The 101,060-nt window shown below is 52.0% G+C and overlaps 3 protein-coding genes and 2 long non-coding RNA genes across 9 annotated transcripts; 4 read left to right on the forward strand and 1 right to left on the reverse strand.

Annotated features, from left to right (window-relative positions):
* The first annotated feature begins 443 nt into the window (after positions 1 to 443).
* Positions 444 to 43,135, forward strand: H6PD (hexose-6-phosphate dehydrogenase/glucose 1-dehydrogenase). Of its 5 annotated transcripts, none has more exons than XR_006416212.1 (7): positions 2,574 to 2,685; positions 3,074 to 3,721; positions 6,904 to 7,021; positions 10,591 to 10,860; positions 11,414 to 11,792; positions 12,121 to 13,370; positions 43,084 to 43,135. XR_006416212.1 is itself a non-coding variant. In XM_044445486.1 (6 exons), the coding sequence occupies exons 2-6, from the start codon at positions 3,092 to 3,094 to the stop codon at positions 13,100 to 13,102; spliced, it is 2,379 nt and encodes a 792-aa protein (XP_044301421.1). In that variant the 5' UTR covers positions 444 to 498; positions 3,074 to 3,091; the 3' UTR covers positions 13,103 to 15,681. The 5 variants fall into 5 exon arrangements, 3 of the variants coding, with proteins under 3 accessions (XP_044301421.1, XP_044301420.1, XP_044301422.1); XR_006416213.1 differs by lacking the exon at positions 43,084 to 43,135 and adding an exon at positions 17,471 to 17,818; XM_044445486.1 differs by lacking the exons at positions 2,574 to 2,685; positions 43,084 to 43,135 and adding an exon at positions 444 to 498 and having other exon boundaries at positions 12,121 to 15,681.
* Positions 20,106 to 26,771, reverse strand: LOC123031054. The gene is made up of 3 exons (XR_006416214.1): positions 26,641 to 26,771; positions 25,570 to 25,576; positions 20,106 to 20,117 (listed from the first exon to the last, which is right to left on the reverse strand). It is a non-coding gene; the product is annotated as an uncharacterized LOC123031054 (long non-coding RNA).
* A 96-nt stretch (positions 43,136 to 43,231) lies between the features above and the next one.
* Positions 43,232 to 49,807, forward strand: SPSB1 (splA/ryanodine receptor domain and SOCS box containing 1). Its single transcript, XM_044445490.1, has 2 exons — positions 43,232 to 43,925; positions 47,439 to 49,807. The coding sequence occupies exons 1-2, from the start codon at positions 43,232 to 43,234 to the stop codon at positions 47,564 to 47,566; spliced, it is 822 nt and encodes a 273-aa protein (XP_044301425.1). The 3' UTR covers positions 47,567 to 49,807.
* A 10,169-nt stretch (positions 49,808 to 59,976) lies between these two features.
* Positions 59,977 to 66,926, forward strand: LOC123031055. Its single transcript, XR_006416215.1, has 2 exons — positions 59,977 to 61,002; positions 65,874 to 66,926. It is a non-coding gene; the product is annotated as an uncharacterized LOC123031055 (long non-coding RNA).
* Positions 66,927 to 83,003: 16,077 nt separating this feature from the next.
* On the forward strand, positions 83,004 to 97,960 carry SLC25A33 (solute carrier family 25 member 33). The gene is made up of 7 exons (XM_044445489.1): positions 83,004 to 83,146; positions 88,908 to 89,087; positions 91,511 to 91,588; positions 93,873 to 93,973; positions 95,003 to 95,069; positions 95,731 to 96,011; positions 97,419 to 97,960. The coding sequence occupies exons 1-7, from the start codon at positions 83,088 to 83,090 to the stop codon at positions 97,619 to 97,621; spliced, it is 969 nt and encodes a 322-aa protein (XP_044301424.1). The 5' UTR covers positions 83,004 to 83,087; the 3' UTR covers positions 97,622 to 97,960.
* Positions 97,961 to 101,060: the final 3,100 nt, after the last annotated feature.

Raw genomic sequence — 101,060 nt, forward strand, 5'->3', positions numbered from 1 at the left:
AACTTTGATTGGGAGACTTCCTGTGGATTTTTTGTTCATGCACTGAATTCCACCATGCTAATATTTGTGTATTAATTCACTTTTGTGGAACAAAATGGGGCAGAGAAAATGTAATGGAAGCAGGACCCCTACTCCACTTCCCATCAGCCTCGGGCTGGGAATTGTAGTCCAAAAAACATCTGGATGGTCGCAGCTTGGGGAAAGCTCAGCCTTTCGCTTCCAACAGAATGTAGAAAACAGAAACCTTTTCAATGAGCATACATTGAAAGAGAAACCATTTCCTCGAAAATTCTCCCCCCCCGCTTCACAACCGCCCGCGCTGCCGAGCGCAAACCATAGATTTTTCTCTGCCCGTGCTTTGGCAGAGGTGGGGCTAAACTTCGGTGCGTTCTCGCGCTGCCAACGAAAAGATAAAAAAAAAAAAAAAACCGGCTAGACCCGGATCTGGTTCGCAGGTTTGGCCCAAATTCGCGCTTGGCGCCTCCACGCGGGAGGGAGGTGAGTGGGGCGCGCGTGCATTGGCCGCGGGAGCAAAGCGGGCGGCGAGGAGCGGCCTGGCCAGCGAAGGACTGGGGGGAGGCTGCCCCCCCCGCCCCGTGCCCGTGTTGCGTTTTCTCCTCGCTGCGTGCGTGCAGCAGCCAGTGCGGGTGGGCGCCTCCGAAGCCCCCTTTGCGACGCGGGGCAACCGAGGCCACCTTATGGCTACCGATGCTCGGAAACGCCGCCTTGGCAGCGCAGGGCGACCGGCGGCTGCCGTCCGTGTGCTGCGCCCGGTGTCCGAGGCAGTACACTGGGGCGCACAAACGGGGAGGGGCTGCGGCTCTGCTCTCCCGCTGCCAGCTTTCCCGGGGCGGCTGGTGGGCCGCCTCGTGCACAAAACCCGGGCCTAGACGGACCCTCGGCTTGCTCCTGCCGCGCTCGCCTTACGTTCTCGAGGGCTTGCCGCTCGAAGGCGAGAGATCCGTTGCAGGGTCGAGCAGTGCAGCTGGCCCTCTGCCGGGCACCCTCCCATCGCGCTTGCAGTAAATGTGGCACCTGCCGTTTTGGAGGGCGCCTCTTTTTCTCCCCCCGCCCTCGCTCCCGCTCCTTTTCCTGGGAGGCATCCTTGGAAAGGAGGCATCCTTTCCCAGGCAAGGTGCAGAGGCAGAGGAGGGCCAGATCGCGGCTGTTTGTGCCCCACTGGCTGCACGTGGGAACCCCCAAGTGGGACTCGAGTGCCAGGCTGTCAGAGCTCGGATAGTGCTGCCATTTTCCACACTCGCACTGCAAAAGTGGCCCATGGGAAATCCTATTTCCAAGAGCAGCGAGTGTCCAGTGGGGCGTTTTTTCTCAGCTTAGTTGTGGGGTGGGGGGATTTACGGGGACGGTAAGGCTTATTCCTCGCCTCTCTCTGTGTTGCAGAAATTCTGTTGCCCCTTCCTGCACTTAAGTCAGGTTTGAATTTAGGGCGGCCCAAACCTTCCGCAAGCGGATTGCAAAAGTAGCTTCTTACTGCTTGCAGCAGAGATCCACACAACAGTTGTGCAAGGTGTGCCGTGTGTAGAACTTTTCCATCTGGTTGTTTTGCAGCCTGAACTCCATTTGCCTATGGATTGCAAATGCTTGGGACTTCAGTGGGCCAGCCCTCCCCAAACAGGGAGCCCAGATTTACCCTGTGGCCAGCTCCCAATATATCAGATGCAGGCTAGGAATTACTGGAAAGGTCACCAGGAGTCCCTTTTTGTGTGCTTTCCGTGTTACACCTCCTTGTTTGAGCCACTGGACATGTAAGCTATTAACCCGCCGACCTTCTGGCCATCTCCATCTCCCAGCACTCCTGGAATTATTTGAATTCTGCCTGTGAAAAGCCCAAGAAATATTCCGGGAACAACCAGATAAATATTGTGCAATTGGAAGGAGCGTTGAGTAACTTTCTTAAATTTGTCTGAGTTAGGGGGCATTTGGGCTGTTTTGTTGAGCTGCCAGTGAAGGCCAGTTGCTTGCATATTCATGTACCCGTGTGTGCAGTCATCCTCTTTATTGTGTCCACCAGAAATACAACGGCAGTCCACAGGTCAGGCCGCACTCCGAACATGGATGTGCGAAGCCACAAGCTCAAACGTAGTAATGTGGCCAAGTTAAGCTACATTTCCAAATGGTTGATCGCCTCTGTGGGGAATGAGGATCGTCTCTAGGTGACCAGGCAGGAAAGCTTTATGAAATTTGATTCTTTCAGGCTGAAATGTGTGGTTTAGGTATACTGCAGGTGGGTCCAAGGGGAGAGGACCACCATAGAACAGAAGGGTGTGGAGTATTTTGTTGCTCCACCATGTTCAGCTTAGGAAGCACCAAATATTTTGTGGCCATTGGGAAAAGGGATCGGGACATCTCAAGACCCCAGGTGGCAGTTTTGCCCCTACTCCGGGCCTGAGGTTTTCCACCCCGGATGCAGGGAGAAGTACAAACATGGATATCCGTAAGAGACCGTTCTGTTTCCCTCCCAGGAGTGGGAGGTCTCTGTGTGTAACAGGAAATGTCGAAAGTTGCTTATCTCTGGAACATTTTATTTGACTAACCCTTGAACGTGTTTCCTTGATCTGTTTGATGTCGGAAGAAGAGACAGCTGCAGAGTTCAAAAGGCTGAGGCTTCCCTAGAGCCCCTGTAGGGGGATTTGGGTGAGCCTGCCGAATATGACCTGCAAAGGGGTAATAATAATCTGGGTTTGTTCCAAAGGTAGCCACGTTTTGAGGCAGTGGGGTGTATGCCCCCTGTGGGGCTCAGTTTTAGTCTCGGTGGGATGCAAGGATTTTATGAAGATGAGTAAGATTTTGACCTCCCTCCGTTTCCTTCTGCATGTGGAAGCACGGCCTGCCTTCTTTGACCACCCTACCGTGGCTTTTTGGCAATGTCCGTTTATTTATTATCCTGTCCATTTATGGAAGAATGCACAGCGACCTTTGGATTGCTCTTTCCAAAGGAGACTTGCAAAGCAGCTCAGAAAACTGGTGGCAGTTGTGAGATTTGGATGCCTCCCCCTCCATGCCGGTTTTCTTGTATTGGTTGACTTCTTTTCTACTTCTTGCTTCGTTCCAGCTTGCCCTGATTCCCAGGATGCTTCCGACAGCTGCCCTCTTGATGGTGCTGCTTCTGGGAGTTGCCCCCTCCCTGGCCAAGGAGTCTCGTGGCCATATCTCCGTGGTCCTCCTGGGTGCCACGGGAGACCTGGCCAGGAAGTACCTGTGGCAGGGTTTGTTTCAGCTTTACCTGGATGAGGTGAGCAATGGACACACCTTCACCTTCCACGGGGCTGCGCAGGCGGACCTGGAAACAGGCCGGAGGCTGATGTTTGGCCGGCTGAAGAACCTGGTGTGTCCCCCAGACGTCCTTCCAGACAGGTGCGCCATTGTCAAAGACCAGTTCCTCAAGCTGACCGAGTATCGCCAGCTCAAAACAGCCGAGGACTATGCCGCCCTGAGCCGGGAGATCAAGACTGTGCTCAGCCAGGAAGGCCTTCAAGAAGCTGGACGGATCTTTTACTTTTCGGTGCCGCCCTTTGCTTACGCAGAGATCGCCCGAAACATCAACAGCAGCTGCAGGCCGGCGGCCGGGGCTTGGCTGCGTGTGGTGCTGGAGAAACCCTTTGGCCACGACCTCCTTTCCGCCCAAAAGCTGGCCGAAGAGCTGAGCACTTTCTTCCGGGAAGAGGAGATGTATCGCGTGGACCACTATCTTGGTAAGCAGGTGAGCATCTTTGCATTGGCTTCCTCCAGTCGTGACGCTCCCTTTCGAGCCCTTTGCTCTCTGGCTAACCTGCAAAGAATAATTCCCCCAGCCACAATGCAATATAATCACAGAACGGGAACACACGTATATTGTAAAATAGAAAATCATTTTAAAGGAAGGCCAGTAAGAACCCCATGAGTCATTGAACACCTTACTGTGTGTTGTCGGATGCCTGGGAGCAAAGTATTAATCTGGCACGGAAAGAACAACACTGCGCTCCAGGTAAACCAGTGAGAGCCAGTGTGGCGTATTGGTTAAGAGCATGGGACTGGGACTCAGGTGATCTGGGTTCGAGTCCCCACTCAGCCATGGAGCCAACTGGGTGACTCTGGGCCAGTCACAGACTCTCAGCCCAACCTACCTCACAGGGTTGTTGTTGTGGGGATAAGATGGAGGAGGAGCTGTAAGCTGCCTTGAGCCCTTTGTAGGAAAAAGGCAGGATATAAATCGATAAATAATAATAATAATAATAATAATAATAATAAACCTTGCGGGGCCACCACGGAGAAGTCCGTCTGTCTTGTTTCCCTCTTCTGATCTTCCCCTGAAAGAGGCACTTGGAAGAGGACCTGCAGGGATAAGAGTCACGATTGGGTTGGTTCACAACAGGTTTTGTGACCTTGAGCCACATGAGGCCACGTGCCCAGCAGTTTTAATTGTGTAGGTGGGTCAGAATTGGCTCTAGACGTTCCGATCTCCTGATCTCAGCCTTGTCTTCTGAAGACGCCGCCCTCTGTCGCCTGGGGATGCCGTGCTGTCGGTGGCACACCCCACGGCCCACACTCTCAGAGGGCGACCTGCTGTCAGTTGCATTTTGGGCGCTCCCCAAGCAATGAATTAAAAAACAGATTCCCTTGCAAGAAGAAAACCAGCAGCCAGCTTTCTCCATTGCACACTGTTTTTCTGCTTGCATGGGATGAAGAGAGAGAGAAAAAATACGATGAATTAAAAATGGAATTACTGGAAAGAGGGCAGTCACAAGAGATTTTCTGATAAGCTCTGGGGGGGTGGTCCTCTCCCCACAGGCCCACCTTTCATGCGAGGTTTCTGGGAACAGCTGACCCGCGAGCCTGACTCCATAAACCAGTCTTCTGTGCTTTGTGTGCCAAGAAAGCCATGTTTCGCTGGGGAAGTAAAAACCATGAGCCAAGTCGTGCTCTTTCCCCTGCCACCCGAATAATGGGATCAGCTGCTTATTACGGGGATTTTTCCTTTCCCGGGGAGCTGACCCGCCACTTCTCTGCGTGAGCAAAGACACAGAAGGGGCGGGGGGGACACACCAGCACAACTCCAGACATCTGATCCCCCTCCAAGGTCACTCCTGCAATTCTGCTGACTAATCTATCTGCTCTCTCCACATCCGCTTACGTTTGAACAGCGAGGCTGCCAGCCTCCTGATTTCTCAACGAGGCTTTTAATTTGATAAAAATGTGGAGCCGCATGTATTTCACCTTTTTAATCCTCCATTGTTGTGTGTGGGGAACCGAGCCGTTTTGCACGGGGGCCGAGTCGGCTGAGGCCAAGGTGATGGAAAGGGCAGGAGAAATGCGTCGGCGGGGAAGGATGGGGATTTTCATTTGCACGGATTGGGAAGTGGGTTCCAGGTTGCCTGAGGGAACCTCAGCCCTGGGAGCTGTTTTCACAGGGTGTGGGAATATGTGAAATGAAAAGGGAGCAGGTGCCACTAGGCATGCGCAGAGTGCATCTGGGATGAAGGCTCAAAAGAGCTTTTAGGTTTGGCTTTGGGGTGTGCGATATCAGTGGTTCAAAATTTGGGGTCCTGCAAGGACATCCCCTCCTTTATTCCTCTTCCCACCACACTTTTGGTGCCCCCGCACCATCCCAGTGGCCTAACCTGCCACAGGGATGTGCTTGCCCAGAAACGCTCCAGAATGGAAATGTGGCCCCAGCATTCCTGGTGTATGGCAAACCGCTCTGCGCTTGGGCTGGCTGGCCTAGTGGTTACCTGCTCTCTTCAGGTTCAGGAATGTCCGCCCCATGAACAGCAACCCCGTGCGCTCATGTGCAGGAGGAGCCGCGATCCTCATGGAAGGAGTCGGGCTGTGCCTTCTGAACTCTGGGGGCTGCAGGGCTGGGCCTTGCCTGGCAGCAAGCTCCTCTGTGCTGACCTGCCCCTCAGCGTAGAAAGCTAGTGCATCAAGGAGATGCGAGCGAGCCTCGCTTTATCTCCATGCGGGGATGGCTCTGACTTGAATGGAGGGGAGAGACACAAACCCTCGACAGGTCCCCAGAAGCCCCACCAAAACAATTCCAGCTGGGCTGCCCTGGCTGTACGAGGAGACGGAGCTGTCCGTTTTGGTCGTGGCTGGGGTAGAGCGTCGCACTTCCGGATTGGGGAAGATGTCTGCTAGCAAGGAAGGCCCCTTTGTCCAGGAGGAAGCGACTCGTCCTCCGAGGCACATGACCATGTCGGACCCGCATTGATTTGGCAAGAGCCGAGCCCAGGGCGTGAGATGCTGACGCTCCTGATTTAGGCGCAGGAAAAGGCCCGCTCGCTTGTGCCCTGAGTACTTTTTGCAAATTAAAGCTCTTTTAAGTGAACTATGGGAGACCCAGTGTCAAAATCTGGCATTTCAGGCTTCCCAGATGGGCGTACTCCCCCCCCCCCCGTCTGTACACCCTTCTCCCAATTCCCAATCATTTGGTGGTTTCCCAGCTTCTGTGACGTTTTTCCCCCTTCCAGAAGGTTGAAACGTCCTCATCATTTTTCACCCTGCCTCTTTCGCCGTTAGCCCTGCCCAGCTCTGAAATAAGCCTCCGTCTGGGAGCTTCTCCAGAACGGAACGGGCAGAAAGAGGTTCGACACCTGTGGAATACGACTCCCATCTGTGGGTGGCTTCCGGACCTAACAAGCTCCGGTAGCCAGCCAGGGTCTGGGATCTTGCTGAGGAATTTGATGGCAGAAGGAAGGGACCCAGCGTCCGGGGAGCTCAGCGCCCGCCTCTCCCTCGCAGTGCCTGCCTTCTTTGCTTCCCTGCAGCTTGCTCAGCGTCTCCTCGGCCGTTGCGAGTTCTTTCTTCTGCCAGGAGTGACGAAATGCTGGCCTCAGGATTTCCAGCCTCGTACATGTTTTGATCTTGTCTCTTCCCTTCCCTTCCCAACCTCTCCACATCCCAAAGGCAGTGGCTCACATCCTGCCCTTCCGAGACCAGAACCGAAAGCATTTGGACTCCATCTGGAACCAGCACCACGTGGAACGGGTGGAAATCGTCTTGAAGGAGACGGTGGATGTGAAAAGTACGTGGGTTTGGCTTTAAATACAGAAGGTTTAGATGCTTCCCCTGAGACTCATTTCCCTGCAAAAAGAGCTTTCAGCCACTGGAATATCACTCCACCCACTTTGCCTCTGGCTCCTCCCCTTTCATGTTTAGCCCCACCCACTAGGGGAATGCAGTCCCGGGAATCTCTCCCAAATTTGGCCCTTGGGCTGTGAGACCGTGGCTTGAGGGGAGAGCCACCCGCCTTCATCATATTTAAACTGGTTTTTGTGAGTTTTTACATATTGTTATCCACCCAGTGGAATCCACGTCTCCATAAACCTTCTGGGTTACACCCTCTTGATTTCCAAAGGCTGTGAAAGTCTTCATTTCAGCCTTGTAAACCGTCCCTGCGGGGTAGGCCACAAGCTAGCCTAGCTTAGCAGATCGAAGGACTGAGAGGGGGAGCATTGCTAGCCCCTTTGGCAGAGGCAAGAGGCGAACCTGGTTCTGTAAAGCCCAGAAGAAGCTCGTGAGCCCTTCTGCTTCCCGTCATTTGCCTCTTATCTCCCAGGTATGGGCCTCTTTCCTAGAGTTACCAATTTAGGAAAATTAGTAATAATAGATTTTATTGCTGTCTTGTTTCTAAGCCTCAAGATTTTTGCAAGCATTTCTAGGCTCGGAAACCACGTTCCTGGTTTGCTTTGCTGTATAGCAGCGGATCCGGCTCATTCAACATGGTCTAGTGGTTAGAGCACTGGACTGGGACCCTTGGAGATGTGGGCTCTAGCCCTCACTTGGCCATGAAGCACCCTGAGTGACTTCGGGAGAGTCAGGGACTCTCAGCCTAACCTACCTCCCAGGGTTGTTACGAGGATAAAAGAGACAACCTTCCAAATCACCTTGCATTAGGTTGTAAGAAAAAGAAAAGCAGGATATAAATGTAAGGTAATCATAATTCAGAGCAATCTTCCATCTTAACTCAGTGTACTGTTTCCAGTGCTGGTCAGACAAATGTCTCTGGGCAACCCATAAACCTTTCCCAGAACTTATCCCTGGCACCTGATGTTTAGCATTCAAACTGTTTCTGAACAGCATGATTCTATTTATTTATTTTGAATGTATTATATACCATCTAATTATTGTAAATCTCAAGATGGTTTACAAAAAAAAACCTGTCTTGCCTTATAGACCTCTCCTTTCTAAATGCAAACTTTTTTTCTTTGTTTTGAGGCGCCGCCTAAGGTTACTAGTCCTCACCACCTTTTGCAAGAAAGGATTCCATTGATTTATGCACAGCCTGCAAAGAAGGTGGTATTCTTTTGCCCCGAACCTAGAGGAGGGGAGACATCTCAGCTTGGCAGCAGAACTACCGATTGGCCCAGCTCCATTGGAAATGACCCCCATTAAGGCTGGGAAAAGACCCTGCCAAAGGCCTTGGAGAGCCACTGAGCCACTGCAGGCCACCCTCCCCCAGACAGGCTTCCTCAAAATGTCTTAGGTTGCAACTCTCACCAACCCTGCTCTTTGGCTGGTTTGGCTGGGGCTGATGGGTGCTGTCATTCCAAAGCCCTGGAGGGCACCCAGATGGAGACCGCAGTCCTGGGTTAGGTGGCCCGAAGCTGTATAAAGCAGCTGCGCAGGTCTCTCTCTTAAGTGATAAAGACCCATGAGGACTGGCGACTTGAGGGAAGTGTTGAGATCCCCTTAATGGCACATGCCACGCATTTTGCATGTCAGAGGGCCCGGGGATGACTCTCCCGCAATTTCCAGGTCGGGCTGGGAAAGATCCTGCCTCGCCCCCACCCCGGTGGATCATTTCCTGGGGCACGGGGTCCGTGAAAGTCGGCAGCTTTCCTTGCAGTGCAGCTTTACGGTCTCGCTGCTCCCCGGCCGGCGAACCCAGTTCCCAGCACGGCGGGACTACCGAGCCTGCACTGCTGCAGAGTCAAGGGCACGGCTGTGCTGGCCGGCACTGCAGTGTTGTGTACGTCCCTTCTGCAGCCAGGCTGGTCCCAGGGACTCCTGCTGGACCCCCCCCCCCGTTCCGCAGCCTCCGCCTGAGCTGCCAGTTCGCCATCACTTTATTAAAAACTCCAGGATGATCTATAAACGCACGTAGGCACACTGGTCCAAATTATGATTATTATGTTGGCCTGACACACTCCGGCTTCTCCTTCCCGGGGAGGAAAAGGTGACAGCTCAGAAAGCGATGGGGGGAGGCACTATTCCCTCTCCCACTTCCCCCCCTCCCATCCCCCAGATGGTGACTGTCTTGCCAGCCACCCAGCGAAAGGCGGTGCAGCATCGATTTCGTTAATGTACGCGCCTCGGATTAAGAAGATGGATTTCCTCGTTCCAAAGTTTGAGGGGGGAGAGTCGGTGCAGTTGTGCAGCTGTGCAGGCAGCCTGAAGGAGAAATTTGGGACACTTTCGAGATGAATCGCCTTCCTTCCTGCATGCACGCCCTCCCCAAATCTTGGATCACCCAGAAAGAGGTGGAGGCTGGAAGAAAACTTCACCTCCTGGAGTTTTTCCTTGCTGTCCCTTCTCAAGGGCACTGCAGCAAGAGACCTCTCGCGGGTCTCACGCAGATCTTCGTTTCTTGTTCTTGTGCTTTAATTTCATTTTGATCCGCTCCTCCGAGGACGGCAGGCGAAGGGACACCCTTCAAACCGGCGGAACGGGACACGGGCTTTTCCGTTCAGGACGGCTGTGCTTTGTGTGGCTGATCTTTTTGCAAACGAACAAGGCACGAATCTTGTGAAAGGTTGCAGCTTTCAAGGCAATTTGTACAAGACAGTGTACAAAGGCATCACCTGACAGGTGTAGCGATACTAAAAAAAAATATATGGTTGCACCTCTTAAAATGAGCAGGGAAAATGTTAGGTGGTTCCCCCCAGATGTTTCCGGACTGCAGCCTTTGGCCATGCTGGTTGAGGCAGGTGGGAATGGATGTTCGAAACATCTGGAAGGGACCAGATTGCTGAAGGCTGCTTTATGCATTTCCCAGGGAAAGAATGTTCCACAAAAGCAGAACCACCATCGGAAAGGCCCTTTCCATGGTAGAGCCTCCATGTACAGTGGCAGTAGATCTGTAAGAATCAGATGCTAGGAATACAGATCCAGCTTGTGGATTATCTCTAGGCCCTCCATCTTTTCTCTATTGGGAACAAGAGACTGTGTCAGGATGCTAAAAGAAACACAGAAACTCTCATCATCCTAAGTAAATATATCATCCGATTTTATCTTATGACAATCCTAAATGCACTGCATTAGTGATATTAAAATGATGAATATTCAATGCATGGCTGCTGATACATACTTATTAACTATTACACTACAAATAACATTGTTACTAAGTATATTCATAAGGAATTAATATTAATGTCAGTAAAGATACTACTCTATGGAGCAATCGGCCGAATGTTGGGTTTGTTTATTAGCAGTATTGGCAGACTCCTTGTTGGAGTAAATGCCAAGAGGATTCACAATGATGAATCCGGAGTGATGCCTGGTGGTCCTACATCCTTGAAAGAGTTTGATGGGTCGCCCACCATCACCCGGCCTGATCGGGCTCTTGCCTCTGTTCCCTTCCCCGGCACGCAGACCGCACCAGCTTCTACGAAGAATACGGGGTGCTCCGCGACATCCACCAAAACCATCTCACCGAGATCCTGCTGTTTCTCGCCATGGAGCTGCCGGGAAACATCAGCAGCTCCGAAGACGTCCTCCGAGGCAAGCTCCGAGCATTCTCCACCCTGCGGGGGCTGGAGAGAAGCAGCGCCGTGGTCGGCCAGTACGAAGGCTACAACAGCCACGTGAGCGAGGAGATGCAGAAGCCGCCCAACTACTTCAGCAGGACGCCAACCTTCGCAGGTGAGCCCGAGGTCCAGGTGGGGCTGGGGCTGGATCTGGGGAGTGTCGCGGCCGACTCAGTCGCCCCGATCTGAACGTGCCACAGTGCAGTACCGGATTGTGTTTTCTTCCGACCTTTCCTTAGCGAGCTCCAGGTACTGCCTCCCTCACTTTTCCAGCACAACACCCCTGCAAGGTCGGTGCACCTGAGAATCAGTCCTTGGGCTCAGATTCCTGGCCGGGCAGGTTTGTTCCAGGCCTCTCCTAACCCAGGGATTCCCATCTTCTTGGACATATTTGGGAGAATCGAGTGGGCGCGCTCACAAAATGGCTGCCACGGAGTGGGCAGTGGCCTGCCCATAAAACAGCTCCCACAGGGTGTGTGGCCGGACAAAAACGGCTCATTTCCTCCTGGCCAAGAACCGGGGTTCAGAACTCCGGGGCCTGAGCAGAAACACACAAAGCCAGTCTTGGCAAAAACAGCATAAGCCACGTGTCAAGGCGCATGGGGCTCAGGGCGTGTGTTTCCCACCCCGGCTGTGCCACTCACTCGCCCATCATCCTGCTGTTTCAGGGGTGCTGGTACAACTGGACAGTCTCCGCTGGGAGGGGGTTCCCTTCCTCCTCATCTCTGGCAAACTCCTGGATGAGCGGGTCGGCTACATCCGCGTCCTGTTCAAGAACCGGGCCTACTGCACCCAGAACGAAACCACGTGGGACGCTGGCTCTAGCCCCTGCAAACCGCGGCAGCTGGTTTTCTACATCGGGCACGGAGAGTTGAACTCCCCCGCTGTCCTCGTGAGTCGCAACTTGTTCGAACCTTTCATGCCGGAAGACAGCTGGAAAAGAGTCCTAAATCCCCCACAGCTCCGTCTGTTTGGTCAGCCCCTCTCGGATTACCACGTGTATGTTCCAGTGATGGAGCGGGACCCTTACGCCCACCTGATCTCCAGGTATCTATTTATTTAAGATTTTGGTAGACCGTCCCATTCCCGAAGTCTCGGGACGGCTTAACAATACAAAATGTGGTGAAGGAAATTAAATTAAAACACAGCGGCCTAAAATTTAGCTAATAATAAAACCCCCATTAAAACAGGCAGGTCTTAAAACATTGGGAAAATAAAAAGGTTTTGAACTGACTCTGAAAAGAATAAAGTGACAGCGCCAGGCCAAATTGGTCCTTTCTGGGGGGCGGATTCCACAGTTGGGGGACCACCACGGAGAAGGCCCTTCTCCAGGTAGTCGCCCTCCCAATCTCCTTCAGTCTGTTCTTATTTCCAGGATTTACCACGGCAAGAAAGACTCTTTCATCACAACGGAGAACCTTCTTGCATCCTGGGGGTTCTGGAGCCCGTTGCTCCACAGCTTGGCCGGTGAAGTCCCCCGTTTGTACCCTGGGGGCCCAGGAAACAAGCACCTCCTGGATTTTGAGATGCTTGGCCGAGAGGTGTCCTTCGTGGCGAAGGAGGCCCTGGAGGTGATGGATGCCGCGGACGAGCAGACGCCGGGCAAATACAAAACTATCCAGTCCAACTTTCGGCAAAGCCAGCTGATCACCGCGTGGTCCGAGGAGCTGATCTGCCGCTTGGCGTCTGACATAGCAAGCGCTGCCCTGGCTGCCGTCCGGAGATCCGGGGAATTCCACATGGCATTTTCGGGCGGATCCAGCCCTCTCGCTCTGTTCCAGCGGCTGGCCACGCACCACTTCGACTTCCCCTGGAAGCAGAGCCATGTGTGGGTGGTGGACGAGCGCTGCGTCCCCCTCACCGACCTGGAGTCCAATTTCGGGAACCTGCACGAGCACTTGATCCGGCATGTCCGGCTCTCCTTCTTCAACGTCCACCCGATGCCCGTCCACCTCAACCGGAGGCTGTGCGTGGAGGAAGACAAGGGCCCGGAGCTGTATGCCAACGAGATCGCCGCCCTGGTGGCCAACAGCAGCTTCGACCTGGTGCTGCTGGGGCTGGGCCACGACGGGCACACGGCGTCCCTCTTCCCGCACTCGCCCGCCGGCCTCGAGGGCCCCCCGGACGTGGTCTTCACGGAGAGCCCGGTCAAGCCCCACCAGCGCATGACGCTCGCCCTGCCGCTCATCAACCGGGCCAAGCGGGTGGCGGTGCTGGTGATGGGCAAGGGGAAGCACGACATCGTGACCGTGGTCAGCCGGGCGGGGCGCGAGCCCCGGAAGTGGCCCATCTCGGGGGTGGACCCCAGCTCCGGCCAGGTGGCCTGGTACATTGACTACGAAGCTTTGCTCGGCTGAGCCGGGCCACTGGGTGCGGCCGCTGCTCCTCGCCCCTCCGTCCCGACAGCCGCCGTGGCTGCCCAGCAACCCGTCCGGCTCGGCTCGGCTCGTCAGGGTCCTCTGGCTGTTCGTGTGTTCTGTGCTTCCCACTGCGGATCGGTGCAAAGTCCTTCTGTTCCGGGGCAGCTTTGATCCCTGACCATTGGCCACGAGGACAAGGGGCCGTGTTGGAGCCCCTGGTCTTGCGATCAGACAGAAGTCCCCATCGCTGGAGCAGTGTCCAGAGGTAGTGGCCCCTGCTTTCCGGGATATGCTGCTTCCGCATTGGGGGTCCCATCGGGGAGAGTCCTTGATGGAAGTGCCCAGTCTGTTCCTCCCTTCTCCAGAGCCATCTAAGCTGCTAGTCCTTGCCACATCTTGAGGCTGTGAGTTCCCTGGGGGAGCAGCCGAGTCCTGGGAGCTTGTGTGTGAGGAGTCATGTCCCAGCTCCTCCTACCTGGGCTAGGTAGCTTCCCTGCTGGGCCCCGATCTGGCTTCTGTTCTGGAAGGGGTTATAGAACGACGTTAGCAGAACTGCCCTGCACCACCCTCCCGCAACCCGATGCCCTTCAGATGTGCTTGGACTGCATTTCCCATCATTCCCAGTCAGCAGAGCCCGTGGTCAGGAGCACTGGGAGTCAAGGTAGAGTCTGGTGGTTCTACAGCTTAGCCTGCAGCCTTTGGGTCTATGACCGGTAAGTCCTACACAGAGTAGACACATTGAAATGAAATGGGCTCATGTTATGACAGAGCTAAGCCTCACTCTGTGTGGGATTCACCTTGGATACTCTCTCAACCTTGGATGGGGAAGAGCCTGCCACCCGCTGTCTGAATAAATTATGCAGATTGGGCCAAATTATTCTGCAGAACCTGGGTCTGCTGGGAGGCATCCCATGGCTCCTGAGATCTTGCCTTGCTGAGCCCAGGGAGGATTAAAACGCCGGCTAGTCCCAAACTCTTGGTGGCTTGCCCTTTCTTTGCAGGAATATCTGGAAAGCAGTGTTGCTGTGGGCAGTGGGGCTTAACCCCCGAGAAAGCAGGACCGATGGATGCCCTACTCAAGTGAGGCTGCCTTGGCCTTCCGCTTTTAAGCCTCAAAAAGTCTAACAGTTTGCACTGGATTGAACTGTGAGCGTGACAAATTTGCTATTCGAGTCAGGAACGGTGGAAAGGTGGAAAGCAACCAGCTTCTGCCACAAGGTGGCAGTATAGCACAGGTTTTGGGTGGCTTGAGTTTCCAGCCGGCATCTGCAATTAGAGATTCTGTCTGTCCATTTTCAGATGTTAATTCAAAATGCAATCCTGCATTTTGTTAGATACGGAAGCCGGGGAATGCTGTGGGTTTTAGGAGGTTTTATTGCCTAAACATGCATTGCGAATTGTGCTTGCGGCATCTCTTAAACCGAGCAAGCCGTTTCAGATTAATTGATTCTACCCTCCTGTTTGTTAGAAACTTCTTGGGGTTCCTCAGCAAGCTGATTGATAATGGAGATGGACACACTGGCCTTCTTGTAAAACTTCCTACATCTGCATGAATTTGGCACCCTAGATCAGGGGCAGGTAGATGGTAGCTCTTCAGATGCTTTGGACTTCAATGCCCAGAATCCCCTGCCAGCATGGACAAAGAGCCAGGGATGCCGGGAGATGGAGGCGCATGCCAAACACATCTTCGTGGGCCAAGCCCAAATTGGTCCAGGTACCATGGTCCCTGTGGATCACCAAATTCACTTTTTGCCACTTTTAAGTGAGCTTTCTGGGTGTGTGTTTTTAAAAGAAGGCTGCCAGCAAAACCGCTCAGAATGGATGGAGTGGGCTTGTTTTCAAGGTAAGTTGGCCCATCCTGACCAATGGAGGCCTCCAATATTCAGTGATGGCTTCTGTACCCCCCCCCCCCCACACACCCCGACTGCCTTGTATGAGCCGGCAATGCAGTCCATGAAAAGGGCTACTCAAAGTTGCCCAGTTCTGCTTTAAAACGTCAAACGATTTCCTCTTCGGATGTGCAGAAGCAAACATGAACCACCCACAGCCAAGCCCGTGCGTTCCCTTTTCCCAGCCCGTGCGTTCCCTTTTCCTGCAGGACACTTCCTTTGAAAGGACCAGCCACTCATACAGAGAGGCAGTGAGCAGCCTCTGCTGAGGGCCAGCAACTCATGCAGAGATTTGGCAGGAATCCTCATCCTCATCAGAGGTTGCTCATTTTTTCCCTTTTTCTGGAGCAGTGAACCCCACGGGACGGTTGTAGGCTGGTTTTTCTGAAATCAAGATGCATTTAGAATGGATTTCAGGAATAATTATAATGCAAATTAGCATACTGCAAAAAAGTGCCTTAAGGAAACTACACGTTTCCTAACCTCTGAATTCCTAAGGGAGGCCTGCCCTAGCTTTGAATTCTACTGATGCTTTTTAACGGAATGAAATGATTGGTTTCTCCATGGAGGAATTGTTGGTCTGCGATTTGATATGTTTTTTTTAATGTACACACTGGAAATTAGGATTTTTAAACTATTTTTATAAATGAAAATTTGGGGAAAATAAAGCCTTCATTCTTGCATTGAGTAGAGACAAATCTTTCCCATGTCTGCATAGATGTACTTTGCTGAAAGAAAACAAAAATACAATTTATTTATTTATTTATTTATTTATTTATTAAAACATTTCTATGCCGCCCCATTCGCTGAAGCCTCGGGGCGGCTCACAACATAAGGGATGAATGACCCCTTTGTCCTTCCTGATGGCTGGGACTACAACTCCCATCCTAACCTTGTGCGAGTGGCTGCTTCAGTGCTAATGGTTTCTGCAACAGATTCAGAGTGACAGCGGCAGGCCAGAGTTCACAAGCCAACATCAGACCATGGGTAACCTTCGTGGGTTGCTTGTGGTTAAATAACCATGGCTTGCTAGTGCAGCTGGGTTCAGACAACAATCCATGGTTTGGCGATCACCTACACTCAGCCCTTGAGCATGGGTTATTGAGTTGTCAGAACTTGGTTAGCATCTTTATCTCTGTATAGTTTAAGTGGAACCTGCTTGACCGCCCCCCCCCCCAGCCGAAAGCTGGCAAATTTCCCCTTTGAAAGCTCAGCCAGGGAGCTCCAGCGCTTGCAAGCGGCACAATTTTATCCTTCGCAGCAGGAGCTGGCATGGCACCCCCCCCTTGAAAACCCCCCCCCCATCAGCTCTACTTTTCCCCCACCCTTTACGCATCTTGGCTTTTCTCCCACTCCTGTACCCTCCTTTTCAAGGCCTTTTCTTCCCAGGAGCCTGGAAAGTTTCTGGAGTTTCAGCTCTGTTTTTTGGAGTGTGCGCGCGTCTTTGTGTCTCTGCATCTCTTTGTGCTTGTGTCCACGTGTACGCACCCCCCTCATTTCAGCCAGTCAAACTTTTGTCAACTTTTGTTAGAAGAATCCCACCTGCTTTTGGATAGCATCCCAAGCAGGGCTGGAGGGGTCAGAAACGGTTTTCACTCTTCTGTCTTGTCCGGGCGCACAGTTTGCTCTTCCTGTCTTGGCCACAGAGAGCCTGAGCCGAGCCTGCGCACCCCACAGGGCCGAAGCGACCCAGAGAACTCCCTTCTTGCGCACACGCTGGACTTGGGCAGTCTTGGGAGCAATCTTCTGGCACAGTACAGCTTGTGCAGTTCAGAGATAATGACCCAACGCTTGGCCTGACCCAAGATGCGGTAGAGGAAGCGTCACCAGAGTTGCAAGTTGCGTTCACCAGATGGCACTGCTTGGGCAACCCCAGACGGGGAGGGGATCCCGGGAGGGCTGGCCAGCCTGGCTCCTTTTGTTTCCATGCCTTCCGATAGCCCGAGCACTCTGGATGCTTTCCAAAACCGCAACACGCAGCGACAAGGGAGGAACATCCTAGAAGAGCTTTAGCACAGCAAATTTAAAACAGCTAAAAGAGACGAGGAACGGGAGCTGATAACATAAAGGCCATGGATGCTCCGCGAAGTGCCACCGAACGTAAAGAAAAGTTTTAATTTGGTTTGTTATCTCGACTGGATTCAAGCACGATAATCCATGGGTCTTGACAAGCTCTGATAGCCGAACCTAGTTTATCTGTGTTAGTTACATTGAATCTTTAAAAAAATCAGGTAGCTGGTGGTGTGATGAAAATGGTATGAGAATGACCTCTGCCTTTTTAAAAAAATAATTTTATTTATATTAACAAAGTACTCAAACACAAAATACATCGTTAAATAGGGGAAAACCCACTATTCAGTATAACGCCACTTCTTAAGTACCCTGAGCAGGTGCCAAGTGAATCATATTTATTTTATTTTTATTATATTTCTATTTATTATATTTATTTTCATAAACACATTTCTGACTCACACAGTTTCTTCTTTAGAGAAAGCAAATGGCTTCCGTTAAAAGAAATAAGACTGGAAGTCCATGCATGTCTGAACATCTGCAGACCATTCCATGAAGGATTTATATCTGCGAATCTCTGGAAAAACACCTTCCATCTCCGAGAAAACCGCTTCTAGACAGGACTGGAGCGCGGCTCCCAGTTCTGTTTGTTGTATTTTCAGCATCTTCTCCATGACGCTGGTCTATTCATCCGGCAGTCAAAATTGTATAATGCTGGAGTAATCACCGGGTGCGCATTTGGTGCATAATTATACATGGCTGTTTTCATGTTGTTTGTTGCGTTCCCTCCTCTTTCTCTCGCCCTTCTTTCACCCACGTTACTGGCCAGCGTGTAAATAAAGGCTCCGAACCAACAATATCCTTGACGGACAAGGCGGCTTGTTGAGTGGGCGAGTTCCAAGTAAACTCACATCCTGTTTGAAGAGTTGATTTCAGCCTGACATGAGCTTGAAACCCACACCGGCAGCCTGGAAGCACTTTGTTCAGCTCGGGGAATAAAACTTCAGGTCCGTTGGCCATGAACAGGCCGTGGATTGGGTCCAGACACCCCCCAATACCCTGCGTCAAGGGATGGGTTTGGTTGTGTGCGGGTTGTTGAACCACGCTGTGCAAACCCAGTTGCTCGAACGAGCCCTAAAGGTTGCTCGCCACAAACGACCCAAACGACCCGTAAAGAGAACCTATGGAGAGTTGGAGACTGGGTTGTTTCCAACCATGGCTGATTGCCTCCACAGGGTTCGGACAAGGCGATAAGCCATGGTTCAGGAAGCCAGTTCATCCACAACCCCCCCCCACCTCCCAGGCTGGTTTCTTCTTTAAGAGAAGTCTGGTGGATTCCCATGCATTTACTCTTAGGAAAGAGTGAGTTTCCGTGAGTTCCCCTCCGGAGTGCACTCCTCCGGGAAGGAAGACCTTTCCATAGGATTTGCTCGCGGGGAAGCGTCCCCGCGGATCTGGACCCGGCGGGATCCGCCCCGCCCGGCGGGGGCTTCCTCGCGAGTAGGGCGCGCGTGCCCCGCCTCGCGCGTGGCCTCCCGCCCGGCCCCGCGTCCCCTTTAAGAGGCGGCGCCGGGAGCGCCTTCGGGCTCATGTGATGCGGCGCGCTCGGCTTTTAGTCGCCGTCTGGCGCCCGAGCGGAGACTCCGGCCTGCGGCTGCCGCTGCCGCGCGACCCGACCCGCTCCGCTTCGCTCCGGGAGAGCAGGGGGGCTTCCGCCCGCCCGCCCGCCGGCCGGTGCAGCCCGGAGCCCCGACGCCGCGTGCGCGGCCCCGCTCCGCTCCGCTTTTGTCCGGGGGCCGAGGGGACTCGGCCCTCCGCCTCGGCGTGCGCTCCCGGATCCGGCGCGGGAAGCCGGCGCTGCCTCGGGAATGGTTCGCGCCGCATTCGCCCGCAGGTAGGAGCGAGCGGGGGGCCCTTTTTCCCCCGCACCCTCTGCCCGGTGTCCTTGCAGCCGCTGGTGGCTTGATTCGAATTCTGCGCTCCTGCTGGCGTGTAAACGGGCGGGAGAGCGGGCTCCGGTTTGGCCGGTGTGCTGGCGGAGTCGGCGACTGGAGAGATGCGTGGGGGGCTGTTTTGGGGGTCGGGTTGCCACGAGCCCCCCGAATGGCTTCCTGGAGGAGGGTTTTAAGCCGTGCTGCCATGGTTTACTTGAGAGTAAGCCCCTGCAGACTCTGCGGGCGTCTTTGGGAGCCGCTCGGCGTGGGCGTCGGGTTGTTTCGGAAATGGCCAGCGGCGTGGGTGCCGCCTTCCCCCGTCAGCCGCGCTCCGGATGCTTTGGACTACACAGCCCATGCGCCCCAGCCCGGCATGCCGCAGGCGGCGAACCTGTGAATTAGGTCGAAACATCTTCCGTTTGGGAAGGCTATTCCTGTGTCCATGGTGGAAAACTGAGCAAACGGGGGTGGAGATGCCAAGAGGGAGGGCCGTCGCTAAATGTTTATTTTTTCCCACAGTTGGGGGGGGGGTGTCTGTTGGGCAGGATCCGGCCTCCCTGAAGCCCTCGGTGAGCTTCCTCCCATTTGAACTTTTAAGAAGAGCTCAGCCCCGGGGCTGAGTTGTGCTCCCGGTTCAGGATGGACTCCCCAAGAATCGGACCCCTGCCTAGTTTTTAAACCGTGACAAGCAGATACTTTGGGCTTTCTCAGGGCTGTGCCTGTCTTCCCAGTAAGCCCAGTGTGACTCTCCAGCTCGCTGTGGGCGGCTTCCTGGCTGGCCGGCCGCCCTTCCCACCCTCCCTGCAAGGTAGACCTCTGCAGTGGCAGGAGAGCGGCCATCCCTGGCAGGTCTTCTGGCGTCGGGTTTCTGCCTCCTGTGCAGAGCAGGTTTTGAGGAAACGTCCTGAAATATGAGGCGGGCCTGTGCATCTTCCGAAGTGGAGCTGGTTTTCCGTTCTTTGTGGCACAGCTGGAGAATAACTTGCCACAGGCCACCTAGTGATTCATAGTGCCTGAGACGGGCTGTGAACCCAGCTGCCCTGTTGCGCTGGGCGGATCGGAGCCGCTGTGCTTCCTGGGGTTCTCGCTTGTGTGAGGGCAGGCGGCGCAATGAGCGAAGGAAGGGGAACTAGGTCCTGGCGACCGATTTCGTTGTGGGTCTGCTACTTCCTTTCCTGACTCCGTGATGGGGGGGGACACACGGCTGTTGGGTTCCAAGATGAAGGCTAAAGGGAGAGCTCCAGATGTTCTGAACTTCAGCTCCCAGAATCCCCTGTGGGCATGGCCATGGGCCAGCAATGCTGGGCATTCAGATCCTGACCTTTTGAGAGTTCTGATTTCTGTGTACTAAAACTGGTGATGGGCAACCTGGTCCTGCTTAGGATTTGGGTGCAATTCCCATAATCCTTTGCCAGGATAACCAGTGGTGCAGATGGAAGCTGCAGGCCAAGCCATCTAGAGGGATGCAGGTTGCTCACCTTCTGGTGTAGGTTCAGAAATCTGGGGTAGGGCTGGTGATGTTGGCACATGATTGCTAAACAGAATTAAGAAGTACATCCCTTGTGTGCGAGCTTGGCTCAGTCCTCGCTTGCCGTACAGGAATGGCAAGGGCTTAAGGAGGCTTGAGCTAAAACAGGAACGGCTTTCTGTATGGAATGGGCTTCCAGGGGAGGTGGTGGAGGCCCCATCGGTGCGGGTGTTCAAAGACAGGCTGGACATGCACAGGGTGGGCATGGCGTGAGCGGGGCTGGCTGGAGCCGGGGGTCAGACTAGATGGCCCGGGAGACCCCTTCCCACTCGCTCTGTTTCTGTGTGAGCCCAGCATGGGGGAAATGCATTTAGGATTCCAGGTGGGGAAAAGCAGAGACCTCTGCCAGTGCCTTTTAACTGTCTTTGCGGACGGAGTTGGTGGGAAAGAGCGGTGGGCTGGTGCAGATAGTCCTGGGTTAACTGGCCAGCCTCTCCAGGCGGACCATGGCTGAAGCCTTGGTGATCTTTCACCAGCCCAGGAGTGCCTTCCAGGTGTTCTGCCGACAGCTCTGAAACTCTGCCCATGGGCCCTCCTTGCTGGATTCAGGAGTGCCAGTCCAGCACATCTGGCTGTTTTGTCAGAGGTGTGCAGGAGACAGGCCTGGCGCAGGAAGCGCACAGACTCCCGTGGGCACTGGTGGCTGAAGGTCCCTCTGCTTTGCGTTGTCCCACTCCCTTATTTGCATGCTGCTCTGCGATTTCTTAAAATTTTGACTCCGGTTCAGTTCATCATGGCGTTGATGGGCTTGCAAGTGAGTGCAACCCCTTCTGAAGCAGATGGCTCACATTTCCCCCCAAAGGCGTGCATGTCATGGAACAGGCCTCAGAGTAGAGGAGAACGTGAGCAGGGCCCTCCGGACCACGCCAAGGGTCCATCCCGACCGGCCTTTGCCCCAGGGTGGCCACCCAGCTGCCCAAGGGAACCTCTCCCGGGGTGTGTGAAGGCCACAGCACCTTCCCACCCATGTTCCCCAGCAATTACCCCAATCTGGGGGCAGCATATAACCATGGGGACTAGTAGTCTTCTCCATGATTTTGTCCAAGTTGGTGGCCATCGCTGCATCTTGTGGAAGTGAGTTTCAGAGTTTAACTCTGCGTCGCTTTTGTTATTAACGTTTGCATTGTGTGAAGGCGGCTTGGTTTTGGTCTGCCCCGAATCTTCAATTTTCTGGCCACACCTCTTTGGGGTTTTTATATGATGATGGGGCAGAAGAAATGCCTCCTCCTCCCCTTTTGTCTCTCCATACATGGTTTCATACCCTCTCTTGTGTCTACACACAGGTAGCAGCTTCACATTCACTTTGTGCCAGTTGCTAACATCTGCAAAGAGAATTAACAGGCATAGGGTGGGTAACCCCGATGCCTTCTTAGATGTTGGGATGTCAGCTCCCATCAGCCCTAGCCAGCTTGGCCGGTGGTCAGGCGTGCTGGAACTGGTAAGCCAGAAACATCTGGGAGGTTAGCAGCATAGGGCCGGAAGCTATAACCCTAAATTCCTCATCCTACAACCTTCCTAATATTTTGGATCACAGTTCTTGACTACTTGCCGTGCCATGCTCTCTGGGGTTGATAGGAATTGCAGTCCAGCAACAGTTTTGTGTGGTATGGGTTCCTCACTTCCTCTCTAAAGAATTGCTTTAAATATTTTCTTTAAAAAAGATAATCTTGGGGGCCTTGTCTCTTTCTCACAAGCATCTCAGTCACCTTAAGAGAGGTTGAGCGGACGAGAACACTCTTTTGACACTAATCCAACTGGTGGATTTTTTTGCTGTTGCAAAAGATGGCAACTTTCTTGCTCCCTTCGTGGGCCGTCCGGATAAAGTGCCAGAGAAGAGCATTCTTCTCGTGAGAAAATTACAGTGGAAAGGTTGGGAGGACGCCCTGTCATTGTCACTGAGCGATTAGCTTGGTGCAAGAACTCATTTCCCTTTATTGGGCGAGCCAGGCTGATTCCTGTGTAGTTGGAGGAACACTTCCCAGCCACGGGTCAGCTGGAGCCATGGTGGCATGCCGCTCAGGGAAGCGAGTGTGGATAATGGGGTTCGGTATTCCAAGCAAAACCTTGGAGGGAAGGAGCGTGTGGGGTTGGTTCGAAGAATTCAGTTTGCAAAGCGTGCAAGTCAGGCATCTCGGCACGCTCAGTCGCACCTCACATGGCATCCCCCCGATCTGGCTTCCGTGCTGGAACCGATTCCAACCTTGCTATGTTTCTTTCGTAACACGGAGCCCAGAACTGGGTCCAGAACTCTGGGTGTGCGCACACCGGAGTCTTCGAGAGCAGCGCCAGTCCCTCTCTCGATCTGGGAGCCATGCGTCTGGCTATGCGTTCAAGGGGCGCATTCTCCCTTTTAACCGCTGCATCGCACTGCTGGCTCATGTTTAGCCTGCCGTCAATAAATACCCCAAGTTCCTTTTCACAAGCGCTGCTCTCCAGCCACCTGTCGCCCATCCTGTCCCTGTGGCACTGATTCCTGATTCTCAGGTGCAAGCCTTGTATCGAACACCATCCTGTTGCCTCCCACCTTCTTCCACAGTCTGTCCAGGTCCCTTTAGTTCTGGAGTGCCTGCTCCCCAGGTGTGACCCCTGCCCCCAATTTTATTTATTTATTTTATTTATTAAAACATTTCTATGCCGCCCCTTGCCAAGGCCTCAGGGCGGCTTACAACATCAAATAAAATACAAAATACATTCAAACAATAACAATTAAAATATATACAGTAAAATAAAATAAGCTTGGGATCGTCTGCAGTTTTGGTCAGACTGGCCACCCCTTCTTCCAGGTCATTGATAAAAGGGTTGAGCAGAATTGGCCCCAGAACTGAGCCTGGGGGACTCGGCTCACCGCTGGCTGCCATCCCGATCGGTCCCCACTGATAGGTACGCTCTGCTTGCAGTCTGTCAGCCATGTCCCAATCCATCAGACGGCATCGATCCATCCCGGAGCTCTTCAGTTTCCCAACCGACGTGTCACATCTGTGTCTTTGTCTCTGGCTTGTGGGTGTGTTTGTTTTTCTTGGTCTCAGTCTGGGCCGGTTTGCACCTCATGTGAAGTCAACCTGGAAAGAGGCTGCCATGGGGGCCTTGTTTCCTGGCAAATCGCACGATTTGCTGTCCGTCCGCCTGCAGTCCTCCAGGCATTAATCCCAGAAGCTTTTAGGGTGGACCTCGCCTTGCCCCGGTTCCTTCCCTGCTGTGATTGCAACCCCTTCACCACCACGACTGAGCGGGCTCTGGAACCCAGATATTTTGGGTCCTCGGTCAACACTCACCACCACACGGGCCTCATGCAGTGCGACCCCGTGGCCCCCGTGGCAAAGGTAGGCAGGGGAATGTTGATCTGTATTTTATTGGGGAGTGGATAGAACGGAAGATTTGCTAGGCACCCGCTCATGGTGTGCCTGCCTCTCTTTTGGAGGTTGTATTGTGATCTGTGCAACCTCTCCTTGCTTGTGCCAAGTTTTCTTCTCCTAGACTAAATATTGTGGCTGCCCAGATGTGCCAGACGCTGCTCTGCGCAGATGTGCACGTTTTGCAGGGTGGGTCAACCTTGCTTCTCATCTCGCTCCACAGAGATCCCGAAATGGCGCCAGGGGCTGAGAAGACCTGTGGCTGGAGCGCACCGGACAAAAAGCAGCGCATGGATCTGCCAAAACTCCCATGGGTTGGAAAGCTGGGGGGGGGGCGCTGGGGTCCCCCAGAAGTGTGCTGCTCCAAAGAAAAGATCCGGGGCCCCAGTCTTACCGGGCTGTGCCCAGCACCACCTCTGCATTGTGGCTTGGGCTTTGTTTGATATGGTTGCCAGGGAGGCGTAAAATAAAACGGACGGTATAATGACCTGAAAGGAAACAGCAAGGAAAAGTCACTGTTGAAGTGGTGATGGCAGAATCGTTCTTCCCCTATTTCAAAGCAACCTGCATTTATACAACCTGATCTGCGATCCTGGGCATCTGTCAAAAGGCCGAAAGAGAGATGCTGGTCGATCCTTTGAGGATGCCAGCACTGTGAAGGCCCTGTATTTTGGCCTCACTACCGTATTTCAGGTATGGATAGGATAAGGAGAAGGTTGTGGTTGTGGGGGTGTCTCAGGCAGATGGGCATCTTCCCCAGGGACCTGAGCAGGGACCCAGCACTTCTATTACCCGAGGGCTGAGTTCCATTTTAGAGAAGCTCCTACTCTGACAATAAGTGGGCCTGAAGGCACCAGGGGTGGTCCCCCAAAACCCCCCAGCATGGCTTAGTTTAGGGCAGTGGCTGCTAGCATCTTTGGCAATACCTTTCCATGGGAGTAAGCGTTTGCAGAGATCTTGTACCTTTTTAAAGGAGAGGAAAAACTTCACCAATGTAGGCAATGCCTAGCCGTGTGTGTTGGGTGTTCAAAAAGCAAGCTTCCAGTCCTTAAGGTTGGCCGTTGAGAGCTGCAGGAGGAAAGCTTACCTGCGTGCCAGGTTGGAGTTTTGCATAGGTATGATCCGGGTACCTGCCTAGCACCCCCTCGCCCTGCAACATCCTTCCCGCAACCTGATGCCTGCCACACTTGTGGACTGCAACCCCATCATGCAACCACAGGCCCTGCTGGCTGGGGCTGCTGGGAGTTGTAGTGAGTGCCTGTGGAGGATGCTCGGAAGGGGATAAGCGGCAGAGTCCAACAGTTTCCGACTGTGTTCATGTGCCTCCAGCGTGCTTTTCCCCACAGCACCGAATCACGGGTCGGCTTGCCCCGGGGCTCTTTGGCTGTCCAGAGCTGCCTCCTTGCCCCTCTGGCAGGCGGGTGAAACTCCAGCTCGCCCTGAGCGTGGCAAGCCCCAGTGCAGCCGCGGTCGGCCACTCCGTTCTTGGCAGGGAAGCTCAGGTGCTGGAGAGCGTGCTTGTGTTCTTGGCCCAAGGATGATGTGTTTGCTGTGTGTAAACACAGTGTCTCCTTACAATCTGGCGCTTTCCAGTGTGAACGGGTGCGCTCGGCAGCTGCCTGAGCCCTCTGAACCAAGAGCAGGCAGGTTTCGGCTAGGCTGCAGCGGCCACGGCCTGCAGTCCCCGGAGCAGAGGCAGCTCCCACCTGGCAGGTCGGAGCCCCTGCGTCTTTTCTGGCAGAGAATCCTTCACTTGGCCCCTGTGCTGGTCTCCATCCATGACTGCATCTTGCAGGAAGACCTCTGGGCAAAGCGAGTCGCCGTTTTGCCGCACGGTTGCAGACACCTCTTTGCCTGCCTGTGTGAATCGCGTTTCTTGCTGAGGCAGAATAATACCTGGGCAAAGCAACAGAAGGGGAGTCGGGGCGAGAGCCGCCGTGCCCCTGAATGATGGGCCGCCAGGGCAGGGGGCGTGGCCAGGAGAATGGGCGTGGCCACGGGGAGGGTCCCACAGTTCGGCCTGCTGGCCAGAGGTCGCCCACTTTTGCAGCCGGGTATTTACCTCCAGCGCACACTCACCTTGACAGGTGTCCCGCATTATTTCCCCCACCCTTGCTTGTTGAGGTGGAGCACCCAGTTAATTTTTCTTTGTTAGTTTCCCCCACTCCCACGCTGCCAGACGGGTCCGGACAACAGCCTAACGAGCCCGAGCCGTGCCACTTCCTTATTGTATAACAAAAGGTTTGCAGTTTGGCTGACAGTTTTCGGCTGAAGAACCACAAAACAGACTGTTCTGCACCAGTGTTCTTCCCTTGCCGCTTCCCGTATCCCTGAACTTGACTTTGCATCAGACTGAGAAGTGTTGTAATCTTTTCGGGGTCACTGGGCATGGTAAGCCGCGCAACCGTCCTTTGCTTCTGGCACTCTTCTCTGCAGTTGTTGCTGGTTATTTGGCATTCTTGCAACCCGTGTAGAATTGACCCCACTGAGTTTTGTGGGGCTTCCCGACTAAAGGGCTTTTCAGGGCTCCTGGACAGCAAGGGGCAGGGGCAGAGACTTTGCGGAGAATTGGGGCTCTTGAGGAAAGCTTTGGGGCACCAGCCCCAGTGGGGGCCGGCTTCTCACGCCGCCTCCGGAAGGGGGATGTGTCTTCCATTATAGGGTCTGTCCATGGATGACTGGGATCCCTCGAAGAGCGGACTTCCTTGCTTAGTGACACGCAGAGCACGGCCTTCTCTGTGGTGGCACCCAAGCTGTGGAACGTGCTCCCCAGAGAGGTCCGCCTGGCGCCGATCCTCTATTCCTTTCGGTGCCAGGTAAAGACCTTTTATTTAATCTCCATTTGAACAACTATTTTATTCATCTTGTTGATTTATACAGAATTGCATTTTATTTTTATTACTTCCATTAAGAGAGGATATGTTGGAAAGTTTTATGCTATTTATATATGATTTACTGTGGAATTTTATTCGTGGGAGCCATCCTGAGGCTTTTGCAAAGGAGGGCATACAAATTTCTTAAATAAAAGGGGCCAAACAGGAAAGGAAAGGGATGTTTGGGCCTCTGTGGGGTCCATGCAGGTTGCCACGGAAAGCTAAGGGTGTTCATGCACCACAAAATGTTGTTTAAGGGGGGTGGGCAGAGCAAAGGAGTCACGTGCTCGGGGTGCCCAATGGCATCACACAACCAAGTCCTGCTTATTTTGCATGGAAAAAAGCAACTTCATTGTTCATAATGTTCATCTCCTCTGTGTTCTTCCTGCAAGGAAGCCAAGGTGGCTTATATGCTGTTGCTCTTCCTCTTCATTTTCGCCTCACAACAACCTTGCGGGGTAGGCTCGGGCAAGAGTTATTGGCTGTCCCGAAATCACCCAGTGAGCCAAGATTTGGTCAGTGCTTTGTTTTTGCTTTTTCCAGGTTTTCAGCAAAATGAACTAAAACCATCAAAAGGAAGAAAAGAAAAAAGTAGTTTTTTAATCTAACTTGAACTAAATCGCCTTCATAGGTGCATATGAAATGTGTACCTAGATGAGAGATGGAGAGAGTATGAATGTGTGTCTTATATAAAAATGCAGCTATTAATAGAAGCAATTTTGCCTCAGCGCTGGGAAAGGGAGAAGACCAAATATTCATATATTTATCATTTACAGGTCATGCCTAAAAATTGCTCATTCCAGTGTTAAAGCATTCTTAAGTCCGTGGTGCATTGTATTGCAGGAGATGAGTATTCAGTTAATTTAATTCATCACAATCATCAACCAGCCTACGGAGGAGGATGTTTATTTTTCCAGGGCTCCAATGTCAGACTTTCAGCTGTCCAAAGGGTGCAGAGAATCTGTTTGAACTGACCTTGTGTTAACTTCCAAGGAACAAAAGATTCTGTGGTAAAGCAACCTTTCGGCAGCCAAGCCAATGGCTTTTCTCAGTGGTTGAGTATCGGCTGCCTGAAGAAGGAATACAGATGTCATGGGCACGATCCAACGTTAGCATGTAGAGTAGACCCATTCGAGACTGAAGTCCCATTCATCTTGGTGGCCCTGTTTTTTCTCTGTCCAAACTGTGAATTTGAGAAATGCTGAGAAGGCTGTTGTATTCTTACTCCGGGAATCATTTTTGTAACAGCTTCAAAGGGCAAACGCCTCACCAGATAACGGCAGCGGCTTCTGCCTTCCGAGTCCCAAAATGTGTAAAAACCAACCATGGTTATTTCCTGTTTTGCAATCTCGGCAGCTTGAGAAGGCTTTTGAATAGAACATTATTTTGCAAACAGCACGGAGGTGCCGCACCAAACTTGGGGGATTCTTTGCCACGGAACTTTATGGTGCAAAAATGTGACACAGCCTTCCCCAAGCCCCACCAGCATGGTCTGTCATCAAGGATGCTGGGGGTTGTAGTCCAAACACCCAGAGGGTGCCAGGTTGGGGAGTGCGCTTAGCAAAATCTCTCTTCATGGGACCTTCGAAGTGCTCAGATGTGCCAAAGATACTCGTGCCTTGTAGAAAGAGACTTCCACTCTCTGGGTGCACGTACGGTTCTTCATGCGCCCGTGTTTAAGAACCTAAATGTCCTTCATGAGAAGTGCAGCAGCATGGGAACTGTCAGGGTGCCATGCGTCTTCCGCAAAGGCCTTTGTTTCGGGTTCCTGTTCTGCTTGTTTTTGACTCACACCACCCAAAAAGACCAGTTAACCCACAATCCCATCTGTCTGCGGTGGATTCTGGCTGTATCACCCTCTGGGTGCCCTGCGGCTCCTCCTGTGAGCCTCGCATGGCAGCAAATGCTGCAGAACGCAGGAAAAGTGCCCGCCCCGTCCTCTTCCGGGTCACACTTCAGGCTTGTTTTGGTTGTGGGGGTTAGCGCGGCGGCCCCGGGAGACCGTCTCTCAAGAAAGCAAAAAGCACACAGGCACTTACTGAGGGAGAAGAAAGTACGAAGCGGGGCCGTTCCATAACATTCTGCTCAAAGGCCACCATCTCTCCTCTTCCTTCCCTGTTCCTTTTTCCTCGTTTGCCACTTTTTTTTAAGATTCGAAGCCTGCAGGCAGGAGCGATCCAGTTCTGCTGGTTAACCTGGTTTGTGCAAGGCGGCGATCCATCCATTTACTCTCCAGTGGGTCGTGTTAAGCACAAGGCGGGAGGGAGAGCAGGTTCACTCCTTGGCTTTTCGTCTGCATCCCAGATCGGCTCCTGCCCAGAGTGACATCAGAACCCAAACGGCTGGGTAGTTGAGGGGATAAATAATCCCATTTTATGCAGCTGCTCCTCCGAAGGCCGCAAAAACTCCAGACTTCTGTGTAGAAATACTTTTTCATGTAGGAAATTGCTTTGGCGGGAGCCGCATCTTGACCGGCTTCTGAAATGTCATGCAAAACTGCACTGCGTTGTTCCAGCTGGAATTTTGGCACAAAACCGGAGTCTGAACTTAATGATTGTTTCCCCACCTCTTTTAAACAGATGTCTGCACTTTGCTTTTTTTAAAAAAAGCATTTTCTTTAAAAGACGAAGAGCAAGGCATGACAACAATCACAATGGAGCTCCTAAGAGGTAGAACTATTCCTTCTTTTGTTCGGGAAACCGATGGGTCATTCTGAACTTTAGGCATTGCTCATTGCTAACAGAATCTGTCTTCTCCCTCTGACTTGGCTCCCTTTGTCTGTGGCTGAGTTTAAACAAAGAAGCAGCCTTCCTCGAGGCGGGGCTCTCTGAGTATCTTGGATTACAGTCCCCATCATCCCCTGGGAAAGTATCAAATGGCTGGCGGCTTGAGGCGCTGTCTCTTTTGTAACAGCCTCCCCAGGTGGACCCTTTCCAAGAGAGCTGTTGTTTGGCCCTACGCCCGTGGATTGAAGGAGCCAGGTGAAGCAAGACTCTTGCGAACATACCAAAGCAGTGCCAGGTTCATTCCTGCCATGCGGAACCCACACCCGCTGCACGTGCGTTGTGGCTCCAAGAGAAGGAAGGTACACCGTGCAGGGCCTCCTTCGGGGCGGCACCCCAGTGGAGAGGGTCTCCCTGAGGAGGCCAGGTTGGTGCTGTCCTTGCCTCGCTTGACTTGTTCTTCCACCCACTGGTGATGGCAGAGGGCAGCCCAGCCAGAGCAATCCTGCTTACCTGAAGGAGTGTCTCCTTCCACAGGTGTCTGCCTGCCCCTTAAGATCTGGGGCAGACGCCCTTCTCCGGGAGCCCTCCTTGAAGGAGATTAGGAGGGTGACTACCTGGAGAAGGGCCTTCTCTGCGGTGGCCCCCCAATCCTAGAATTTGCTCCCCAGAGAGGTTTGCCTGGCGCCATTGCTTTATTCTTTTTGGTGCCAGGCCAAACCCTTTTTATTTTCCCCAATATTTTAAGACCTGACAGTTTGAATTGTGGTTTTATTGTTCGCTGAATTTTTTAGGATGCTGCGTTTCACATTTTGTATTGTTAAACCATCCCGAGGCTTCAGAAAAGTCGTGAAAAGTTTTAAATAACTAAACAAAATAATAAATCCTCCACGCTTCTTTTGCTCGCCCTTGTCAGCTCGCTGCATGGTTTGCTTTTAAGATTGTCACATTGGGCACGATCCGCTAACCAAAGGCGTGAGCAACCATCGCTGACATCTCAGGTATAGAAACTGGGTCTCTGGCAGAGCAGCCCAGGTGCAAAATGTGCTCATTTCTGGCGGGGGCAGGCCCTGTTTGTGTGAGACTCACAATATTTCAAGGGCTGTGACACCTGCGTAAAGAGCAGCGAAGGCAGACGGCCGAAAGGATGCTTCTGCGGGCATTTGCATGCCAGTGTTTTCCAGTTCATGTGGTTGAGTAGCTGGCAATGCAAGCCATTTTTTGTGCCCAAGTGTAGAGACCAGAAGTGGGTGGCAGGCTGACTTCTGGGTGCTTTTGACGAACTCCCAGAATCCCCTGCCAGCAGCATAGCCGGTGGCCAGGAATTCTGGGACTTGAAGTCCGATGCATCTGGAGATCTACTGTCTGATCACCTCATGGAGCCAGCTGGACAGGTAGCCTGACATGGGCGTAAGGCAGCACCCATGTTTTGGATGCTGGTTGTACCGTCTCCAAAAGGGAGCCACGTGCCTGCCAGTTACTGGACTGCAACCCGTCGGGTGCGTTCCCATGTTCCAGGCTGAAGGGTATGATTAAGGTACACCTTGATGCCCCAGAACCAGACTTGGCAGCTCATATGTGGAGCTCAAGGGCGGTGTTGGCTCCGTCGCCTGGACTGTGTAGGTGTGGGCGGGAAGAGAATAAATTTGGTTCCTATTGAAATGGCGCAATGGCTGCCCCATAGGGCTGGGTGGAGTTTTTTCACATAGAGGGTGTGGGAAAACGTTTGCTGTAGCAACTTGGGGTTTAACGTGGTGTGAATTTGCCCTGGTTCTAGCGGAGAAAGCAAGACTTGGCAACATCGTCCTATTTTCTCCCCTTTCCTGTTCTGTAAACATACAATTTTTACTGGCCAGGTAGGGTGGGAAAGGCCTGCATAACAATCATGCTGATTAAGATCAAATGAAGACATATTCCACAAATTACTACCATTAGCCATGCTGCTCTGAATTGCAGGTACGTTTATAGTTTCTCTTAGTCTCACACCTGTTGAAAAGCTTTTAGCATTGCGTTATATGTATTTTAATTTTTGTACTAAACCATTTTACTATAAGCAGCATAGGAGTACCAGAGAATAAAGGTAAATGAATAAACTTTGATTTCAGAGGTAGCCGGAAAGGTCTGGGGAAGCATTTGGATCATGTTTGTTCGTTCAGGGTGGAATCTATTACCCCTCATTGTCTGCCAGCTGTGAAGGTTTCTGTGCGTGGAATGAGCTCTGAGGCAGGGCAGCTCGCTCTGCTCTAGCTTGGCGTGGGGTCTTGGCCTTGGAAATTCTAGCTCTGAGATCACACATTCTCCATCTTATCCTCACAGCAACCCTGTGAGGGAGGACAGGCAAAGAGCTGATCACCCCATGAGCTTCCTGGCTGAGTGGGGGACTAGAACCTGGGTCTCCCAAGTCCCAGTCCGGTGCTCTAACCACTAGACTCACTGGTTCTCCTGTTGATGGCCTTTGAGTCTTTTTGCATCTTCCTCTTGGCCGCCGTTGTTGCTTTCTCCCACAGGGTTTGGCTCTCCACATTCAAATGACCTGTCTGTCTGATAACGCCAGTACTGTGAGAGAGAGAGAGAGAAAGAACAAGGTGTACTCAATTCGCAATAATTGGCTGAGCGGAGTGGCACGAAAGGTTTCCGTCCGGGGTGCTTTGCGCATCCTCCTCCGAGGTGTGCAAGCACCTGTAATACCTCTGGGCTTGACTCTTTGGGCTGGAAGTCTTTCTCTGATCGCTAACTTGCTCTTCTGGAATCCAGTTTCCCTTTGTGGGGGTGTGCAAGCCGGTGGAACGGCGACTGATCGCTCTGCATTTAACTCCCGTGCTACTCTGGTAATGAACACGAACGCTGAAGGTGTTGCCCAGGGATGGGAGCTGGTTTTATTGATGTGTGCTTTTGTTGCATTATAATTGGAATCCATCCACCATCCCCGGTTCCCTGGGCAGGCCTGCGAAGAGTCGAAAGCTTGCTGTACTGCATGAAAAGCAAACCGCACAGGAATCGCTAAATAGGGAGGTATAGAAGAACAGCCACAAAATTGGAAAAACTCGATTTCCTGGTGCAGAAACGATAACAGCTTAAATTCCAGGCAAGATTCCATGGGGAGGGAAGCTGGGCAATGCCATTTGGAAAGGTGAGCTTAGAATTGGAAGGGGACCTTTGAGGTTTGCTTAAGAATCTGAGCAAATACATACAGAAGATGCTGTATTGCACTTCAGGCCACTGGTCCTAAACTGGTCTGCCGGATTGCCCAGTTCAGTCCCGAGGGCTTCTTTAGGTAGACTCCCCAGTTCTCCTGAAACAGTCCCTTTTCTGCCAACCGTTGAGTGTTTCTTCCATATTTTAAACTTTCATAAGACTTGGTTCCTGGTAGAAGAGATTCAAGGGGAAATATGCTGCATTTTGGACTCACCCACCATGAGCAGCCGGTCCCCAAGAATGGGCAGAAACCTGCAAACCTGAAGGAGCGCTTACGTTCATATATGCCCTCCCGCCCCTTGAGATTGGCGGCAGAGGCCCTCCTCCGGGAACCCTCCGTGAAGGACATTAGAAGGGTGAGTACCCGGAGGAAGGCTTTCTCTGCGGTGGCGCCCCATCTGTGGAATGCGCTCCCCAGAGAGGTCCGCCTGGCGCTGCCGTTATTCGTTTTTCGGCGCCAGGCCAAGACCTTTTTATTTAAACGTCATTTTAATAGTTAATTTAATTGTTAATATTATTTATTTATTTTATATCCTTGGCCAGGTCAACTCAAATTGTATTGTTTTTATATTGTGATTATTTATTGATTGATGTGAGCCGCCCCGAGGCTTCAGCAAATGGGGCGGCATAGAAGCTTCCTAAATAAATAATGAGTAAATAAATTCTGGCTGGACGAGACGGGACCCCCGTTCCAGGCATTCGGCTCTGCCAGAATCCTTCTCAGCCTGAAGGAGCAGTGCCGGGCCCTGGAATCGGGGTCAGAAATGGACTGCAAACCAGGTCAGGTGGGTGAAAGACAGGGAGAAGATTGGGTGGCCCCGTCTTTCGGCATCCCGGTTGTGGGCAGCCCCACGCCTTGGTGTGAACATCATAACCTTCCCCAGTATCCTCCTGTAGTTTGTGCGCTGTGACGCTCTCCTTTGCAAATCGGCATGATGCCAGTCAAAAAGGGACTGGGCAAGTTTGTAATTAAGAATTTTAATTTTAATATTGTTAATTTTAATCATTTTAAAATTGAAAGGGGTTGTTTGGTTTTTCCAGGATCAGAGGCACGGTGCCTCTGTGCACCAGTTGCTGGCCCTGCATGTCTGCTCTAAATTGAATAAATTATTATAAATTATTGCATTTTTTTCTGCCGTTTCTCCCCCTCAGGGAAAAGGGACCCAAGGCAGCTTGCCAAGTTGCCCTCCTTTCCAACACGTCCTCACAACAACCCTGTGAGGAAGGCAAGGCTGAGAGTCAGTGACTGGCTTAGTCACCCAGAATGCCTGAGTTCTCGCCCAAAACTCTAACCGCTAGGCCGTATGGCTCCCAGAAGTCTTCAAGCTGGACGTGCCAGTACTGGTTTCTACTGTGGCTTAGATGTGGGAGCATCGCTAGGCCTCTACTAATGCTCCAAATTGCCTCCCGAAGGCCCTGGGACTGTGTCACGGAGTGCGTAGATTCATGTGCGTAAGAATCTTGTTTGGTACCTGTAGGAGGTTTTTATTTTCCTGCGCTTAATTGCAGTGCATGTTGTTCCCCTCTGGTTTGAGATGCTCTGAGTCAGGGGACAAGTGAGTTGAAGACTATTTGATTGGAAAATGATTTCCACAAGCAGTGAATTCCCTGCTTTCGCCTCCTGCAAAACTCAATTAAGCTCCATTTCCGAATTTACTTATGTGCGGAAAGAAGGATATGCAGAGTGGACACCTGGGCACTTGGGGCCCTGATTCTTAAGTGCTGGGGATCTTGCTGGTCAGATGCCAGCAAATGAGTCCATTTTCTTGAGGTGAAGATCCTGCACAAGCTTCCTTGGACTCTGTGGAGGCTGGCTGTCGTGCATCTGTAGGAGTCTCTGTTCTCCGGCATTCACCCTTCTTGAGCCAAAACACTGGGTGGGTGATCTTCTTACCCCACACATACATATTCTGTCTCTCTCTCTGGTCATCAAAGGAATGTGCTCTGTGTGTTAACAACAACAACAACAACAACAGGAGAATTGCATGCTTTTTCTCCCAGAGGTTTGGGAAAACACTGATCAATCAACACTGTTATGTAACAACTCCAGGCCAATCCTTCTGATCACCTCCTTTCTTCTTCTTCATTTTTTTTTAAAGAACAGTCTGTTCTGAGTACAGGAAAAACTGCCAGCGTCTTTCCTTCCCTTTCTGGCTGGGTGGACGGCCACCTCTGCCAGTAGTTGTTCTAAAGCAAGGGGCCACCGCGGAGGAAAGACCGCTGTTTCTGCTTGCCGCTTGGCCGGTGGGTTGGGTGGGTTGCGGGCTTGGGGGGGGGGAGTAGCTCTGTTCCCCCCAGAGATGGGGGTGAGGTACCCATCCCGCGCAACCCTCCCTCCCCTTGGCTTGAGGTCGGGGCGTGGCAGATTAATTGCTACTTCAGTTTCCTGTGTTGTTGGAGCATAGAGGAGTTTTTCCACCACTCTTATTATGCTTGCAAGGTTTTGCTTGCGTTTTGCTCGCGCTCTTCCCCCAATTCGGGCTGGGGAACTCGAGCTCGCTGCTGGGTTGCTGTCTGCCCCTTTCAGCTCGCACTGTTCGGCTGTGGAGCTTCAGATTTGGCAAGCCTTCCATGTGGGACTCGATTTCTTAATCTGGTTGCATAAAGCTAATGACTAAGGCGTTTCTTTTATCTCAGCTGCCTTTGAGCATATCCTGGATTCCACACTGTGCATCTGTGTTTTTCTTCCGCAAAACTTGGCCACGTGGTTTTCCTTTGTTATGTAAGGTGGCTTATGTGGGCCTCGTCTCCTTTTGACCCTTACGACAACCTTGTGAGGTAGGTGAGCCCAAGATTCACTGACTAGCCCCAGAGTCACCCCACTGAGCCGCATGGCCAAATGGAAACTGGAAGCCACATCTCCTGAGACTGCGACTCCACCATGGCTCTCACAACAACCCTGTGAGGTAGGTTAGGCTGGAGGTCAGTGACTGAACTGCCCAAGGTCACCCGGTGAGCTTCACATGGTTTAGAACTCATCTTGAGTCCCTGTCCAAGGCTCCAACCACTATACCACACAGCCTGTATGCAAGGCAGAAAGGAAGTATGTCTAACTTTTCTATGTTTGGCACTGCAGCAGCCAAAAAGGGCTGGGGTTGGTGGGATGCAGAAGTTTACTAATTTTACTTATCTTCCCTCATAGTATGTCAACAAGAATTGTGGTATTCTGCACCTGATTCTGATGCCAAGCAGATGGCTAGTCCGCCCTCACCAGGGACTAGAAAGCTGCAAGATCGACCTCTTAGGTACTTGCTTGCACCAGTCACTCAAAGCTCAGGCATCCTGTCCCCAGGACTGCTTGCAAGATGGGGTGAGGTGCTTCCTAGACTTACAAAGTCCTCACCTCTTAATATAAGTGAGAGCCACTGCAAGACAGGGCTGAGCGTGTTGAACTAGGGCAGTGTTACTTCATAGCTCCGTCTTTTACACAAGACGCTATACCGGTGGTGGAGAACCTATGGCGCGTGTGCCGCAGTGGGCGTGCAGAGCCCTCGGTTGGCACGTGAGCCAAGATGCCCCAGCAGCTGAGCATCGGATGACAGCGCACACAGGGGCCATGCGCATGCTCAGAACGGAGCAGCGGCGCCAGGCGATGACATCATGAGCCGTGACTCGTCTGAGCTTTCGCATCGCCGGTCAGTGCGCTGCCAAGGATAAATAGATAGATGGATATTTGCTTGGACTGGCTGCGAGTTGTTTTTTCTCAACGACAACCTCCGTATTCAGGTTTTATTGCAGTGTTGGCACTTGGCGATAAATATTTTATTTATTTATTTAGAGCATTTGTATGCTGTCCCATCGCATAGCCTCGGGATGGCTTACATGAATAAAATAAAAAATAAGTGGGTTTTGCTTTGCAGTTTGGGCTCGGCCTCTGAAAGGTCCGCCGTCCCTGCGCTACACTGACTTGTCAGCTTTTTGTGTGCAGGTTTCTGCCTTCTCATCCTCCCCTGACCCCACAGAGGGCAATTTGGTTGCATCTCCTGCCTGTGGCAGCATGAAATAGGGTAGCACGGATTAAGTTTGATTTGCCCATCTCAGGGACTTGCCCCTTGCTACACAAGCCTGGAGTTGCGCCACATTTCGCAGAAGACCAGCCTGGCTGAAATGTTGAATTTGGAAGCCTCCCTCGAACAGGGACTTTTCTTTCTTTCTTCTTTTTTTTAAGCTCTCTTGGCTACTTGTGTACATAGTTCATTTGTTGTTTGGACAAGTGTTGCTTAATCCACTTGTTAAAATTCCTGTAGTTCTCCAAACACAATCCCTCTAACAAAGAAGTTCCGGGAAATAGGCTAGAAGTCACATTCTCTGTGCTCCCATGTCCCCCCTTAAAAAAAAGAAAAAAGAAAAGCTTCTTGGGCTATCGTAGTCTCTGAGCTCTTAATTCTCTTCCCTCTTGCCTGAAAAGTCCTGCCCCACACAACATGGGGCAGCCCCAGAGGATTCTGGGGCACATTCTAGGGTCTGTGTGCCTGTTTGTACACAGTTGTCGGCTATGCCCATCGCTGAACGGTCTCCTTGCATGAACCGAGTTACCTTGTAAGACCAGCGCATTCCAAAAAGAGTGCTCAAAACCCCACTGAATTCAGGAATGAATTTCCCCCGGAGTCGTTCACACGCTTCCTAGCCAGGGCATGCAGATACAAATGTTTGGGAGCCCTTTTCCCATGGCCAGCTGGGAGAAGCATGTGTTTTTTTCCTCGAGTTCCTTTTCTCACGCTCTGGATCCATCTTAGGGTGCTGGATTTCCTGCGCCAGCTCAGAAAGGTCACCCCAAAGATCTTTGTATTTCCTTAGGAAGGACTGGAAAGCCAGCTTGAAGTTTCTTCCTTTGAACCTGCCTCTTTCCTTCCTGGGAGAATCCAGAGTGGCTTCTGCAGTTGCCCTCCTCTATTTCATCCTCACAACAACCCCCCGAGGTAGGTGAGGCTAAGTCCGTGTCCAGCCCAAAGTCCCGCACGGAACTCCATGGCCCAGCAGGGCTTGAGCCTCCTGGTTCGGTTCTTTAGTGTCTGTGCCCTCCTAGCATCCTTTGGACTCTTCCAGGCTCGGGTTTTAGCAGGAAATGTGGAAGGAGATGCTAGGAACTCGGCTTGGCAACTACCGGATAATGGCAGTGTTACTTTGTGCTTTGGAATGCTGGAATGAAGACACAGTCAATCGCTTATTTTGGAAAACACAAATTCCAGCAAGTTTCTCAAAACAGTATCCACCCTCAGACTCCTTGGGAGGTAGAAAACAGAAGGAAAGAGAAACTTATCTGCAGATTGACCCAAGTCGTGGCTGATTTGAGAGGGTGGAGACGAGGCTTTAAAAAGTCGATCCAGCTGGGTAGCTTCGCATCGAAGGTGTGGAGCCCCAGGCCTGAATTCCATTTCACAGAAGCTCTCGAGGGCCACATTTCAGGGTGGGTGGAGCCACAGGCAGAGGGGCGGGGCTAAGGCAGATCCTTCCCGTCCGGACCTGTTGCCCTGCGGCCCTTTGGGTCTTCCACTCCCATCAACCACAGCCAGCATGCGCCATCTTCAGGCACGATGGGAGTTGTAGTCTCAGACCATCTGGGCAGGGCAGAGCTGCAGCGCAGCGAAATCTGTGTAGTTCTCCTACCTGATTTATCAGTGTGACTTGTTTGAAAGCCGCCTGTTCACTTCATACGCCCTCTTATCTATTTCTTATCTGGGGGCGGTCAAAGGCTGGCTGCGCTTTTTCATGTCTGTCACCAGGCACGCGGTTTGGGGACCGCCGAGCGCCTCTGTGGTTGGTTCGCCTGTTTCCCTGCTGGTCGCTCCGACAATCAGATAACAGAGGGTTTTTTTCACTTTCAGCGGAAGCATCTCAGCCAGGCGTAACCACCCAAACTGACTCGAGGAAGCTGCTGGGACGGTGGCAGGGGGTGGGGAGCGGCACGCTGGGCCCCCGCACCTCTTTGCGGCCGCCTTTCATCCTGATCAAGGGAAGGGCTCACAGCTGCTCTCCAGACCTTGCAAATGTGGGCTGCAGAGGCAACCGAATGGGGCATCTGTCTCCCTCCATGCCTGGTTGGCGCTGACCCCAGCCAAGGAACGGAATTCCCCTCCCCAAGGTGACTGGCCGGCAGGCCTGCTGCTGCTTTTCTTTTGGAAACCCCATGCATGAAGGAAGGAGTGTGCAGATGGCTTTGTCGTTGCCTCCCGGGCTCCCGCGAAGGCCGGGACGCGTTCCCCTTGTGGGGCTCGGCACAGAGATCCTAGGCAGTCCCGTAAGGGGTTTCCTTCCATTGGCTGGACCAGAGCATGCGCCTCCCTTGGCTTTTAAAGGCCACCCCTCCGGACTGCACATGCAGAGTTGGGTGTGTGTCATAGTTCAACAAGAGCACGGAGTATACTTCTGGAGGATTTGGGCTTCCTTCAAGTTTCTGCTTTTGGCTGTTTTTCAAAAAGGAGGATGGCGTAAAATGGGCATGATTGAAAGGGGTGGCTGATGGGCACTTAATATTTCTGAGCTTATGCTGTTTTTCCGCTGAAAAGCCTCCCAGAGATGCTTGCATGTAGTGAATACAAGGCGAATAGTGTAGCAAGAGACATGGCACACAAGGAAAAGGCGATGAGGAGGGAAGAGGAAAAAGCCACATGGTCTGCTGGTGGAATGGCTATGCTTATCCTCATCTCCCAAGAGAGGCACCTACTGGTGTTGTCTGAACCCAGCCAAGATAACCAACCCAGGTGAACAACCCGCAGTTCAGTCTAACAAGAAACCACAGGTTCTTTTCATGGGGTGGGTATCAGCAGATCTTGTTCCACAAATATTGGGACCAGAAACATACCTCTGTGCAAAATCATGTCTTACTTTGTTTTTATTTTGTCCCGCTGCTGTGGGAGGCAGTCTGAATTTTAAAATGTCACATGGGGCACCATGATTGGCCTTCAGGACATCTGTGACATTTATACATGCACAGAGCAAAAGACAGTCTATGCATGTGGTTTCCAGGAAATGTGAGCGCCTTTTTCTGCCCGTACTTGGGCACTTACAGTATTCGCACCTCTCAGTGGGTGCCAATGAGCGTAGGTGGCGCATCAGGACGCACTGCTGGGCCAGGAAGGCTGCAGCACGAAGCTGCGTTGCTTCCGCAAGAGGCAGTAATGGCCACCAACTCGGACAGCTTCGAAGGGGGGTGGGCCACACCCCTAAGCCTTCCCAAAGCGACACTCTTATTTATTTATAGCATTTATTTATTTATTTATTTATTTATTTATAAATAAATAAATAAATAAATAAATAAATAACATTTATATCCCATCCTACACGAGAAAAATGTCCCAGGACAGATCAGAAAATGATAACAATGAGTAAGAACAACCAATAACCACGGTAAACAACAAGCACATAATATCAGCAAAAATGAAAATCAAAATCAAACTCGGAAACAAAAGTAAAAATGAAAACGAAAAGTGCCTGTCGATGTTAAAACCAATTAAAATGTCTAATTCTTAAAATGATGGGTAAATAAAAAGGTTTTCACCTGGCGCCGGAAAGAATATAAAGTCGGCGCCAGGCGAACCTCTCTGGGGAGCGCATTCCAGAGTCTGCTCTTAGAGAAACAGAGCGAGTCAGAAGGGACCTCCCGGGCCATCTAGTCTGACCTCCGGCACGACATGCCACCCTGTGCATGTCCAGCCTATCTCTAACTCCTAGTACTGCTGGCTGCGGATGTTGGAGGCTGCGGTTCAGCACACAGCTGTGCTAGAGAGGAGCAGAGAGTGTGACAGATGGAGCGCAAGAGGAACCATGTGCATCAGACGCACTAGCTTGGCGGATCGGGCCCGTCCACCATTCCCCCAACACCATGGTGCTTGCCGATGCGTTCAGGGCCTGAATTCGCAAACGAGCAGGTCGAAGCTTCTTTCCAAAGCAGTGGCAGTGGCAACAGAGCAACCAGTTGTGCGAGTCTGTGGTGCAGAAAGAGTGAATGGTTTGCATTGTCTTCCTGCCTTGGCATTGCTATATAAAGCCAGCCAGTCCTTAGAAACCCCCGCTTGCTGTGACACTCGTTCTCTCCCTTATTCAACACGGACGCTTTAATATATATATATATTCCGTGTGTGCTTTTAACACAAGCTCTGATTCACGCTCTACGTTTTTTTTCCATGCCAAATGAAATTCTGATCATGAGTTACAGTTATGAATGCAGTTGGCAAAGGTTCTGTGAGATTGCCTCACTCCAGGAAATGTTTAAACGTTATTTTTCTTAGAAAGCGAGTTCCCACCCTTCTGGGTTTTTTTCCCTGATGGTTCTCTCCCCCCCCACCCCCAACTCCACACACGCGCACACACGCGCACACACACACACACACAGACACCTCTCCCACTTCGCCTCTGGCATCTTTACTCGACAGGAGTCTGCTTGTGTTGCACGCTGAAGCCAGAGCTGAGCTTGTCCTTTCCATGGCATGCATTTATGGCTAAGCTTTCCCAAGGATCAGCCGTTTGTCTTGTGTTCCTGGCTGGCCCGAGGAACTCGCCGAGAAATCCACAAATCCTCTGGAGTGGATCTTCCACCGATCTTGTGGGCAGCTGGGGAAAAAGGAAGCAGCCGATGCGTTCTGTTTTTAATACTTCACAATTCCAATCAACTTCCTTGCTGTGCGTTCCCGGCTTGGATTCCACCGACTGCCTGGGCTCCGTGATGGAAGTGTCAGATGCAGCGTGTGGTTTCTTCTGTGTCCTCTGAAGAGCCGCTCCGGGGCGGCAATCACTCTGGACCTGCTTTTTCTTCTGGTGTTGAGTGCTGGAGCGTGGATTCGGGGTCTTGCGACCTGGTCCGTCGAGGTTTGTGAGCTCCGTTCCTGTCCCGCGTTTGCTGCTGAAGAACTTGGATGTTTTCTTTCAGCGTGTGGGGAAATCTCACTGTCAGGCAAAAATTGGGCCGCTCCTGGCAGGGGGAAGAGAGGGTGCTTTGCACGTTGGTCTGGGGTCTGTCTTCGTCGTTCTACATCAGCGGTGGACTGTTTAGCTGGCCAGAAGTCACTGGAGGGATTGCAGCGCCCCTGAATGCTCACATCAGCTATGCCAGCCGGGGCTAATGGGAACTGCAGTCCAATGATTGGCTTTGTCGCTGTTGTACAGGGCAGAAAATTTTGGTATGCAGCGCTGCATTTCTGTCTCTTGAAACTCACTATTGTGGGTTTATGACAGTGGAAGCAACCAAGCTAGTGTGTTGTGGAACGGGAATAAAATCTGAGCTAACCCATGGATGGGGAGTGCATCTGCCAGACGCAGGTGCTTCTTAGCTTGTGGACCAGGAATGAGTTCAGCATGGTATCCAGGGCTCAGGAGTAAACTGCCCAAGCCCAGGAGTACCTCTGAGCATGCCTTGAGTAGATTTTCTTCTCTGCCAGGTAGCTGCACGCTTCACGTCTCTTACAGGTCAGGACAGCTTTGTACTTGGAAGAATGCAGACTTGGCCCAAGGAGGTTCCGTCAGAGACAGGGCCTTACTAGTGGTGGCTCCATGCTTGGAGAATGCTGCTACCCCGGAAAATACAGAAAATACCCTTCCCCAGCCATGTGTGTTTCAGATGTTTGGACTTCCATCAGCCCTAACTGCAATGGCCAATGGTCTGAACATTTGTTGGGAAAGGCTGTTCTAGGGCGTGGGAGTAGGGCAATTTCCACCACTCATGTCCTTCCAGATGTTTGAACTACAATCCCCATGGCCTCTGACCATTGGCCATGCTGGAGGATGGGACTTGAAATCCAAAACATCAGAAGGGCACCCGGTTAGAAAGGGTATGGAGCAGTTTTGCTGCCTATTTAATGTATGTTCATTTAAATTTTCTTATATACGGTTTTATTATTATACAATCGTAAGATGGCTTACAAAACAGCCAGACAAGATATAAATATATATTAAAAGGATATTACAACTGTAGTACATTTAGTGCCCACCTTTGCTTCAAGTAATTAAAACACATGATTAAAAAACCTGGGAGAATAAAAACATTTTGGCTGGTGCTGACACGAATAAAGCAGTGGTGCCAGGTGCACCTTCGGGGAGTGAGTTTTCAACTACATCTCCCAGAATCCCTGTCCACTGGCTGGGGTGCATGGGCATTGCGGTCAAGCACATCCGGAAGGAGCCAGCCTGGAAGTGGATTTTAGCCTCCGTGCTCTGGAGGTTAAGACATAGAAAGCTTGGGGGACCCTCCCTGGAGGTCGCTAGGCAACTGCGACATGCCCCCCCCCCCAATGACCAACACAATCCACATTTAGCTTGGAACCTGGAATCTTCCATCTTGCCGCAGGCCGAGCCGTTGTCCAAGTGGCCGTTTGAGAACCCTCCAAGCCTTCCAATCTGGGAGAGTGCGGACCAGTCCCTTCCGGGGGTGACGTTTCCGTAACTCCCGGTGCCCTCGAGTTGCCTGCCCAGACGAAGGGCGAACGGGACCTGTGTGCTGGTTTGCGCCGCAGTGTATAATTTCGCTTTTGCTTCTGTCGTTAGGCAGCGCTGACAGCCGAGGCCGTCTCCACTGGGCCAGCAACCTTCCTCGGCCAGACCGTGGGTGCCCAGCTGCCAGCGGCCCGGGCACGACCGATTGATGCCCCCGCTCCGGAGGCACATAAGTAGGTGACGGGGCCGACAGGGAAAGATGGGGCAGAAGGTCACGGGGGGGATCAAGACGGTGGATATGCGGGACCCCACGTACCGGCCGCTGAAGCACGACCTGCAGGGCCTGGATTACTGCAAGCCCACCCGGCTGGACCTGCTGCTGGACATGCCGGCCGTCTCCTACGAGGTGCAGCTGCTGCATTCGTGGAACAACGACGACCGCTCGCTCAACGTCTTCGTCAAGGAGGACGACAAGCTCATCTTCCACCGGCACCCGGTGGCGCAGAGCACCGACGCGATCCGCGGCAAGGTGGGCTACTCCTGCGGGCTGCACGTCTGGCAGATCACCTGGGCCATGCGCCAGCGGGGCACCCACGCCGTGGTGGGCGTGGCCACGGCGGAGGCCCCCCTGCACTCGGTGGGCTACACCACCCTCGTGGGGAACAACCACGAGTCGTGGGGCTGGGACCTCGGGCGCAACCGGCTGTACCACGACGGGAAGAACCAGCCCAGCAAAACCTACCCGGCCTTCCTGGAGCCCGACGAGACCTTCATCGTGCCGGACACGTTTTTGGTGGTTCTGGACATGGACGACGGGACGCTGAGCTTCATCGTGGACGGCCAGTACATGGGCGTCGCGTTCCGGGGACTCAAAGGGAAAAAGCTGTACCCGGTCGTGAGCGCCGTCTGGGGCCACTGCGAGATCAGGATGCGCTACTTGAACGGACTGGACCGTACGTATTACTGCCCTTCTTCTATTTAGGGCATCCAGGTTAAGAGTATCGCTCGCCCTCTCCCCCACTTGCTCTTTGTTTAATTCGGTGGGGGCATCCTCTGCTGTGGCTCCCTGTAACCCCCCCGTAATCGGAGTATTAGGAGAATCCAACCAGGAGTGGGGAGGGTGCCCTCCATGTTCCCTGCACCCGCGGAAAGCTTAGGCACTCAATTTTGGCCACCTGTCTTTTGGCCCTGCTTCTAAGCAGCGGGCCTTGAGCATCGCGGGTGTTCTGGGATCCTGGGAAGGCCTGGCTGTTCAGACCCCATAACGTCCCTTCCCAGCTGCAGCTGCAACGCTGCATTCCCGAGCTTGGAGCTGGGACTGTGAGCTGCCCTCCGGCTGGAAGTGGCCGGCAGGTTGCGCTCTTACTCCCTCTGCTTTTAAACCACACAATAGCCACGTTCTCTGTGCAAACTTTTTAAATACCACAAAATGAGACGGCCGCGCTATCGTGGATCGGAAGGCTTGGCAAGATAAAACCAGCCGGAAGGGCTGAAAGCTTTCCAACATCCTAAACCAAATTAAAACCAGAATAGGGTGCTGTTTTCCTCTGAGTCACCTCCTCATCAAAGTGAAGCGGCATCTCACTGTCACATCCACGTCGGTTTGAACTTTGCCAAATTCTTGTGCCGGGGCCTTAAAATGCCTCTCCGCCAGATCTTGTGTGGGATCCATTGTTCAGTCCAGGCTGGTGGTGTGGGTCTGACGGATGCAGTGGGGCCGCCTTGAGTCTCTCCCAAAGCCGTGGACCTTCCTGCTCCCAGAAGCGGCTGCCTCTTGCCTCTCTCTGTGAGCGGCTTCCTCCGGTCTGCCCTCTGCTGACAGGGCAAGGAAATGGGCCACCGCCTTGCCCTGGCCCAACAGCACTGCCTGAGTGTCCTGTGCTTGAAGGAGGGAGTCTGCGTTCTCTGCATGATCCCTTGTTTGTGGCCTGCTCTCCCTCCAGGCTAGGAGGTTAGCCCAAACTAATTAGCTCCATGGCAATACAGGGCTCCTCCGTTGGGAAGTAACACATCCTCCCTCGATCCGCGTGGAAGTAAACCTTCCTGAGTCTCCAGTTTTAATTCAGAAAAACCTAAAGCAGTGCGGACCCATGAGCTGGTGGCAACGGGAGCTTTGGCAAGGGGCTGGTGGGAGCTGGGAAGCAAGGCGGAGAGGGACACGGCCCCTTCGCCTGCAAAGCTTGGGTGTTTTGCAGGAAGCGCAGGCGGTGCCGGTTTCCCCCTCCTCGCTTGCCCACCCTGCAGTGGCGGGGGAGCCTCGCAAGTGGAATCGTGGAGGCCGTCAGCCTCTCTCGGGGCATTGTGGGAAGAAGCGTGCAGCTCCTGGGCGGTCCAGGCAAAGGACTGCTGGGAAGGCAGCCTCTCCTTGCTTTAACCTCCGCCCCAGGGACCAGCTCCAGCCTTCCCGTAGGAAGATTTGGCTCCCACTCTGGAAAAGTTAATTTTGCAGGTTCAGGGTGCTGAGTGGCGTATTTCAAAAAGCAGTGAAAGAAACTTCACACTGGGCCTGGGCACACATTTACGAATTCTTACCTCAGTGCAGTTTCAGTGGAAGTGTCCCGCCCGAGAATGGCCCTTTGCACATGCTCAGAGGCACTGCTCTCATTCTGTGCCGTGGCATGGGAGGATGATCCTGCCATACCTAGGACCTTCATGCAAGTTTTGCGGAATCTGTGCCCAGGCCAAAGCACTCTGTGCATGCTCAGAGGCCCCGTGCATTATTGACAGCCTAGGTTTATCCATCTTGCAAAGACGGCTTCTTCAGGCTTCTTAGAGCAGCCCGTAAGGTAAGCGAGACTGAGGCAGCAGCTGTCCCAAAGCCACCCAGTGGGGACCAGATCTCCCATCTCCCAGTCCCGGTCCAACACCTTCATTACCGTGCAAGTGGCTAGTCCTCACCTACGGTCTCCATCTTGAGTCATTTGACTTTTAAAGCATCATGTATTTAATGTTTCTGTCTTGCCTTTACCCCTCTTGTAATGAACCCAAGTCAGCTTGCTTCATTCTAACCTCACAACAACCCTCAGTTAAAAGTCAGTGATGAGCCCAGCGTGACCCCTGGCCCAGGGGGGACCCGAGCCCCAGTCTCCTGAGTTGCAGCCCAGCCCTCTAACAACTTGCTGGCTGTCACAACAGCCCTAAGAGGTAGGACAGGCTGTGCACCTGACCATGGTGCCTCCAGCAGAGGTTCCGCTGCAGGATCTGGGGACAGCCGCCTCCCATGGATCCAGCAAGCCAGCCCTGTGTTCTCTCTGGTGCGTACAGAATCCGCTCTTGTTCCACCCATGAATTCATGGGCCAGGCGCTTGGAATTCCTTTCCCTTTCCCCTTTTTTCTCCCCAAACTCGGCCAGCAGTAGGGTGTGTGTGCATTTCCCCTTTTCTCTGATCAAGGGCTCATGTCTTCAGCGACCTCAGTGGAAAGTCTGTCTGGGGAGGAAAGCGCAGCTGGGAAAAAGTCACTGCACAGAGGATTTGCCTGGCACGGGGACGGGGAGGGGGGCAGTTTATTGCCCGCAGCGGTGACGTACTCTTTGCGCAGGCCTCCAGGTGTCCGGCCTGCCTGTAGAGTCAGCAAGCCGTTTTCTCCGTCAGGAAAACGGAGCCAACAGGATCCAAATCTCCTTAGATCTCAGCCGGGGGCAGAGCCACTGCCTCAGCTGAGCCAGGCCAAAGCGCGGAGCCGAGCTGGATGCATGCATGCCCTCTTCCCCCTCTTTCTCTCTCCCCTCTTCGGTTTCCTTTTTTCTGGCCCTTGTGCAGCTGTTTAGTAGACAAACCCATTCAGTTTGCAGAGAGGCAGCAGCCAAGAAATAGCCTCTTGTCCTGCAGAGACGGAGCCAAGCTTGTTAAAGGAGAATCGTGAAGCAGCTGCGGCAGCGGCCAGGGCCGGGGCTGCCCTCTGGTTGTGCGGGCCTGCTTTGTCGCCTGTGTGTTTGCCCACACACCTGTACAACACGCTTTCCTTAAGCTGCTGCCGTCGGGTCAGTTCCAAACAGATCCGGCCAGAGTTTGGAGAGTTGGCGGCTGTCCACAGATGTGGGTAGCCTGTGCCGCTTTCCAGGTTCTTGGCTTTGCTTGTCACGCACATCTCTCGGCTTTTCTTCTGCCAAGTGATGTACATGGTCCTCATTCTCTACTTTATCTGCCCAACAGCCCTGTAAGGTAGACTCTGCCTGTCCAAAGTCATCCACCCAGCATTTGACCTGAGCAGCAGGGACTAAACCCAGTAGGCACAATGAGGACTAGAACCTTGAGTCCCCCAGCCCAACATTGCAACCAACTGCTAGCACCTTTGGGTGCAATTTTTTTAGGCAGAAAGGTGGGGCTCTGAGTTAACGAGGAGGAAGAGAACAAGCAAGTGAACTAGAGGGACAGAGAGCCGCGCGGGCAGGGATTGTGATGCTGGTCTTGTGGCTAACATTGTGGGTTTTGTTTCTCCCTCTTTTCTTTCTTTTCTTTCTGCAGCTGAACCCCTGCCCCTGACGGACCTCTGCCGGCGCTCTGTGCGCCTCTCTCTGGGCAGGGATCGGTTGAACGAGATCCACGCGTTGCCGTTGCCGGAATCCCTCAAGAGATACCTTCTTTATCAGTGACCCCCGTCTGGGCCAAGCAGGGGGCTCTCGCAAGGGGGAAGGGAGGCCAGATTTACTGGCTGTGGCATCTCCGGGGACGTTGGTCCTGTGGACACACACCACCACCACACACACAATGCTTCCCGTGCACCCGTTCCGTTTGCTTCTGTGGGTGCCAGCTTGAGACACATTCCCCGCTACTAGGCCAAACGGAAAACCGTCCTTGGAAAAGATCCGGATCACGCTCCGCTTTCTTCCTTACTCAAGCAGCGGTCTCCAGCAGGGGAGAGATCCCACCTGTCCAAGGCACACGACCCACCAACGGATCTCGTGAAATCCCCTGTGTGCACCCATTTCTTCGCGAACTCTGGCATCGGACCGATCCCTGGCTGGAAAAGAGAGGTCAGCGAGGGAAACAGCAGTGTGATGAGGGTGTGCGAGAGACCCCCTGCGAAGGTTGTGGATCGGGAAGGCCGACGCACTTCTGTGGAGTTCAGAGGAGCGACATCCCGGACCCCCGGCCTCGGAACCACAGGCAAAGCAAGCTTGCGTCCTGTGCTGTGTGTTGGGCGAGATTCCTGGAGCCACTGGGTGTCCGAAGTCTGTCTTGCCTCGCTCTGCACCACCCGCAGTGTTTCCCCAGGTCCTCTTTGGGCTTGTGTGGGCCTCGCATGCTGTGGAAGCCACACGTGGGGCACAGGGCTGGGAGACACGCGACGCGCGAACACGACGCCTCTTTCTGGGTATTCACTTGAACTGCGGCCTGGGGGCCGGGACGTGGGGTGCGGGTCGGTGTGGCGAGGATGCCTGTGGACGGCACGCAGGCGTCTCCTCCCTTTGCGAGCAGCGAGGGCTTTGGAGTTCGCTCTCCTCGACTGATGTGCCTTGACTTGCTGGGCCTAAACCAGCCGTCCCAGACCCTGGTGCCTTCCAGGTATGGACCGCCACTCCCATCATCCCCAGCCAGAGGGCCATGCTGGCTGAGGAGCATGAGGCCTGCAGTCCAGCACACCTGGCTTCAATCCAAGCCATTTTCTGTTCCAACTTGAGCTGCCCCCCTCCCCTGTCGTTCTTGTTATCCTTGAGTTTCAGTTGAATGTTCTGTGTGTTGAGATAACCCGAGTTCCACCCTTTGCCTGCCAACTCTCTGCACGCTCCCTTGAGTCCTCTCTTCGGCCCACCGGTGGGGCTGCCAGATAAGAATAGCTGTATTTTGGCAGTTTGGGCTTCCTGGGTGGGTCGCATGGTGCAGTCCATCAACACTGTAACTCGAGCACAGGGTTTGAGCTGTCCTCCTTTGCCAACCTTGAGCTGAAAGCCCGTTTTCCTTTATCCCCACCCCAGCTGCTTGTCTCCGGTGTAGGTCAGCAGCCAGGTTACGGATCTGCAGCTTGCAGCCGATACCCTGTGCCAGACCTACCTGTTGAGGTTGCAGAGCAGCAGAAAGGAGCTGAGTGGTCCTGTTGGAACGCCACCCCCTTACCCGTTGGGTTCGGGGGCCGAACGTGAGTCAACACTAGAAGACTTGGTGGGCTGGATCCAACTACCTGTTGTACTTCCAGGCATAAATGAGTTGATCTGGGTGTGATTTTGCTTCTTGAGAAAGACCAGCCTTCTAAGTTGCCTTCACAGATGGGTTTATTTTGCACATTTTTTTTCCAACGGGGTAGGAAAATACATCTTTTTCACCAGCTTTGTGTAGGGTGTGTTTAATTTTTAAAAAAAATCTGTATAGGTACAATTGAGCTTATTTGTTGGAAGATGTTAATATATTTTTCTTTGCTTTTTGTATGTAAAAGGACTGTGTTTGGGTGTTCGTTTTTAAACAATGCTGCTGTAGGGAATTATTTTTTTTAATGAAGAAAATCGCCTAGGTTTTTTGTTTTGTTTTGTTTTTTTAAGAAAGCACGCAACTGGTGCCAAGATCAATTCTGGGAGGAAAACTTGACCTGCCTTTTTTAAAAAACCTGTTACAAGTGGGACACTTTAAAATTGCACAAAGAATTTTAATGTGTACAGAGCCGAACGTGTTTTTTAATTACCTTCAACCTGACTCGCATCTTTTCCACATCACTGGGAAACTGCCACCTGTTGTATTGTCTCTCCACAGCCGTCTTTTCCTTCTTCCCACCTCTTCCTTAAACCTCTTGGTGTACCTGGCTTGTACTGTTTTTAAACCTCTCACTAGTTCCCCCCCCTCCCCATTGATGGTAGATAATCAGTAATCAAATTTAAAAAATAAAAGTTTATTAATTATCAAGAGCTGGCAGTTGTTGTTTTAACATAACAGAAGTGGAGTGAAGCCGCATTGGGCGAATGGAAAATGTGTGCACTGAATTCAAATTCTTAAAGTATTAAGAAGCAACACAGTTTTGAGTTACCCTTAAAGCCGATTGAATTGCTAACCTCAATTTTGGCTGTTAAAAACAAGAGCGAGATTTAGAAAATCAGGTATAAGGAGTGTTGTATTTTTTTTTTTTTTTTTTGGCCCAGGGGCCAAATTGCGCTATGGAGAAGCTCTTGATGCCAGGGGTGGGGGAAATTCATTAAAGCAAGAATTAATCTGGAAATAACAGTGGAATTATGTCCAGTGTTGCTAAGCGAGTGGATGTGGTAATATCCCTCATGCAGGTCAGCAATGCGCTAGCGAGTGGGCACTCTTTCTTGCTTGCTAAATCGAACTCCCTTCGCCAGGCCAAACGGTGTAAGAATCAAGTTTGGGCCTGGGTAATGGGTTAGGGGAAATGGGAAACCGAAGCAGGAGAGCTATTCTTTTTTTCTTTTCCGCTTTATAGCCTACCTTTTTCCTACAAAGGGCTTAAGGCAGCTTGCATCATTCTCCTCCGCCATCTTATCCCCACAACAACAACCCTGTGAGGTAGGTTGGGCTGAGCATCTGTGACTGGCCCAAAGTCACCCAGTTGGCTCCATGGCCGAGCGGGGACTCGAACCCAGATCCTCTGAGTCCCAGTCCCAGGCTCTTCACCACTGCACCACACTGCCTCTCCCAGTGAAACTATTCTCAGTTTCCTCATTTTCCAGGACTGTTTTGAGGACTCGCCTCTTCCAACATGCTCCGACTGCAAATAATTTTAGCCGCCAAAGTTGCGTTTGGTGCTTCTGCAGGTGTGCCTGACCCGATTCGGTTGCTGTTGGAGATGATTAAAACTAGCAAAGTATGTACAGACCATCCCCAAGGAAAATCCACCTTGAGTTCAGACCATATGTGGGCAAAAGAAGTCACCCCATTTTTGCCTTCACGGATGCTGATGGAATGTGCGTTGTGCTAAGCCATAAACCGCCTGGGGGGGGGGGAGGGGGGAATATTTTGTCCGTGCTCGCTTCCAGACAGCCAAACAGGTGCCCGACCAGCTGTAACAAGCGGCTGAAATAAATTACCCCCTTCCAGTGTTGCGGTGTTTATGTACGTCGCTGGGTAACGCACGGCCTCCGGACGGGGAGACGAGGAGCAGGAGGCAGGCCCTGGCAGGGTGCGATGCGCCTCGCTCAAAGCCGCTGCGCATCCGCTGTGCAAACCCCATTTGTCAAGCTGCGCACACGTTCCAAAGGCCAGATTTGCTCCTTCGCCCGAAAAATGACAGTGCGGCTTGAGAAGGGGGTCTCCCGGTAGAGCTTGGCTCCCCCCGCTCTGGCTTTCTGCTTTTTGCTCTGCTGTATTTATCTGGTGCTTCCCCCCCCCCCCCCGCCACCGGTAGTCATGCGCATGGAATTTCACCTTGGCAGCAAGCATTCGCTTGCTCGCCTTTGCCAAGCCTGTGAGATGATGTGCTCTGATCCAGGCAGCTTGGCTGGGGCACTGGGCGGCTTCCCTCCTCTCCCTCAGCGTGTGGCTCGGCGAACAGAGCGGCTTTGCAGACCTGTGGCTTCCACCTGCGGGGTTGGAGGCCGCTTTTGAAAGGGGAGTTTCAAGAGAGTCCAGTCCCCCCCCCCCCCCCCAGCCCCTCCTGTGATCCAGAGTAGCTTGTTCTGCCCCTGTGCTGGATTGGGTCAAGGCCTGGGCCATGTTGCCCCTCTGCCATGGAGCTTGCTGGGTGATGTCGGGCCAGTCACTGGTGCTCATCTCAGCCTACCTCACAGGGTTGTTGTGGAGCTGAAATAGAGAAGAGGGTCGTGTGCTTTGCATTTGGTTCCTTGCATGAGGCAAAATAAACGCTATAAGATTTTTCCGTCCATCCATGTTTTGCAAATTGCCAGCAAAGCCATCGTTCAGGAATATCAGGACTTGCAGTGTGCCACCCCCAAAAAAAGCAAAAAAGGGGAGAAATACCTCTCTCAGGAGGGAAGTTCCAGAGGCGTTCTAAATGTATCTAAGGAAAGTGTCTCTGAGCATGTACAGAGTGTTTTTCCTGGTTCCAGGCCACCTGCATAGTAGTCATTGCCGACATGGTGCCGCTCCATGTTTGTCCTCACGAGAAGCCTGGGAGGTAGCTTAGGCTGAGAGTCGGGGACCGGGCCAAAGTCTCCCACAAAGCATCACGCCTGAGCGGGGACTGGAACCCGGTTCTCCCAGGTCTCCAGTCCAGCACTCTCACCGCTATACCACACTGGCTCTTGGTGATTTAGTTCCCACTCCCAAACTTGCACAAGGGGCAGAGGGCTTCTCTGAGGGTCCTCCTGAAGGAGAGCTGAAGGGCGGCTCCCCGGAGAAGGGGCTTCTCTGTGCTGGCACCCGATTGTGGAATTCGCTGCCCAGAGAGCTTCGCCTGGCGCCGTCACTTTATTCTTTTCGGAGTCCATTCCAAACCTTTTTATCTGTCCAATCTTTTAAGATGCGATCGTTTTAATTGGGGTTTTATTGTTGGTTGGAAATTTTATCAGGATGCTGTGTTTTGTTTTATTTTTTTACCAAACCCCAGTAAGGGGACGGTCTGGAAAAGTTTTAAATAAATGAGTGCATGAACATCCTGCTCTAAGGGAAGAGTGAAAAAGCAGGAGAAAGCCAGAGAGAAATCTAGAGGGGGCATGAAAAGGGACATGCTGTGGAGGGGGGCATTCAAGGTGAGTTGCAGTCCTGCAAAGCTTGCAAATGGTGCAGGTAAATCTTGCCAACGTTACCTTTGCAAGAGCCCACCTGCCAAATCTCGCCCGAGCGCTCTGCTCAGGCACCGAGTCCCCCTCTGGCCCGCTCGCTGGCCAAGAGTGTAGACGCATGTGTCATTGATTTAAACATGTGTTTATAAAGTTTTCTCCACCCCAGTATGTTGAATCCAAAAGCCCTTCAAGGCATTTTAGTTTTAGCTGAATTATGATCCAGACACTAGACATGCAAAGAGCTGTGTTCGTTTAACAGCCGTGTTAACGAGACAGCTGGATACTTTCAAAGACGGCGAGTTGACTTCAGTCTACCGGGTTCAAATGATAACGGATGCTCAAGGGTTGGATGGGGCTGGGTGTTGTCTGAACCCAGATGCACTAACAGACCGTGGGGTTAACCACAAACAACCCTCGAAAAGAATCCACGGATTGTTAGGATGTGAGCGCTGGGGTGGATCAGCCTGGTTTGGCTCCTAAGAGCACCAGCATCTGGAAGCTCTCAGAACCCACTAAATGATGAGTGAAATTCTCCTTTGCATGTTTAATTCATGTTTAATTCAAATTTGCTGGGCTGAATAACTTTAAACCTGGCCTGCCTCGCAGGACGGGTCTGCAAGAGCCCTTTACTCTTGGTCTTAGCTCATGGAGTTGTGGATTCTCCAGTGGAGCGCCTTGTAATCTACGGATTACAATTCCCAGGATTGCCTGGGAATGAAAAACAGGCATGAAGCCTCTTATTTGCACCCTCAAACAGCGTGTCCAGCGGCTTTTAAACAAGGGCTGTTGAGGCATTTATGGTGCGCTTGCCACCTGTCTTACAGATGTTTGTGGGTCCTTCCTCGTGTGTGTCTTTCAGCCAGTTTTGCAGGTCTCTCTAGAGCAAAGGGAATGCAGAGTTTTTCTGGAAGACGTGAGGATTCACAACAGAAGTTTGGGGTAAAGTCTAAAGTCTGCTCTGTTCAACCTTGGGATGTTGAACAGAAAAGCAGAGGGAGAAATCCACATGTGGAAAGGGTATTTTTCCTCTTGAAGGAAAGTGGACGAAGTGTCGGTAAAGCTCGCGGTGAAATCCTTCGTGGAGAAAAGCCGTTCCACTGCATCCTCAGCGTTTAGGATTTGTGGAAAGACCAAAGCATACAAGTTTATGGGTAAGCTGCATTGCTAGGTAGAGAGATCCCCAGCCAGGTACCTAGCCTACAATTCTCATTGTTTTAGATCCTCTTGCCAGCCAATCTAAAGCAGGTCAAAAGGATAATATTAGTTTAAGCTAGCCAGTCTTTCAGTTCTGATAACACTGTTTGTGTTGGCCCTGGGAAAGAATGCGTTGCCTCTTGGTCCACCCCAAGCCAATTAATTCTCCATCAGATCTTAAACGAGCTTGGAATGGGAGAGCGAGGCCAGAAGAGCAGGCAAGCCAGCTTCCTTTGGGCAAGAGTTTTTTGGTGGTCCCTCTTGAGTGAGGAGGCCGTTGTCACCACAACTGTCACCGGCTGTGTTTGGTTCTCGGCCTCTTGTCACTTGTTGGCTCGACAGTAAGAGAAGCAGGAAGCAACCAGGGCTGCTGGGGACTGAAAGGAGCTGGGGATCGGGGCCACGGGGACGGAAGAGTACACAGACCTGTATACGCTGTAAAATGTGTGTGTGTCTCTTCCAAGGACATCGCTATTGCATGTATGGACAAAGAAGGGGATTGGATCTACCGAAAAAAGAACATTCCTCAAGCAACATGATATGGAGGGACACAGGCGGCGAGCACAAGCTAGCCAAAATCCACGGAATGTCTCTTTCAGTGACTGCATTTCAGGCCCCTGGAATTCAGATTCTGCAGGGGCCCTCGAACAGCTGGGCAGAGGCCCTCCCGGGGTTTCAGGACCCCAGAGGAAAGATTTGAGGCTCCAGCCCTGGTGAGCCAGTCCTTAACACAGCCTCTGCAGGGGCATCTCAGGTGCCACCGCCTGCCAGGTGAGTGATGGGGAAGGGAAGCAGGTTCGGGGGCTGTCTGCAGAGAGAGAGAAGCCCCGGGGCCCAGGTTGTGATCAGTCCCAAGTGCTCCCTCGCTATCCCAGACGCTGGGCTAAACAACCCACCGAGCACAACAGGTAAGATGCCACTTCGTTGGGAGAAGCACCATGTTCTGCAAAATCTATTTTTAAAAAACATTAAGGGGGCAGGGGAAGGAGGATGGAGGAGGGAAGGGACCACAACAGTCCAGTGAGAAATTCGCAAGTGCAGTAGTATCAAAATGTTGACCGGCCTTCCAGAGAAAAATACATATCGCAGAATGAAGTGACTCGTGAGAGAATGGATCTGGCTGGCTGTTAGCGGTGGGGACAGAAAGAGGGAAAGAAATTGGAGTATTTTGGATGAGGATGTGACTGTCTGGCTGTAGGGGAAGGCCTGAAAACGGGAGGATGGGATGGAGCATCTCAGTTGAGGACATGGCTGGCTGGCTGGCTGGGCCTTGGGGCAGGAACTGAAAGCAGGGGGAATGGAATGGAGTATTTTGGAGAAGAGCAGGGCTGGCTGGCTGGCAGGCACCCTGAACAACTGGTTGTTGGGGTGGCGGAAACAGAAGGGGGGGCCAGAGGGAGAACAGAATGGAGTTTCCTGGAAGGGGGAACGGCTGGCACGGCATCTCGCTGACGCCTGTGGCAAACAGGGTTGGACCTTTGGTCCAATCTGGCAAAGCTCTTACGCAGCAACCTCCTCGGTCATTCTGGAGGAATGGAGAGGCAGGAAGAAACTTACCAGAGGTTTGACCAACATGGACAGAAAGCAGGGGTAGAAAAGCCCTTTCTTCTTGGCAGCCGGATTCCATTCCAAAGACGCTCTTGAGGGATGCATTCGGCTGGAGGGTGGGAACTTTTCCTTGAATGCTCTTGCAGCTAGTCCTGAAGATTTCCAGCTTCTAGAGTGGGGAAGGAACCAAGGTGGGGAAAGGCGGTGGCAGGGACCGGATAATGGGACCTGCTTCCGAATCCCTGATGGAGGCTGAGCTACTTTGAAAGTCTTGTGGGGGGGGGGGGGGGAGACAGCAGCAAGGAGAAACCCACACTCGGTTGATCGGAATCGAACTCTGGTCCTGTCCGCACTCTCCGTTTGATTTACTGGTCCCTGGCGGCCTTGTCCGCCCTTCAGACGGAGAACTATTTGAGACAGCTACCAAATGTTTTGTCTGACTTGGTGTGTTTTGCAGCTTGCTTACCGTTTAGTCAAAACTCTCCTCCTGCTTTGGAATTCGCGGCGTCCTGGCGCAATCCACTCCTCCTTGGCCTCCCTGCCCCGAACGCTGCAGCTTTCCTCGTAGCGTTGCAAGTCAGGCCAGAGGGCTCTTGGCGGGCCGTTGTTTGGGTTGGAAAGCCACGGAGCAGCGATGGCTGCAGCCAGATCCACCCGTTCGGGGACGCGAGGGGGATCTGTCCCTAAACGGCGCCCATGCTTCTCCAGCGCAGGGATCTGCTCCCCGAAGGCTTCGCCACTGCTGGGCCGCAGAGGAGGGCTGGACGGGGCAAAGGGGCACTTGGGGGCCAAGCGGAGAAGCGAGCCCTGCACCGTGGGTGGGGAACCTCTCCTGGCCCAAGGGCTCCGTTCCATTCCAGAGATACTCTTGGGAGTTGAATCCTGGCGGAAGGGCCTGGGCTGAAAGCACACAAAGACCACAAACTGCAGCTCAGACTCCTCGCAGAAGCACGTCTGCTTTTCAGAACGAGGGAAGCCCTGGATAAAAGCTGAGGAAGTGCCCAATGAACAGCGGAGCGGGTGTCCAGAGATGGCAGGAAGCTGGATCTGGGCTGAAGAACCCAGCCTTGTCCAAACACTCAGTCTTTGTGCTTGTTCTCTGATGTTTTGTTGGCAAGCTGGCTGGCTGGGGAGGAGGGGACTTGTAGTCCAGCACACCCAGAGGGCACCGGGCTGGGGATACAGCTAGAAATTAGGACTTGTAACCAGCAGTGGAAAGGGTCCGGATTGCTTAAGAGAGAGACTGTGCACGCCCCGGGCAAATTCCAGCTCCTCCGTTTCACCACCACTGTCGTCTGCCCCAGAGCAGAGGAGAGGAAGAAGCCGGTTGCCGTGAGGAAGAGGAGGAGCGGCTGCAGGGGGACCTTGTCCAAGGGCCCCTCCTGAAGCGCCGGCCCTTGGCAGGCGTCGGAAGGTGCCCCTCTCTTTTGCTCTCCATGCCGTAGCATGCTTTTCTTCTAGGGCACGGTGACTTACAAGCCAGGAATTGCGAGTCTGACCTGCCAGCAGGAGCTTTGGGCCGAGGCCCCTCCTGTCTCGCTAAACAACCCTTGTGCGGTTGTGTCATCCTGGATGGTCCTGCATGTGATAAAAGCAGAGTTATGTCTGTTCGAGCGCTTGCCAGGACAGACAGCGTGTTCTGACTCAGTTGTGTTCTGGTTTGTTTTTGTTTTCTTAAAAAAGCAGTAGAGAGGAAACATCCTTTCCCATCCTGTCCGCCGGCCAGAACACCGTCCTGCACTTACTGAGCTAGTCATGTGCTGGGCGAGCGGACAAGTCCGGCCAGCTCAGAGCATGAAAACAAAAGAACAGCCATGCTGGTCTGGCTTGCCGCTCACCCAGTGGCCAAGCAGCTGCTTTGGGAAGCTCCTGCCCACCCATGTTCCCCAGCAACTGGTGTCCATAGGCACACTGCCTCTGAGCCTGGAGGCAGCAAAAACCATGAGGACTAGGAGCTAACGATAGCCTGATCCTCCCAGAATAAGTTTTTTGAAAGCCTTCCGGATGGGCTCCCATCACTGCACCCAAGGCCCAGTGTGATGTAATGGTTATGGGTATTTTACTGGGGTTCGGGAGATCCGGGTTCAAGTCCCCTCTCGGCCACAAAGCCCACTGGGTGACTTTGGGCTAGTCACGGACTCTTCGCCTTGCCTACCTCACAGGGTTGTCGTGAGGATAAAATGGAGACACCTGTGTTCCTTGCAGGAGGAAAAGGGGTCCACGCCCTCCCTCTTGGGGGCTCTCCCACTCTTAAGGGCCATGGTTCAGCTCTGCAGCGCTGCCCCCCCCTGTGCAGAGGCAGTGAAGTCCGCTCCGCAGGGGTGTCGTCTGGCTTGGAAAGCCCCCGTGTGGTGTGTAACGGGCTGCTGGATGGCATAGCTTCTTCCCTCTGTATTTCTTTCCTGATCCAGGGAGGGAGCGAGGGCAGCAACAGTTATGTGGACCCCTAGCGATATATCTGTGTGTGCATTTGCGTTGTGTATGTGTGTTTGCTTGCACACCAGTCCTTTCCAAATGACTGCCGGCGTGTGGTATCTTACCCAGAGCCGGGGACGGTCTAAAAAGTTCTAAATAAATAAATAGGAAACGGGCCCGTGAGGGGAGGCGTCATCAACAAGTTCAGAATGATGCCCAGGCCTGAAAAAGTTGCTGGAGAGATGCTTTTCTTCCTCTGTCATGACGCTGGTGCCCAGCGGAGTCGTCTGAAGCAGACAGGGAGCGGATACAGGGAAGAGGAAGCCTGAGAAGGGATAGAGGAGGGGAGTAGGTGACTCAAGTCTCCATGCTAATAAAAGGGTCTTGGTGCTTTGACCCTGCCACCCCGGTTCCACTACAGGACTGCCTGGTCCCAGTAGCCTCGTGTAACTTATCTGGTAGACGTGTAATGGAAATTCGTGCATTTTCCTGCCCTAGATATCCCTGCTTCTATTCTTTTGCATTGTCTCTCTCGGATCGCTTTCTAATTGTAAGCTCCTTGGGGCTGAGAACCTGACAGACCTCTTCTTTGCAAAGCACCCATTGCACAGCCGGTGTTGTCATAATATCTCCAAACAGGAAAGTGCGCTGCTTCTCTCTCCCGTAATGCGAAAACCACCCTTTTGAAGCCTTGAGAAAACGGATCGGGGTTGCTGTGATATTTATGTAACAAGCTCTTGTCTGGATTTCTGTTCTCACCAGCTCCACGCCTTTGTTTCCAGCAGGCCTCCCGCTGCCTGTTAGCACTGAACTCTGACACAAATGTCCTGAGAACAGGGTGTTGTGTTTCTTTCGCCTCTTTTTTATTTTTTAAAGGAAGTCCGTTGGCCCTGATCCTAGCTCTGCAGCCGTCTCCTGGAGCGACACCGAAAACCTTCACTGACTATCTCTCCCGTGAGAGATTGGACCAGAGCGTTTTAGCAAACCGTAGACATGGCAAAATTTTGTGCATATTTGGGAGACGTTCCAGAGCGTATCTTTAAAAATAGAATGCAAAGCAAGCTCCAGGTTGAAAGGTCCTTGCTTAGGGGATGCAGGCATTCGCTCGAAATGGATTGGGCTCGGTCTGGAGGCACGCAGGCCCGTCCGGGTTTCCTTGGCAAGTGGATTTTGACCTGCTTGAGGCCAAGCAACATGCTTCCACTGTCCAGTTAAGGATGTGAGTTGTTGATCCGTGTTGAATCCAAGGCAGATTCCAATTCTTTCGCTAGGCTTCACACAATAGGTCCCATTGATCTATCGGGAGGAATCCTGGAAAAGGACTGAGCCAGCGATTGTTAGAACATAAGTTAAAGCCAAAGGCCTCCCTGGCCACTGTGCAAACAGAGAGCTGGCCCAGACAGATGCTCGTGGGAAGACAGAAGCAGGATGCTGGCTTGATAACTCCTTCCACTGCCTTGCCCAGCAGTGCCGGCTCCAAGCTTTTGGCCGCTGTCCCTCAACGAGGCTGCCTCCTCACCACGATGGTCCCACCTCATCCTCTCCCTGATCTTGGCTGCTACCGGCTTGCGTGAGTGGTGGAGTGGACAAGAGGGTGTACTGGGGAAATGGAAGAGCAAGGCCAGGGAAGCGCTCTCTTCCTCCTCCCGCCTCAGCTATTTTTCCTTGCGTGGGGGCACCTTTTCAGATTGTCCGCCTACAAGACTGGCTCCTTTCACAGATTATCCTTCGGCCTCTTTTGAGAGCTTTTGGGCTGAGGGGACACCTAAAAGTACTTCAAACAAATAAGGAAATCAGCCAGCCTGGAGCAATCCCTCCAGCCATCATTCCATAAATCAAATAGAACAAGTTTGCTACGGAAAGTGGTGATGGCTGCCAATCTGGATGGCCTTAAAGTGGGATTCGACATACCCATGAGGGAGGATGCGATCCGTGGCTACTAGCCTTGTTGGCTACGGGCTCCTTCTTTCACCAAAGGCGGCCTCCTGCGTACACCAGTTGCTGAGGATCTTGGGCAGACGGAGGCCTCGCATCCATCCTGCTTGAGCGATCCTGGGGGCAGAGTGCTGCGCCGGACGGGTCTGATCCAGCAGGACTTTTCTTACCTTCTTCTGAATTAGCCATCACATTACTGTTCAGTCCAATAGAAGAAATGTGAACGGTGCAGAGATGAGTGTGAATGAAAATATAGGTAAAGGTGTAATCTGCTGCAAGATTAGGTAGGGCAAGGACACCCAGCAGCCCCCAGGTGCAATTGCTCAAAGATTCGGGCTGGTGTTTGCAATGTGGTAGGACTTTTCCGTGCGAAGGTGCCAAGATGGCACCCCAAGGAAATGATCAACAGCGAGCGCCCGTGCCTCCTTCTCCAGGTGGCTTCCCACCCAGGTATCCCCTCCTCAGAGCGTTCCATGGAACACCAAGCCGAAAAACGGAAGAGGGGAGGCCACGAAAGAAAGGGGTATTTTTCTTTTATTTAGGGCGCTGCCAGTGAGCCGTTATCTGTCTAGACAGATGGTGTTCGCCTCTGAAACAGCCCTGGAATGTGAAACTATGTTTATTTGTGGTTGGCTGGGAGAGAAGAAGGAAAAAGTTGATGGAGGAAGTGAAGGATAAAATGGAAAAGGAGGGCACGGGAAGAGAGAAGGGGCAGCAAGAGGGAGAATTGGTTTCACCCTGGGACATAACAGGCAGTGGCGGTTGATTCCCCGTCCTCGTTGCATGACATTTATAGGCCACCTCTTCCTCATGCAAAGGACCCAAAGCAGCTTCTACGATCCGCTTTCTCTCCATGCTTTTCTCACAACAACCTTGTGAGGTAGGTCAGGCTGAGAGCCAAGTCACGCAGAGAGTTTCAGGCTGAGTGGGGGCTAGAAGCCGGACCCCCCCCCCCCCAGTCCATCATTTGTGGCCACTGTGCTGCCCTGGACTTGAATAGCACTGGGCCTGAGTGCCACAGGCTGTGTCTCTTTCCAGGGGGCGAGACGGATATAGAAGAAGAGGGTTGCAAAGGGCTCTGAGGCTGCCCCACCTTGCAGGGAGGTCGTTGGGATCAGATGCGGGAGGGGAGCTGGTCATGTTCCCTTGAGCTCTGTGAAGGAAGTGCAAGAGAACAGTGCAAGAGCTACGTGAAAATGTCAGGAGCTGAACAGGAATTTGCGTGGAAGCAAGACAGATTGAATCACATTTGTTTTTCCTGGAAAATAAGTCCAGTCATACAGACTAGCAAAGGCAGGATCCTTGCAGTCCTGGTGAGTAGTTTGTTCTTTCCCAAAACTGGTAAGTACCATTTTTAGATTTTAAGCCAACTGAATTGGGCCGGCTATGTTGTGTGGCTAAAAGGAGGAAATAAAAATGAGCTTGGGTTCTTCTCTTCCTCCTTCAATTCATGAACGACCTGACTGTTGTACAATAAGCTGGATCCATCTTTCCCTACTGGTGCCTGTAGAAGCTTTGGACTACAGCCTTCCAGCATTCTTGACCACTGGCCATGCAAACTGGGGCAATAACTTGTTCCCATAGATAAGATTCTAGTCCTCATGGTTCTGTATAAAGGGCTAATTTAAACAGGAACATAGAAAAGCTGCCATACAGATTCAGACCCTTGGTCTGTCTAGCCCGGGCTGGTCTATATCTGGCTTCTCCAACCGGCTGCTTTCCAGAAGTTTGGGGCTGCAACCGCCATGGGCCCTGCAGGCTGGGGCTCCTGGGCATCGCCGCGCTAAACTGCAGCTGCCTCTCCGGTCCAGCTGTTTTCCTCCCTCCGGCGTGTGCTGCGCATTTTGCACAGCAGCGGTGCCTCCGGTTCGCTCTCGGTGGCTGGGTGGGTTTCAGCCGCGCCGCTCGCGCAGGGTGACTCTCCAGGAAGCCGCAGCAGCGTCTCCAGAATTTCCCTCCCTCGCTGGCAGCCGGAGGAGCGGGTTGGGGCAGCTCTGGCATGCGGGATCCGGGAAGGGAGGCGGCGTGTGCGGCAGCCCGCAAAGGATCCGGAGAGCACCTGGCTCGGGGTGGGGGCAGCCGCGTCCTGCGCAGAACAATAGCCTGGGATGAGACCGCCTGACCTTTACCCTGTCTTGTTCTCACAACCTGAGAGCTTTCCCAGCCCAGCTCCCACATTCCCCTGCAGGAAGTGCTTTTTCTTTTTTCCGTTCGGATGTATGAAATGTGGGAAGCAGGCTGGAGCTGGGGGCCGGAGCCACAGGCCTCTGGACGGGGCCGAATTGAGAATTTTTGCCCCCCCCCCCCCCGGGGACCAGTCACTCCAGGTGTCCCCTGCCTCCGTGACCTGGCCTTCCCACCAGCTGCGGTCCCTCCGCCACTCAGCTCGCTTTGGCTTGGCAGGGCACCTCGTCCCTTTGGCTTGGCAGGGCACCTCGTCCCTTTGTGTGTCCACCACTCTTGGGACCTAAGCCTGTCCTGAGAAGACAATCCTTCTTGCTCTCCATTGTCCTTCTCTGAATGTGTGCCAATTTATCTCAAATCTTTCTCAAAGGGTGGTGTCTGAAATCGCTTTCTGGAGCCGTACCGAAATCTTGCAGCCTCCAGCTTCTTCGCGAGTTAATACATTCCTGTCTGAACCCTGCCAAGCTAACAAACCATGGTGAACAACCCAGAGTTTTTATTTAAAATCTATTTATTTAAAATATTTATATCCCATCCTATATGCGGGGCATCTCAGGACGGCTTACAAAAACCAAACAATCGATTCATAATCAAAACAACAATTAACATAACTAAAAATGGACACGAAGCCGACAGAAACATATTGCCCATGAGAACAACACCCAAACCAAAATCAAGATCGTAATCGTCACAAAATCGAAACCAAAATGCAACTGCGGGTACTTAAAAACCGGTTAAAATTCCTAGTTTTCAAAATAACGGGCAAATAAAAAGAGTTTGCCGACAACCCACCCTCGAGCCACGCTCTGCCCTTGACCGTAGGGTTCAGATTGTCCGAACACTTTCACCATGAACCGATCTGGCCCGGTCTTTGCATGCCTCGATTTTGCGGCGCTTTGCAAACGAAGGCGCCTCCAGAGCACGTCCGCTCTTTCCCTTCATTTTGCCCTCCTCTGTGAGGAAGAAAGGATGAAAAAGGAATAGCCCTCGTGGCAAAGCAGGATCGATTTTCCTTACGACATCCAAGCTTGCGGCAAGCTGGACTGTCCTGCGGGTGTCGGCAGGCAGGTGTGCCAGTAAAAACAGCCCGTGAGCGAGGAGGGGAATGCCTACCCAGCCGGCCACGAGGCGGTCATTCTCCAGTTGTTCGCATCAAACAATGCCTAGGGATGAGTAATCCCTTCTCGTTCCCACTGGATGAGAACGCTTTCCCATTTGAGGATGTTTTCCTCGAAAAAGGGCTGATTTAAGCAACCCCTAAGCTGCCAGCCAGGCAGACTAATCCATCAAGTGCAAACTTACCTTCTGTATTACCTAGCAGGTTTCTGGAATTTTAGGCAAAGGCCTTTTCCAGCCCAACTTGGAGATGCTGGGAATTGAACTTGTGGGTTTTTGGGAAAGTATCTCTTCTACCACTGGCCTGCGTTCCTTTTGACCTAGCTGGGCATAATGTCACTCGCCTCTATGCCCTCACGATTTCCAAGGAATGCCAAGAATTCCCTGGAACACAGTTTGAATGAAATGAGCACGTCAGTGGAAGATGGCAGCTCCCTTAAATCTGTCTTGGTCTGGCCTAAATAGCCAAAGCCGAGGTCACATAATAGCAGGGCAGGAAAAGCCATGGGCCGCTTTTCCTATGCGCTTTTGCAGGAAAAGCCGGGCCACCGGGAAGGATCAATGGCAGCTCCATCTGGGACTGTTTAGCTTAGGAGAAGAGCACATATGAACGGAGAATTTTTTCTTAGTACCTCATCTTGCTTTCATGGTTTTATTTTGGGCCTTTCCCTGATTATGTTTTATTGGCCTGGGTAGGAGCTGCAATTGTGTTTTGTAGGTTTGGGCTTTTGCTTTGAATACGGATATCCTGCACCTGATATGAACTAGGCTGCACTTAGAATTCGGTGTGTCGTTCTGGTCACCACACCGAAAGAAAAGGATATTTCAGGGTTGGGGAAAGTGCAGGATCTGGTGATGGGAATGATTAAGGCGCTGGAACAGTTTCCTGGTGGGGTTAAGGGTTAGGGATCGTTTAGATTAGAAAGAAGCCTGGAAGGGAGACAAGAGAAAGCTTAGGTGATGCATGGTACCACCCCATGAAGATCCAGGACAGACAAAAGAAAGGACTTCACTTCTGCAGGAGGTTGTGACAGCTGCCAACATGGATGACTTTAAAAGGGGATTGGACCTGTTCCTGGAGGAGCAGGTCTATTCTATTCTACAAGGCTATTCTACTAGTCCTCATGACTTTATGCTACCGTCAGCATCAGAGGCAGTGTGCCTGTGTGTGCCAGCTGCTGGGGAACATGGGCACCCCAGTGCAGGGTGCTCCTGACCTGCATGTAAAGCAAAGTGCTGGGCTGGAACCTGTGTCTGACCCAAGACGGCTGTTCTTTCACTCTTAGGATGGGCAACCCATTTGGAATAGATGCTCGCCTCACATTTTCCTTGGGTTTGGGCCACGGCCTCTGGTAAAAAGACCGGAAAAACCGGGCTGCACCTGCTCCTACACACAGCATTGCAAGGAAGTGACTTGGACCTGGGAACATTCCTTGCGGAAAAATCTCCTGCTGGGGTTTGGGGGAGACTTTCCCCCAATTTTCTTGCAATCTAAGCCTTTTTGGGGAGCAGAGAGGCATTCTGTTCCTCGCTGCAGCGAAGGCAGCTTGGCTCTAATTAGGTGATACAATTTCTTCAGATGAAGTCTGGCTCTGAGGGGGATATTAAGTTTTACAGTGCCCCGTGTGAGCCGGTGTGTTTTGTGTATCTCGTTGCCTAGCAGCACAAAACCACATGGATGTGAGAGACTGTTTTATGACCAGGCTGAGCTGTTCTTGGACGGCCGACAGCAAGCAGTATTCCGACCGAGCTGGAGCCTCTTTGCCTTTGGAGTGTGCGTGTGCTTTTCCTTTTCCACTGAGCAAGTGTGAAAGTGATTAGATGCGTGTCCCTTGGAGGATTTGGCAGCATCCCCTGTCGGAGGCCTACTGGACAGAATCTCGTTTTTGCTGCGTCGAAAGGCTACTTAGCCGTCCCGGATTTTGCTCTGAACTTGAAAGCAACTGTGTGTGGTGGCAAACCCAGCTGCAAACTAGGGAACATGGCTGGCTCCTCCAAATTCAGCGTAAGAGCTGGAGGGCTACATAGCCCCGCTGATGTTGAGGGTGATGCCCAAGGTTGGCATCCAAGCGTCACGGGTGTTGCTTTAGCTTAGCAAATTTTTAGGCCCCGCTTCTTGGTACCGGCCGTGGTGCTCAGAGGGCAGTTTGGACTCCGCTACCCTTGTGTGGGCGCCACTGAAAACTTTCCCCCCAACACTCAGTGCAGAAGTGGCCACCCCGAGAGGGTTCCTGCGACTGTGTGTCTTCTCCCTGTGAGAAGTGCCATTCCACGATTCCCATCAGACATTTCCTCTGAAATCTACCCTGGGCTTTTCCTTCAACCATCATTTCCCCCTACTGCTTGGCCACCGTTTGAATCTCCTATCATCCCCAATGACGCATGGGGCATGCTCTGTGGTACATCTCAATTTCGAGTTGTTTTGTATTTGAAAAACACAAGAGTAAAAGAGGCAAGAGACAAAACACAAAGTAAGTATTTATTTTTATTTCGTTTTTATGCAGCCCCAATAGCTGAGGCTCTCTGGGCAGTTAGGAAAGAACATTAAAAGCCCTTTCAGATCATCCTAAGAGCCAGTGTAATGTAGTGGTTTAGTGCTGGACTGGGACTCCGGAGATCCGAGTTCAAGTCTTCCCTCAGCCATGAAACTTGCTGGGTGACTTCCACCCAGTCACTGCCTCTCGGCCTCACCCACCTCGCAGGGCTGTTGTTGTGACCTTGGAAGCCATGTTGGATTCTCATCGCAACCTACCTCGCAGGCTGGTTGTGAAGCGGTGGAGGAGAGGAGGAAACTAGGGTGCCATCAGCATACGTCGTATTTTGGCATTGCTGGTCTTCTCCCCACCTGGCCCTTCTGTGCTACCCATTAAACCTCTTCTTCCAGGTCACTTTTGCAACTCGGAGGACAAACCAGTGGTGTTCTTTCCTTGCTTGGGAACGACCCTGCTTGTTCTGCCAGGCGAACCGTGATAGGATACCGAAAGCGCAGCAAGCAGAGTTTTTCGCCTAGAAGAACAGCATACTTTCGAGCGTCTTCTTCCTTCTGGCACAAGTTGCCTCGGCTTTGTAATTTCTGTTCCTAAGCTCAGACTTGAGGAAACATCTTTTTTCGCCGTTTTTGGAGGCGTTTGGTTAAAGCACCGCTGGTTGGGAAAGGAGAAAAGCGGGGTGTCCACATCGAAAATCTTTTGCTTCCGATGCCCCTCGCCACGTGGGCACCACCCAAGCCAGGGAGGCTTGTGTGGCCCGTAGACAAGCTGGGAATCCCCTTTCTCGAAAAGCAAAGGAGCGGCGGCATGGAAAATGCGCTCCAGTCGCAGAGACGAGAGCTGAACCCACTTCAAACAAAATCCATTTGTACTGTTTAAGTAGATTCCATAGGTTGGAGCACGTGTGTGTGTGTGTGTGTGTGTGTGTGAATGCGCCTGCTTTCTACATCTCATTTAGCAAAGAGTTTGGTCTCCTTCCGGGTAGATTAAAAAGAGGAGTAATTGTAGCACAAACTTGCAAACTGGAGCCTCGCAGGAGGGTGGTTGTGTTTCGCGACCCAGATCTCATTTCTGCTAACTTGAAATGTGCCTGTTGTGTTAAAATCCACACCATGTCTGATTAGCTAGCGAAACATTTTGTGTGAAGTGCAGAATCCGGAAGTCCACGTCGCCTTCTTTCACCTCCACCTGAGGGCCATTCGATGGTTTCCCTGCAGCTTGTTGAGTGTTTTTCTCCTACTCTGAAGGACGGAAATGTCTGTGCCAGACATAGCTGCTGGCCGTAAGACCTTAAAGCTACATTTGCCTGTTTTTTTTGTTTTTTTGTTAGATACGCAACTGTCACTTTTAGATAAAGGTTGGTATTCACAGCTTTCATTTACACAATTTTTGCAAAGGAAAATATTTACACTCGTTTCAAATACAAAAGAGAGGCAAAAACACAAACATACAGTAAATATGGATTTCATTTTTGTACAACCCCAATAGCTGAGGCTCTCTGGGCAGTTAGGAGAGAACTTTTAAAACCCTTTCAGATCATCCTAAGACCCAGTGTAACATTGTGGTTTGGGTGTTTTAAAGAATTTAATTCCTAGTTTTAAAGAGATGCTGTTCCAAGATTTTAATAATTTGTTAAAAATAATCAAACCAGTCAGTCCTAGAGGAGATCCACCCTGACTGCTCTTTAGAAGGCCAGATAGTGAAGATGAAACTCCAATACTTTGGCCACCTAATGAGAAGGAAGGACTCCCTGGAGAAGAGCCTGATGCTGGGAACAATTGAAGGGAAAAGAAGAAGGGGACGGCAGAGGATGAGGTGGCTGGATGGAAACACTGAAGCAGTTGGCCTGAGCTTGAGTGGACTCCGGGGGACGGTGGAGGACAGGAGGGCCTGGAGGAGTGTTGTCCATGGGGTCGCGATGGGTCAGACATGACTTCAAGACTAACAACACCAACAAAAATAAGCTGTCGCTAGCAATATATACGTTTCAGTCAGCCATATCTTTCTTTTCTGTAACTTTTACCAAGGTTTTCCAAATAAGTTCATTGTCCATCATTTCTCTCCAGCCAGGAAGAACATCTGAATGTGATGCCTTTTTTTTCTTATTTCCAACACGAACGAGTCCATCAAGAGAGCCTTCTTGGTGGTGGCACCACAGCTGGGGAATACCGCCTCCTTGGAGGCCTGTCTGGCTGGCACCAGCCTTGCAAATCTTTAGGAAGCCGCTCAAAACCATCCAAATTGCGTAGGCTTTTGAACCGGTTGGCTGATGCATTTCCTACCTCCCATTTATACGCACAGGCAAAGCGGAAGGGTTCTCCAATCAGCCACCGGGCCGAACGCAAGCGGGGCTGCATCTCTCTGCGCAAGCACCTTCAGCACGTCTGATTCCCTCAAAGCGCAGGTGCTTTGTTTCCCCTCTTGCTGCTCCAAGGCTTCACTCCCAACGTTGCTTCCCTCCCTCTATGAGTGCCCTCCGTTTTCAGGGTGCTTGCCTTCCCCCCGTTCCCAAGCAGCCCCTTGGAGCAGCTTCCTGCCGGAGGTGCAGGCGGACGGGATGGGCCGGTGGCTAATTCCGCCGCCGTGTGCTGGCAGGCCGTGTGGCTCGCCTCAGAACTGCCGGATGGTTTTGTGGAGAGGCGTGCGGGCCGCAGATGCACAAGACCACACGAGACAGAGCACAGGCGCAGGTGTGCACACGGGCTCCCCGAGTCTGCTCTTGCACGCGTTGGCGTGGTGCTCAGAGCTGGGACTCGGGGAGGTGGACGATTTGGATTTGCGAAGGATGTTCCTGCCAGCTGCCATCCCACGGAGGCTTCCCTGTTCCCCCTGAACGTTCCCGCAGTCCTCTGAGATTCCCAGCAGCCGTGTGCTGAGGGGAGCTATCTGGGCTGTAACGCAACATGTTGTAGGGATGACTCGGTCTTGAGTGGGCCAGGAAGGGCCGCTGATGTTGGCACGGAGCTGCACAAGACTCGTGCGGCGGCACGGACAGGCATCAGCACAGCTGTGTGTGTTTCTGGACTCTGTTTGGGGCTGTAAGTAAGGGAAAGGTTAGGAAGGATCCTGGCCCGTCAGAACTTACTCAACTTCAACACTCAGTTGGGCCCTAGACAAAAGGACTTCTCTGGGAAGCTGGGAGGAAGAGTCCGGTGTCCTGTTTCCAGAACTAAGGAAGGTGGCAGAAGATTCTGGGCCAAAAGATGCTCCCAGACGGAGCCAGATGTCTGGCCAGGGGCAAAATGTTGGCTTGGGCAGAGCCCGATGCAAGGGGGCTCGTGTGGCACCCCATAAGTTCTAGATATAGGCTGACCTTTCCATATGGGGGCAAAATCTCCCAGGATTTTATCACAAAACTAGCTGGTGGAGGGTCTCCAAGGCCTACTGAAAGGAAATTCGTTTATTAGCATGTCTTGCACATGGAGAAAGATGACCAAGACTAGAAAATAGCAATTAGCACATGGTCCGCCAAGGCACATATTTCTGCGTCTCTGAACCATCCAGAAGTCCTGATGGAACCACCCAGGGAGGTCCCTGTGGGTCTGACATGACCCACATACCCCGTCGCTGCTGTAAGGGTGGGCATTCAGTTCACACCGGGTGTTTCCAGGCAGGACACAATGTGCTTTGCGTGGTTTCTTGGGATTCTTCTGTGGGACAAGAAGCCCAACTCGCAAAGAAGAGAGCATGCTTTGGACACAGCAAGTCCACCTTTCTTTATTCATCAGCTGTATTTATATAGGGTGTCTCCTCTGAACAGATGTAATCCTGAAGCGGTTTACGGAAAGATACGCAACAGGCTCCTGCTGGAGATGGCTTCCTAAGTGTTCAGAGCTTCCAAGGAGGTGCCAAAAGAAACAGAGATGTTTTCATGAGCGTTGATGCATCTCAAAGAAGAGATCCGTCTTCAGGGTGCCAAAACAGGCCTCCTCCTAGCCAGGTATTATCACATGCCAGGTGCACAGCATCTTTCCGAGAGGTTATCTAGTGCCGGCACCACTGGAAAGAATTTGCTGCTGGCAAAGGCAGGGCTGTTGTCTGTTCGTGCGACTTCCCCGTGACTCTGGATCCATCATTCCAGGCAAGGGCAAGAGGACTCACTAATTGCTACAGGCTCTGATAGCGATCGGCAGGCTGCTCCCAGTCATTTCAGTGCAGGCTACTGGTCTGACTGTCTTTCCTGCCAGCTCAACACCACCGCTCTGCAGAAGGAGAAGGGAGAGGTTTGGAGCAGGGAGCATCTGCCCTGCATTTCTGTCTCTGGCGCCCTGTAAGGGCCTTGCTTTAAGCGAATGCACTGATCTTTTCAAAGGAAACCATTTCCGATATTTATAGACCACCCTGTAGCAAAAGTTTTCTTTTTCTTTTTCAAAAGGAGTCTTAGAAGCTATTTGCCGGGAAAGCAGAGAATGGCAACGTATTGTTTTCAAACTCCCAAAATTTGGGAATAGACTATTTTAGGAATAGACTATTTTCAGGTGGAGAATTTTGCAGTTAGACCGAAACTAGTATTAGTGTTCATATTACCCCATTGGTGTTCCCCCTGGCCCTTTCTCTGACCCCACTGCCAATGTTTTGAGGCTATCCTAGCTTTTTTTTTTTTTTTTGATGGGGGGGGGTCCTGCTGCTTCTTCAGTTTAGTTCTTGTACAAAGAGCTTTAAGCTAAAATATGAGGGTGGATTTTTCTAGCGTATAGAAAAGCCATTCAAATGGGAAGCAGGATGAGTGCATTCCAAATGGAAGACCTCACTGTCATGTGCTAAAAATTCCCCAAGCTTTTTGCTGCTGAGGATAGTGGGAATTGTGCTCCAGTAAAAGTCAGTTCAAGCATCCGTGGCGGAGCGTGTGAGCCCCCGTCCCTGCTTGCCGGCACCCGAATTTCCGCAGAGAAAGTCCTGCTACTTTGCATGGCAAATTCCGCTCCCCAGAAAATGGAGCCTCCGAGGAAGGTAGGTAAGCAGGGACTCCGGGGATCAGACCCGCGACGTTCTGCAGGGCGAAACCTGCGCTTGCCACAGCAAGCCACAAACCCTTCGAAGCCGCGCTTGAGCCTGGCTTCGCTTAATCAGCACAGATGTTTCCAGTAAGTGCAAACCTCAGCATCTCACACGCTTTCTCCGAGACAGACAGACTGACTAAGCGACCCCGACCACAAGTTGCGGCAGGCCCGGATGGAGGAGGAACATCTGCCTTCGGTCTCCTTGGAGCAGGGCACGGGGACGGGTGCTTGTGTTCCTGTCTGTGTCTTCGGCCGCCGCATTGGGAAGCTGCGTGGCTGCAAAGTGCCGAGGGGGTGGCCCCGGGCCAAGGTCAACCTGACCCCACAGGCTGCATCTTTGCAGAGCCGTGCTTCCGAGGACTCAGACACGAGGGCCGGCTCGCTTGGGCCAAAGCCCCACCTAATCCGGTATCCTGTTTCCAAAAGCAACTTGTGGGCAAACACGCAAGCAGACAATAAAAGCAACAGGCCTGCATGTTTCCATTGCTTCATCCCACCCAGCACAGGTAGGCAATTTTAGGCTTCGGACTCAATGGCCTTGCTTCAGCAGGCAGAAACTGAAAGGCAGACTGGAGGCACCCAGACATCTGCCCCAAAGTCCTGCCATGATGGCACCGCCATTCCAGAAACTGGACACAAACCAGTTGGACACAAACCGTGCTCAGCCTTTGTAACAGCCCAACAGCAGCGTCCTTTTTCGGCTTCTTCTGCAAACGGTTGGGAGAAGCAGGATGTTGCCCTGGGAGGATTTTGGTCCGAGGCCGCAGGGCTCCGACTTTTCTCTGCGCGACGCCCTTCGGACGCAGCCGCGGCCCGGGCTCCTCCAGCACTTCCTAAGGAAGCCTGCTGGCCCGCTGCTGGGGAACATGGGGGCTGAGGCAGCACCTGCCCGGCTGTGCAGAGGAAGAGGGCTTGGAGGAAGGAGAGGCGTGGGGGAGAGCACAAAGGAAGAATGCCGCAGCATGAGGGGACTCGTTTCCTGGACTCGGAGACCTCTGGCTGACGTCTGGGGTGAGTAATGCACAGGCAGCGGTGACACCAGCCGCGGGCCTATTTATAGCCGGAAAGCGAGGACCGTTTAAATCTGCGACAAGGCCAATGTCACCGGCACAGACAGGAAAAAGGGAAATTTCCAAGGGGGCATCCGTTGTTCATTCGAGGCCTGGCTGGGGTTCTGCTTAGAGTGGCAGAAGGAGCCGGTGGGGTGGTCCTCAGACAGGTGACACGGGGATGCCCTGCAAATTTGCCCTCCTGAGCAGCACACCCGGCGATGAGGGGAAGGCTCTCTGTGCATGCTCAGAGGCAACATGAGCAGTTGCCCCCTGGCTCACTCTTCCAACTGGGATTGGTCGATAGGTTGTGGATACACAGTAATGAGGGAAGGTCAGTTTGTGTGTGCTCTGAGGCACCAGCAGCCTCGTGCTGAGATGGATTAGGTCTCCGTTTCCCAGACTGCGTGCTGGAAGACTGACATTTGTTCTGCTCAGGCAATCCAGCCTCTGTAACTTGTATAAATATTTTCAAAGTTAAGCAGACAGGCACCTTTGCCCTTACGCAGCGCATGTATTTACTGTTCTCTGGTGTTTACTGTATTGCATCCTGGAGTTCTGGATGGAAGAAAGATAATGCAGAACAAAAGTCCATGCTTGAAATGTTAACCCACCCCCTCCCCACTGCTGCACAGCCTCTCAAGTTTCTCTGCATCCATAAGGGCTAGAAACTTGCAAAAGCTGTGTTCTGTTTTGAAATTGGAAGGGGAGGATCCCATAACTGAATTCTCCACCCATCCTCTCCACTGTCTGATTTCATCATTTTTCAACTGGAGAAGTCCTTTCTGAAAGTCAGAGAAGGTCAAACCTTGGTGGATAACTACTTCTGTCCTCACAAAAATGCAAACTGAACGGATTGTTTCCCCCGGATTTAACATCCTGACTCAGATCATCATTCCTAGCACCTCCAGAATGGTGGAGAAAAGTACCTGATTCTCTAGCAAGAGTGACCCTCGAGGACTGTACCTCCCGTTTAAAGGAAGCCAACCATCCCTAGAGTGACGTCAGCAATGGTCGACTCTGAAGTTAAGGTGCAAGTTTTGCAGCTGTACCTGCTTGGGAGACGTGAAAATAAAGACTTTCTGTTGGGACTCGCCAGTTGTTGGAAAAGCAACCTCGTTGCATGCAGCACCTAGCACCTTTCAACTCGGATTTCTTGGCATCGTTTCTTTCTCTTGCTGCTGGGCTTGCTTTCCACCTGCCTGGAAACACTGAACTTCAGATCTTTGCCTCGCCTGATTCTGCTGCACAGACCCAAGATGGATCCACAAGGCACCCTCCATCCCACCTGATCTCCAGAGATCCCAAGCAATGCCCTTCAGAACTTGGCTGCTCCAAGCTGACATTTGCCTGTGCATTTCAGGCCCCGTTGTGCCTGGATTCACCGGCTAAATTCCTAGTACTGTCGGATTTCTCAAAACCACAAGCCCCACCTCCAAACCTCTTCTTGAGAACCTGGTCCTGAGGTCACCGAGACAGCCCTTTCCAAGTTAGTGCTGTCCAGGAATAACACACACACTGTCTCCTTCCAGCTTAACCACCGTGCTGACTGGGGATGATGGAACACATCTGGAAGGCCGCAAGAGAGTCCAAGCAGGTGTGTATGACTCGGCTTTCCGGAGAAAAGCTTGTGAACTCCGATGCCCGAGTCATGAGGAAAGAAAAAGGACAGATCGGAGCCAACTGTCTGGCTGGAAAACTTTTGTAAAGCCAGCACCTGGAAGCCAGGCTCCTTCAGCTTTTCCCATTCTATTGTCTCCGGTCCTTTAACCCCGTACAAGCCACCTAGAAAATACACCCTTGCTTCAGCTTGCAGGGCAAGCTCTTTCTGAGAGCAGAGCCTGAATCAGGGCTTGTTGGCATTTCGCCCCGACTTGCCACTTTAGGATTTAGCATGAAATTATGACATCCAGCCAGCTAATTTGTTCCTATCATGTGTGGACTTCACCAAGATCCCTTAGTTTCCCCATCCCATGCCAGGTGCTCAGAGTAAAGACCTATGTCTTTATGGGGGCCCTATTTGGCCTCCGTGTTGCTGAGGTTGTCCCTGAACACAGACCTCTTCCTCCCACCCTGTGTATTCTCACAACAACCCTGTGAGGTAGGATGAAAGAAGAGTCAAGCTGGGAAGCACTGAATGCAGTGAGCTTACCGGTCCGTGCTCCGTTTGTTTATTACCCATGTCTCTGTGGGGATGTAGATCATATGTGTCTGTACAGCAGCAGCACTTGAGTAACTACAAGAGAACAGGTTTCTGCCCCATGGAGCTTACAATCTAAGCAACATGAGCAGTGGGATAGAGAGGCAGGGGAATAAACAGCAAGTGGAGGGATAAACAGCAAACGAATATATTTTCCCCTTGCCTGCCATGGGCTTTTGGCTCCACTGTTTACCCTCCAAAGTTAAAAATAATTTAAAAATGGCTGTCTCTGCATCCAAAGGCACAAATGTTTCCTCATCTGAGCCAGTTCCACAGATTAGAGCTTCCACAATTTCAGGGGTCACAAGCTTCTTTGGCGCATAAGACCGGAGCTGCCGGAGGGCCCCGCCTGGCGAGGATGCGCCTGAACAGCGGAAGTGGAGAGAAACCTCTTTGGAGGCCGCTCACCCGCTTCGCATAGTCCCTTTCTTCAGAAATCTGGAAAGTGCCCGGCAGGAGCCGCTTCGGGGTGAGATGCGAGAGTCTCGTTTCAGTGGGGCTTCCTTGTTAATTGCCCTGGCCGCGGCTAAGCCGCTACTGCGAGAGGGAAGCCTGGCCTGAGGAACTTGAAGCTCGCCGACTCACGTGGCCTTCCAGAAAGCGCTTTCATTCCCCGCTTCATGTGAGAATTGGCAAACCCAGGACCAAGAACTGGCTGTTCTTCATGGGGAAGAGGACAGTGGGTCCCCTTCACATCCATCCCTCCTCCGTTTGCACCCCACTTCTGTTTGCACCCCATTATGGGGAAGGCTGGACGAAGCGAAGGACGTGTTTGCGAGCTTTCGTCGGACAAGGGAGAAATTCCAGAGATGGCTTCACGTGCAAAGAGATACTTCCTTTGAGAGCCTCTAGACTAAATAACGCTTCTCATGTCTGGAGGGGACAGCTTCTCCCACTTAGAAATCCCTACAGCTGCGTGGAGAAGCCAGCAAAGAAGGCAGAGAGTGCCTGGGAACGTTCTGGTTTCTGCTCCCGTGCTTGTGGCCCATGTTTATTACGCAGCAACCTGGGACGGAGGGCTCCCCCCAGCGGGCCCCTCCAACCCATTTATGGTCTGTTCAGGTGAGAAAGTAAGGTGGCAGATGGCAGAAGGGATCTGGGGAGCCAAGCCCCTATTGTTCTTCATGCGATGGTGGTGATGGAGCAGAACATGAAGAGACCTTCTGGATTAGGCCCAGGATGCCCTCTTGTCCGTCATCTTGCTCACAGAGTGGCCATTCAGGAAGGAAGCTGCAGCCTGGGAGTTATGAGGGCCTTTGGAAAGCATTTTCCAGATGGTTGCCACAAGCCGAAGGCAACGAGACGACGCTTAGCAATGCGGAGGTGCCCGGCAGAGAACCCGTGGCCTTCTGAATGCAAAGCCTTCCCCACAGTCGCCTCGGCATGGGCGAAGTGTGTCTCCAAGGAGACTCCCCCTCGCTCCTGCTGGCCCTTGCACCAGTCTCCGGGCGTGCAAAGCCGTGCTGAGAAGCGTGAGCGCCCAGCCTCGCCTGGGCAGAGGGTCTCCAAACACCTTCCTCCACTGCCAGGTAAAGCCTGCCCGTTCGTTCTTTTGTGGGAACAGAAGGATGACGGCAACCCCATGGGGTTCTTTCTCTCACACACACATGCGCACACACACACGCACACACAAACACACAAGCCTGCTCAGCGACTGCCTCCTTTTTTAGCTTTCTAGTGTCAAAGGCGCACTCCGGCCAACTCTGAGTGCCGTCTAGACGCATGTGATGTATTTATAACCCTCTGCATGCGCATGATCCAGGCAGTGAATAGGCACCATTCAAAAGCGGGGTCTTTTTTTAGTCCTGGGGTGGTGAACTGGAAGGCTTTGCTCCGAGTCTGCTGATTCCAAAGGGAAACAGGGCTGCCCTTCAGAGCACGGGGTGGAGGGGCTGCTGCCGGGAAGGCTTGTTCTGACGAAGGGAGTTTCCTTCGTGCAAAGAGCGCGTGTCGGGGACAAGGGGGCACAGCTTTGGGGGCCGGGGGGGGGCTACTTGGGATGTCTGCAGGCCCAGGGTTTTGGCATGGGTGCTCACGCATGTGCAGACACGGAATGTGTACGCTTTCTCGTATGCCACACTCCAAGTGTTGCATGTCTGAAGGTTTGCATGTATCAGGGATTAGAACAGATTTTAAAAAAGATTTTAACCTTTGTTAACCACCCAGAGAGCTTCGGCTGTCGGGCAGGATGGAACTGCGATGAAGTGCAGTTGGCCATTCAGGGGCATCCGTGATTTCGACAGCCGGCAGTTCCAGGACCTGGAGACACGAGTCTTGGGATCCTGGAGGGAAATTCACAGGCTGCCTCTGTCTGGTGCTCAGGAAATTCACAAGCTGCCACTGACCGGTGCTCAGTCCCACACTGGTGGAAGTGTTAGGACGCGAGGCTGAATAGTGGGCTGATACTTGGAGGAGTGGGATCCAAGTGCTCCTCTTTTGGGGCCTGGATAATCGCTCCAACTCTCTCTTTCCTTCTGCGAGGAACAGAGGCGTTGTTTCCCACTGGGACCAGAGAAACCTCCCTGCCAGTCGCACTGGCAGCCTGGCCCCCCACCCCGTCCCTTCCCGCACCCCGTTTGCGAAATGCTTCATGCAGTGACCGGCACATTCCTGAACCGCTGCCATAGTGACTCCACATCACGCAATGTGCTGAGGAAAAGCTGCTCCGGCGCACGGAAGGGAGTGTCCACCAGGGTGTAACCTCAGGCCAGATGTCCGAAAGTCCTGCCCCTGGACCAGCAAGCCGCACCCTGACCCCTAAGCGTGGTGTGGAGGAAAGCAGGAGCCTTCCTTCTCCCCGGGACTGGAACTGGGGCAGCTGATCGTTGTCTTTGGCTGCCCCCTGGTGGCCCTTCGGAGTAGTAGTAAAACGTGGAATCTATTTTCTTGCATTTTGTGTAAATTTATGCCCAAAGGCACTCTTTACTCATTAGCTGTCTCGTTTGTTTGTTTGTTTATATTCCAGATTTGTTCCTTCCCAGGAATCCAAACCAGCGTATATATTTTATTTTATTTTATTTTATTTTATTTTATTTTATTTGTACATATATTTATAGGCTGCCCATAACCGCTGAGGCCTTCCTAGGTGGCTTACAATACATAAAACATATTAACAAAATAAAATACGTTGAAATGAATTAAAACACAATGAATTAAAACATCTGTAAAAGCAATATAAAAAGGGCCACAGCATTCAGGCTGAGTGTTTAAAAAATCCTTAAAAACGATGTCTTTGCCTGGCGCTGGAAGGAAAATAAAAATGGCACCAGGTGGATTTTCCTAGGGTGGAAGTTCCGGAGATGGGGAGCAGCAGCGGAAAAGGCCCTGCGCCTGGTTGCCACCCCCTCATCTCCCCGAGGGGCGGGTCCCGCAGAAGGGCCTCCTGAGCTGATCTGAGAGGGCAGGTAGGGTTATACGGGTGCAGATGGTCCTTTCGATAGCCTGGCCCCAAGCCATTTAGGATTTTAAGGCTTTAATTCCCCTCCTCTCATCCTCTCATCTTATCCTCACAACAACAGCCCTGCAAGGTAGGTTGGGCTGACAGACTGTGACTGGTCCAGGGCGTTCAAGAGCCAAGTGAGGACTAGAGCCCAGATCCTCTTTTGCACTTCTGATCTACTGATCTGCATCGCTCAATTTGTTGCAAAAGTCCCCAGACTATTGTGAAGGTTTGAACAGAACCCCAGCATGAAGCATATGCTGCCAAGACCTGAAGCCTCCTCGGTGGTGCCTTCCATCATGGGACAATCTCCCATAATCAGTGTGATCTTTCTGGCACTGTGCTAGGCCCCTTTCCTCTCACGCACTGTATAATAAGTTTTCAAATCATGGATTTTCCCATGGATTGTTTAAAATTGCTTTTATGCATGTATCTCTATTTTGCATGTTTATATGTTTGCATGTATATGCATTTGATGTATTTTAAGGTTCAAATATTCAGCTAGTGGGTGGTAGAGAAACAAAATAAACGAACGGAACATCTTAATCACTCTGTATTCACCCCAACATAGGTATGGGGTGATCAGCACCGCAGCGGTGGAAACGCCTGCTGACCATCTATTGAACTAGATGAGGCTGATCGAGTGTCTGAGAGTGTCACAAAGGGCAACTTGCCCTAGGCACCAAAATTTGGGGCGCTGCTGGCAAAAGTCCCTCAACTCCAGTGCTTGAAGGCTGGAGATTTTGGGGGGGTACCCCCCATAAAAGTCAGTGGAGCCTGGTGCTTCCATGTTAGGACTCACCCTAAACTTCAAAGGAGCTGTCCGTGGTACTGAATGCAAGAATCACCAGCATGGGGGGCAGGCGCCCTGAAAGTGGACTGCAACCTGGAGTAGCTACTCTGCCCCAGTGCAACACGGGCTCCCGGCTCCCACTGAAATCTTCACCTGACATGCACCTGCCTACCCATTTTCCCAGAGAACCTTTTGCATCCTAAGAACGTTTGCGGTGTGCTCAGTTTCCATTCCTACGCTTCTGCGTCTGCATCGTATCCACCTTGCTCTCGCTGCAGCCATCAGCTTCCTAGTTTTTTCCATCTTTTCTTTTTCTCACACCGGCCAAATTTCACTGAGTTCCATTCCTCAGTTAGGCATCAAAGAGAGCCAGATTAAAGCCGGCCTGTCTGACTGTGGAGGCGACTGGGTACAAGCGGGTGCCTTTAGTTGCTCTGAGAGTCACTGTCTGTCTCCCCCTTTGCACCCACACCCTGGCTCCTTGCTCAGGCTCCATCCATTCATCCCTCCTCCTCCTCTGGTCCATTGGCAGCTTGCCCACCCCATAGGGAATGAGTTGCCTGGTTACCATGCAATGGAGCTTGTCGAGATGGCTTTCACATCCTGGTGGCGGCATGACTGAAATACCAAAAGGGCAAAGAGAAAGCAGTTTAGAGCCGATTCCTGGGCCATTTGTGGGTCAAGGAAGCCATTCTGGCCCTCGGCTTTCCTCAGAGACTCCCACAACCGATGCTGATCTTAATATCTTAAGCCCCCAAACACACGATTCCTATTTCAGGTTATGTTTCCCATGGTTGGCCTGCATGTTATTTCCAGTTTGGGCGTCTTCACATGCATTTCACTTCGTCACCTCGTTTTCTTGCTCCATAGCTGGGCGCTCACAATATTCTCATTCCACCTGTCGGCCCTCGTGCTACCAAACACGTGCGAAGTGCTTTCTGTGTATTGGGACCGCTTGCCCATTATGATAAAGTGCTATATTTCTCTCTGCTGATCTAGCAATCTCAAATAATCTCAATGAGACACGGAGGGCACCAGATGCCTTCTTAAAAATGATCTCCACCCTTCCCACTCGTAACCTTTCCTTTCATTTTACGGTGTCCCTGGGCTTTAATCCCGGAAGGCCAAGTCCAGTGAGGGGACCGCTTGCAAAACGGCAGATAGGCCATGCTGGCTGGGAATAATGGGGGTCGTAGTTCGACACCCAGTTGGGGGTGGCTGAGGCGTCGTTCCCCTCCGGCTTTGTTTGGCTGGTTGCTTTGTCCTGCATCGCCCTGCCCCCCCCCCCCGCCCCCAGCTTGGCCCCCTGCAGGTCACCTCTCTGCTCCTCCCATGGGCAGAGCAAGCCACTGTGGCAGATCCGATTCCCCCTCTCCTACTTGTTAAAAGGTTATTTGGCAGGCTTTCGAAGTGAACAGACCAGTTCTGTCCCAGAGCTGCGTGGAGGTTATAAATAATCCTTTGGCAACACGTGTGCCAGTAGATGCAGGCTTAGCCTTTGCGGCTGATCGGATGTCCTTCCTGCTGCTCTGATTTGTGCAGCCGGTGGGTGCGAAGGAGGGCGGTGGCCGAAGCCCAAAATGCACATTTTGCAGTATTCACAGCTGTGTTCAGCAATCTCTGCACACAGGATTCTGCCTTTTTGTGGGCCGGTTTGCAAGTCATGGCTGCAAGAGATGGGTTGTTTATCCGATTATTATTTCAGGGTTTTGCATACCTGCTGGCTGCGACTGTCTCAGGACAGTCACAGCCTCTGATAAGAATCGGTTCTGTGTCCTGTGAGCCCAGATGCGACCCAGTCCACATGATCACAAAAGCACACCTGTGGCGGCTTCCGTGACAGGTTTTCATGCGTGCCACCTGCCATTTTGAATATGCAAGCCATGGGTTTTCCCAGGGTGATCGGAGGGTTGTTTAACTTTTAAATAGCCCACGATACCGATTCACACGATGCAACAAGCCATCGTGTACTCCCACCACAGCCTGTGTGTTTTAGGTGAATTATTTTATTTATTATTTATTTATTAAAACGTTTTTATGCCGCCCCATTCGCCAAAGCCTCGGGGCGGCTTACAACAAATAAGTTAAATAACATTTTAAAATATATACATTAAAATAAATAACAAATATACAATATAAAATAAGAATTAACGCACAGTGACTTGCCATGACATGCAAACAGGATTGTTCATTGTGGGTTAAACAACCCTAAGCAAACTTCCAATTAGCTCTTGGGTTAACTTTGGGTTGTTTAGCTGTAAGAACTAGACGTTCTCCCCTTTGGGGCCTTCTATAAATGAACATGGAGATTAATGGAATTCTGAGCACTTTCTTTGGTCATTTTACCTGTGCCTGCAGGTAGCTTGGTACCAACAGGTGCCACATTAAAACCCCAAGAATAGGCAGCATGAGGGTCGTGTTGGGCAGACACCCAAGTCCTTAAGCACTAGGTTTGGGGCAGACCTACTGGTCTGGGGGTGAAGGTGAAGGCTGTTATCATCTGAACCATGTAGCTCCAGGTAAGCCTTCAGCAAAATGAAGCTCAGCGGGCCAATTCTGTCTGCAAACAAACCCTTATCAGGCATATACTTGGATGAAATGCCAGAAGCGAAAGGTCAGCCGCTGAACTTGAATGAAGCAACCTGCTGCTTTCCCCTTTCTCCCCCAAATCCCATCATGTTCCGCGTACCTTTGACTGGGTCTCTCGAAGTATTTATGGGTGAATATAAGGAAGTTACTTCTGACATGCCTTTGTTTAAGAAAACAGAAACAAAGTCCAGTTCATCAAGATTTTCAACTCTTTTTCAAGTTTTGAATAAGGACAAAGGTTTATTAATTTTTTTAACACTTTGAGCAGAACCTCAGACTTGTTGTCCCTCCGAGGCTGGGAGCAGGAAAATGCAGAGGCCCTTCTGCTTGGAGAGTTCAGCTGAGATGTTTCTTGCCACACAGGGTGAAACCTCAAAGCCGCAAGACTTATCTCTGGGGCAAGCACTTAGGGGGAATTCCAGGGGGCAGGGAGATGAGGGGTGGATGCTCTGGGTGCCTCAGCCCCTTCTCCTGGCAAAGGGAGGGGAGCATTTAAACAGTTGAAAACAAACCATGCTTTAGGGGGTAAGGGGAGGGTGCAGAAGGATTGGTGCTCCTTTCTCCCTGGACAGGAGGCCCTGTGGTCGAAAGCTTGCAAGGAACTGCATTCAGTCCTCTCTCTTGGTGGCCAGGCGGTATAGTCCTGAGCGCTCTTTGCTGCCTCTGGTACCAAAGGCAGTGTGCCTACATACCCCAGCTGATGGGGAAGATGGGCGGGAGGGTGCGATTGTGGTAGGATCCTGTGAGCAGCTGGTTGGCCATTCTGGGAACAGAAGAACACTGGCCTGGACAGTCTCCAGGTTCAACAAAAGGCCTTGTTGTCTTTTCCATAAGGCATTCCACTCCCCCCCCCGCCTCCTTGACCTCTCAGATACAGCCCCCGTCCAAAATTATCCTGCATCCCGTGACTGACAGCTGCCTCTTCGGCACGGATCGCGTGACAGGAGCGGGGCGTGCGTGTCTGTATGTCTGTTTGCGCACCCGGCTTGCAAAATAGATTGGACTGCAAAAGGTTGCCCAGGTCACGCTCTACTCCCAGCAGTGTGACCAAGGTTCATGAGCTCGTCTCTCGCTGGAAAGGCACAAATAAACAGAGGGAGGTTTTGGAGGGAACGCTGGTGTCCAAGGCCCGGATTTTTAGCCAGCTGTCCATCAAAAGTTCTGTGGAGCAGCTTACAAAAATCCCAGAGCAGGCAGCCCCTGTGTTTAGGCTTGCAAGCCACAAAGGCGGGCGATATGAGGAAAGGGGTTGGAAGGGGGAAGGAAGAAGAGCAGCTCTTCCATACTTGTTTTGGTTATTCCGGTGGGTGGGAAAAGGCTCAAGCCAACTGTTCTGTATGGCATCTGTTGGCCTTCTAGGCCGTCCATTTCTGGTTTTCTTCTGCAAGCAAAAGGGTTACATGGTTATACTAGATTATCTTGTGCAGTTTCTTCTCTGTTTGCGCAACAGAGAAGGTGTGATCCATTCAGGTCCATCAAGGGTCGGCAGGCCTCACTTGGAACAAGTTTGGACGAGAATGCTGAGCTCCACCGATTTGAGTTGTGGGTCTCAGAAAATCCAAAAATGGAGGCTTAATGGTGTAAACAATGGCCTACTAGGAAAGCTAGTGCGGCGTGGTGATCAGAATTGGGACTGGGACTTGGGAAATCCAGGTTTTAGTCCCCACTTAGCCACGGATGGCACTGGGCCAGCCACTGGTTCTCACCCTGGCCTACCTCACGGGGCTGTTGTGAAGCTAAAATGAAGAGGAAGGGAGCCTTGTGAGCTGCCTTGAGCTTCTTGCAACAAGAAAAAAGGCAGGACATAAATGTCACGGCAAGAAGATTTCACAGCCGTAATCCGAAATGCGCTTTGTGGTTGTGTATTTGCCATTTTTAACCAACGCAGCAGCCAGTAGGGCTATGCCAGGACCCCTCCCCTGGCATCCGAGGGGCTGTTTCTTGCTTTCGAGTAAATACTTCTAGGATCGCAGGCTTACTCATGGGACGCTGAGCCGGCTTACTCGGGCGTAAGTCCAGCGGGCCTGCCAGGATCGACGCCCGCCTCCCTCCGAGCGAGCCAATCCCCTCGCGAGCCCGTTCCACTACCTCCCATTCATAAAAACGCGCGCACGCAAGGCACGCAAGGCACGCACAAAGGGGCCGGCGCCGCCCGGGGAGGCGAGGCCCCGCCCACTCGCTCTCCCTCTGCGGCCGGCGCTCTATTACGCGCGCCGCCCCAGCCGCGCCTCCCGCGCGCCGCGCCTATCGCGCCGCTCGGAACGCGGTGACGTCAGCGGTCATGCCCGCGCCACGCCCTTTCCTTTCCACTTCGCCGCCGGCCGGGCGGCCTCGTGGTTGGCTCGGCGCGCACGTGGAGCCCGCCGCCGGCGTCGCGTGATCGGGAGGCTGGGTCGGCGCAGGCGCGGCTCGCTCCGACCGTTCGCAGTCCCGGCGGCGGCGGCGGCAGCAGCAGCGGGAGCGGCGCCGCGCCGCGCACGGCTCGGCTCGGCCCGGCTCGGCCCGGCGGCGGTGGGCGGTCGGCGGTGGGCGGGCAGGCATGGCCGGCGGCGGGACCGCGCAGGAGAAGAGCACGTTGCTGCACCTCTTCGCGGGAGGGTGAGTCCCCCTCCTGGTCGCAGCGCCTTTTCCTTTTCCGCGCATCTTTCTCCCGCTCCGTTGATTCTCGCGCCCCCCTTCCCCATTCATCTCGCCCTCTTCCACGGCCTTCATCCTCCTCTTCCTCCTCCTCTTTCCCCCATTCATCTTTGCTGCTGCTCTGCTCTTCCTTTCCCCCACTCATCCTTTCCCTGCCCCGCTTCTCCTTCCTTCACCTCCCAACACATGCGCGCACTCCTTCCCCCTTTCCCCGCTCTCCTTTCCTGCCTTCCATCTCCTGCAGTCCTGGAGCTGGAGAGGATTCCAAAGGGATCCCATTGCCTGGCCTTTGTTTGCCTGAGGCTTTTTGCCTCTGCAGCAAAGAGTAAAGCAGCCTTTCCCATCCTGGGCCCATCCAGATATTTTGGACTTCACCACCCATCAGCCACAGGCTGCATGGCCAGCAGTGCTGGGAGGCATGGCCCCCAACGTTTGGAGTAGAGCGGCCTTGTTCTGTGGCAGTGCACTGTTGTCTCGTCTGTCAGGCATCCCAGGCACTCGTTTGGCACCGGCTTTCCAAAGGACCATAGATTTAAGGGGGGGACCCAGAGGTCATCCAGTCAACCCCTTCACCAGTGCAGAGAGCTTTTGTTACTGCATCCCTGATGGGCAGGCATCCCCCTCTGCTCCAAAAACGTTGATAAAGGAGAGCCCACCAGCTTCTTCCTAGTGTTCGGTCAGAATCCCCGTTCTTGTAACGTAACCTTGTATTTGTGTTATCTGCTCAGAGGGTCCTTGGGACGAATTGCATTGCAGAATGTCAGCTGAATATATAAATAATAAACAATAGGAATAGGAACATAATAGGGCTTTGTGGGTTTGGGCCCCAACCTCTGAAGCAGAATTGGTCCATCCAGAGTAGCAAGCATTCATAGCCTGTATGAATTTGTCCAGTCACCCTTTAAAGCCACCCCAACTTGAAGCCATCCCAAAATCCTGAGGAAGTGGATTCTAGAGTTTAAATGTGTGCTGTGAGAAATGATGCGAGTTGCGGAGTTTCCTTCCAATAAGACTAGGTCTGCTGCTTTGAAATGTTAGCCCAGGGGGAGGGCAGCTGTGTGCCCCCCAGATGTTTAGGATTTCAACGCCCATAAATTCTTCAACACCGGCCGTGTGACTGGAGCGGTAATTCAGCAATGCGGAGAGTTTCTGGCTGCCTTCCCCCTGATCTAGAATGTCAGATCAGAACAGTGGAGACCCAAGTTCTCCCACTGTGGGAAGCTCAGTGGGTGAACTCACAGCACAGCTATGCTGGCTGGGGACGATGAGAGTTGTAGTCTGGCGACACTGAGAACCACGGAGTTGTGCTGGCGAGAGCATTGGACTGTGAGCTTTGTGTTCTAGTCTCCCTTTGTCCATAAAATTCAGTGGCTGATTTTGGGGCTCACTCATTCTCAGCCTACCCTACCTTGCAGGGTTGTTGTTGCATGGATAAAATGGAGCTATGTCAGCTACCGGGAGATTCTGGCAGAGAAAGAAAACATGGAATGCAGGTGCAATATAATAATAACAATACCTGGCAAGGCACACATTCCCCATCCCTGCTTGTAGTGTGTATGTAACTTTTCAAAAGTGCCCCCCTTACCCAACAACCATCATCAGCTTCATCCAACACGGGCAATGCAGTGGTCAGGGATTATGCGAACTCAAGCCCCAAACCATCTTGAGGTGGCCAGTTTTGGAAAAGCATTTCCGGAGAGTGCGATTCTCATGCCTTCTTTTATCAGCCAGTTGGTGTAACACAAAAGCGAAATGAGAGGCTTTCATGGCCTTTTCAAACTGCTGGTTCCGTTCACACGACTGATGCACTCTTCAGGGAGGTAAACTTCCCTTTTTGTGTTTTGCATGCACACTTAGAAATGCCAAGGTTGTCACACTGCAGCGCAGGGGCCCTTTCTTCCCCTCCAAGTCACCAGCTCTTGTGTGTATTCCTTTTTGTGGTGTGGAAGCCAGGCTGGGGGTCATTTCTGTTCTGCTTCAGCTGCCTCACGGCCCACCATCACGGCCCCCCCCCCCCCTTTGGCTGCACAATTGTCATACTTTGCAAAGGCTCCGCCGTTCTTTGCTGGCCGTGTGTCCCGATGCAGCTGCTGTCTTGTGCAAAGCTGTGTTGAAGACACATCTTTCAATAGCTGCATCACTGTGGGCTCAAACATTGCTGGGGAGAGACGTGTGCTTTCGGTGTTGCGGAACCTGTGAGGATATTTCTGTGCAGGGCATCTCCTGCGTGTGTTTTGCACTCATGGCATTGTGAGGATGCAAACCCGTTTTGCTTTCAATTTCCAAAAATGCAGAACTTGCTTCAAAGCGGCATGTGTCTGTGTCTGTGTGTGTTTATTCAGAAGGATGTCTTGCGTGGCATTCCGTGGGGCTTGTTCCCTGGCGAGTGAGCTCAGGTGCCACGGAAAGCACCCATTTTGTGTGTGGGTGTGATTATTTTCAATTAGTGTGTCTTCCCAGGGACTGCAAAAATGCCAGTGCCCTTCAGTCCGGAGGAGGCATACGGGGCTAGAAAAGGCTGACCATGCATGAGGTTTGGGTTGTTACTTTCTGGTTTGTTCTGATGTGTGAACCAAGCCACAGTAACCAACCATAAATAAACCACAAACCATCTAGAAAGAGAAGCCATCATTTGTTGTCGAGTTCTGACCTTCGGGCTAATTAACCCATGGTTTGTTGTTGTTTGAACTGTGGGTAGTTTAGGGGATTTTTCACCATGCTATAAAGTTGGCGACCTCTCTGAAGCATTGTTTTGTAGAAAGAAGTACTCTCTTCTGAAGTCACAGTTCATCAGTTTAATTGGCTGGTGATTATGGTTTTGATAGCTCAGTTCTGTGCTTCCACACAATCATGCCATTTTTATCCTTTGTGTGTATATTTCAAAGCTCAGCCAACCAACCCTTAAAACTATGTGAACATTGCGCACAACCACAACAGTTGTTTTGTGGGGGCAGTGGAAAGCCGTAGACAACCTTGGATGTTTCTGGTTGTGACATATCACCTCTTAGCATATCAACATTTGTCTTGCCTTTATTTTTTTTATGTTGCCTTCTGAGTTCATTCATAAGGCTTTCCAGGTAAACCTTGATCCTTGAAATATTTGCACCTTCCCCTCCCATTAACCCCGTTCGGTATAATCAGGGTCAAAAAGGATGATGGGCCAAACATTTTCATGGGTTCAGCTCTTCTCTCCTGTCTGGGGTGGGAGAAGCGTGGCTTCTCCCAAAAAGCTGCCAAATGCTCTGAAAGCTGCCAGATGCTTCGTCAAATTTTGGCTCGGCATCACCTGCTCCCATTGCAGTTATCTTCCCTAGCGCCGCAGGATTCCTTCCTGGGACGTTTGCAGCCTTGAACCCCGTTCCTTCTGCACGCAAGGGACATGTTCCTGCCTTGAACTACAAGACCATCCCTTTAACAATGCTCATATCCATAAAAAGCAGAGTGTGCGGAGAGTGGGAGCGGTCCTCGAAGGGAAGGGTCACAGGAGTTCAGGCGCGGCAGAGGAGAAAACAGGCAGCGATCCGGGGCCGCCTGCCAACTCGTGGAGAGAAGCTGGAGAGTTAGCGAATGGGCGGCGGACCTCGGGGGGGGGCACACGGGGGTGTGTGTGTGTGTGTGCGCACGCTGTCAGAATACCCGGCACGCTGACAGCGGGTGCTGGGTACACGAGCATCCCGGCTGACCCCGTGCCTTGCTTTTAGAAGGATGCTTGTGGAAGGACCACCGTGTTTCTTCACAAACGGCTATTTTGCAGCTCATGTGCCCTATGCAACTCCGTTGTTAAAATCCGATTAGAGTCTTTGGGGAATGGATACCCCCAAGGGCCATAAACACGGTCCCGACCATCGCAGGGGCCGGTTGCTGGTCAACGAACCGGCAACTCGGGGCAGGGGGTTGCTTGTTTCTCCCACCAACCTGCTTTCTTCTCTGCTTGTTTGACTTTTCCGTCTAATTTTCACATGACCCGGATGGCCTCCTCTGGCGGCATATTTAGCTGTTAAGAAGCGCTATTAAAAGACAGCGGAGGAAGAGCTTAGCTGGAATGGATCTCTGTGCCTTTTTAAAAAAAACACTGAGTATGTGTACCTGGGATGTGGAAGGAAGTCCCCAAGCCAGAGCCAAGGGGATGAGTGGCGCTTAGAAACATAGAAACTGAGCGAGTCAGAAGGGACCTCCCGGGTCATCTAGTCTGACCCCCGGCTCCAGCCGGCTCCGCTCATGACATGCCCACCACTTCTATAACTTGCTGTTTTGAGGTTGTCCTCACACCTCCCTGTGTGGTAGGGGAAGGGTCTTCGCGTTAGACAGGGCACCTGGAGCACGGGGGGAGGGTTGCTATTTTGGGCCAGCCGCTTTGCCTTTCGCTCTTCCCCATCATGCCTCTGGGTCACCCACGCCTAGAACGTGGCCCCGAGCCTGAAATACTGCATGTCAGCTGCCTTCCTCAGTTCTGCTGGCCAAATCACCAGCCAGCTGCTTTAAGAGGCCCTTCTGGGACGGTCCAGCGGTTGCGTTGTGCATTGCAAAGATGCGGTGCCACTGTTGGTGAGCAACAGAGTCCCAAAGGCCTCCTCAAATCAGTGAAATAATCTTTTTGGCTGCAAGGGCCTGTCCTCCAGACTGATTCCCTTTCACTCCAGTGGGCACGTGAACAGCGCAGGAAAGAAAAATGCGGCCCCTGTGCAGGTTGCCGCTGCTGTATTTGCAGAGCTCAAAAGCCAATGTCAGACCTGGCTCTATACACCGTGTGGAGTGACAGGCAGATAACAGCTGGCTTCCAGAGCCCCCTCCGTGCCTGCCTGCCGTTCTGCAGACTCGGCAAGGGACCCTGATCATCGTCCTGCGCTCGGCGTTGCTCTTTGCAGAAATCAAATGGATTCAAACTGACTCGGAAGGCTGCCGTTGCTTTCACTAAGCAATGAGCCGCTCCGGATGCTTTCGCACCCCTTCCCTCTCCGCCTTTGGCCCCTGCCCAGTGACACATGCCATGCTGAGCTCAAGGGGTCTAATTCTGTGTGAGGCTGTGGTCCTGGGCAAAGATGCAGCACCCCCAGTGTGCTCTGAAGGTTCCCATGGAGAGGATCCTCACTGCCGCCTGGGCGTATTGCTTTAAGGTTTGCACGGCTCGAAATTCCAGCGATTCCTTTTCTGCATGACTAGGACAGAAGGAAGCAACATTTATTGGCAATTCCAAGCAAGAATTGCTTGGTATGTGTTCCTAAGGATTTGCTGGGATTGTCATCAGGGACTATTGCCCTCCAGATCTTCTGAGTCACATCTTTGTATTCACAGAGGATTCTGGGTTGCATCACAAACCACATTCTTCCATTCCTATAAACCAGCCTTTCCCAAAATCCAGTCTCCGGGCACTGTCTCGCCCACCGAGATGTTGTGGCCGTGAATGATGGGGCTTGCCACTGGCTGCTGCAGGAGCAGAATCTGGCTAGGCCACAAGGGCCTTTCCTATGTTCTTAGGTCCCTATTCAGCTTTCTGGGTTGGCATTGCCCATGTTTACCACCAAGCCCCGGCACTTGACGTTCTCCCTCGGCCTCAGTTTTTTGCTTCTGTGCCTCATCCATTACATGAACTGAGTGGCAAGCCAACCCAGATGTCCAGCGTTTTTAACTGGAGTGTTTCAAACAGGTTTCCCATTAACGAGTCGCGTGCAGGTCTTGGTTTTGCTTTGCTTTTCCTTACCGTTTGGTGCACTGCTTTTCTCAGGTGTGGCGGGACGGTTGGCGCCATCTTCACCTGCCCGTTGGAAGTGATTAAGACAAGGCTGCAGTCTTCGAAACTGGCGTTCCGGGCAGTGTACTACCCTCAAGTCCACCTGGGGACCATCAGCGGAGAAGGAATGGTCCGGCCTGCCTCTGTCTCTCCGGGCCTCATTCGGATTCTCAAGTGAGTCCAGCTCCTCAGCGTTGGCTTTGCTCGGTTGACGGCTTTTGTGTGGGACTTTCAAAGTGCCCAGGCAACTCTCTTGGTACCAGGCTCCCTTCCCCTTCTCATTTTCACTTGATTCAGGTCTATCAAGTCATTACTGATTACTGTATTATTGTATTATATTTGTTTGCAAAGCAGAATGCTGCCCTCCGGTCCCCTCTGCCTTCGGGTGAGCAGCGCTTCTGTGTTTTGTGCTCGCTCTGCAGCTTTTGCAACTCGGATCTTGGGCAAGTCGCCTTTTCTTTTTCTTTTAGTTGCACAACCTTGCGTTCTGGGAAATCATTGCCTTGGGCTCATCATTGCAGCCATTCAATGCACCCCCCTCCCCGTTTTGAGAGAATGCCCCGAATGCATGAAATTCCAGATGTGGCCAGCAAGCTGCAATGGGGGGGGGAGCCAAATGGAGCTGCCTAGGCTGTGAGGGGGGGAGCAGCCCCATAGCTTGGTGACAGAGGGCCGGCTTGGCAGGCAGGCAGGCAGGCCTGGGTGCAGCACCTTTTGCCTTCAGGTGGGCAAGAAGAAAGACCCCCGTCTGAAAACGAGGGGAAGCTGTTGCTGCTGCTTTGTGTGGACCAGATGAGACAACTTGGAGTCTTCCAGCTGTTTTGGACTATTGTTTGCCTCACTTATTCATGTTTACTGGAGCTGATGGGAGTTAATGGCCAGAATCTTTGGAAAACACCAGATGGATTGTTCCTTGGCTGTAAAAGTGCTGAATTAAATGGTCTGATAGCGCAGCTCTTTATCTTTCTGCTTGCTGCGTTTTTCCTCCAAGCCCCGAGTGGTGGACACAAGACAGAGGCCTTCTCAGTGGTGGCTCCACAGCCTCCAGAAACACCTCTAGGGAAGGCTGCATGGGTTCATCAGACAGAAAAGTCAGGAACATTTTTAACTGAACTTATTTTATCTGTATTTTATTTTATGTTGACTGAACTTATTTATGATAAAATCTTCATTTTAATCTGAATCCTGCTGCGATTCAGTTTTTAACTTCAACTCACCCACTGCCGGAAGGCAGGCCCTGAAATTGCGTTCAGTCCTTGGAAGACGAGAAGCTGCCCGGCCTGAGCTTAGGGCGGTTTGCACGGCTGCCGTTTGTTTGCAGCAAAGGGGAGATTCTCATCACGTCAGGTGCCTTCTCTCCTGATTGGTGGCCCCACAACTTTTGGCAGGTGGATTTTCCACCTGGAAGAGTGCCCTGCTGAGGGGGTGAATAGGTGTCTCTCTTCACCGAGTTTACTGCGTCTGCATTTTCTGTTGCTCTTTGGCTTGTGCTAAGGACGGCGCCATGCCTGACAAAACAGCCTGGTGGAAAATCTTTAAACAGATCACCGTGGTGGAACCCATGGCTTCCACAGGCAGTTGGCCTGAATCCTTATGGAGAGGGTGGAATCAGCCACGCAGTGCTCCCAGGGCTTGCCAAGAAGTTGCCGAGCAAAAGGGCAGCGCTCATTTGGCCTGTTTGACCTGGCCTGTGGAAACGTAGCTTTCGAGTGAGACCTTACTGTACTTCTGGGAGGGGGGAGGAAGGCTGCCAGTTTTACGACTTAGCCTTTCAAGGGACTAGTGTCTTGTGTTTCCATGTTGGCTGAAAAACAGATCCCCTTTTCTGCAGCCCACCTGGCAATACAGGATGTTGACATCTTGGCAGGCTAGTATGAAGCAAAATACCTTCTGATATTAAAAGCGATGTACACAAGCAAAGGTCAAGTTTCTCCAGCCTCCTGAGTCACCTGCCCGGGATTCCTGGTTGCCTATGCCAAGCAGGTGCGCTGTTAAATAAGAGAGTGAGCTGTTGGCTATTTCTGGAACTTTTGAATCCGCATTCCTTCACAAAGGGGCAAGAAAGTTTCCAGTGAGGCCGTTAAAATGCAAGAATCGCCGAATCACAAGCCAGGGAGGTAAAATAAGGGAATTGCAAGTGCAGGAGAGCCCTTTCAAACCGGGTGTCTAAAAGCCAGTGGTAAGGCAGCCAGCTTGCCGAAGGTTGGCGTCTAGACGGTGCCTGGAGGGGAGACCAGCTGGGGACCCCAAATAGCCATGCCAGAAGCAACAGCTGACTCTCTCAAGTGCTCCTTAGCAGACCGTAAATCCAGGAGTCGCCTGCCGTTTCTTCCACGTGCTCCGTCTCCTGCTTGTCCTCCTCCCCATGGCGGTTGTTTGGGCTGCGGTAAGAGGCGGGTGGGAAAGCGGACTGCAAGTGATGCGGGGGGGGGGGCTTTTCAGTGGGGCCCTGCTTGTCCAGAGGTCCTCAGCCACAGCCCAGCCCTGAACCTTCCAGTGCAGTCGGCTCTTCCCCCCGTGGGGCACTTCCCGTTTGCAAGCCCCCCTCCAAGGTCGTGCTGAGAGCTCACCTTTCTCCGTCTCTTTCTCCCCTGCAGGTCCATTTTGGAAAAGGAGGGCCCGAGGTCTCTCTTTCGAGGGCTGGGACCAAACCTGGTTGGAGTGGCGCCGTCAAGGTACAGATCGGGGGGCGGGGATGGGCCATCTAATTTTTCAGAATGCATGTGCTAATTTTGGGGGGGGGGGTCATTTAGATTTCCCACAGTGCTTCAGGGCGGCATGATGGTGCTGTTTGGATTCGGGGTGGTCGGTTCCACTGAAATAGCTGCCTGATAACGTTTGATCTTAAAAACACGCCAATGAAGGATTTCATGTGCTTGATGCAGATTTCTTGTCCTGCCCCATCAGTAGGGCTTCGGGTGTGTGGAAAGGTGCACGGCGGGCTGTATGAATGCCCAGTACAAAAAATTGCGTTGGACCCCATCTGTGCCTACCAGAACCTACAGTTCCCACCAGCCTCAGCCAGCATAGACAAGGGTGAGGGCTGATGGGAGCTGTAGGCCATAATTTCTGGAAGGCCACAAGTGGCCAGACTCGGTCATAAAACTATGCATTTTGATAACATCACAAAAATAGGCGTTTCTGTCTGTTCCCAGGGCAGTATATATTTAATTTTCTCATTGTACAGGAGAGGAAGTTTCTGTGGGAAGGAAATTTCATATCCATCTAATCTCAAAAAAGTAAAGTTTCTAGACCTTAACACTGTCAAGACTGGCTTGTTATGGTGTCGGTAAATAACAGGCGACAATACCGGCTTGAGGAGGGTGCTGAGCTGGATGGTAGTCAATCAAAGAAGGAGCCGTTCGAGGAATTTCCCATCGTTGCTCATGCAATTCCACATGGTTCGAGGTGAACCGTACAACATTTCTCTGTCTCACTCTTGCATGTAGGGTTTCTCTGCCAGTAAAATGCATAGATTTCCCCAGCATTACCTCCCTGTTTCTAGAGGATCCCGTTCAGGAGTACGATTGGTACATTTCTTTTATTTTTGTACTACCCAGTAGCCAAAGCACTCTCGCCTTTCACAGCAGTTCATAAATCCACAAATCACAAATCCATACCATTTCAAAATATGAAAGGTTAACACATTTGGGCAGCTACATACATTTGCAATAAGTAGACTGGATGAGTTAAAAGGACCCTTGATCGGAAGTAAGAGACTGGCTTAACCTGGCGCTGAAAAGGTGGTAGCATCAGAGCCAGACCGGTCTCCATGGGGAGATCATTGCACAGTGGTGGGGCCGCCCCCAAAAAGACCCTCGCCCTTGTGGTTGTCCTCAAAGCCTCCCCCAAGGTCTGCCTTGGAGGAAGGCCTTGGCTGTTTGGTCATGTCAGGTGAGGAGCGCCGTGTACGGCTTCAGAGCTAAAAGCAGCGATTGTAACTAGCAAAGCATCTTCTCCCCTCTGTAAAAACAGCAAAGGAGGGTTTGTCCCTTGGCTGACCTGCCGTCTTCTTCTGGAGGGCTTGAAAGCACAGCTACAATACCGGCCTTGCCGTGAAAGGCGCTTCTTTGTTTTTTGACGCTTTCAGATGAAAACGGCCTTGTTCTAATCCCGGCGGGAAGGGGAAACTGGGGAGAGGACATCTCTGCTGAAATGCAGCAAATACGTTTTAAAAAGCGGAAGGAATTCGTGGGTGGAGCTGAAATTCACACTCGGGGAATTACCTTTAGTAGGACAAAAACCAGCCTTGCACAGAAATGTTCCCCGGAGCTCTTCCTCGGGTTCGGTGGTACAGCGGATGGAGGAAAATTTCTCTGCACATCCCCACCTGGCCTGTGGAAGAGCTCTGGAGAACTCGGAAGCTTACACATTATTGCGGAATTCTGGGTGCGGCTTAACAGTGGTATTGCCCGACGGTGGAGAAGGGGAATATGGTTAGGTTTTGGGAAGAAAAGCAGCTTCCTCTTCTGCTGGCGTTCTCCGCAGGGGTGTGCTTTGAGCCGAACGGGCTGCAGGTTTCTGCGTGAGAGCGAGAAAGAGTCTTGTGGCATTTAACGGCTGACACATTTAGGGAAAAGTCCTTCTGTATTTAGACTGAAAAAGTTTCTCGCATGTGGAAAGACTGCGCAGGGGCGCAGCAGTAAGCCAGAAGGCGTCCCCTGCCCCTGACTGAAAGACCCCGAGGTCTCCGAAGCCTCCCCACCCGGCCAGCCCCATGCCTCAGCTGCATCCCACATGCCTCGTCGTTTCTGTAAGACATTTGGGGGCAGCACCTCCGGGCATTTCCTTGCCCTCCTTTTCCATGAAACGGAGAAATGATGCAGATGGTTTTGTGGGCGGCGGCGTGCCCCCCAGGACGGGATCACGTCTCACTCGGCAGGGGGGGCCCATCTTTTACGCCCCACCCCCTGCCATCTGTGGGTCTAATCCTACATTTTCCTCTTCCTTCTTTTGCAGGGCCGTCTACTTTGCCTGCTACTCCAAGGCCAAGGAGCACTTCAACAACGTGTTCGAGCCTGGCAGCAACACTGTCCACATCTGCTCAGCCGGCTCTGCAGGTCTGCAAGCGTACTTTTTATTTAATCCCTGTTTGAAAAATTAATACTTTAATTGTGTCGAGCAGGTGCTCTGATTTTGTCTTTTATGTCATTTTTTATTGAATTATGTTTTTATACATGCGACTTTATTATTATTGTATTATTGTATTTCAGTTTTATGGATTGTGAGCCATCCCGAGGTGCCAAGGCATAAGGGACGGCATACAAACGGTTTAAACAAACAAACAAACAAACAAACAATTCATTTGACCCTTCATTCCACGCCAGAACTGGCCCCGTCCCAAGATGCCAAGGCATATGAAAGGTTTAAATAAATAAATATTTAAATAAATAAATATTTAAATAAATAAATAATCTATTCATTTGACCCTTCATTCCACGCCAGAACTGGCCCCGTCCCAAGATGCCAAGGCATACGAAAGGTTTAAATAAATAAATATTCATTTGACCCTTCATTCTACGCCAGAACTGGCCCCGAGCCAAGATGCCAAGGCACACGAAAGGTTTAAATAAATAAATAAAGGTTTAAATAAATAAATAATCTGTTCTTTTGACCCTTCATTCCACGCCAGATCTGGCCCCCGACCTAGTTGTGGTAAGCATTTGGCTGCCTGTGATTCAGGAAGCCTTCCCTGAGCTGTGCCAAGTCTATTCCTCACTCCATAGTGCCATCTAGGGACTTCCACGGTGCCTCCCTGTCTGCAGCCTTTTTTTTAGACGCTGCTTCATCCGAAATGAAGGGAACTGCATCTTGCAGAAAATAACTGGATTGGAAAATGGGGAGATGCATCCGTGGTTGTGTCTGGAGCTCAGATGCATGCAGAAATGCTGACGTTTAGGTGAACGACTGGTTAGGCCAAAAATAAAAACCAGCAAACAGTTCTGTCCTTAAGCTGTTGCAAAAAACCATTTTTTTAAAGTTGAAGGGAAATTAAGAGCTGTCCAAACCATAAAGTTCAATATGAATGCATTTATATTATCCATGTTAAAATGTACTGTTATTTCTTACCCTCTTTTCCTTCTATGCAGCCTTTATCACAAATTCCCTGATGAATCCCATTTGGATGGTTAAAACCAGAATGCAGCTAGAAAGGAGGTAAGAAAGGGGGCGGGAAAAGCCCTGCAGCGAGCAAAGATACCTCTACACAGCTCACATTCAGGACTAGCAACGTGGGTAGTATTTCAGTCCCTGCAGACATTTCTCTGCCATGTGCCACAGGTAGTCCCTTTTTGGAGAATGCACAGCTAATAGTGAAACCATGATGTGAGAGAGCTGAAAGGAAAAAAGTCTTAACCCAGGACCGTCCCAATGTTAGACTGTAACTCAGTTTGCTGGTCACTGTTTGTTTAGGCTGGGGCTGATGGGGAGTGGTACTCCAGCTCTTGCCACGTGAACCAGCAGGAGTGAGTCAGAAAGCACATCTGAACGTTCCCCTGAATTCCCTGCATGTAGAAAACTAGGAAGTCAAGGCGGCTAGCTTAGAATGTGCCGGCTCTCTGTGCAGAAACATGTTCCCAGCGCGTTAGCATATACAGCGCAGCATTTAGACAAATCTGACTCCTACTTCCTTCTTCCAGATGGTTGCTAACTGGGAACAACCAGACGCTGCTTGGACTTTTCTGTTTGACGAGATAAAACACTGAACCAAACGGAAATTGTCCCAATTTGGAGCGGAAAATAAGAGACACCGGCCTTCTGTATTAGGTATTTTGCCTGTAATCCGCTTTTTGATTTGCATTTTCCATTGCTTTTCTAGAGTCAGAGGGCTGAGGCAGAGAAACACTGTGCAGTGTGCTCGGTATGTTTACCAGACAGAAGGCATCCGCGGCTTCTACCGGGGCCTCACCGCGTCCTACGCCGGCATTTCGGAGACCATCATCTGCTTTGCCATCTACGAGAGCTTGAAGCAGCACATGCGTGAGCTCCACTTGACCCCTTCTGCTGGCGGGCCAGAGACAAAGTCCACCAATTTTTTGGGGCTGATGGCAGCTGCTGCTATTTCGAAGGGCTGCGCTTCCTGCATCGCTTACCCACACGGTATGTGGAGCCCTTTAGGGCCTGGATTTATTTCTGTTTTTCGGTTTATATCCTGCTTTTTTCCTACAAAGGGCTCAAGGCAGCTTGCGTCATTCTCCTCCTCCATCTTATCCCCACAACAGCAACCCTGTGAGGTAGGTTGGGCCGAGAGCCTGTGACTGGCCCAAAGTCCCCCAGTTGGCTCCATGGCTGAGCAGGGACTCGAACCCGGATCCTCTGAGTCCCAGTCCCGTGCTCTTCACCACTGCACCACACTGGATGCCACCTTTGCGTGCAGAAGGTCCTGGCGGCGGTGCTTCCTAACAAGAGACGTGTAACACAAGGGTTAGAATTATCTTGGGCTGTCAACCTCCCCACTGTTTAAGTTTTTTAGCCCAAGAGTATTAAGTACATCCAAGCCCAGGGTGGGGAATAATTTTAAACAAAGCTCAGCATGTACCCTTGGAAAGTTAGGTTCATTTTCCCGAGAATCTTTCTGCTCACTTTTTAAAAATATGCAATTTCCAGCCATTTCTGTTACGGAAATGCGCTTGACAACTGAGTGGCTGTGAACTTTTGCAATCATGGCAGCTGGAGAAGAGGCTTCTATTATTTTATGGGGTGGTGGTTGGAAGGGGAAACAGAGACGCATGCCTTTAAAACTTTTTGAAGATGTTTAAATGAGCAAGATTAGGACATGAGGAAATTCGGCCCTGCTTTGCATGGGTCCAGGTTCGCATTATTTTGCCCCTATAAAACGGTTAGAAGCTCTCCTATTCTGGCTAAATATTTCCTGTCAAAGTCACTTGGCTCGTGAAGAATGCAGCCCTGACTCCTTGAAGCACTGATTTTCCAGGCAAGGAAATGTTAAAGGTGCTTTTCGGAGGGTAAACAAGGCTGAAAATGTGGCAGAGTGGGAGGGGAGACACACTTCATCCTGCTCCAGAAACAGGAAAGGGGTGCAAACCAAGCCAGAGCTTAACTTTTCAATAGGCTAATATGGCAGGATTAAGAAATGGGAGTGCCGCATATTTGGAAAACAAAATTCTGGGAAGTAAACATTTAGATACTGCCCCTTTCGTGTTAACTCAGTAAGTGCTTAACTGAGAATCTACTTGCTCTTACCTGTGGGAGGTCGTCCGCCCCCGTTGCATCCCTTCCGACAGAATCAGTGTGGCGTTGCAGTTACGGACCGGACCGGGACTTGGGAGATCCAGGTTCTAGTCCCTGCTCAGCCAGGGCCTTCACTGGGTGACTCTGATCCAGATGCTGACTCTCAGCCCAAGCTACCTCACAGGGTTGTCGGAAGCAGGGAAGGCTGGGCCGAGAACTTAAGGCAACAATTCCTGCCCCAAAAATGGCGCAGAAATTCCAGTATGTTCTCACCCTGACGTTTTGTCCTGTTTCTTTCCTGCCCACCTGCCACAGAGGTTATACGGACGAGACTACGGGAGGAAGGCACCAAATATAAGACATTCGTGCAGACGGCGCGGGTGGTGTTCCAGGAAGAAGGTTACCTCGCATTCTACAGAGGACTTTTTGCCCAGCTCATGAGGCAGATCCCAAACACAGCTATTGTGCTGTCTACCTACGAGTTAATAGTATACCTGTTAGAAGACCGAGTTAAGTAGCAGACCAAGACTGGTTTTTTAAAAAAATGAAAACACAGACACATATGCAAATCCACAGAGACAAACGCCACAAAGACCCTTTCCAGTAGTAATACAGGGCTAAGACAGAGTTGAAAAGTGACAGGCTGCTTCTTTGACACACTTAAGTGTTCCCCCCCCCCCCCGACCAACAACTTTCTATGTGTACGTGTGCGCCCTTCTGGAGCCGTGCTTTCTGAAATGTGTTTTTTGTCCATGTTAATAGATAAAATAATTATTTCTTTTTTTAACTTAAAGAGGCAAACCTCTGAAATTAAAACGACGATTAAATTAAATCACACTATTTAATTTATACATCAATCTTGGGTTGTCTATAATTCTCCACTCATGCAAACACCCTTTTTAATCACATCTTCATAAACTATGGATGTCCATTCAATGTATTGAGAACCTACAGACAGATGTACATTCAAAAGGTAATTTGCTGGGTCCATATAGTATGTGGTTTTGAGTTTTGGGGTGGTTGTGCTGTGCAAACATGGCTAACAAGCCATGGCTAACTATGAACAACCTGGAAAGATAAACCATGGTTTGTTGGATTGTAAACACTGGATGGGTTATTATTATTGTTATTATTATTATAATAACATTTCTATGCCGCCCCTTGCCGAAACCTCGGGGCAGCTTACAACACGGTAAAATACAATGAAATACAATAGCACATAATAAATTACCATTAAATACAAAATACAAAAAATACATTGGTTTACAAATATAAGATTAAAATTATCAATATAAATTAAGTAAATAAAAATATAGGAGGAGAAAGAGAAGGAGGAAGAAGTTGCCCTGGCCAGATCATATGTTTCAACAATTAAAATGATGTTTAAATAAAAAGGTCTTTACCTGGCGCCGAAAAACCAGTAACGACAGTGCCAGGCGGACCTCTTTGGGGAGTGAATTCCATAGGTTGGGCGCCACCATAGATTGTCATAACGTGAGTCCAGAACAATGAGTTGTTCCTCCTTTTTGGAGAAGACCAGCGCAAAAAAATTCACCCACTCTACTACACTTGGGATTCAGGGAGGGAAACAACCCGATGCAGGAACTGAGAAAGCAAACGGCAGTTGGTTCAGATATCTGCTATGAACCCCGAGCAGGACAACAGTGCATCAGTCAACTAACCATGGGTTTGTGTTCTGTGCAAATCAGGTTAGTATTTTGGCTTCTTTTGAACATACAGCTGTTTGCCAGAGTTGCTTTCATGCGCTGCAGGCCAGCATTGCACAAGTGTAAGAATGGGCACTTGCCATAATTTGGTGGGTCACTTATTAAATTAAAATTAAAAATAGGTTTAAATAGGTATTAAATTACAATTAAAAATAGGTTTCCAGTCCCAGTCCTATCTCTCCTATCCTGCATTTACTCCTGAAAGTGCTGGGGAATGCCTGATAGGCTGTTGAGAGTTTATAATTTCCTGGTGGGCCACACAGTGCAATTCTGGCCTTTGTTTACATCAACAAAGGCCTATTCTCAAGTAGGATTTTTAAAAGGGAGGTGGCAACACAGGTACCATATGTGGTACATCATCTGAAAGGTGCCAAACCTCACGCTCAGGGGCCAAATCTTAGTCGGCCTCCCAGTTTTTGTCTAGTTTTCCCCCGGTTTAAAAGGCTGAGTTGCTGGCAGCTCAGAGCTTTCTGCTAAAATAAGCTGGAGGTTTTGCTCTGCCCCCTCTGTGGTGCAGCCCCAGAGATGGAATTTGGCCCTCGGGCTGAAGGCACTTCTGTGCCCCTGCTCTAAAGGGAACCTCTTATTCCTCCCATTGTGTGACTGCAGTGCCCCATCCTGACCCAGAAAGCCGTGCCTTGCCCCCGCTGCCCCCATCTCTGTCATCCTCCTCTCGCAGGCTGCTGGGGCAGGGGGCAGAAGAGGGACAGGCCAAGCACCTCCTGTCCGAGCCCTTCTGAAACGAAGCCAAGGACTGCCAGTTGGCCATGCCAGCTAAAACATTAACATAATCCCGCAGTTAGCATGTGCTGAGAAATGCTGCATTTTCCAGCTCAACACACACACATGGATGCATCTGTCTTTATGTTACCATGTCCCTGCCTTTTTGACAAGGTAATGGGGGTCTCCCTGGCTCACGGACACATTTAAAAAGCAGCACATAAAAATACAATAAACCAGTGGCAGTTATGCAAGAATAATAAATTCTTACGGGATGACTTGAGGCAGGAACCACCGCCCTGAGTGCCTTCAATAGCGAGGCATTTATTCAAGGCCAACCCTGTAATTGTCAAGCATGCTCTCAAGGAGCCATCTCGGACACGCTCGGAGCAGCGGTGCAATTCCCAAGGGTGCTGAGCATGGCAGGGCTTTTCCCCGTGCGTTACATTTTTTTTTTTTGATTATGAATACTTTTTTTTTGATACTGCCCATAGCCAAAGATCTCTGGGCAGTTTACAACAATAATCATAGCATCATACACTCAAGTCCCCCACCCCAGTTCAGACCAGGCCTGCCCCTGCTTAGCTTCCAAGATTAGGCAGGATCAGGCACTTCAGGCTATATGGAAGTGCATCCGATTGCCTTAAAATTCGCCCGTGGGGGGGGGGGGGTCCACAGCCTCCAGCCAAAAATGTCCGCCACGACGCGTGATCCACGCCGGCGCCCCCCCACCCCCCCGGGCGAGCTCGGCTCTCGGGGGCTGAATCACTCCCCCTCCCCAGGCTGATTCACGCAGCCCGTCTGGCACGATCCTGCCCTTTCACGCGGCCGCCCCCGACGCCCCCAGCGCCCACGCCGCGTCCTCCGTCCACGAAGCGCGCTCTATAAGAAGCCCGGGCAGGCGAGCGAGCGAGCGAGCGAGCGCGGGGAAGCACCGCGGCCGCGGACCGGCGCATGTCGTGGGGATGCCCACCCGCGGGCAAGCCGGACCCGCCGCGCGCAGAGCCTGCCCCGCGGATGAGCAGCGCGCCCGCCCGGAGGTCAGCCTCCCTTCTTCCCACGGGGTTGACTCGCAGGAAAACCGTGCCACGCAGCGCGCTCCGTTCCCTCTCTTGGGCTCGCCTTCCGCATCGTACGGACTTAAAACAACGGACCCACTGAGACCGGCAGGAGCGGAGGTCGGGCGCGCCTCCTCGGGAGCAAGTCCCCGCTCCCCCGCAGGGCTCCTTCCCAGGAACGTCGCGGTTCCCCTCGCCCGCCTGCGGCGCGCACCCCGCGCGGCTCCGACCCAGAAAGGGACGGGCGCCTGAGGCGCGCGGGGCGGGTTCGGGCGGGCGCCAGCCGTCACGCCCCTCTCCCCCGCCGAGCCGCGTGGAGCCGGGCGCGCACGTGAGGAGCGGGGCGGACGCGGCTGCTGGAGGAGGCGGGGCGGCGGAGGAAGGTCACGGCGCCGGAGGAGGAGGAGGAGGAGGCGGCGGCGGGCGAGCGGCGGCGAGCGGCTCGGCCTCGG

The sequence above is a fragment of the Varanus komodoensis genome, unplaced genomic scaffold (assembly GCF_004798865.1).
Source record: "Varanus komodoensis strain SLA01 unplaced genomic scaffold, ASM479886v1 scaffold48, whole genome shotgun sequence".
In the NCBI taxonomy this organism is placed as follows: Eukaryota; Metazoa; Chordata; class Lepidosauria; order Squamata; family Varanidae; genus Varanus; species Varanus komodoensis.

Coding starts and splice junctions, on each gene's coding strand:
- H6PD (XM_044445485.1), top strand. Junction 3,722..6,903: donor ACCACTATCTTGGTAAGCAG/GTGAGCATCTTT, acceptor CACATCCCAAAG/GCAGTGGCTCACATCCTGCC. Junction 7,022..10,590: donor GGAGACGGTGGATGTGAAAA/GTACGTGGGTTT, acceptor CCCGGCACGCAG/ACCGCACCAGCTTCTACGAA.
- SPSB1 (XM_044445490.1), top strand. CDS start 43,232: ATGGGGCAGAAGGTCACGGGGGGGATCAAGACGGTGGATATGCGGGAC. Junction 43,926..47,438: donor CTACTTGAACGGACTGGACC/GTACGTATTACT, acceptor TTCTTTCTGCAG/CTGAACCCCTGCCCCTGACG.
- SLC25A33 (XM_044445489.1), top strand. CDS start 83,088: ATGGCCGGCGGCGGGACCGCGCAGGAGAAGAGCACGTTGCTGCACCTC. Junction 83,147..88,907: donor CTGCACCTCTTCGCGGGAGG/GTGAGTCCCCCT, acceptor TGCTTTTCTCAG/GTGTGGCGGGACGGTTGGCG. Junction 93,974..95,002: donor CTGCTCAGCCGGCTCTGCAG/GTCTGCAAGCGT, acceptor CCTTCTATGCAG/CCTTTATCACAAATTCCCTG.